At 36.0% G+C, this 106077-nt stretch overlaps 21 protein-coding genes, 2 long non-coding RNA genes and 2 other non-coding genes across 37 annotated transcripts; 13 read left to right on the top strand and 12 right to left on the bottom strand.

Annotated features, from left to right (window-relative positions):
- The first annotated feature begins 330 nt into the window (after positions 1-330).
- On the top strand, positions 331-6673 carry LOC103313665 (tyrosine-protein phosphatase 99A). 2 transcript variants are annotated; one of them, XM_064355907.1, is made up of 21 exons: positions 331-485; positions 579-870; positions 917-1021; positions 1075-1343; positions 1525-1621; positions 1670-2230; positions 2279-2401; positions 2451-2584; positions 2639-2820; positions 2872-2956; positions 3010-3499; positions 3557-3780; positions 3828-4250; positions 4298-4382; positions 4441-4511; positions 4560-4960; positions 5015-5391; positions 5439-5644; positions 5694-5965; positions 6011-6146; positions 6199-6673. In XM_064355907.1, the coding sequence occupies exons 2-21, from the start codon at positions 705-707 to the stop codon at positions 6274-6276; spliced, it is 4485 nt and encodes a 1494-aa protein (XP_064211977.1). In that variant the 5' UTR covers positions 331-485; positions 579-704; the 3' UTR covers positions 6277-6673. The 2 variants fall into 2 exon arrangements, with proteins under 2 accessions (XP_064211977.1, XP_008195744.2); XM_008197522.3 differs by having other exon boundaries at positions 332-485; positions 2639-2816; positions 2868-2956.
- Positions 6674-6933: 260 nt separating this feature from the next.
- On the top strand, positions 6934-14002 carry LOC659592 (receptor-type tyrosine-protein phosphatase C). 4 transcript variants are annotated; one of them, XM_064355910.1, is made up of 24 exons: positions 6935-7149; positions 7543-7650; positions 7701-7861; positions 7917-8085; positions 8140-8466; positions 8517-8876; positions 8936-9217; positions 9264-9487; positions 9543-9615; positions 9661-9842; positions 10200-10396; positions 10616-10662; positions 10864-11014; positions 11065-11230; positions 11276-11363; positions 11415-11491; positions 11543-11677; positions 11871-12145; positions 12196-12319; positions 12368-12569; positions 12614-12732; positions 12778-13031; positions 13086-13221; positions 13268-14002. In XM_064355910.1, the coding sequence occupies exons 1-24, from the start codon at positions 6969-6971 to the stop codon at positions 13340-13342; spliced, it is 4113 nt and encodes a 1370-aa protein (XP_064211980.1). In that variant the 5' UTR covers positions 6935-6968; the 3' UTR covers positions 13343-14002. The 4 variants fall into 4 exon arrangements, with proteins under 4 accessions (XP_064211979.1, XP_064211980.1, XP_064211978.1 ...); XM_064355909.1 differs by having other exon boundaries at positions 6934-7149; positions 10616-11014; positions 12030-12145; XM_064355908.1 differs by having other exon boundaries at positions 10616-11014.
- Positions 13546-20487, top strand: LOC135265243 (receptor-type tyrosine-protein phosphatase F-like). The gene is made up of 23 exons (XM_064355912.1): positions 13546-13570; positions 14483-14578; positions 14630-14731; positions 14777-15064; positions 15117-15422; positions 15468-15725; positions 15775-15887; positions 15933-16419; positions 16466-16665; positions 16714-16783; positions 16834-17000; positions 17046-17233; positions 17284-17562; positions 17611-17755; positions 17804-17929; positions 17976-18060; positions 18111-18178; positions 18223-18626; positions 18675-19051; positions 19096-19301; positions 19348-19613; positions 19672-19807; positions 19888-20487. Exons 5-23 carry the CDS (start codon positions 15188-15190, stop codon positions 19960-19962), a joined length of 3885 nt encoding a protein of 1294 aa, XP_064211982.1. The 5' UTR covers positions 13546-13570; positions 14483-14578; positions 14630-14731; positions 14777-15064; positions 15117-15187; the 3' UTR covers positions 19963-20487.
- On the bottom strand, positions 20124-21525 carry Orc4 (Origin recognition complex subunit 4). The gene is made up of 4 exons (XM_965828.4): positions 21262-21525; positions 20869-21208; positions 20517-20815; positions 20124-20465 (listed from the first exon to the last, which is right to left on the bottom strand). The coding sequence occupies exons 1-4, from the start codon at positions 21451-21453 to the stop codon at positions 20124-20126; spliced, it is 1173 nt and encodes a 390-aa protein (XP_970921.2). The 5' UTR covers positions 21454-21525.
- A 745-nt stretch (positions 21526-22270) lies between these two features.
- On the bottom strand, positions 22271-23102 carry LOC659395 (uncharacterized protein). Its single transcript, XM_965705.4, has 2 exons — positions 22805-23102; positions 22271-22750 (listed from the first exon to the last, which is right to left on the bottom strand). Exons 1-2 carry the CDS (start codon positions 22948-22950, stop codon positions 22405-22407), a joined length of 492 nt encoding a protein of 163 aa, XP_970798.2. The 5' UTR covers positions 22951-23102; the 3' UTR covers positions 22271-22404.
- A 915-nt stretch (positions 23103-24017) lies between these two features.
- Positions 24018-37343, bottom strand: LOC659328 (cytochrome P450 49A1). Its single transcript, XM_965645.4, has 10 exons — positions 36544-37343; positions 31160-31185; positions 27693-28023; positions 27526-27642; positions 25430-25506; positions 25176-25377; positions 24837-25005; positions 24533-24781; positions 24267-24482; positions 24018-24218 (listed from the first exon to the last, which is right to left on the bottom strand). Exons 1-10 carry the CDS (start codon positions 37341-37343, stop codon positions 24108-24110), a joined length of 2298 nt encoding a protein of 765 aa, XP_970738.2. The 3' UTR covers positions 24018-24107.
- Positions 28605-29119, top strand: LOC103313661 (uncharacterized). The gene is made up of 2 exons (XM_015981728.2): positions 28605-28785; positions 28835-29119. The coding sequence occupies exons 1-2, from the start codon at positions 28643-28645 to the stop codon at positions 29061-29063; spliced, it is 372 nt and encodes a 123-aa protein (XP_015837214.1). The 5' UTR covers positions 28605-28642; the 3' UTR covers positions 29064-29119.
- LOC659102 (uncharacterized protein) lies at positions 32128-33541 on the top strand. Of its 2 annotated transcripts, none has more exons than XM_008197514.3 (3): positions 32128-32522; positions 32605-33011; positions 33054-33541. In XM_008197514.3, the coding sequence occupies exons 1-3, from the start codon at positions 32349-32351 to the stop codon at positions 33208-33210; spliced, it is 738 nt and encodes a 245-aa protein (XP_008195736.1). In that variant the 5' UTR covers positions 32128-32348; the 3' UTR covers positions 33211-33541. The 2 variants fall into 2 exon arrangements, with proteins under 2 accessions (XP_008195736.1, XP_970527.1); XM_965434.4 differs by having other exon boundaries at positions 32130-32522; positions 33069-33541.
- On the bottom strand, positions 33795-34427 carry LOC659022 (putative gamma-glutamylcyclotransferase CG2811). Of its 3 annotated transcripts, none has more exons than XM_008197506.3 (3): positions 34250-34427; positions 33955-34201; positions 33795-33897 (listed from the first exon to the last, which is right to left on the bottom strand). In XM_008197506.3, exons 1-3 carry the CDS (start codon positions 34425-34427, stop codon positions 33894-33896), a joined length of 429 nt encoding a protein of 142 aa, XP_008195728.1. In that variant the 3' UTR covers positions 33795-33893. The 3 variants fall into 3 exon arrangements, with proteins under 3 accessions (XP_008195728.1, XP_008195727.1, XP_970454.1); XM_008197505.3 differs by having other exon boundaries at positions 33795-33887; XM_965361.4 differs by having other exon boundaries at positions 33795-34201.
- Positions 34414-35796, top strand: LOC658949 (uncharacterized protein). The gene is made up of 3 exons (XM_965296.5): positions 34414-34553; positions 34702-35129; positions 35178-35796. The coding sequence occupies exons 2-3, from the start codon at positions 34721-34723 to the stop codon at positions 35432-35434; spliced, it is 666 nt and encodes a 221-aa protein (XP_970389.1). The 5' UTR covers positions 34414-34553; positions 34702-34720; the 3' UTR covers positions 35435-35796.
- Positions 37344-37415: 72 nt separating the features above from the next.
- Positions 37416-51029, top strand: Rbcn-3B (Rabconnectin-3B). 5 transcript variants are annotated; one of them, XM_008197509.3, is made up of 24 exons: positions 37416-37555; positions 37882-38025; positions 38072-38282; positions 39253-39396; positions 39447-39675; positions 39726-39858; positions 40103-40132; positions 40583-40673; positions 40722-40995; positions 41051-41191; positions 41241-41461; positions 42827-43046; positions 43096-43195; positions 43241-43584; positions 43729-43797; positions 43910-44005; positions 47265-48009; positions 48121-48274; positions 48324-48699; positions 48757-48883; positions 49011-49197; positions 49245-49371; positions 49422-49592; positions 49636-51029. In XM_008197509.3, exons 2-24 carry the CDS (start codon positions 37889-37891, stop codon positions 49806-49808), a joined length of 4500 nt encoding a protein of 1499 aa, XP_008195731.2. In that variant the 5' UTR covers positions 37416-37555; positions 37882-37888; the 3' UTR covers positions 49809-51029. The 5 variants fall into 5 exon arrangements, with proteins under 5 accessions (XP_008195731.2, XP_008195733.2, XP_008195734.2 ...); XM_008197510.3 differs by lacking the exon at positions 37416-37555 and adding an exon at positions 37596-37618; XM_008197511.3 differs by lacking the exon at positions 40103-40132.
- Positions 44683-45682, bottom strand: LOC655652 (cuticle protein 7). The gene is made up of 2 exons (XM_961240.5): positions 45525-45682; positions 44683-45473 (listed from the first exon to the last, which is right to left on the bottom strand). The coding sequence occupies exons 1-2, from the start codon at positions 45534-45536 to the stop codon at positions 44847-44849; spliced, it is 639 nt and encodes a 212-aa protein (XP_966333.1). The 5' UTR covers positions 45537-45682; the 3' UTR covers positions 44683-44846.
- Positions 51030-51114: 85 nt separating the features above from the next.
- On the bottom strand, positions 51115-53542 carry LOC658736 (probable chitinase 2). The gene is made up of 5 exons (XM_965098.5): positions 53306-53542; positions 52461-52625; positions 52216-52411; positions 52066-52162; positions 51115-52014 (listed from the first exon to the last, which is right to left on the bottom strand). The coding sequence occupies exons 1-5, from the start codon at positions 53382-53384 to the stop codon at positions 51205-51207; spliced, it is 1347 nt and encodes a 448-aa protein (XP_970191.3). The 5' UTR covers positions 53385-53542; the 3' UTR covers positions 51115-51204.
- A 116-nt stretch (positions 53543-53658) lies between these two features.
- mdlc (midlife crisis) lies at positions 53659-54898 on the bottom strand. The gene is made up of 4 exons (XM_965039.4): positions 54759-54898; positions 54452-54666; positions 53924-54396; positions 53659-53880 (listed from the first exon to the last, which is right to left on the bottom strand). The coding sequence occupies exons 1-4, from the start codon at positions 54874-54876 to the stop codon at positions 53703-53705; spliced, it is 984 nt and encodes a 327-aa protein (XP_970132.1). The 5' UTR covers positions 54877-54898; the 3' UTR covers positions 53659-53702.
- A 270-nt stretch (positions 54899-55168) lies between these two features.
- Positions 55169-55919, top strand: vih (vihar). The gene is made up of 2 exons (XM_964966.5): positions 55169-55310; positions 55363-55919. Exons 1-2 carry the CDS (start codon positions 55207-55209, stop codon positions 55781-55783), a joined length of 525 nt encoding a protein of 174 aa, XP_970059.1. The 5' UTR covers positions 55169-55206; the 3' UTR covers positions 55784-55919.
- On the bottom strand, positions 55906-57054 carry Syx16 (Syntaxin 16). Its single transcript, XM_008197503.3, has 3 exons — positions 56920-57054; positions 56570-56873; positions 55906-56523 (listed from the first exon to the last, which is right to left on the bottom strand). Exons 1-3 carry the CDS (start codon positions 56998-57000, stop codon positions 55973-55975), a joined length of 936 nt encoding a protein of 311 aa, XP_008195725.2. The 5' UTR covers positions 57001-57054; the 3' UTR covers positions 55906-55972.
- A 211-nt stretch (positions 57055-57265) lies between these two features.
- Positions 57266-59571, top strand: LOC658439 (XK-related protein 6). Its single transcript, XM_964827.4, has 4 exons — positions 57266-57406; positions 57461-58136; positions 58184-58339; positions 58744-59571. Exons 2-4 carry the CDS (start codon positions 57536-57538, stop codon positions 59190-59192), a joined length of 1206 nt encoding a protein of 401 aa, XP_969920.2. The 5' UTR covers positions 57266-57406; positions 57461-57535; the 3' UTR covers positions 59193-59571.
- Polr3G (RNA polymerase III subunit G) lies at positions 59544-60669 on the bottom strand. The gene is made up of 4 exons (XM_008197504.3): positions 60529-60669; positions 60408-60478; positions 60111-60360; positions 59544-60063 (listed from the first exon to the last, which is right to left on the bottom strand). Exons 3-4 carry the CDS (start codon positions 60282-60284, stop codon positions 59605-59607), a joined length of 633 nt encoding a protein of 210 aa, XP_008195726.1. The 5' UTR covers positions 60285-60360; positions 60408-60478; positions 60529-60669; the 3' UTR covers positions 59544-59604.
- A 5438-nt stretch (positions 60670-66107) lies between these two features.
- Positions 66108-67082, bottom strand: Dph3 (Diphthamide biosynthesis 3). 2 transcript variants are annotated; one of them, XM_008197502.3, is made up of 3 exons: positions 66720-67082; positions 66599-66673; positions 66108-66539 (listed from the first exon to the last, which is right to left on the bottom strand). In XM_008197502.3, the coding sequence occupies exons 1-3, from the start codon at positions 66825-66827 to the stop codon at positions 66480-66482; spliced, it is 243 nt and encodes an 80-aa protein (XP_008195724.1). In that variant the 5' UTR covers positions 66828-67082; the 3' UTR covers positions 66108-66479. The 2 variants fall into 2 exon arrangements, with proteins under 2 accessions (XP_008195724.1, XP_969637.1); XM_964544.4 differs by having other exon boundaries at positions 66108-66551; positions 66720-67072.
- TRNAD-GUC (transfer RNA aspartic acid (anticodon GUC)) lies at positions 67033-67104 on the bottom strand. Its single transcript has one exon. It is a non-coding gene; the product is annotated as a tRNA-Asp (tRNA).
- A 282-nt stretch (positions 67105-67386) lies between these two features.
- Positions 67387-67596, top strand: LOC107398253 (small nucleolar RNA U3). The gene has a single exon (XR_001575153.2). It is a non-coding gene; the product is annotated as a small nucleolar RNA U3 (small nucleolar RNA).
- A 5435-nt stretch (positions 67597-73031) lies between these two features.
- LOC103313660 (PI-stichotoxin-Hcr2m) lies at positions 73032-74332 on the top strand. The gene is made up of 3 exons (XM_008197501.3): positions 73032-73893; positions 73947-74126; positions 74183-74332. Exons 1-3 carry the CDS (start codon positions 73821-73823, stop codon positions 74188-74190), a joined length of 261 nt encoding a protein of 86 aa, XP_008195723.2. The 5' UTR covers positions 73032-73820; the 3' UTR covers positions 74191-74332.
- Positions 74333-80957: 6625 nt separating this feature from the next.
- Positions 80958-81689, top strand: LOC107398235 (uncharacterized). Its single transcript, XR_010333448.1, has 2 exons — positions 80958-81382; positions 81435-81689. It is a non-coding gene; the product is annotated as an uncharacterized LOC107398235 (long non-coding RNA).
- A 1361-nt stretch (positions 81690-83050) lies between these two features.
- On the top strand, positions 83051-83592 carry LOC103313657 (uncharacterized). Its single transcript, XR_010333455.1, has 3 exons — positions 83051-83186; positions 83236-83421; positions 83475-83592. It is a non-coding gene; the product is annotated as an uncharacterized LOC103313657 (long non-coding RNA).
- A 6751-nt stretch (positions 83593-90343) lies between these two features.
- Positions 90344-101640, bottom strand: LOC657893 (uncharacterized). Its single transcript, XM_008197496.3, has 6 exons — positions 101544-101640; positions 96633-96720; positions 93384-93563; positions 91455-93338; positions 91227-91409; positions 90344-91180 (listed from the first exon to the last, which is right to left on the bottom strand). The coding sequence occupies exons 2-6, from the start codon at positions 96714-96716 to the stop codon at positions 90389-90391; spliced, it is 3123 nt and encodes a 1040-aa protein (XP_008195718.2). The 5' UTR covers positions 96717-96720; positions 101544-101640; the 3' UTR covers positions 90344-90388.
- Between the last annotated feature and the right edge of the window lie 4437 nt (positions 101641-106077).

The raw sequence follows: 106077 nt of genomic DNA, 5'->3' as shown, positions 1-106077 counted from the left end.
AGGAAAGTTTTGCAAATTTTTTTTTTGTTAAGGTACACAAAAGTTTTATTGTTATGTTCAAAAATAAATAAATAAAAATTAAATTAATGTAGCGAAAAAATTGCTAAAATTGTAATTAATTATAATTTATTAGGTATTATTAATGTAATGACCAAAGAGCAATGACAGATATTAATGATAAGAATAATACGCAATTTATTCGAGCGAATATTTAGAAGTATAAAAATTACTAAGCGCTATTAAAAATATTTAAACGCCTTTATCACGGTTTTTATTTACAGTAGTAGATAATAATTTAATATAATAACACAAATATTGCAAATAAAACATCACAAATATTCTACTAAATGATAAAATGATTCAGAATGATTGCTTCCGTTGGTAATTCTGAACTTTATTTTTCAATGGTACTTGTACAGCGTTGCAAATTACTAACAACCTACCTTCATCTTACCCACACCAAAACAGTTATTTTTGATCAATAGGTATGTATTTTTGGAGTCCGTGATATATTTTGGAAATACAGTACAGGAGTCATCATAATCATAAGAATTACTGATAAAAAAGATAATTTGTAGATGTCGAGCATGCTTGCGTATCGGGACATGTGATAAAATCATCGAACATAAAAGAATATATCTTTATATTTCTACATCTGATAATGAGTTTCTACCTAACAAAGTAGTATTAATCAAATAAGTAACATGTGGGTACATAAGTGGTTATGCTTTAATTTGTATATTTTTGCTAAAACGCTGGTTATTTTGGCTGAAGTAATTACATTAATCGACGAAGAAAAAGTAACATGCGTTTTTACTGAGGAAGATGTTTATTCTGCTTTCTATATTTGGAAAATGGAAGCAAATCTACGTAAGAAAACATTTGTAATACCTTGAATCTGTAATGGTCGTTTTAGCAATATTGCCAATGAGAAATCAAACTCCTGAGTTAAGCGACTGGGGTCAAGACGACTGGACTGTTTCTACTTCGTACTTACCCATTTCCGATATTCGATGGGAAAGTACGTAACTAGCAAAAATATCGTCAGAGTAATAAACATGATCAAACGTTTAGGTTTCGAAACTGTTAATACGTCAATACTCCTTCCTTTAAGTAAAAAAAGCATTGACGCTTACTCCCTCTGCTTTAAGGATCCATTGAATATTACTGTGCACAGCAAGAATTTTAGTAATACCAGCGTTTTCAACATTTCGCACCAAGTAGATGCTAAAATGTCACTTAACAATAACAAATTATTTTCAAATACAAATTTTTGTGAGTGGTACCACTTGACAATCAATGTTACAGAACGTAATTCTGTTGCTGAATTCACCTCACTTCAGGTAATAAGAACAATCAAGTACATCCGTACGTATACCATTACTAAGATAAGATCAAGATCAAGAAAATATTAATATTTTTTCACTTGTTTATGTTACTCGTTCTGTAATTTTGCAACTTTGCCCAAATATTTACGTTTTCTTGGTGTTATTTTAATGTCACGAATAAATTAAATTCCTCTAGGAATGGAAAAATCCAAAATATAGTGAACACAACGAAATCGGCTTTGCAGCGAAATGGCTTACATTCCCAAACAATATCTACGTGAAAGTCAATAATTGTACGATTTCGATTTTCAGTAAATAAATTCTTCTTTATACGTTCGTAGATACCATCAAGTATTCCAATGCTACTACAAGAGAAATCGCATCTTACATTAAACTACCACAGTCTTCAAATTTGTGTATTTCCCTGTTTGTATCAATCGACGAAGGTTGCTACCTAAATATAACCACCAATACCAATACAACTAAAGTTGAAGGATTTAACAAAAAAGATGTCCTGAAATCCTGGAAGAGAATCGAAATACCAACAGATAATTTAAAGGCACCTGGAATTTTGTCATTCCATAGAGGACGAAACGACAATAACACAACTGGTTACTGGGCTATTAGAGATATCAGGTATTGCAGACCAAAAAAACTTGTAGAAATCTTCACGCATAAAAGAAATGGAAATGCCAAACATATTTGCAAAACTTTAAATTCCACATATCTAGCGACTCAAAAATTTTGTGATGACAAAGAGGGTGGGTTGGGACATAACTGTGTCTTAAGTTGTTCGGAAGTAATAGGAAATTCGTACAAATATTGTCAAAATCATACAATATGCTTAGAAAACGGGACTTGTTCATGTGCTTCAGGATACAAAGGACCATCCTGCAGTGAAAGTATGTCATTTGGATCGGATTGTCTGGATTAAATAGTGCCAATTTTAGCGTGCGAACAAAATAGATGGGGACGGAATTGTGCCAACTATTGTAAGAATTGTGAAACATGTAACCCAAAAAAAGGTTGTATCAAATGCAAACCAGGGTATCATTATAATAACCATTGTACCGGTATGTCAATTTAACTAAAGTTGTGTAAAAATGCGATAACTATTTTAAGAAAAACTTCCTGTTATTTCTGAGGCGCCTAGCCTGTTGTCCATTAGAGAAAATTCATTGAAAATTTCGCTAAATCTAACGTATAATAAAGAAGACGAAGCAAAACCAGAATTTTATCTAGTACAATATAAACGGGTTGTATTTACGAAAACGTAAGACATTTAAATAATCGCAGTGCCACGGTTTTAGGGCGACGAAAGTTTCTTCCAAAATTATTCAAAACCAGAATTGTTTTCCAATATTGACAAAAATTGTGTAATAGATGGAGTGGACACGGTAAAATGGGAATATCAAATAAGAGTAGTACTGCTGACAATAGATAGTCAGTCTTTTATGGACAACATTCCAGAACTGAGAACATTCAAAAGTAAGTTTTAAAAATGTTTCGGTTTTTAAAGAGATCCTGGTTGCATTTTAGGAAGTTTAAGTGCGAGCAAAGACAAAAACTTATTAACATTAGCATGGGTTCCCTATGCGAATATAACTAGTTATGTGTTAGACTATGAGGTGAGTTACTTGTATTATTGTTAGATCATGCAGTGCCAAAAAAATGAACCTAGTTGTCTGAAGGATTTTGTCCAACTTCTTACAAGAAAAATGAGCGTGTAACAACTAATAACTCCTCAGCTACAATCAGTAATAGTAGGAATTACCTATCCGTCAATGTAAAGCTATCTGGAATCGTCAAGGGAAGCAATAAAATCCAATTATTGGATGAAATCACTTATAGCAACGCAGGTGTAAAAGAAGAAGAATTACCAGAAATAAAAAAGATCAGCTTGATGAGAGATAATATCATCATGAGATTAAACGATTGTCGATATTTTAGTGGTCCGTTAAAATATCACATAACATACAAATGCCTCTCCAAGTGGTGTTCTAGTAGCTCAAATCGTAACGAAATCGTGGTAGTTAATAACTACAACGAAACAATATCACAGAATCTAGGAGGATTAATGCCTTATACAAGCTATAGCCTCACTGTAACTGCAATTAGAGGCGATAAAAAAAAGAGTTTACCACCGTTTACAAAATCAACATCTCCTGACAGTAAAAGATTGCCAAATATTTAAGAAAATGATCGATTTTTTTACAAAATGTTCGTAGAACCTCGTCCAGTAAGAAATTTAAGCATTTACTGCACTAACGAAACTACAATTTGGCTAAAATGGAAAGAAAGTTACCCCCCAAGAGGGTATATCGAAAGCTATAACATCACTTATGGCGAAAAAAATGGTGAGAAGGGATACTCTACTTTAACGTCTAGATGTGCCCTGTTCGTCTGTGCTAACTTAACAGGGTTAAAAAATGGAACAGAATATGAAATTGAAGTAAATTTGACATTTGAGAAGCACTTATGTTAATTAAAATGTTGTAGGTCCGTGTGAAAAATATAAATGTAGCAGAATGGAGTGAACCAAGTAAAGTGAAAAACGTAACGAGATATAGCTGTGTACAGAGGGCAATTGTAATGGATGAAACATCGGTAGGAACAGTGGTCACTGTAACTGTTGTCCTCCTTTCTGGCGTTGCTTTAGTTTTAATTGCACTTTATTGCAACTATTATGCACCGATAAAATTCTTCAAGCGAGAAAACTGGTACAGACGTGGAGACAGAACAGTATTTTTTGTTACTCAAGCTCACAAAATCTCCGAAACGCTTGAATTACACGAAGAAGTTCCCATGATTGCCCAAAATGACGAGAAAGGCCGTTCGATAAAAATTAACGACTTTGAAGATTACCTCTTCAAAAATCTTGAAGATAATCCTGATGATAATGAAATAACACGACAGTATCAGGCAAGTCATTGGTCATTAGAGGGAACCAAAATTTAGCGGTATTTTAGGCAATATCAGATCCTCCCAAAGAACAAGAATGTGCACGTAAAGTTGAAAATGCCAGGAAAAATCGTTACAAAACTATCCTGCCTTGTAATTACAGCCATTCCGACTCGGTGGCGATTTTTTCACTAAAATTTCATTTTTCTAGATGATGAAACAAGAGTCATTCTACGAGAGAGTGAAGATGGAAACGATTACATAAACGCAAATTTTATCGATGTTCGTAAAAATGCACTTAAGTACCTGCCAATTTTACGATTTTTTTAGGGATACGAAACGCCGCAAGCTTTCATCGCAACTCAGGCGCCGTCCTCCGGCACAGTTGAAGACTTTTGGCTGATGATTTGTGAACAAAACGTCTCAATTATAATCATGCTGACGGAGTTGAGGGAAAACGGCCGCATTAAATGCGTGCAATATTGGCCCGACTTTCAGTCAAGATGCCGCTTTGGAAAAATTTCACTGGAAAATATATCGACAAAAAATTTTCCGCATTACAGTCGGCGAGAAATTAAAATTCACTACCGCAACAGGACTTATTTTGTCCAACATTTCCAGTACGTGACCTGGCCTGACCATGGCGTCCCCCTGTGTCGTCAAGGTTTCACAAACTTCCTTAAAGAAATAATGGAAATACCACAAACCTCCCCCATAGTGGTCCATTGCAAGTAAGAAGTACCTAAACATTAGACAAAATATGTTGTTTAAAAGAAACGTTCCAGTGCGGGTTGTGGCAGAACAGGAACTTTTATTCTGTGTGCCATAGCCATAAGTGTGGCCAAAAAAGAAAACGAAGTTAATTTTTACAAGTTATTGAAACACATGAGGGAGCAAAGACCTCGAGTCGTGACAACAGCAGATCAGTACATTTTTGCACACTTTGTAGTTTTAGAATATTTCTACGGAAAAGATTTCTCTATTCCCATCACAGCCAACTTCAAGGATAAAGTACAAAGTGCCATAGAAGAGCGTGCTTTAAATAATCTTGCAGATCAGATCGGTAAAGCTTTGACACAATACTTAAGAACAAAATTTCAGCTCAACCACCAGTTGACTGACGAAGAGAAGGCAAAAAATCGTTTTTCTACCATACTACCAGGTATTTGTTACAGTACTTTAATTGAGTCTAAAATTTGAATGTTTGAGGTCACTCCCAAATTTTCCTATCGCTGTCTTCGCAAAATCATTCGAGTTACATCAATGCAGTCTCTGTAGATTGCTACCGCTATCCAAAAAAATTCATAGTAACGCAGCAACCACTACCCAACACAATTAAAGATTTTTGGAAACTAATTGTTGAGTTTGAAATAAACACCATTGTTTCGCTTAATGAAATAGAAGAGGACGATAAGGTAGTTTTTTATCGACTAAACAAAGAAAATAATATGTTGTTATTGTTAGTCCTGCCCGAGATTTTGGCCAAATAAAAGACAAGACGTCTTGGTTTACGATAATCTAAAGATTACTCGTTTGGAGAGAACTAACCGAAATAACGTATTCCAGCTAATAAGGGTTAAAATCACCGACAACAATGACTCTGAGAAAAGAATTGTTACAATTATTAACATGAAAGGTTGGAAACGCTTGACCGTACAACCTGATAGTTTAAATAAGTTGATTATTGTATGGAAGGAGATAATTTCAGACCGTGCGAAAATTGTTGTTACATGCTAGTAAGAAAAAAAAAATCAATTTTCAAATATTTACGAAATTTTCAGTGATGGTGCAACAGCAAGTGGACTGTTTACGGCATTAGCGTATTTGCTTGAAAAAATAAATATGGACCACAGCTGTGACGTTTTTAGTGCCGTTAAAACTGTTAGACAAAGTCGCGTCCAGTTTCTTCAAAATATTGTAACAATAATTTTAGGTGTCACAAAGGTTTATAAAAATGTATATTTTTCAGGGACAAATTAAATGTTTGTATGAAGCCGCAGTGGAATATGTCGAAGAATTCAACACATACGGAAATTTTGTAGATTAATTGTAAAGATCAGCGATTTTGAATAAATGATCGCTTATTATGTTAAAAAATATAAACAATATATGTTTATTTTTCCATTCACTAAATCTCCAGGATAGGATGTAGTTCAAAGACTTGGTTAATTCTAGGTTAAAAGAATGGAATCCCGCAAAACGAAGAATTACTGATTTAAAATAACTGTAAAAAAGTATTAGTAAAATCATCAGCGATGATCAGATGCATAGTACTCGTAATAACAGAACTGCGAATTAAATGCAGACGACAAAGGGAACTTTCAATGTGGAAAAACAAATGTAATGTTTGAAAAGAACTTTACTTATCTTTACTTAGGCAATCTTATTATAATGAGAAATACAACAAACATTTATTAAATTAATAAATATTATTGTGCACTTAAGTACCTACTTATCTTTTATGTTATAAAATAAATTTGAAAATTGTTTGTTTTCTATAATTTATAACTGCTCGTATCAAAGTTTTTTGTTTTTTGGATAACTCATTTCTGAATGTTTTTAAATCAATCCTGGACTAGTTCAGGATTAGTTTTCAAAATTGTCCGCAAACAAAGCTATTAATCTACATTATCTTAAGCATAAGTACTTAAGCAATAATATAATACTGAAAATATGAGAAAGTATATGAGATCATATTTTATGCACATCTTCACACATTTATTATTGTTATTGTGCACAATGTGTACTTACCTACTGCATGCAGAAACATGCAAATTTATAATGTTTATCTTTTATTTCTTTTGGGGTCCAGTAGTGTCTGCCGAAATAATAACCCTTTCTAACAAGCGAAATATTACATGTGTATTAACTGGTTCTGAAGTAAGTCAAAGTGTGTATATAAACCCACCACTTAAAACAGGTGAGTTGAAATCGAGCTTTGTTGCCATAGAACTTTAAAATCCACTAGTGTGTAAAAGTGAGCACTGGTGCTTAAAAATGTCACTTTCCAATAAAAAAAAATCGAAATATTCTCACTTCTCATTTTCCATATACACGAATTCTACGTGATCGATTCATTTTGCCACTTACTGTAGTACCTACTTATTACTATGTTCCGACATTACGTCGGAACTTTCCCATCGCCCCACTGGCCACGTCACAACTGCTTTTTTTGAGATCAAATAGGTCACAAGCAATTATTATTTCTGTGCAAAAAGACTATACTATTTTGTACAGAGAAATAAATTTTGAAATGACAAACTAGTGACAGAAAAGTCCCGAAGTAACCATTCGTATGACGAGGCTTTTTTAGATTTTGATCATTCTTCACACCAAACTGGTACCTGGATTTACGATGACTGGAGTATAATAAACTCATCAAATACAAATCAAAGCTTAACACTTGATAAACGTTGGGAAAGTAAAAAATTCTCGTCACAATTTCAATTTATTTAGGAAATGTGATTTCAGCATTTAAACTCTTGGATGAAAACAGAGGATGCGCATTGAAGAACAATAATCTGGTATCAATGTCAGTTTGCACCTCTGATAATATAACAATTACAATTTATTCCAACGACCATTCTTCAGAGAAATCAATAACAGTAACAATAAAACCAATTCATCAAAAAGTATAATATTCAAAGAAAGATAACTACTATTTGTCAACTTCTCTTATTTCAACAGATACCCAAAAACAAGTGCAGTTGGTACCATTTCAGTATTTTAAACAAGGATCAAATCGTAAAAATTATGTCACAAAATGGAGAAGTTGCCCAAGAAGTTAAATTAGATTTTGATGCCAGCTGGCTGTACTTTTCCCCCAAAAACAAAATAGCTTGGAAATTACATGAATGTAACGGACTAAGTAATGTGTTGGAAGTAAAACTGCTATTCTAAAATCTTGTAGATTTGTACAGAGCTGCCAACCACAGCACAAAAGCATTGGAAAGCAACGTTGCAATTACATTTGGCAAAAATTTATGCCTCTCCCTTTATGTATCTGTGGACAAAAACTGCTTCCTAGATATCAGTCTAGAATCCAATAATAAAATTAAAAGAACAACAGTACTGGGATTCAATGAAGAAAATTCGTACAAAAAATGGGAAAGAATCGAGATACATGCTGAAGCCCCAGGACCAGGACAACTATTTTTGGTTAGAGGATTTACGCAAATAGGAGTAAAAAGAGGCTTTTGGGCAATTGATGATATACGCTTTTGCCACCGAGATATGGGTACCTATCGGTGCATAATGATTCTTAGATAAACACGCTAGTTATTTTAGAAATATATAAAATTGAATCGAATGAAAATGTTGACGACCACGTATGTGAAGTCTTATACAATTCAGATCAAGTTTTACAAAATAATGATCAAAAAAATCTTTCCTGCAACGATGCTAGATTTTTTGCGAAACACTGTAACATAAGTTGCACCACCGCGTTGGGAAAATCGTTTCCTTACTGTGAAAAACACAGAATTTGTTACAATGAATCGAGCTGTTCCTGCAGTTGGGGTTATCAAGGGACAACTTGCGAGACACCGTGTGATAGAGGTAGCTGGGGCTTGTTCTGTCAAAAGAAATGCGACAAGGAGTGTTTCGAGTGCCACCCATCGACAGGAAAATGCCTAATCAATAAGACCGGTAAAGTATGCCATATTTCAGAAAAATAACAGATTTTGTTAAAATATTTTGTAATTAAGAAAATGTAAACATTGAATACGAAATACCATTAAGTGTAGAACTAATTTTACCTACAAATTATAACAAAAATAAGAAAGAGACTACGTATCATTTGAAACTATTATGCGAAAGCCAATGGTGCTTAAATCAGGTTGTTGAAGAGAACGTGTTAACCAACTATTCCACAAGGCTCGTATTTAAGAAATTTGTGCCTTTTACTAATTACAGGCTCATAGTAACAGCGCAAAAACAAAACCATGCTTTTCAGGAAAGATACTATGCCATCGAAGCAAAACCATTTTGTAAGTCATAGACAGGACAACTCACGAAATTAACTAAAGGTTTTAGTTCCTCCAGTAATTAACAACCTGTCAGTTTATAGCAAAAATTTAACTACTTTGTGGATAAGATTTCAAGTTTCGGAGAAGAATGGCACTTATTACATTTGGTACACTGATCAAAATGTCACAGTGCCACCGAATAAAGTTACAGCAAGACAGTGCGAACTTTGGAGCAACTTTCTTTGTGGCAGAATTGAAAATTTACAACCTGCAACTAACTACATTATAGTTGTACGAGTATAATATGCATAGCAAGTCTTGTGATCATGACCCTTTGTGATTTAAGGTGGAATCAAAGAAAACTAAAACTACTAAATGGAATGTATCCCCACAAGTATCGGCTCTGACTCTGGAAGAGGGTAGGAGTATACATAATAAAGAAAGTAAAAATATGAATTTTGCAGAGTCTGAAGCACCACAAAATTTGCACCTAACAACGTCAGATGACAATGCTTATATAAATTGGGAACATCCATTTGTTATTAATGGTCCAATAAGAAAGTTCTATGTCGTAATAAAAACGAATGGCAAAATTGAAAACAAAACTGTTAATGTTAAAAAAACACAAAAAAGTTACAAGTATAAGGTAGGTACTTAAATCTTGCGAATATTTTTCATCACAAATATAAAATATCGACAGATATTTATTTGCCTTACGCTTTAAACCGTTTACAAAACTTGACAAGTAATTATTTATAGATATAACGTTTATCCTGACTCAAGTTGTTTTCTTGAAAAATATTTTATTGCAAGGAAAAACCTAAACCACTTTTATTTTCATTACGTCCAGTCCCTAGTGTAATTTGGGTGGTGTAATTCACTCTTTAAACTATAATTAAACACTGGCCCAAATTTTAACTTAGGAAATTAGGAACTAGAGAGTCAGTGAACTGAGTGAACGTAATAAAAATGGAGCTAGTTTAGGTTTAGGTATTTATTGTAGATTCCGATGAATTATTGTTCTCAAAATGAAATAACCATTTACGCACAAAATCTGCTCAGAGGTAAGGAAAGTACGATAAATGTAACATTTGGTTGTTCATCTCTGCCAAAACTATCTTCGAAACCCTTAATAGAGACATGCAATAAAATAAAGTGTGAATTAATAATTCCGAAACCGATTACACAACAGGAAAACAGGTAATCAACAAACTTTATTTATTTTATAATAAATAATAAAATACATTATAACAAATATTTGCACATTGGAAAACCTATAATATTTAAAAACAAAAGAACAATTAGAATCTTTAACTACTTAATACTAGGCAGATTAAATATGTAAAATGCAAAATAAACAGAAAATATATAATTAGATATTATACATCCGGGAAGCAATTTTGTTTTTTACTATTTCAGCAAATACAGTATTCTGATAACAAAAACCAACGGGAATTACGAGCAAGGTAAAATAAAAGAACTTTTCAAAAACTTTAGAAATAAGATACCCTCGAACATACCGGAAAAAAAAAGATGGCTGGTGTCACAAGTTAATAATTATGATCAGAATTATCTTCAGACCAAAGTTGGTTCTCGCCCAGGGGAAATGATTTCTTTGAACAAAATTCATTCATATTCAATATACCTAATACAACATAATATTCCAGCAGATAATATTGTGGTTTATCCTATTAACATTTCCAAAGAAAAATTTGAACAAACATGGTTAGAATACAACACTATGACGGTGTTTGCGTTTATATCAACAATTTTATTTTCATTATTTTTATTACAGTATTTTGTACTGCATTTAAAGAGGTAAATATTAAAAAAATATAAAATTGGAATTAGATACATTTAAACCTTAGAAAGTTAAAAAATAAAAAGACACATTACGACAACATCGTCACTGGAGATGAGGCACTGTTAGGTATGAAAAATAATCCAGAAATGTCGAGTTTAATTCACTTGGAAGATTTCGAGCAATATGTAAAGAATGCAGCAATGACTGGAAAACTTACGAGAGAATTCAGAGTAAGTACAATTTCAAATTAAATAACAAACTGATTGCTCCCTCAGGCACTCCCGACAACATCAGCAGAAAGCACAACCACTGGGTTACTGAATAAGAATCAAAATAAAAACAAGAACAGTTTTAACACGCCATGTAACTTTTTCCTAAGAAAGAAATATTTTTGAGCTCTTTCCTCTATTTTAGATGATTTCTCCAGGGTTATTCTGAGCAAGTTGGAAGGGGTGGGATCGGATGACTACATAAATGCGAGTTACATTAGTGTAAACACATTGTTCAAGTTTTAAACTTGGTATTTATCCACTCATCTGTAGGGCTTTGATCGTCCCAAGGTCTATATAGCTACACAAGGCCCCAAGTTCGCAACAATTCGAGACTTTTGGAGGATGATTTGGCAGGAACAAGCCGATACCATAGTCATGGCCACTAATTTCATGGAGGATAAAAAAGTTTGTATTTTGTGGATAACTGGTCTCCAAAGAAAAAAAAACACTTGCTCTATTTCGAGCACTCCGGCTACGCCGTCGTGCTCGAAAAATCGCGCGTGTTTTAAAGACCTCAACGTCCACTTATACTTTAATATTACTATGACTTCGCTAATGCTAACATCCAAATTGTGGTTAAGACTTACTTTCTATTTAGCGAAAATGTGGCGAATATTTTCCCCAAAGACTGGGAACGCTTTGCGAATATGGCGAAATGAGAATCAAATTAGTTTCCGAGAGACTGTTTGAACATTACGACAGCAGAATTTTTGTGGTGTCTTATAGAGAGAGTGAACGGCGAATACAACATTTACAGATGAAATGGAGTCCCGACGATCTAAAACCACTTTATGCCAACTGTCTTGTACCTCTAGTAAAACGTATCAGAGAAATCCGGATGAATAGCAAAAAACCTATGGTAATACATTGCAGGCAAGTAAAAATAACTTCGCGTGGTCAAATTCCATAACTAACTATTCCAGTTCTGGAATGAACCGAACAGGAACTTTGATTTTGTGCGACTTGGCCGAAACTGTAAAAGCTGTTGATTTTTATGCACTGCTTAAAAAGATGCGAAACGAAAGACCCAATATGATCACTAGTGAGGTATTTAGAACATTTTTAAATCTGCTATCAGCTAACGCTCAATTATAGAAGCAATACGTGCTTGCACATTTGGTTGTACTAGAGTGCCTCACTGAGGAAAAACACACTTTGAAAAAAGCTGTTGAGGAAAATTTCAGTGAAACGTTTCTCAAAACCCAACTAAATCACATAGAGAGATTGCAATGGCTCGATGATGTGGTCAAGTCATCGAATCAACCCAATAATAAGGCTCCTTCCTACCGTTATTTGGGTTAGTTATCAATAAAGTATGTCCAAATTTAATTTTTCTAATAGACGGAACGCGAAAATTTTTAATCACCCAACAACCAACACGCCTCCTTTGCAATTTTTGGTGTGTTGTTGCCAACAAAAACGTGGAAGCAGTTATATTTTTAAACAAAACAACGATTCCGGTAAGAATCTTTACACCAGTGATTTTGCAAACAGACAATCTGTAGATGTGGCCTTATCGATTTAAAAATTCCGACTCGACTTTCAATATTGAAGAACTAAAGTCAGTTGGCACAAAATACTGCACCTCGACAACATTGATAATTTCTGAATGTAATAAAGGCCGTACAGTTAGGAAGAATGTTATTTTCTTTCAAATGAATATTTCGAAGCTGAATGAACAAACAGACGACTTTCTCAACATTGTGGATGTTCTAGAAAGCACTTTCAAATCTACTGGACCAATTCTGGTCGCTTGTCAGTAAGTACTTTAATAAATGTGGACGAATATATTGCAGCATATCTTACTTCATAGTGATGGAATAACACTCTGTGGTTTGTTCGTTACGTTATCTCGTATTATTAACAAGCTGCTGAAAGACAGTGAAATCGACGTTTGTGGTGCAATTAGATACGTGCGAAGATGTAATCCTCAGTTTGTAAAAACTTCAGTAAGTATGGGAAAATCATCGTACTTATCACATAAAAAATTTTTAGGAGCAATTAGAGTTTCTCTACAGAGTTATCATGCATTATTTACAAAAATTCGATCGTTACGTTTACGTCGTTTAAAAAAACGCATGAAGTAGGTACATTTGCGCCCGATATGAGATCTCGGAAATATTATGAGACCACCTTTGTCATAGAAAATTATTAGCAACTGGAGAATTAATTTTTACAAAGCTTAACATTTTTGGATGAGAAAAAGATTTCAAAATTTTGTCAGTGTCTATCTTTGTTGTTCAGTTTTTACCTAACTACTGAGTTTATAAGCAGGCGCAAATGACCCTGAAATCACAGGTAGGTAACAAGCTTAATCCCGGATCTGGTGCATCTGACCCACTTTATATGAGAAAATAGGCTTGCTTCCCTAGGGAAAAATGGGAACAAAAGAAAAAAAAATAATTTTGTGTTCAGTTGAGTAAAACTGCGGCAAAAATATTGTTTCTTTACTTGCATAATAAGCTAGAAGAATATTTTGAAGTATTGTTAAGGTTTTTTTCAAGAAATGTACTTTCTTTTTCTATTCGTATAATACACCTCCGTATTATATTATATATCCCAAAATTGACTAAAATATTTTTTTATGTTATTTTCAGTTATCATATTCTTGTATGGGAAACTAAAATTAATAGCTTATTAAATAGAATAGTATAGTATGTTTATAAATAAGTACTTATAATACTACATCTCGTATTTGCCCAAAATAAATATAAATATGATTACGTAATACTTATGTAGTTCTGGAAGGCAAACACCATCCCTATTTGTCCCTAATTTTAGGTCACAGAATACGCGAGATAAGTTTTAAAAAAGAGTCAAAAAGTACGATTTAGAAACGTATATTAATTTTGATGTCAACGTAATGAAGCATTTGACACAACAACGTCTACAACGCACTTTTCGTTGTAAAAAACATAATTCCGGAAAATGTTTATCAAACTCTGAAAACGCAAAACTTCCGAAAGTTTGCGATTTCCGTAATATTTACCTTTAAGGTGTAACGTTATCTTGACTACTTTCCTCAAAAGTAAAATGTCTAATGTTGTTACAAATAACTATTTATCAACAAAGTTAAGCAAATAGGGAAAATGATAACCCGCTTGAGATTATTTTATAAAATTATTAAGCACGAATCTACTTACTTTAAAATGTTTTTGATGCATTTACACGTGTGTGTGTGGTGTTTATTAATCAAAATATTTGTTAAAGGCGAAATATTAACCTTAATTAATAGACAAAATGTAACATGTGTCACCAGCGGCGATGATGTTAATTCAACAATATATTTACATCCTGCAACAAACGGTAACAACAGTAACGTAAAATTGTAGCTTTTGTGTAATGAACTAGTTACAGTTCCTTTGGAAGATGTTACCCCTTTCAAATCTTTAGAACACCAAAAGTCAGATTTGAAAAAATGGATACCAAAAAAGATAATAACGGACCAGCGTTGGCAAGGTTGTGGTTTCTCTAATTTTTTCAACACCAAATAGCGTATTTTAGACTTCAAGATAGAAGAAAATAAATTAGAAATTGTCCCACTAGAAAACGTCTCATTTTCTTTTAGTGGAAGGGAAAATTTCACTGTTCACATAAACAATAAGTACGTAGGAAAGACGTCAAATAAAATATGTGAAAATTGGTGCCATTTTTTGTTGCATATTTACAGCAACAATACTGTGCAAATAAAAGATGATCAAAACAACATTATTTTCCTTACGAATTATGTTAAAGGTAGTAAGAATATTACACTTACTGCACATTCGCCATCGTTCTGGAAATTGCATAAATGTAATAAGACATTTCAGATTTGTAATAAAACTACCATTCGAAAAATTTTTAGTTGATTACTTGAAACTCAGTAACGAACAAAAACCAATTACGGTTCAACATACAGGTACTTTACGTTTATCTATGTTCGTGTACTTGGATAAAAATAGCAACTTAAAGTTATACCTGATTTCAAACAACAAAACTATTGAACGAAATATTGACGGAAGAATGAAACCAAAAGAATGGCAAAAAATAGAAATGACAATTGAATCTGTTAACGCCACTACTCTGCATATGAAGCCAACAAAATTTGAAAATATTGGAAATAAGAGTCTTTGGGCAGTTGATAGAATTAATTTTTACACATCTAGTAGAGGTAAATAGGTATTTCAACAACGATTTAATTGTAAAAAAAATTAAGGAATTTTCAGAGCGACAAACATTTCAAGTACCTCCAACCAAGTTTACGTCTGCAAAAGACTGAATGATTCCCATACGACGAACATAAAGCATGTCTTAAAGTTAAACGGTTGCCATAATGCGAAATTTGGGAGTTCTTGTGAAATTTCATGTTCAGACGTTCTGGGAAAAGAGTTTAAAAATTGCGAAGAGCACAAAATGTGCACATCCAAAGACAATTGTCGTTGTTTTGATGGATATACTGGAGAGTACTGTGACGGTAACGTTTTTATTAAAGTCGAGTTTGGAAAAACAAGTCCTTCTTTCAGAACTACTTAAAAATACTTTAAGCATTACCGAAACCAAAAGCAACAGTATCTCCTTATCCTGGACCCCACCAAAGATTCGAAAGAAATACAAATATACTTTAAAATACTACAAAGTACGTATTTTCCCACACTAAACAGTGTTAACTAAAAATTTACAGTGGAGAAGAAAATTTTGTGAAGAAAGAGCGTTAGGAAAAGAAACAGTTGTTGATATACGTAATATTGCTGAATATAAAGTACAAAATTTAGAACCATTCACAGAATATTTGATAGAGTTGTATAATTCCAATCAAAGACCTGTTATTGCTAACATTAAAGGGACGACGAAACCTGACAAACAAATAACTGAGAAAGAACTTCCAACAAAATTCCAGTTTTCGAAAGACCTTCTTACGTTACAATTTGAAGATTGTCAATATTTTAATGGGCCATTGAGCTACGATTTTAGTTTTCAATGCGTTAGCACTTGGTGTAAAAAAGACCAAAAGATTCACAAGCAACTTAATATGACAAGCCACGTTAAAACGCTAACATATAACACAACCCGTTTTTTACCATTTACTGATTATAAATTGGCGGTGAAGGCGTCAAGATTTGATTCACACATAGAAAAAGAATATAATACTGAAAGAACTGGACCTAAAGGTGAGTACTTAAGAGTTACAACAAAGACAAAACAACATTTCTTCAGCACCCCACCAAGTCAAAGATTTAAAAATTGTTTGTCGGAATAGCGCAACTGCATGGATCAGTTGGAAGCCCCCATATCCACCCACAGGAAACATTTCACACTATGTTATTACGACTGACAATAAGAGAAATGATTTTAACTCTAGTGATACTCAAGCAACAATAAAAAATCTACGAACTGACACACAATACACCATCACCGTAAATATTAACAACTTATCAGTATCACCATTTCTCACAGCTTTACAGATTACAGCCAAAAATCTAAACGTTGAGGACACTGGAGAACCAAAATCAATGACAATTCCAAAATTTACAGGTTTGCTCTTTCTAATAACAGAAACAATAATTAACATAAATGAAGCGTAGATTTGGAAAAACCCCAAAACTTGAGTTTTGACTTGCTTTCAAGAAACAAACTACGACTGACGTGGAGTCACCCCATTATCAAAGATTTTCATATCAGTGTGTTGGGAAAACACTCTCAAAATTTCTCATTGATTTCGAAAAAGTGTAAAAAAATGTACCACCATGAAGTAAGGCAATGAAAAAAGTGACACAAAAATTGATTTTAATTGTAGTTCCAGCTTGATGATGAAGACAATCGCGTAATAAATATTTGGGGACTGGAAGCTTCATCCGTAAATAAAAGTCACATTAATGTTACAACTAAAAACGCACATTTCTCTTCCCAACCTTTTCTGACAATTTGTTTGGAGACAAAATGTTCACTATGGGTGCCCAAGCCAACGGACGCGGGTGAAGAAAGGTTCTTGAAGAAAGTTTCCAAAACTCGATTTAAACTTTTTTAACTTTTAGTAATTATACAATTTTGGTAGAAAACAAACACAATGAGTCAGACAAACGTACATTATCAAGCTTAGAGTTAATCGACGATTATTTTCACGTCGAACTGGGAGACGAACCTGATCAAGTCGTTTCGCTAGAAAACGAAACTTACAGAATGTCTCTAGTAATTAACAAATCCGTTTATCCTTTTATTGAGAAAAAATATCAAACAGCCAGCCTTGCAGGTCTAGTCGCCTTGTGTACAGTATCTTTCGTAACAGTGATATTTTTGTGTTACCTCTTTTATGCGTAAGTCTGTTGAGTTTGCAGTAACTCAGTAACAGTAACCTTGTATAGGTACAAAAATGCAGTTTACCCTTTCGAACTCAGAAAGAATAGCGAAGGAAACAAGGATGATGAATGGATAATTATGGAATTTTCAGAACGCTACCAACGAAACAGCATTAAACGAGTTCGCCCTAAATGTGACTCTCCTCCAAAAGTACGATTTGGAAACTACATCTGAGCGATTTTTTAAATTTGCTTCCAGGCTGAAGAACTCGAAGTTTTAGCACAAACCTCCACTACTACCCTGAAAATTGACCATTTTGAGGATTATCTAATGCATTCGCTTGGCGAAGACCCGAAGGACAATGACTTGACGAAACAGTATCAGGTATGCTGAAATGTAGCCCCAAACTTAAAAAAAACCTTATACACAGGCCATACCAAACCCGACAAAACCACGAACTGTTGGCCTCTTGAAAAGGAACGTAGCGAAAAACCGGTACAAAAATATAATTGCGTGTAAGTATATGACCATATTCGTAAATCAATGAAATTATTTTGTTATTCAGTTGATGAAACTAGAGTAAAACTGAAAGACTACGACGGCTACGATTACATCAACGCGAGTTATGTGGACGTGAGTCTTGGGACTAAACAACCCCGAAATAATTTTTTTTTCAGGGATATAAAGTACCGAAGGCTTTTATAGCAACTCAGGCGCCAATGGAATCCACTATTGGCGACTTCTGGTGGATGGTGTGGCAAGAAAACGTAAAAAACATCATAATGCTCACCGAATTAGTCGAAAATAATGTGGAAAAATGTGCGCAGTATTGGCCAGAATTGAAGTCACACGTGCGTTACGGAAAAGTATTAATTCGAAACACGTATCAAAAAATCCACGCGGATTTTATTCAGCGGAAATTAAGTGTTAGGTGCAATAATGAAAACAGGACCATTCAGCATCTACAATTCGTCACTTGGCCGGACCATCAAGTGCCACTTTACCCCCAAAATTTTACGAAATTTGTCAGGACTATGGTGGCCATGCCTCTGAACAAGTCTCGAATTGTGGTGCACTGCAAGTAAGTGTTACAAAAAATTAATAAACGATTTTTTACACAAACTATTAGTGCGGGCTGTGGCAGAACGGGAACTTTGATTTTGTGCGACACAGTTTTACGAATGGCAGCGAAAGAAAGAAAGCTCGATTTTGTAAAAACACTGACCAACATGAGGCAACAACGAACAAATTTGGTTTCTAATGTGGACCAGTACATTTTTGCACATTTCATTGTCTTGGAGTGTTTGTTCGAAAAGGATTTCTCGATACGTATCGATGATTCGTTTCAAGATGAAGTAATGAAGGTTTTGAGGAAAACTACAGTAAAGCCCTTGATGGAACACTTGGATAAAGTAATGATGCAATTCAAGAAGCGGGAAGTTAAATTATCGGGTTCCATCACTGATGAAGATAAGACCAAAAACAGATTTTCTGATATTCTGCCAGGTGATAATACATTATTTCAAATCAATTGTTAAAACTTGTTTTAGGGAACGCGAAAGTGTTTTTGCAAACCAGCTCAAGACACACCTCCAGTTATATCAACGCGGTGTTTGTGGACTGCTACCGGTGCCCCAAAAAATTCATCGTCACACAACAGCCCCTACCAAACACCCTTGACGATTTTTGGAGAATGATCAAATATCGCGAAATTAACACAATTGTCTCACTTAACGAAATCGACGGAAGCGACCCAGTAATTGAAACAAAAAACCACAACATGCTTTAATTGTAATTTTCAGCGCTGTCCCAAATTTTGGGCACTTGATACCGACTCCACAAGTCTAGAAATCTTAGAGGAAAACAACAATAAAACCTATTCCACCACAAAATTAAAAATTATGGACAAGCGCGACACATCTGTCGACAAAATCATCAATGTCTTGGAACTTAAGAACTGGAAACGCGAAACTCCACAGCCAAAAAACGTCAAAGACTTAATTATGGTCTGGAGGGAAATGTTCAGTAACTCGTGGAAGGGCACTAGTCAGATTGTTGTCACTTGCTAGTAAGCATACATAATCGTCCGATTAAAAAAAAATATTTTCGAAAAATTTAATTTTTAGCGACGGTGCCACCGCTAGTGGCCTGTTTGTCGCCCTTGCTTTTCTCCTCGAAAAAATTAATTACGAGCAGGAATGTGATGTTTTCTCCGCTATTAGGGCCGTGAGGCAAAGTCGGGAGCAATTTGTCCAGGAATGGGTAGGTCAGCAACACGTAATACACTCTCGTATTATGTGCCGCATGAAAACAATTTTTAATTAAAATAAAATTTATTTTAGGGCCAGGTTGAGTTTTTGTACAAAGCTGCAAAATTATACGTTGAGGAGTTCGATAATTATCACAATTTTAACTAAACTAAGGAACTGTTGGCATACTGAGTTACTTCCGTTGGTAACCCAGTTATTTTTTTAACAGCTTCTGTTATTTGGTGAGGAAGGACTAGCAACTTAAACAGTTGATACTCCTTTTGTACCGTAGAATTGCCGGTGGTTAACGGAGAGATGAGCTCAAGATTCTAAAAAATGATTTTGGATGTAGATAGAAGAAATAATAACGATATTTTACTCACTTCTATTTGCTCAAAAGCTTTCATTATTACAGGCCTTTCAACGGTTTGAATATTGGAATTAGCGTTTGCAAACTTTAGATATCTGTTAAAGACCATTTCAAAATTCATCGGCTGATTGTCGTAGATTTCACAATGATGTTTCATTGTTATTATTAAACACAGTTCAAGCACGCTTAAGTCTTGCAACACTTGAACTGTCTCATCTCTCTCGAACAATTCTATTTGTTTTAAAAACGTATCGTACGCTAATTTATTGTTAACATCGTTAAGTTCAGACACCACAAGCAGCTAAAATAAATCGTTTTTAAAGTGATTGTCTTTACTTTGTCCAATCCTTACCAAAATATTTTTCAAACTTCGCTCACTCAAGTCTAAATCTATAAGTCGTTGCATGAGAGATTTAAAATTCCTGTCCTTAAGTAAAGTGTGAACACTCGAATTCCACTGTTTTTTAAACGATGGAACAATGTTTAATGACTGTTGAATTGGAACCAAAAAATATTTTTGTAACCGTGCCAGTCTTTGATCTAAATGATTCTCATTATCATTTCCTAAAAACAGGAAAATCTGTCTGTGGGAAAACCTAGACTTGACACGTTTTTCCAACAATTCTATCACGTCTAATCTACAAGTAATGCCTACAAAATTTTGGAAATTACTTCAAACTGGAATAAAAATAGTTATAACGCACCTAAAACGCAAATTGGTGTTTGTGCTGACTGGGACACATCAAACAGATTATACAGCAAGGTCTGGTTGTGATGTGAACAAAACAAATCGAATTCTTCAATGATAAAAATAATGCTCTTTGAAACGCCCCTCTCGCCTGACTTTAAGCACGCCAACAGAAACGTTAAGTTATCAGCAAAACTCCCAAAAACCTTGCCATCAACGGCGTTTTCTAGATTCATTTGCGCTGTTATGCTTTTCAAAGCTATACGATCGTCTGTGTGGATTAGACCATGCAATTTTACCAGTATTGCGTCTGATGAAAAATACGGTTGCAAGTCCCGCAAGACATTGTCAACTAACTAGTTAACAACAATGCTATAAAGTGGTTTCAAAGGGTTATTCAGAGACTCACTGTTGTTTTTCCGGAAGCACGGGGGCCTATGAGTAACGCCGAATTTGACTCTCCTGAAGTGATGGTCCTGTGTAACAAATCAAACACTTGTTGGCGCTCATCTTCATGACCCACGAAATCACTGTTGTTTAAAATGTTGTTCTTGAGGAATTTACGTAGATTAAGTACGTTTTTATCACTTAAATTCTTCATTTTAAAAACAACTTTGACACTTGTTGTCAACACGCAGAGCGACCAACATAAATCTTTTCCCGCGCATTGACTTCTGCTAATTTTGATCGATTTTGCTTAGAACCGAATTTGCTTTTATTACATTTACTGACCATATACTTTATTTTCATACGTGTCTTGTTACTGCCACTTATATATTTTACTAAATCTTTAATACAAAACGCTGACCGGTTAATAAAATTAGAATTCGGTTTTGTAAGTATTCGGAGTGATAAATTTTCAATTGCATTGTGATTGAGCGCCAAAAATGTGTGAACAATTTTTTTGAAATTAAAAATGTGATAACACTTAAGAACTCGTGTCGGAATGCATAAGGAAAGCTTTACTTTATAATATTCCAACTACCAGTTTTGTTTTTTGGGTTTACAAGTGGTGTGTTGAAATGAGGTTATAAATTGTTCTTGGTCTTTTTGTGTTAATTAAAAATGCAACACCAACGTTTATCTCGTGAATTGGCGAAAATATCAAACTCTCCCCCTGTGGGTATTAGTGTATCGCCCAAAGACGATAAGCTAAATGTACTGGAAGCTCAAATTGTTGGCCCCGATAACACCCCGTACAAAAACGGAATTTTTAAAGTGGAAATTTTAATCCCTGAGAAGTACCCCTTTATTCCACCTTCAATCAAATTTATTACGAAAATGTATCATCCCAATATTGATGACAACGGGAGAATTTGTTTAGATTTAATAAAAATGCCGCCTAAGGGCAGTTGGAGGCCCACAATAGGATTGGAAGGTTTGCTGATAGCGATAAGAATGCTTTTGGAGACTCCAAATCCAGAAGATCCTTTAATGGCCGAAATCGCAGAAGAGTACAGAAACATGAATTCAGAATTTGTGAAAAAAGCACAATTATTTACACAAAAATATGCTTCTTAATTAAATAAATTAGTTTGTAATAAGCTAAATTTTATTGAGAAGCCCTCCTTTCGACTTCAACATTTTCAGTCCTTTTCAAATGAAGACTCCGTCTATTGTCCTTCTTGTTCTGAGCACTGCTCTCGTTCAAATCCTCGTCTTCTTCACACTCCTCAGCAAGACTGCTCCTCACAGCCTCGGCAAACGCCTCGGGATACTGCGTTGAGAGTTTAGTTTTAATAGCACGAATTTTCTTAAAAATATAGTCCAAGTCTTTTTTCATCTCTAACAACAGCTGTGTGTGTTTTTTGAACTCGGGTGCAATCGTTTTTAACCGGTTCGCACTTAACGCATTGCAATTAGTGAGCATCTCATTAGTTTTTTCGAATCTTTGTAACCTTGAATGGAACGATCATGAATGACTTGCAAAATTATAATTACAAACTTTGTACATCTGTTTTTGCGCTCTTATCATCGATTCGACATCCTGTTGATCAACTATCCCAGCTAGGCCTTGGATAAAGACCTCGGGGGCTGTGTAGTTTTGAAAACATTCAATACTGAAATCACTCTCGGGGGTGCCCTTGCTGTCATCCATTTTGCGTTAGCTTCGAAAATCTTCAAACCATGTTTCATTAATTTATAATAATTATAGAACTTTGTAATAGTTTTCTAGTAGTTTTTTAATAAACTGTCATTTTGACATTTGATTTGAGGTTAGTAAGTTTTGACGTTCACTTCAAAAGAAGAGAGAGAGAGTATTCAGTCTGACGTCATTAAAAAACAGGACCTGACTGTAGAAATTTTTGATTCTCCAAAAACAAATTTTAATTATTCAGAATTACCTCTTAAAAACAATGGGAACGAGACCTATTCTGTAATTTGTTAAAAAGGCTTTTAAAATTTTTAAACTTTAACAGCTTTAAATTTTAATAATTTTATTACAATTAAAAATTAGTAAGTAATAGTTAACTTGCGAACTTAAAACTGAAAGCTAGAAGTAGAAGAAAAAACAGAGAATGAGCTAAACTATTATGTAAACATTTATTAATTTTTTTCCTAATTATTCTTTTTGGCCCGAAATGTTTACAAAAGAAAAAGTGGTTCTCAGACAGATTGAACAGCGTTGATGTTTAATTGGGTTAAGAAGGTGTAACAACCTTGAAAGGTGTTGATCAATACACGTAATTGTTTATTTAATAACACTGCACTTTATTAAAGTTTATTGAGTATAAGGTAATTATTTTCATTTAAGGTCAAGAGTCAAGAAAATGAAACAAAGTCTACAGTACAACAAGTACAAAGTATGATTTATTTAATAACTTTAACACTAATTAAATAATTAAACTTAACTGATTGTATGAAGTAATTATGAGGTCACTACAGGCCAACGATTACAATGGTATCTTGATTAACTTTTAGGGCGGATATTCCTGTATTAAAGGATATACATAATATTATAAGAACAATAATGCACGAACAGATAAAAAATAAATGATAAAAGCGGTTCATATTGATATGAAATATGTCAATGTTCGCTTAGTTGCTTAGAGAAATATTTTCAAAAAAATATAATTTAGTAATAGCAGCTTCTTTTTTACTACCGTAACAAATTATTTATTATGCAAATACCCGTTAATTAAGAGGAGGAAAAAATACACAAGGTTGATGGTTATATTGAGATTTATTATTTCTATAAAAACATCACAACACTATAATACTTAAGTCGTTTAACAATAAACAATAATTAAGCTCTTATTCACGCTTCACTAGCTTAAACTTCAGCGGTTGTTCAGGTACATACGTAGGCGTTATTTTGTAAGAAAGAGGGCCGTAATTGTATTCCACTTTGTATTTTCTGAAAATCTGATTTTGCTTTGTTAGTAGGCAAACTCTGATTAGAGATATACAAACCTTTGCCAGCAAAATTTGTAACTCTGCTTCCGCAAATCGTCTTCCTAGGCAAGATCTGCGTCCATAACCGAAGGGCAGAGTCACAAAAGGGTGAATTTTTTTATGCATAGGACAGGCATTTTCAGTCTTTAGCCACCTCTCTGGCAGAAAACGATGGGGTTCGTGGAAATAGTCCTCGCTGTTGCTTACAACCAAATGCGGGAAAATGACATGAGTCTGAAATTTTTTCATAAGAAAGTTATTTTTTTCACAGTTGGGGTACGAACCCCTTTTGGAACTTTGTATCCAGCGATGACTGTGTCAGTCTGCAGGCTTCGCCCATTCCCTATTATGACGGGGTACATTCTTAGTGTTTCTTTAATGCAGGCTTTAAGATAGGGCATTTTGTCCTGAATCGAGACGTCAATTTTTGAGTCATTTTCGGGCAAAACTTGTTGCAGTTCGTCGAATAGTTTTTGTTGTTTTTCGGGATTTTGGGATAATTGGTAAATTGTGGACGCCGCAGCGATTGATGTCTAAATTTGATTTTTGTTATATTTTTGTGTATGGAACTAAAAAGAAAATTCTTACTGTGTCAACCCCCACTAGTAACAAATCCAAGGCTAAAACGGCAGCCAACTTGGGGTTGTCTGTCTTCAACAATATCCTTTCGACAATCGAGATATTTTCCTCTTTAATTTCGTCAAAATTTTTCTCTTGCATTTTTTCCATCGACTTATGAATGTGTTTCAAACACAATCTACAAATAATTGCGCTTATATAACACGGAAGAATTAATCCATTCACCTTGTGTTAGTCATTACGCTAAACCTTACTCAAGTTCAAAGTTAACTTTCTCCACAGAAATCGAAAGTAAGCTACTCTCATTATCTAGGTCACCAGTTCGGCTAAGTCATTTGTGATACTTACGTCCGGAAGTCTTCCAAAGCACCGATGTATTTTTTGAAACTTCTGTTTTTGTAAACCCTCCAAACGGGCATTTTCAGTTCTACTTCTGCCACGTTCCAGAAGAAGGTGTTTATGGAATTGATAATTCGCTGTGATTCGGAATTTTGGGACAGGTTCGGTTCTAGACAGCCAAGTCTAGTGTCCAAAGAGACTCTAGCCACAGCTAGGGGACATTTCATTTTTAATTTAAAAAAAACAAAATTTTGAGACCTTACATTCCAAGGCCCATTTGTAAATTTCGGACAAGAAGTGGTTGGGCAGTTCCTGGTTTTCATCCAACATATCTTCCATTCTGAAATTATTTTTTAAGGATAATTTCATAATTATCGTAAGTAAATTGTTTATCCGTTTTTATCCGAACTTTTTATAATCTGAACAGCAAGGGCATATTGAGTTTTCACCCGATATTTTGTTTTTTTTTTACAAAGTGATTCTCTAAAAATGACGAAACTAATTTAAATCTTCTTCCTTATAATGCCACTGCCAAAAGTACCCACCTAATTGTTTTCATGATCTTTTTTTAATTTTATTGTTTCTGTAAATATCTACTACAGTTTTCAACATTAAAAAAAAATTGATTGTTTAAAAGTAAACTGTGGGGTATTCTTTTTTTAAAACATTTTTAGTTTTGTTTTTTGTTGGACTTTATTTTGTCTTTGTATAAATTAACAGCAAAATTTTTCAGCTCCTTCAAAGTTTTTGTGTTTTTTTATCTTTGCAGAATTACTTAACTAGACGTATTGCTCTTGCTATTTGCAGTATTTTTGTAATAGTACTGATGTTAGATTATCGGTATTTAAATTATTGGAATCGCATACAAGGTAGTTTAATTAAGTAAGCGACGATGTCAATTTTTACAAGAAATATGTTGGAATTATTTTTCTAGTAATTATTTTTTGATATTGTTTTTGATTTTAAAAGAACTTAATAATAATAATAATAATTATTATTATTTGTCCGGTATAGTATCAAAATTTTTGTCTAAAAATTTGTTACAAACTCGTATTTTGCTTTCGAGGCAGGGGAAGAACAAGGAAGATAAAATAAAGGTAATAATACTAATAATGGTATCGAAATATCGCGACAATTTTAAAAATTTTATTCATCACTTGTACTACAATATTATCTTCAACAAATCTTCTGTCATTCTTAGTTTATTTTGAAATACAAGGTGGTTCGTTTAAAAAAAATACCTTGTACAGTTTATTAGTAAAACGATAGGTAATAGGATAAAGGAGGGAGAGCCCGACCATTGGTATATTAAAAGCTCAAAAAATTTTTGGAATCATCTATACACACTAGCGTTAGATCCTTAGGTGATTAGATTAATCTTAATCAGAGATAATAATTTGGTATTTAATTTTATGTCAAAGATAGGACAACTATCGTCACGATGAATTAAAAATTTTTTTTTATTTCTCACAAAAAATGCAGTAAAACAAGAAATAAATGAAGATGCCACAACATTTACAGTTACCTCTTAATTAAAAAATCATAAATATTTGTAGTTTGGTTGTTCAATTTCTTATTTATTTATTTTTTATTGATTTTGTCTAAACTCCCTATTTTACTCTAAATGGACATCGCAACAAGTTGAACAGCTTTTCAAGAAGAATAAATAATTGAATATTTTGTAATAAAAAAATTGAGCAATAATTGGAAAGAAAGAAACCAGGAAGGAAACCAGGATGCGTTACCTAAATGTCAATATTATGAATTTTTTCCTCCCAAATGTCGGATACGTAAATATAAATAAATTAATAATAATACATAATGGTGTTACATAAAGCGCGGCCTGGTATGTAACTCCACAAACCCAATTCGCGCCTTCCTTGTGTATTTGTTTTAATTTCCATAAATTATATAACATGCAAATGTGTTCCCCATGGGAATTTTCCAGCAAATCGCACATTTTCCATGCCGTGTCAACCACAGGATGTAATGACACTTTTGTAACACAATCATTACGCAAATTGGCCAATTTCGTTTAAAAACACGGAACAGAAACAATATTCGAAATTAGTTCCAAAATAATTTAGCATCATTACCAAAAAAGAAAACAATGCATCTGCTTGACACGCATTTCACCTCGGTTAGCATTACGCAGACGGTTTTAAACAACCGTTTCCTCGATCATAAATTAAGCTGATCTACGGTTTGTTGTGATAGGTACTTTTAAGGAACCGAGCAGGTCTATAAAATTCCACTTTTACCACAATGTGGGTCAGCCGTCTCTGAGTATTATCTCACATTATTATATAAGATGCGCCGTTGTTACATATCGGAAAATTTTTAAATAACCCGGAAATACCTGTGAAGAAAATCGCCGGCAATTACGTCCAGCGGCTCGATGTACTTTTTGGCAATTTGGGGCGGAAGCAGCGCGTGCTGGACCTTCTTCCGGAACTCCTCCCACTTGGGGCCATGTCTGCAAGCACATCAATCCCAAACAGCCCCTACAATCCCCAAAAAACTTACACCCCGATCACTCCAGCGTTGCCGTCGAAAAAATCCTTTTTCAAAATTTGCTTGTAGTAGTGCAGCGAGGGCATGGAGGGCCTGTGGGGCATGGCCTCCTCCATGCGGAACACCTTCTCGATGTCATCTCCATTGAACACAAACAGAAGGTCAGGGTGCCCTATCAGCCCCCCGACTTTGACAATCCGGCCGTAGTCCCGGTTCAGGGACCACATAACTTTATCCAGTTCCTGGATTTTGTACTGGCCTATGATGGGCGCAAAACGCCAGGCGTTGCCGATTAAGGGCAGCTCTTTAGGGCCCGGGATCGCGCTGTAGGGCCTTGGGGTGGCTTCCACCCGTTCCACGTGCTCGGGAATCGCGAGCTCGTCCAGCAGTTCGGGCATGATCGCGGTCGAGTAGGGACGATCGGTTGAATAGGCCCTTTGGGCCACAGCCAGGGCCCTTTTGGGCACCAACAACTTGCGCGAGAGGGACATGACTGTATGTACTTACGGCTGCAACAGCACTAAAACTGCATTTCTGAGCACTAGGCCGGTGGTTGCTATTGAGTTAACTTTATAAACTCTGGGACTAAGGGGGGGCTTTTCGACTTTTGCAATATTTCAGATAGAGTGGGCGATACATATACAGGGGGTTATGTAATTGAACAGATCTTAGGCGAGCCTAGCAAGCCGTGAACCGCCGTTACATCACCAGATAAGTCTCGCAGGAAAGGTCTCTTCCTCATATCCACGCTCGATTTATGCATTTTAATATTTCCACTTCGATTTTTGCCAATTAAACGACACATTTATTTCCTATTTTATGTTTTGTTTAAACACGTGGCAAAACGCGTTGCAAAATGAACTTTTGAGCAATTTATTAACGGCGGGTCGTTAATTCGCGCTTTCTATTTATCCCTTGTTGTAATGGTTACTCAGCATTTTTTCGACTTTTGACACGACACAATGGCATTTGGCAAATCAACCGACACCAAAAGGATTAAAAACGCAGTGCTTGAAGACAAGTTGTGGAAAACCTACATCGACTCGGAGGAGAAGACCAACCAGAACTGGAAAAATCGCTGGAAGTGGATTTTGGAAGAATACGAGTATTTTTATGGAACATTAATCGGAGAATTTATAACGTCAGTGTTTCAGCAATTTGCACAAAAAGCTCGACGAGATTTCGAAAGATTCGGCCTTTTTGAGCGGCGTTAATAAAAATTTGAGGGAGAAGGACCAGAGGACTATTCGCCCCATTCCCGAAACGACGAACCATGAATACGGGTGGATCCCCGAAAAGCCCGAATTTCAGTTAGAGAGGTACGGCCCTGACGTGGACCAGGCGGCCCCTTTGCCGCCAAATTACGGGATTTTTAAAGGATAACTTGAGTGAATAAATCAATGATTTCCTATCGGTAATAATTACTTGTTATGTGAGAACTACCTGGTTTTTAATTGGGTTAAATGTCCACTTATCCTTTCACTAGGAGCATAACGAGATGAGATGCGAATAAGTGGATAAGTTAATGTGTTTGCGATTCTCAAGTGTTGACCTAAACATTGGTACATTCGGCAAAAATTGCCGACATTTGCTGGAAATGGGTTAATTATTGTGACCATTATGAGTTCATTGCAATAACATTGTTGTGTCTTATTTTCTTTTGAGTGATTTTATATTTCGCCATAATTTATGAAAGACGTGCATAATTACTGCATAGTGACACTAATAACCAAATCAATGTTGCAACAATATGAATAGCAAGTTCAACAACTTTGCTCAAGGTTGATTTTACTATTAGGGAAATACCGTAGAATAATTGCAATGATCAGGCAAGGACGCTGACTAATAGTTGACTTATTTAACATAGTTTTGTATTTGAATAATCATCTGCAAAAGTAAATTAACAACGGAAAATTTTGCCCGTTTGTGCTGTAATAACGTGTTATACATAATAATAAATAATGTATCATTTTAATTTAGATTTTTTTCGAAGCTCATTGTCAGAGTTGGTTAATAATTTTGTTTCGTAATTTCCTAATCATTTTAAAAGACCTTTAATTTTTATTTAGCTTTGGCTCAGTGATTTCGAATGAAAAGGCAATTTTCCATTGAGATGTGTGTTAGAAAAACAGACTATTGAACCACTGTTAAGTAAAATAAATATTGCAAAATATTTAGTTAGCACTCCACAACTCACAATTTTTTCGAATATTTTTTGTTGCAAGTTTTGTAATTAGCCAGGATTTTACAATGTGCAAACACGATTGCTTTAGTCACATTAGTGAAACAAATCATTTATTATTAGAAAACATTGACTCTAATTAGCAATGCCTGGATTATGAAATACTCCAAATGTGCAGTGCGTGTTATTTAATAACTTTGTCAAAAATTTCTCTAAAAACACATTTGCTCAGACGAATTATCATTCTATATACTTGTAGATTTTTATTAAGATTGGCATATTATTGATTTTTTTACACAGGTACGTATGGTTTAAAAAATATTGAAGAAGATAAAATCTGGTCTATGTATTGCTTTTTATTTTTTTATTTTTTCAGTCAGAATTAGGTACATTTTATTGGTTTTTGTAGACACACATATCCATTTCATAACAAAACAGCTGCTCGATGCTATCAGCATCGACTTCTATTTCTTTGGTCGCGTCTGTATTTTTCACATCCTGGTAACCGTCAAAATCCACACAATAACACTTCCCTCTTCTACATTGTATTCGGTTGAAATTACCATTGCTGCAACACTCCGGTTTTTCATTTGCCTCTTCCGGGATTAGAAGCAAAGTTTTCGCACAATCTGGAAATGAAGACTGATTTTTTCAAATAAATAAAAAATTGCACCACTAACTGCAGTTCATTTCGGTTGCGTCTCCTTTGTAATCACCCATCGGTGTTCCGTCGGGGTTTGCACAATAACCTCCATCCCTAATAGTTAAAATTATTACAACATACGACCAAAAGTAACGAACTTACTCATTCTTTTGAACCGGTGCGTATTTGCCATCGAGACTACAGCTGGGGAATTCGACTTCAAAAACTTCACTGAAGCCTTCTTTCTTGTAGCTGTTTATTTCAGCCAAAACTTGCAAATACTTTTCTGCACAAGGGTAGTAATACTTGCCTTCTTCGTGTACCCCTTCTTGGACTAATAATTTACCATACAAAATTACAAAAATAGACAAATAATTAACAATACGTACAACAATCTTTTAATGTTGTACTAGAAATATCTGAAATGTTAACAGAAGATCTGGATGGGAACGTGGGGGCTCCGTCAGAGGCATCGGTACACATACACCAATCACCAATACACTGTATAGTATCATAATCTCCACTCTCCGTGCACCTAAAATGCTCATTTGGGTGCAAATGACGCTCAAAGAAATTAAAAGCGTCCTGGTATTTTCTCGAACAAGCTGAAGAAATTATTTTATCGTTAATTTGTTACAATTTATTACAAAATACCGCATTTGAGTATTGAATCAGCATTGCTAGTGTACGGAATTTCGCCAAAAATTCGTTTACCGTCCTTGTCCACACAGGAACACCTGAGAAATTATTGTTTGGCAAAGCCGAAATAATTTTCGCAATCTTACGTTTGTCCAAGATTGCATTTGTACGGTTTGTAAAAACCGCTATCGTCACAATTTGGAGGCATTTCCATGGTGCCTATGTTTCCCTCTGCTTTTCTTTTTTCGTAATCAGCTGCTGCTTTTGCACATTCCGGTGTATTATCCTTGACTTGTGCCAAACTCACTACAATTGATCAAAAATTAGTGGTAGTAGCTTATCAATTTTTTTAAGCACTTTTTTTGCAAACTCCACCGTCACATGTGAGTCCTGGGCCGCAAATTGAGTCAGGTACCAGACCACCATCTTCACCCTCTGCACAAAAATCGTTCTCCTCTGAAATTTTTTTGATAAAAAAGTGATATTTTTTGGGTAAAAAAACATACTGAGGTTTACTAAGCAGTATTGGCAGCAATTGCAAGGATCAGGGGATGGTAGCATTAGTCCATTATAGGTTGAATTCTGTATTTTACAGCTGTCTGGAAGTTCGCGACAGTTATTTTTTTCCGTATAGTCCTAATTAGGAAATCATACAAATAGTACCTACACCAAATTATTAAAATGCTTACGCTACAAAATGTTGACGAACACAATATGTTAACGTCGTCGGCACTGGTGTAACTTTTTGTACAAATAACTAGTAATAATACAAAAAGGCGCATTTTTAACAATGTTTTGTGGTTTTATTGCGATAAATCTAAGTAAAAATGTGAGTCAAATTATCAGATAAGATAAGTTTTTGTAACATTGATTGGTAAGATAATTTATTGATTTATCTCTAGTTAGTAATTTATGAGCAGTACATATATTTAAATGAGTTTTTGTTTATTTTTTTGTAAAATGTTGAAGGGCGTATTTATTTAGAGTCGGTCCTGTGATTTGATGACGTAGCGTTGGTTCAGCAGAGAAAACTTCGGGTTTATGGGGTTTTGGTTGAATGCGAGGTGTCACCTGTGCCGGTAAAGCAGGTCGCCTTTCTTTTCGGGTTTCTGTCGGAGTGCTCCTCAAGTGTGTTAAAATAAAATTAAGTAAAAAAGTGGCAAAAACGCGGACTTTGTAAGTGAAATTGTGCAAACCAGCAACGATGGCCGATTTGGACGACTTTTTCGCAAAAAAAGACCGCAAGAAGCAAAAGAGCACGAAAAAATTCGCGACTACCGATGAAGTCGCAAAAAAACTCGAAGACAACGCTAAAAAAACCGAGAAACAGAAGAAAGAACGTGTTCCCGAAGGCGACGAAAGCTCCACTCCGGCTCATGTAAGACTTGCGTTAAATGTGCAAGCGTTTGATAAAATGTTTGGTTAGGTTTGATTGTGGCCATATTGTACCCTAATTTCAGGACCAGGACGAATGGAAGGACTTCGAGGAGGAGAAGAAGGACTACAGCGGTCTCAAAATCGGGAACTTGACCATCACGTCGCCCCCGGACGGGAGCACAGGCGCCACAGAAACCAGCACTGAGCAGCAGCAAGGCTTTGACGAAGCGGGACAGGAAACCGAGAAGAAAGTGGGGCCTTGGAAGCGGGTGGATGTTGAGGTTCAGGAGGAGCCGGTTAAGATCCCGGAGAAGAAGGTGGAGCCGCCCCCGACCAAGGGGGTTGGCGGGGCCTACGTGCCCCCCAGCTTGCGGAACCAGCCCCAGCAGTCCCACCAGGTGCAGCCCACGAGGTTACGGTCTAAAGCTGCCCCTGACATACACAATGAGGAGTTCTTCCCCACTTTGTCCAAAACAAGTGATCATAAGAAGTAAGCCGCTGCTACGAGTGAGTTTTTTTAATTGGTTTGAAGTACTGTTTCTTCCAGAAATCGAAGCGAAGGAGCGTTTGAAGTAGTGCAACACACCAGGGCGGGATCTCATCGACAAGTGGAGCAAGCGAAAGCGAGTTCGGGGCAAGGCCCCAAACTGTCTCTCGAAAATCGCTATAATACTCTGAGCGATAGCTAGTGACTTGTACTGTTTAGAGACATGTTTCAAATAAGTGATGGCTGATTCGACTGTGGAACACAAGAGTAGTACTGTCTCATTTCAGGCAATTCTCAGAAGTCTGTCAAACTACCTTAAATTTTAAGTTAGGTTCCTTCCTGTTTTTAAATTAAAATGTATTTAAAATGCAAATTTAGGGAATTTTACTGAAACATTAGGGCTGTTTTTGGTTTCAAACGTTATCATTTTTTACAAAATAAATCTATAAACATTTGAAGAACTGTTTCTAATCTTGTATGGCAATATTTTTATTTCAAGGCATTTTCATAGTAATTACATTTTTTTAACTTTATCCAGAGTTTTATTTCACCGCTTTCACTTGGCTTGCGACTGAAATTAATTTGGCAATGCTGGATTATTAGGGACTCCCCAACCTAAGACTCTTTCGCCCTCTGGTGAATGTTTTTGTCAGCTGTAATTAATTATTCCTTTTTAATTAAATACGGTGGACTATAACTTAAGAGATGAAACAAGATAAAAAATCTCAGGACAACTGACTTTTTTAAAATTTAATTGGTGATAAAAATTTTGGACAAAAAAATCAATTAATTTTTAAATTTTATTAAAACCATATTTTCAAAGAAACAATAAACCCCAGCATTGATCTTCTCTAAAGATCTTCCAAAGTAGCATTTTCACTAAAATTAGCTTTTTACAGTTTTCAGTATATCTAACTTATGGTCGTAAGTGTCTCCTCGTAAGTACCTTTCAACGTATTTCAACCCATGAGATCCTGCATTGCTATAAGACTCATAAGTGGTCTTGTTTAAAAGCTCCTCTTTAAAATCTTTGATAAAATAAATCCAAGTTTTAACTTTTTCATTTGAGTTCAACAACTGCACATCTCTCTCCTCTCTTATGTAAAAATTGGGATGATCCTCTAACGTATCCAAATTTGCAAAAACCTTATCGTCAACTTCATAGACCTCTCCTCTCACATTAGTCCCATTACCTGTTAAAATTTGAAATAAAAAAAATAATACATAACAGTTTGATTTACCCGGGCTGTGGAGCAAGAACGGAATGTTGTATTTGGTCCCAATAATTAGTGGATATTTCTCTACAGTTTTTGCCTCTGAAATTAATTTATAATATCCGCTGTCTTTCTCAAACCAATTATGATTCGGTTCCCCTTTTTTGAGCGTTCCATAAACGAAAACTTTATGTAATCGGCTCATCCTCAAACTTGCCTATGCCGGTCCTGGACAACTCTTCAAATAGCGCCCCTACAATTTTTTTAAATACGTAATCAGCTGATTGACAGAGGGTGTGGTGATGTCAAAACCCAACACACCCAAGAACAGGTAAATAATTACTTTGATAACAATTTAATAAAAATGTTAACTCTAAGTGCACAATCATTAGAGATAAATTAAAGGTCAACAACAAAGTACAAAAAAATTGCGGTAAATTTAAATTATCGAAATTTTAATAAGGACCCCCTTTTTTCAGATAGTTAAATGCAGGGACAATGTGGTACTTGATTGTCACTGCTCGTAGTATAATATGGATGTTGATAAGTCTCCTGGCCACTCTGCTAATGCTGGGGGCTTTCATGAGCCCCCTGTGGCTAGTGCGCGGCCAACAAGAAATACATTTCGGCAACGAGACAATCACTTACACGTCCAGTGTTGGGGTTTACACCAAATGCGGAAAACCGATTAAAATAGAGGGGCCTGCATGCACCGCTATTGCAGTCAGGGGGCTTTCCACCGACTCAAACGTGTTTCCGGGGGCTTGGAAAGCAGCGACAATTTTTCTAATCACAGGTCTCATAATAATGTCAGCGACTGTTTTCATGGGTTTAGTCAGTTGCCGAATTCAGAGCTTCTTTAAGAAGAGTATTTTTACGATGTCTGGGGCGGCGCAAGCCATAGCAGGTGAAAATATTCGCATAAAGTGAAACAATCTTTATAATTATCGTTTAGGGATTTGTTTCATCCTGGGTGTGATGTTGCACCCAATGGGATGGGGCGCAGTGAGGGTCCAGAAATTGTGCGGAAGGGACGCTTCGCCCTTTTATCCCGGGGACTGTAGTCTAGGAATGGGGTTGGGATTGGCTGTCGCTGGTACTTTGCTGGCGTTTGTCTCAGCGTGTCTTTCGGTACCTGCCGAAAATTCCACAAGCAGTGATAAAGTACAAGACCAAATATATGAAGGCCAGACCCTCATTTGTCTTTTGTAAAAAAGGGGATTTATGATCAAAGTGGCCTAATTACGTCACAGGCTACTTTGATTGGAAATTTAAATGAAAACACGGTATTGTTTATGTGTTTTAGATGTCTGACATGATCTTGAATACCAAATTGTACTGAAATGTGCCTTCAAGTCTCTTGGGAACAATTTCGGCAATTTTATAAGTGATATTTATTTTTTTATGTAATGGTGCTCCGTATGTACTGCCATGTAACTGTACTTATTTTTAATTAGTCTAGCTTTTATATCGTTTTTATACCAAAAATCTTTATCGTACTTTAAGTGTTTATACCATTTAGCCGCACTTTTATAATCTTATATAAAATATGTAATAAAAACATTTCACGTAAATATTGTTTTATTTCACAGTTTAATACTATAGAACAATAATTTAAATTAGACTAATCTTCTCGCGCGTTTTTCTTTTTCTTTACGTTTTTGGGCAGAAAAACTCCATGTCCGGTGCTTTTTAGATGTTCAAATAATTTATTTTTTGATGGGAAGGCGGATTTACAGCTGACACAACAGTGGTTGGTGTCTATTTCTTCAATACTGCAAGCTTGTTTTTCCTTCTTACTTTGCTTCTTTTTGATGCTCTTAGTAATAGGTTCTGTGTTTTGATTTTCTTCATTTTTCGGTTCATTCGCACGCTTATTTTGCTTCTTTTTCTTCTTCTGTTTTTTAGTAGAGTCAAAGTCGAAATTATCGTCTGATTCCTCAATTTTCGTTACGTCAACTTCTTCGTCATTATTAACAGTGAGAATGTTCTTAGCCTTTTTGTTTTTCTTTTTTGCTTTCTTCTCTCTTTCTGCGGAATCTTCCGAGTCCTCATTTTCAGTGAGATCTTCAATTTGTGAATTATCTAATTCTTCATCTAGACACTCTCCATCCTCTTCTTCTAACATAATTTCTTTAAGTAATTCTACGTTTTCTCGGTGCTTTTTGCTTGATTCGTGATTTTCTAAAGCTTTAGGGGTTTTGAACACCTTATTGCACGCTACACAATAGAGATCATTAACTTCTTCATCTTCCTCGTCTTCAGAATTTGAAAATTCTTCACCGAACTGTTCAGCTAGATTCTTCTCGATTTCTTCCAACTCAGATTTTACGTTATCAAATTTGGACCATTCGGCTTGAGTCGATTCATTCAACTGTTTTTTCCTCTCAAGTCTTTTTTGCTTACTCAACTCTTCCTGTTTCTGACGATTCTCCAATATTTTGGCCTCCAAAAGCTTAGTGTGTTCTTGAACCCGTTTGTCCCTTTTCCTCACAAAAGCAACAAGATTTCTGATTTCATCATTCCTTTCTTTCTTGGCTTTCTGTCTAACTTTTTTATTTTCTTTCTCTATTACTTTCAATACCCTTCTATCACGCGTTTCGTTAATATTGTACGGATCCAGCCAAACGTAGCTTTTCTTAGTGCAATAACTCGACCAGTAGGAGTAAAACGGACCGACAACTTCATCGTAGTCACTCTTTGAATCACCAAACCTTGGTATGTCACAGAACTCTTCCTTGTCGTCAATAAACTCAAGATCCTCCTTGATGATTTGGTCAAACACATTGCGATAAACCGTGTAAAAGCCTTTTTCATCATCCCCATACCCTCTGAAACACGTAGTGGTGAAATACTGGAACAGGTCAAGACAGTTGTCTTGAAACTCGGAATTGGAGCCGCGCAAAATTTGCTCGCGGTGCTTGTCGTACCAAGCCCGCTCTTGGGGATCGCTGAGCACGTCGTAAGCCTGCTGTACCATCTGGAACTGCTCTTTAGCAAACTCAGTGTCGTTGAGGTTTTTGTCGGGGTGCCACTTCAGAGCGGCCTTTCTGTACGCAGTTTTAATTTCTGGCAGCTCGGCGTCTCGAGGAACATTGAGAATTTCGTAATGACACTTCATTTTTAATTGAAGTTTTTTATTTTCGCAAAAAATGTGGTCGCCGTAACCTAACTTTTGACAATTGTCAAATGTGGCAGGCGTAGGGGGAGCTTTTTGCCTTCCTGTCAAACAGCTGATTGCTGGTGTGAAAATGGCGAATCATAGGTCAATTTGTTCGAAAAAACTGACACTGTGTTGAAAATCCGTCCCCTTTTAGGCCACTTATTGATAAGGTACAGTTTTTTCCGTAATTGTGTTAGTAGGGAATGTGGCGGAACGGTTGACAAGAAAGTTTGGTTAGTAATTATTGGAAATGTCACTTTGGAGGGTACATATTGCCGTATTATTACACTACTAGTTTAAACTAATTCTGCTGGATTTAAAATTATTGCAGTGTGGAATTGGTTAATTGCCCGTGGACACTTTCACAGCACCTAATATTTATTAGGTCACATGACACTGACCACAAACATTTAATTGACTTTAATTTACTCTAATTGAGCCACTTTTGTCTACACTAAAACATAAATAAATCCATTTTGTTTATTGTTTGTTCCAGCATCAACATGCCAGGCAATAGCTTGGTGGTGCCGGTGGTGCTGTGGGGCAAATATGCCCCCACACACTGCATCTCCTGCATATATTTATCAAAAGACCAAAAGACTTTGGCCACTGGTTGTTACGATGGACAGATTTGTCTCTGGTAAGGGTATTTCCAAGGTAAGTAATCATTCAAATCGTTTTTTTAGGCAAGTCAACCCAGACACTTTACAAATGACTCCCAGGTGTTTACTAGTGGGACACACAGCCCCTATTTTATGTATATCAAAGGCTTCGATATTGCAAGATAATAATTACATTGTCTCCAGTTCAGAAGCTGGAGAAATGTGTACCTGGGATTTAGTCGATGGGAGGTGTAGGGAACATGTTAAATTACCCCAAGTGCACACTAATATGCAGGTAAAAAATTCAACAAGCGCGTGATATAACAAATACTGATATGATAACAGTGTTTACTTTTTTTGTTATGTGAGGACATGAATCAAATACAATTTACGAAACGTCTGGCCAGACCTTGGCGCTTTTAATTACACTCACTGGCCAATACTAAAATTATCTTTTGGTTTGTTGGGTGTTTTTTAGTTTTTGGGTTAATTTTTTATGAAAGGATTTCAGGAAAGAACAAACTGCACTTGAAGGTTTAATGACGGTTTTCCTTTGCTGCTTTTATTTACTTATTTGCACTATACTTTCACACAAGATTGTTTTATTTTTTTTTTGCATATTTATACGTTTTTAAAGTACCACATAACATAAATTACTTCAATGACTTATGCTTCAAGTAAATTAAAAGTTACATAAACGAATTTAAAAAATATATCGTAGGTTATTTAATATTTTTAAAATAGAAATAGCTTATTTTTTAAATTGTTTGCTTTTTTGCCTGATTAATAAAAATAATTAATAAATAACACTTATTTTTATTGAATCGTTAATTTCTTCTATAAAACAGGTTCATTACTCATTAGGTTTCTTAAAATTTATTTTTATTTTGCGACCATTGGTGCTGTTAAGTCATAAGAATTTTCTGGGGAAGGGTTTACCATTTGTTCGGTCTTAAATTTTTTATATTGAAAATTGAGACAAATTTTTATTTTCAAGTAATCCGTCTTATCTTTTCTAACAAATTATCAATAAGTTAGTTACTATTTATATAGTCATGCATAGTATCTTGCGCAAAAGTGCAAGTACTTTAACCATAGGTTTTTATTTATTTCTAAAAATTTCTAGATCTATTTACATTTCGATACTAAGATTTAAACAAAAATAATTTCAATAAAGACGACAAATAAAAATGTTTGCACTGTTTATTTTTGTACATAAACTTTTGCAAAAATTGCGCTAATTATAGATTACTTGTTGTTTTTAGGCTTACCATATGAGTAACTGTGAGGATGTTAGATTATTTTGTAATGGCTATTATCCTGAAATAGTGGTTATGGATCCGTTCAGTTTGGAAATTTTATTTATGTTATCGTCTAAACAAAATCCGGATTGGATAAGTGCCCTTCATGTAATTATCTCAATAACTATAAGTCAATTTGTATTGTATTTTATTATAAGGTGTTGCGTCCCTGCAACCGCAAAGACGACGTGGTGTTGGCTCTGACTACCACAGGGATGGTGAAAGTGTGGACCCTTTTAGGCCACGAAACGAAGCATTCAGAGCCAATTTACGAGAACGAGAGCAAGCAAATCAAGCCGTTGAACGCTGTTTGCATCCAGTGTTGTCCACACAATCAGCGCACCGTTCTGGTGGTTGTTAGCAAGTATTGGCAAGTGTATGACGCAGGTGAATCGCTCAAAATTAGTCACTGATTGAATTAACTGGAAAAATTCCAGGCGATTTTAGCATTTTGTGTTCATATTTATCACCGCGGAATGAGCGATGGATGTCTGGGGATTTTTTAGCAGCCGATCGAATAATCATGTGGTCAGATGCCGGCAAAGGTTATCTTTATAAACTACCCGCGAAGTAAGATTTTTTGCATAATTACGTTTTCTGACCATTAACACCAACACATTGTACGAGTTGTAGGAATTTTTAATTTTATATTAACTGTATTTTACTGGTGCGTTGGTAAACTCAAAGTTAAAATGTTAATTGTATTTTCAATTTTCTGCATTTTTCTTTTGGTTTTTGTTCTGATTATTGATGCACCCACCATTAGCCAGTTACCAGTTTATTAATGATCAATTTTTTTCATCATGGAACACAGCAAACTACGTGGCAAGAATGTTACAAATAGGTAGACAATCATTCCATATTCGTGTTTTTAGTTTTGCTTTGCCCACTAACAGCCCAAAGACAACATTGTCTTAAAGGCTTGCTTGTTGCATTTACTATAACATGAATTCTAGTAAATGCACTACCAGCTTAACAAATCCGGCTCATCTTTGCATAACTGTACAGTACACACAAAGTATTTATTGCAACGTGTCATGTCGGGTGACAAGGGTTGTACTGTAACATTTATGTGTGATAAGCGGTTGCACACTTCCGTTGCGCTTTTTAGTCTTGTGTTAAAAATTTTGCATGTTTTATTGATTTCTCTGTATCATCTGAACTAAAAATCTTTTTGTCCTCCATGTACATACAAATACTCCGCCAGAACTCGGACTGCTTTCAGTTTTATTGTGTGTTTTTCCTTCGTTTAAACGTGACAAAGTCTTTTTTCTGACACGAAACAACTTTGCAGCAGTATTCCCGATAACAAAAACTTCCACACACCAAGTGTAGAAAACGATAGTCCTTTCCTCTACTGTCTTCTAAGCCAACCCGATAACAAGGTAATCACACCTGTAAATTGGATTTTTCCCCCTTATTGCGACTTTTAGTCATTGTCATGCCCACCTGCGATGCGTTTCGTAACAACCAGGCGACAAAACAGGGAATATCGTTATTTACTTCGGGGCGATTCTGAAGGTTACGTTTTAGTTTGGAACATTCCTGAAATATCGCCAGCACAATTGCATGAAATCCAGAATCAAAAGCCGCCACAGCCGGTCCAAATGACCGCTACTTTAACGACGAGTTTGACCGAAGCGTGGGCTAGTATGGTCCCGAGTCCTGTGGGGATTTTGGACCAGATAGAGAAACAAGAAGGAAGACGTTAGTCGTTTAAAGAATTTTAAAATAACAATTTGTTATGTTTAATTAATTGCAGCGGTGAAACTAACGGCTAGTATTTACTTGCCTTTGCAAAGCCGTTTGGTGGTGGGGAGGGAGGATGGTACTATAATTATAGTCTCAGCGACTCAGACTGTTATGTTACAGTTGTTACATGGGAGTCACCAATATTTGAATAGTTAGTGATTTGGTTGTTTTTTTCGGGAAAAATCAATGAGTGATTGCAGATTGGCCCCCACATCAAATCTTGTCGGGACATGGAGGGCGTGTCAATTGTTTACTGTACCCCTATAGGGAGCACTCACGGTACGACAAAAACCACCTAGTGTCTGGAGGAGTCGATTTTGCAGTTTGCTTGTGGGATTTGTACGCAGGGACTTTGTTACACAGGTTTTGTGTTCACGCAGGGGAAATTACTCAGTTGCTTGTTCCTCCAAACAACTGTAGTGTAAGTTAATTTTTTTACCATGCTTTCAAAAAATTTTTGATCAAAGTGACCGTGATTTTGAATTAAGTTGGCAATAACGAGGAGCAGTTCGGTTGAAAAAACTTTTAATAACTCCAGTTCCAGTGAATATCTTACTCTGGAAAATAAAATAAAAAATTGGGTTGCAAAGTAGGCTTTTAGAACTTAAAAAAATTATATAAATAAAAGAGAATTACATTTGAATAAATAATGAAAATTTATTAATACAACTCTAGCATCAAAACTATTATTTGAGTCTTTTAATGAAAGTGATAAAGTTATCTATCTGTATTTATCCAAGTTATTTTTTTTTTACTATAGCTTTTATAAAACAACTAAAAATATTGTCGTTTTTAGTCAAATAAGGCGACCTTAATTATTTCCAAACGTTTTGGCTTGTTTTTAAACAAGAAACACGGTTAAAAATTAATTTATTTTAGCGAAACAATTGCGAAAATAGTCGTTTTTAGTTAAAACATGCTTTTGAGTTATTCCCAAGTGATTTTAAGAAAGGAGCTGCATTATCACGCGTACGGTCATTGCCAAGTAATTTCCAATAATTATAAAAATTATAAAAAATGAAATAAGAATTTGGTGCAGGAATTTCATCTAGAAAAAATTCAGTAATTCACAAATAGTTTTAAATGATTAGATACAGTTCAAACACCATCAAGATTTCAAGCAATTTTGATTAAATTTTAAATATTTGGACAACTAATTTCAAAGTTGGTGGCTTCTCGAATTATTGGTTAGAAGCAATAAACAGTAATATTAAATTGTTTCACAGCATGTAATTACTTAATTAGGCTCTATTACAATTATTCCGAGTAAATTGTAAATTAAAAATTAACTATTATTCAAGATACAAAACATGCAATTTTAATTATTTGCCTTACTATGATATAATTTCAAATAATGTCTAGACAGCTCTTAAATTTATTTTTTGGCTTGAATTAGGTAGGAAGTTGATATAAGTATAAAAAATTTATAATTATCTTTATTATTTTTATGTGCAGCTAAGACTTAATCGTCTAGTCTTAATGGTTTAGTGTCTTTGTAGGTGGCATAATACATAAAAATAAAAATGAGGAACAATCTTTTCTCTAATGTAATAGTAAATATATGTGATTGAAGTTAAAACAGAACGGGTAATTAGATCTGAAGTGCAAGTAATTATTTATTATGAATGTAATTTAATACTTTTTCAAGTAATTGGCACATAACAATAGTAGAAATTATTGGCAAACTTATTAATTAACTTAACTTTAAAGTCATACGGCTACTTTGTCCAGGAATTTATTTGAAAGCATGGTAACCTCCTACAGTGAAGTAACAAAATATTTACAGACAAGAATTCAGAAATGTATTTGTTCGGTTGCCTCGGACCATTCAGTGACTTTGTTGAGTTTAACGGAACGGAAGTGTGTTTGTCTAGCTTCGCGTCATTTATTTCCGGTGACGACGATCAAATGGCGGCCTTTGGACGATTTTATGATTATTGGTTGTTCTGATGGTACTGTTTACGTGTGGCAGATGGAGACGGGACATTTAGATCGAGTTTTGCAAGGTTTTTACACAGTTTCATGACTTAGACAATTCTAAATAAATTATTTTAGGAATCGCCGCTGAAGAAGTTTTGTACGCGTGCGAGGAACACGAAGCGACCATCACTTCGTCTGAAGTTGGTCTTGCAAACCCCGCTGTGCACTTCTTCAGGTATTTCAAGTGTTGAATTGTCACGTTTTGAGACAGTTCTTTAAGGGGCTTGAGGCATCGAAATCTGTCGGCGATCCGGCACGCTACCCAGAGGGGTCTTCACCAGTTGCAACAGTTGGGTGCTCACACGAATAACGACGATCCTCACATGCAGAGGACGCACAACTCGCCTCTAGTCATTCAAGGAGTTAAAACCAATCCTAAAGATGCGGAAAGTCATATTTTATTCTTTGATATTGAAGCGCTAATTATCGAACTGTTGAATGAGGAATACTCGATGATGTCGCCTGGGAGTTTGGAGGCCGCTGGTTTAATAGCACAGTCGGAGTACATGAAAGTGGCTGCGCTCACCCAAAGTGCGAGCCCCGATGCGCATAAAAAAATAGTAGGTGAGGGGAGAGAATTGGTAAAATCATTGCCCCGTCGAGAATTTGTAATTATTTTCGCGGGCAATGATTTTATTTTGATTGGTAGATTATTAGTGCAAGTTACTTCGAGAAAGTAATTGATATTTTTTGTCTGTTTGCATTAAGACTTCTTTGGAAAAGTGAAAGATAAGGCGGAAAATATGGAGAGAATAATTAAGGAAAAAGACAAGCATGGTAACGAGTTTTTCATTGCTTGGTTTGTGTGTTACTTGTCTTGGTTTTGTTTTTGAGAGTTTTCATTTTTGTTTGAGTAGGAATTATTCTCTACTAAAAATTTTTCAATTAGGAATTCTGGCGAAAGTTAAAGAAGGTGCAGAGTCTGTACATACGAAAATCCAAGCCAAAGCTGAGAGCGTTCTCAAGGGCGGCGATAGTCACAAAGGTAGGAACCACTTAAATTAATTGGATGTAGAGGAAATGCACAGAAAACGTAGCGTTGAAAATAGATGAGAAATGTTCTATTTTTGTTAGAATTTTTTAGTATCGCCTTTGTGTCTTGTAGTTTTTCAATATCTGTTGTTTCTGCTTTATTTTATCAGTCGTTCGAAATTAATTAGCTAAATTCTTTATTTTATACATTAAGACATTGTGGCTTTGTACCGATTCTCTTTCTTTATTTCGAATTTTAAAAAATTAAAAAATTTAGTTCAAAATTTAGTTTTTAGTTCAACAACTTGCTTAAGTGCTTGAAATATAACATTATTTTAACTTAATGTTTAACGATTGAAAAAGGCAAAAATTGCGTCATTTTTACAAAACTCAGTAATTTCTCGGTTTATTTTGTTATTAAATTTATTTTTTATTTGAATTATATTACGTGATCTTCACTAAAACTTCAAGGTAAGTCACCCGTTTTCGTGGCGTTTGTCTAATTTTTTTTTTCGATTGTTAACAACTTTTTTTGATAGTTGTTATCGCCCCAAAACATTAATTTTAATGAATTTCCTTGGTAGTTAAATTTTCCTAAAAATATTTCATACTAAATGTTCCTGAATCTTATGATTTTCTTATGATCTGGAATGAGTTGACGGACGAATTTTGGTTTGTTATAAAAAGTCGTTTTATCATGTGTGTTGCGTTTATTGTCCTAAAAAGTACAAATATTGGTACAGTGTTAACTCTCAGAGTTAAAGTTGACTAACGTTGGTCATTTCGACTATTGAAAATGCGGAACTATCCTCGACCGTGGAAAAAACCGCTTTTCGCTAGCCAAACCTCTCTTCTTAGAAGACATGGTGGTAGGCGAGGGCGTGTGGTACGACGGCGGCGTGGTGGTAGACGGGGGCGGCGTAGTAGGCGTTGTGCACGTAGGGGGTGTGGTAGGCGGCGACGACGGCTCTGCGGGCACGAGATCGGACGAGGGCGTGGTGGTTGAAGTGAGCGACTTTGGCGGCTACGACTTCGGGGGTCTCAGCGGGGACGGCAGGGCCGACGGGGAGGGCGTTGGAGGCCACACGGTAACCCAAAGCATCAGCGACGTAGTTGGCGGAGATGACTTGGCCATCGGGGGCGACATAGCTGTAAGAACCGGCTTTGTTTCCAGCGGCGTCTTGGACGGCATGATGGGCCTGGAAGGGCTCAGAGTGGCCGTAGGCGGCTTGGCCGAGGGCGTCTTGGGAGTGGTATTGGGTCTTGTCCACGATGGGGGCGGCTACGACTGGGGCGGCGACGGCGTGGGCGACGGGGTGAGCGACGGTGTGGGCGATGGGGGCGGCGGCGTAGGTGTGGGCGATGGGGGCGCCAGCGACGGTGGAGTAGGCCAAGGGGTGGTGGGCGAAGTTGGTGTAGGCCACGGGGGCGACGATGTCGGGTTTGGCGCAAGCCACGGCCAAAAGGCAAGAGAGGGCAACCTGGAATTAATTAGTTAGGGGTTGTTGAGGGTTGGTTTTCGGGAGACGTACCAAGAATTTCATGGTGATTGTGGTGGTTCGGTCGATCTGTCTAAGTCAACTGGTTTCTTCATGGTTCATTCTTCGTTTTATACTACTCGGATGGTACCCTTGCCTAAGTGGGTATCGCCCAGTACTTGTTAGCCTTAAACTTAACGGCTGGTTCTTATTTTGATTTGGCATAAGTGTTGGTTTCCCAAACATCGCACAGAGAACCTGTAGCTAATGATTATGAAACAGAAATTTTATCTAATTCTTATCTCTCAAAATTTCGGAAAAAAATTGTTTTTTATTCATTGTATTTAAATGGATTCTCGAGGTTTTGTCATAAATTGTAACACTTCTCGTTTTGTCTTTCCAGTTTTAGCGATTCGTTTTTTTATTTTTTGAATAATATGGATTAATCGCTTACTTTTATTTATTTTGAAAAAATTATAATTTCAACCAATTAATTGTGCAATTGAATATTGTCTGTAATTTTGTTATACAAAAAATTCTATTAGGTTTGATAGAATAACTGTAGGCAAAAGCATTCGGAAATTTTCATTATGGCGTCACAGAAAAACATAACACACTTCTTATTACCTCTAGGTACACTCAAAATTTATAACAATTTAAAATTAATATAGGAAGTTTAAAAGACTCAACTGTTCCTGTTTTATCAAAATACGAGTAGTACATTAATATCATTTGATTGATTGCATTTTTATTACATTGTTAGATCTTATTATCATCTATTTATTATCTCTTCTCTGACGTAACTCATTCGTATAGTTAATACAGTTTTTTGAAAAACTATATTTTGTTGGCAATTTTCTTCTGAATGCTGTGATATTTTTTCATACTTTCTACAGTTTTTTTTTGATACCTTTTCCAAAAAGAAAGTGTTTAGGTGTTCTAGTTATTGGATCATTTATTAAAATTGTGAAGTTTACAAATTAATGTTTATACAATTTTAATTTTAAAACGTTATGCGACTACTTTTTTGTAGTTATTAGTACAATATACTTACGCACATAATTTTCAAGTGGGATATTTTTACTGTATATTGCATTATAAGTTTTTTTTTGTTTATCTTTTCATAGAACATTATGTCAAAATTCAATACTTTCTTATAATAATAAAAGACAAAATGAAAGAAAAACACCTTTATTTTAAGAATTTTAAGAATTTAATTTAAAAATAGTGCAAATAAAAGTTGCTCGTTATTTGTCTTTACTAATTGCATATTTAAAAGTAGTTTGTTGAAACATGAATTTTAATAATTCACATATTAATCGAGTCATTGTCCTTTGGAATATATTAATTTTAAATACAAGTGTTGATTATCGATAATTGTAGATTGAAAATTTGGAAAATTTAGACCAATCTCGCTATCTATTATCATTTGATATACCGGCATTGACCTTTAGAAACCCGTATAATTGTTTTGAGAAAAGTACAGATCTGTCTTAATCCACCTTACGGCCTTGCCTTTGGCGAAGGTGGTGTTTACGTGTGTTTGTCCGAATACACCCGTCCATACATCCTATCAGCGAAGAAAACAAGCCGAGCCTCCAAAGACCTTAATGTCACACGCTGCATTAATAAATATCTTTACACCTAATTACTTGTCCATTATGTCGGGTTATTGCCTGATTCAGGAACACCCGGACCACTCCCATATTGAACTTGTTATTTGGGCAAGGTCACCACCGTACTTAAATGTTAATATACGTGTTATGCAAAGGATTTTTTTAATTGAAATTTCAGACGGCACGGACGGAAACCCGCGCTCTAACAGTAAACCGGTGTTGGGCCCCCTTGAGACAAGCCATACGATGGAGATCGCCCAGCTTCTCCTGTCTCTCCTCCACTCGTGGGGGCTGGACAACGACCTAGACAGGGTCTGCCAAGTGAAATTAGGTTTATTAAGACCCATGGTGCCTATTTCATTCGGTCTTTTGTCCAAAGCGAATCAAATGTCCTTGTTTCTTCCGACTTGGAACAGCGCTATTCTAGTCGACGATGAAAGCATCCCCGAAGACCTGTCGTTCGGGGATGAGAAAATGAGCAATATGTACCCGGAGTTAGTCAAGAGGGAACATTTGACGAGAATTTTCACTTCTCACACACATTGGGAGTTGAGCACAACCCTTACTAGCAACCATCTTTTGGCGATTATTGCCCTAAGTCATACTTTAATGTCGATGAGCAACGCAACGTTCGTTCCGGAACAAGAAAGGAACCGGAAGTTGCATCGACAGTCAACTCGAGTTAACTGGAGCAAAACAGACGAGGAACATGAGGAAATGTACACCCAACAACAAGCACAAATCAAACAAGGCTGGTCCTTGTTGGCCACTCTTCATTGTGTTCTTCTACCAGATAAGGTGGTAGAGGCAGGGGCGAAGAACTTCAAGCGGCCACAGGTCGAAATGATGGCCAAGAGGTGGCAGCACCACTGCGTCGAAGTGAGGGAGGCCGCCCAGACGCTGCTTCTTGCGGAACTCTCGAGGTGTTTACCAATTTTTTTTTTGAGAAAAATAAGTAAATCTACAGTTACAATCATAAAAAATGACCCCGATTTTTAATGATAGTGAATGTACAGCTTTTGATTTGTTGTTAGGATGGGCCCGAAGGGCCGTAAGGCCCTAGTGGACGCCTGGTCGCAATATTTGCCCCTGTACACCCAAACGGAAACAATAAATCAACAAGCGGTCACTTCGCCCAACATGAACCACGTCAATTCGGGCCAAATGCCACATTCGCCGGACACAGCGGTATTTTTCAAACCTCTTATCAATAAAATAGCTTATTGGCTTGTTAAAGGAGGAAGAGTTCGAGGAGGAGGAAGAGGAACAGATCCGCAAGCCGTCGAGTTTGTCCGAATTGAAGCGAAAACAGTCGACTGCAGTTATTTTACTGGGGGTCATAGGGGCCGAGTTCGGTCAGGACATAACCGGTGTCGATAATAACAAAAGACGAGCGAGTGAGGATCGGAGAAAAAGTTCAGTTGTTGAGGGTTTCGGTCAAGGCAATAATAATTTAGCAAGACTGACTGCGATGGCGCTGTCACATTTGTTACTAGCGCCGCCTTCGCCTAAACTGCCTGCACACATTCCGCTAAGGAGGGCAGCTATTGATTTAATTGGGAGAGGGTTTACAGTGTGGGCTCCATTTTTAGATATTAGTAAAGTTTTATTAGGTAATAAGATCGGGCGAACATTATTTTAAAATTGTACAATTTGTGTTTTTTGTTTAGGTTTATTAGAATTGTGTTCGGATGCTGATCGGTTAGTGCCGAGTATGACGTACGGTTTGCCTTTGACGCCTCAAGCCGATTCGTGTCGAACGGCAAGGCATGCTCTCACTCTCATTGCAACAGCAAGGTATGAATGAATTCACTTCAATTTTCGCAATCAATTTGATAACAAAACTGTTGTATTTTTTTGCACACAATCAAACAAACAAAAGTGGCATTATTATCAGTACAGATTTTACCAATTTTTTCCTTAGACCTGCTGCTTTTATTACGACAATGGCCAAAGAAGTCGCTCGATACAATGCAATGCAACAAAATGCCCAAACTCTAAACATAAACATGAATAACAACGTGTTACACAAAGCCAAGCCGGAAATTTTACGAGGTGTTGAACTATTAATTGATAAGATGCAAAATGAAATGAGTGATCTCTTAGTTGAAGTAAGTCTCACTTTTTCGTAGGAAAAAACCTAATAGTGTACTTGTAGTTGATGGATATAATCTTGCACTGTCTCGATCCTAGTCAATTGAAAAATAAGGGCCTACAGGACGTCTTTCCTGCCGTTTGTCGGTTCAACCAGGTTTCGCATTGTCCTGCAACCAGAAGAATCGCCGGTATGTATTTCCCTTGACTGTGGGTTAAATTAGTTGGTGTTTGTTGGCAGTCGGTTCGAACGCGGGCACTTTGACCCTGTACGAGCTGAGACAGGGCAAATGCACGACAATCAACGCCCACTCGTCGCCGGTGACGGCGGCGGCCTTCAGCCCCGACGGCAAATTCCTAGTTAGCTACGCTTGCGGCGAGAACAAGCTTTGCTTCTGGCAAACGAGCACAGGTTGGTTAAAACTTGGAAAAGCAGTGTTTGAGTGCGCTTGCAGGCATGTTCGGCTTGGGCCAGTCGCAGACGCGCTGCGTCAAGTCGTACAGCACGGCCCCCATCGCCGACGTCGCGCGCCTGAATCCCATGAGGCTGGCAAGACTGATCTGGATAAACAACAGGACGGTGACGCTGATGCTGGCCGACGGTTCCGAGACACGATTCAATGTATAACAGGCATGTAAGAAAACCGTGGCCTTTCGACTCGTTGTTGTTGTTCTTTCACGTCTCTTCTTATCCTCTCGTATGTTAGGATGTAAGCCATCATTATTCAATTGCACGGTAAATCCGATTCCTTACATATATGTATAAAAAATTGATGAGTTGGTTTTGTGTCACAAGACAATAATTTCGATTTTGGTTTTGTTGTCGTCGGTTCTCACAGCCATGAACCGACGGCTCGTGTATTATATGATAGCCTTAAGATATTCAAATGAGTGTGCCTCAGCATACAGTCTAGTTAAAATCACAAAGTAAGTATTAATCGATGTGTTTATTTACACCGTTTAGTATTGGAGGATTTTGATGGGGGTAGTGGACAAAAGAATCATCGACGTTATCCAATAATTGTTACATTTCTGATGACATTAGTACAATTGAGTCGCTTCAATATGATATAGCTTGTTGTATTTATTATAAATATGAAGAGGAAGCTCTATGGAGATATAAAGCAGTCATACTTTTTGTAACGTTTTATTTATTAGTATATTTCGCACTTTATATAATTAAAAAAGAATAGTGATATATATTATATAGAGGTAATTTTATTGTCTATGATGTACGATGTTCATAAACTGTACATAAATGTTATTTATTGTTACTTTCAGTCATTTGAGTTACAAGTCAACGGTTAAACCATCTTTAATGTTTACTGGATTTTCGAAAAATTTATTTATGCCGACGTTAGATATTGTTAATAATTATGTTGTTGAGTTTGTTGAAATAAATTTTCTATCAAAGTTGGTGCTCAGTAATTTGGGAATTCGTCAACGACTTGTAGATGTCTTGAGGCCTATTTACGGTTTTCCTTTCGTTAAATAACAATTCCAAAAATGTGATCTCAACAATAACTTTCGTTTACATCACTGTCTTTAAATGTAATGTCGTTGAACAATTTATTTTTAAGTATTTGAACTATTTGATGTGCGTGTATTGTGAAAAAATACGTTCCCTATCCAGTTGGCACCGAAACTTACTGCATTTACGCACCCGCACACTACGAGAGATTACGATACGAATGCTAGTCAGTTAGAGAAAGTGAATTGTAAATGTAGAACTTTTCGGTGTTTGTGTTATGTATATATTATAACATACATTATTAGCAATATTCTAAGTGTTCTGTGTACATGTGTGTACATGGTAATTAGTCAAAATATATTATCTAATGATAATCAAGCCGCATTACTCATTTTACTTGTGATTCATTTCTTCCCTTTTAAATCGGCGAATTCTTGGACTTGAAAACAAGAACTGACCTGAATATTAACAAGGTGACGTATCTGTCTTTATTTGTCGCTGAAAGTTGTACATTTTCTGCATAATAAACTTAAAACTAGGAAAAATCACAAATTTAGAATTTTATAAATAACGCAATGGCCATAGCAACCAAAAACAACAAACTACTGCTACTTCCAGCCCCGCTGGTGTTCACCCCTGTCCATTGAACAGAATTCCTCCTGTCCTCAATCGACTTGGGTATAGCTTTGTTAATAGCCCTCATCAGGGGGAAGTTCTCGAAATGTCCATCCTCCCCAACATCGGCACAATCCCCGTGAAAATCATCGGTGTCAATCGACCAGACCATAATCCCACCCAAGTCCTTCTCAATCGCAAATTTAACTTTCTCTTCGATCGACTGCACGTCGTCGTAAGTCAAGACTTTATTGCCCGACACTGCGTACGGCGTTTTCGACTCGCTGTCCCAGAACTTGGCCCAGTTTTGCGACTTGTTCTTCACCTCCAAGCAAATCTCATTGTAACCCATAAACCCGTTCTCTCGCGTGAACGGCCCTTGGAACCCTATGTTGCGGGCGACAGCCCCCAGTTTAGGTTTGCGCCCGGACTCCGGGTCGTAGGGCTCCGGCAGGAGGAACGTGCGGCCGTAGAGGGGAACCCCCAGGACGAGTTTTTTGGCGGGAGCTCCGAGCTTCAGCATGTAATTGATCGAGAATTCGACGTTTAGGACGTCGGAGCTTTGCAGGGGCGCATTGGCCCCGGTTTTCTGGTCCCAAGCCCCGTGGTAGTCGTAGCACATCATGTGGATGAAGTCTAAGTAAAGCGAGAGGCCTTTGACGTCGTACGCTGCGTCTATGGTGTCTTTCCCGGCCCCGAAGGCCGCAGTCAGGAGGAGATTGTATTTGCTGAACGCGGCTTTGAGTTCCTAAAATTTTTCAAATGAGTAATTTTGTAATTTTTTTTGGGTGATTCATACTTTGACTAAGATAAGGAAGTTGAGTTTATCTTCAGGGGCGCCGCCGCGTTTTCCAGGAAACTCCCAGTCCAAGTCAAGGCCATCAAAGTCGTATTTCCTGAAATTGTAATGTTGTGTTCACCTGTTCACTGTCGTTATTTTTCTTAATACCTGAGGAAATCAACGACGCTTGAGACAAATCTGCTTCGCCTGTTCGCGTGTTTTGCCAGTTCTGAGTATTTGAGGGAGCCCTCGTTCCAGCCCCCGATGGCCAGCGTGACTTTCAAATGGGGGTACCGGTGCTTAAGCCGCGTCAGTTTCTGGTACCCCTCTTTGCCATAATCATCGGCCAAATCTTGGAAGGGGTCTAGAAATCACAGTTACTGGAACCCGAGTTGTATACTTTATTTTCCCACCTAGTGACTTAATACTGTCGGTTTTTTCGTCCAAGCCGGCGAAGGAGTAGACAATGTGGGTGCATAACGCGGGGTCCAGGTGCTCAATGGTGAAAGAGCCTCTGCCTGGTCTATAGACCGACCACGTTCCTAAATAACAAACGACGACTTTCCCATGGCTTGGACCTGAAGCATTTAAATTACTTTTGTTTACTTCCTAGTAACGCTTGAGTAGCATTTTTTTGTGTAGCCTTTCGCTTAGTTTCATCATTGTGTTGCTCATCAAAGCTTAAAATGAAGAGAGGGTGAGCTTCCCTCTTCACTGAACCACTCAACTGTTGAGGAGATAAGTAGAAAACTAATTAGATTTTGCTCAACAATGCAGATTTTATTGTAGGATGAGTCACGGTGTCATTTGTTTAATAGGATCGGAGCTTTTTTTGTAAACCACAACAAATTGCATGTAATTTTATTTAAATTAGAAAAGCGTAAAAATTTTACTGAGGGATCGATGAAAGTTCTAATCTTAATTTGATAATTTACATCACGCATCATTGAACCAGTTATTAAAATAAAAAGATCAACTGGCATTTTTGCGATAAATTGAAAGTGCTGGTAAGAAAAATAAACAGGACGCCGCAATTAATAAATTAATGCAAAACGAGCCGGTGAGTGTAGATATTGAGGTCCTCATTATACAGTTTTGAAGGTTTTAGCGAAATATCATCGTTTCACCGTACGGTTTTTATTTAACTGTTGTGTCACATAAAAATCTTATTAACATAATGCATTACCACACAATACTGTGATAACTCGGTGATTAGAAAAACAATTAACGGTGATTAGGAACCAATTGGATTCCTTACCAGTAAGGGCCTTAACTTCATCCATGAAAGTCACTACGAAAATCACAAAAACAGCACAAACATTTTTTAGTGATACCATCTTGGTATTCTCGCAACTTTTGCACAAATGAGAGATGAACTTTATATTTCTTGTACAATATATATTACAGTTATAATGGCAAGGTAGCAGCTTTCTCTTTCGCGCGCGCGTTTTTGGTACTTTTGAGACAGAGAAAGATACAATGAATGTGTCCAGTTGGGGGTTACCCGCTTGACTGTTACTATACCTTTCACTCAGAAGCCGCACCTCACTAAGAAGTAGCGTCTTCTCTGTCTCACTCGCCTCTTCACGTGTGGGATTGGAATAAAACCAGTTCAATTTTTTATTTGTTTATTTATTACACAATTTACAAAAACATTAATCGGAATCCGAATCTGAGTCATTCTTTTTCTTAGGATTATCCTCTCGATTCAGCCGCGCTATGAGTTTCCGCGCGGGGTTGAAAACGCCACTCGTTTGCGTGTTGCAGACGAAGCACCTCGTCGTCTTCTTGTACCTCTCGAGGGCGCACTTCTCGCAAAAGTAGTGTTTGCACCTAAAATTAACTGTAATAAAGACTCGTAAAAGGTGCCTCCTACTTTGTGACAATCGGGTCCACGAAGCTGTCCCTGCAAACGACGCATTTGAACGGCAAATCCTCTTCGTCCGAGTCAATCTCGTATTGTTTATCCTCGTCGCTTTCTTGCCCATATTTGCCTTCCGCCCATTCCCGCTCAAGCTGCCAGCCGTGTTTGTAGTCACTCCTGTCGTGCAAAAATTTACAACTGTCCCCGAAACCGCAAAAGCCTGTTTCTTTGTAGTCCTTGCAAATGTCGGGTTGGTAGTCCCACCGGACGGTGGCACGCAGGTTTGCGGGGGCTCTGATGGGGCCCTTCCTGACCATTCCCGAACTGGCGTTGCCCGCAGCCGTGTCTTTGGGCTTGTAGTACTGTGCGTAGTTGTTGATGCCTCTGTAGACTTTATCGTCTTCCTTGCCCTCAAGATTTTTATTAATTTCTAGCCGCTTCTCGAAAATGGCTTGGGCGTCACGATCGCGCTCAGTTTCAAACTCCTTTAATTAAATAATTATTGATTGGATAATACTAGTGAGTGGTTAAGTGGCTTACAAGAGTCGCCGTCGCTCCCTGATCTTGAGGTCCCTCAGGCATAGCGGACCGTTTGGACTTGTAACTAACCATAATTTCCTCCTCACTGCTTGAGTAGTTCTGCTGCTCATGTTCTTTTTGTTTGGCTTTGCTTGTGGTTTGGAAGTTGGGGTTTGCTTTTCCCCGACGCCGGTTCGCCCGCTTCACCGCAGATTCGTCCTCACTGTTGGACTTTTCTGAAGAAATCGCAAACAAACATAACCTTTAAAACACGAAAACTAAGTCTACAACAACAGTGAAGGTTAATTCACGGATTTGGGGTACCCACCTCCTTCCGAACTGGATTTCTGGCGCTTCCGCGCCCCTTTATTTTTTATATTCCGTTTTTTAAATATAAAAGTGCAACTTTCATCAAGTCCTGTTTTAACGTCACGCGGATCATCCATCTTTGACAAGTGTCAAGTGTCAGTGCTGACGCCAAACAAAATATCAAAAATTTCAAAACTCAATAACGCCTTTGTGGTGTTAGACTTGAGCCAAAGCAATTTAATCTAATTTGAATTTGTAATTACACGTTTTCCTAGTGCGTCATAATGGTAATAGCAAGTGCTTGAATGTTAATTGCTTTCGCGGTTCTGTTGGTAGTTATGGGTGACGGTTCCTGATTGGCTAAATTTGAAAGTGCGTTGACGTTTGGCATCCATCTGCATCGTAACGAATTTTCTACAAATCAATTAAAGTAGAATTAGGATAATTTATTAGTGAACGTGGTAAAAATGGCCCAAAATTTCAATCCGTTCGTGGAGCAAGTGCCCGAGAACGTAAAGCAGGCCGAAAGTTCCAAGAAGGTATCGAACGATAATCACGCAGTGACAAAAAGGTGGGCAAAAAGTGAGTCTAAATTGGGGTGCTAATCTTTGTTCGATTTGCAGATTGCACAAAGAGCTTATGACTTTGATGATGTCCGAAGACAAGAGCATCTCGGCGTTTCCCGAGGGCGACAACCTGTTCAAGTGGGTAGGTACCATAATGGGGCCCAAAGACACGGTTTATGAGAGTTTAAAATATAAACTAAGTTTACAATTCCCGAACTCGTACCCCTACGCGGCCCCCGTAGTAAAATTCATCACGCCTTGCTTTCACCCCAACGTCGACACCAGTGGGAACATCTGCTTAGATATTTTAAAAGAGAAGTGGTCGGCGCTTTATGACGTTAGAACAATTTTGTTATCAATTCAGGCCTTGTTAGGGGAACCAAACACGAGGAGTCCGCTGAACACGACGGCCGCCGACAAGTGGAAGAAAAAAGAAGAGTACAAAAAGCTGGTGTTAGAGTCGTACAAGGAAGTCTAAATTTGATCTCGCATTAGAAAAATTTCAGTTATTTAAGATGTCATTGTGTAATAATAGACTGCGTACATATTTGTGTTATATAATTTTTACTATTTCTCGTGTGTTATGATTGAATAAAACGATCAAGTTTCAATAATTTATTTACATAAATAAATATTTGGCTTAGCGAATAAAAATACGTTATCACGACTAGGATTTCACGATAATCAAGGTAAAAAATAAAATAATTGTGGTTACAGCCAATACAAGGATCGCGCACATCTTGCGGTTTTTCCGCTGATAAGCGTCTGCCTTTTGCAGCTGTTTGAAGCCTTCGTAGACCTGGATCTGCGTCTGTTCCACGTTGTAGTCAATTCTGTCCAGAACTGTCCCCTGGTCGGCGACCATCTGACTGAGATCTTTGAAAATTTCGTTCAAGTCAACAATGGACTTAACAATTGCGTTCACTTCTTGCTCCCGCTCTTGCGCGAACCGCGTGTTTTCCTCCTCCAGCAACAGCAGTTGTTGCTGGCTCATCTGCTTGGAATTAACGAAGTAGGTATCAATGTCATCCGCCTCCCTGTTGTACAAATCCTCGTCTTCGAGTTGGTTATCAAAGTAGATTTTTGCGCGGTCTTCCCGCGACTGAATTTGCCTCAAATAATTATTCTGTGTTGACCTAAACATTGTGGACAATTCCTGGAGCGCACTTGCCAGCGAGTGATAAACATTGATCGTCAATCTTTGTTCTTTCATTGGCCCTGAAATAACAAACTCAAACACACGACGCACTAATCAAATTATCACCTTCGGAAGAGTGGCTTTTAATAATCTGCACTAATCTGTGCGTTTCGTTGAACATCCGCGTTATTTCTTGCGTGCAATTCTCTATGGCGATTTCGTCGGTGGGGCTTTCGTCGAAAGTAGGCCTGTTCAGGAGGCGCGAATGCAGCATTTTCAGTTCGTTAATCTTAGCTTTGAGTTTGGGCAAAATCATTTGTGCCTTCTCCAAATAGTCGATCCACATGGGGGGCATCCTGTTGTCGTTGCGGTCCCCCAGGCCCTCCTCCATGTCGTTGAGGGACACCAGGTGCATCCGCTCCGAATTGTCCTGCACATTTTGCTCAAAAGTCGGTGTGTTTAACCGTGCTAATTACCTGGTCGGGGTATATGTGGCGGCTGCGGACCGCATTATTCCGCATCAGTAAAAAAACATCAGTCAGACTTCGGGACGCCATCGAATCGTTTGCAAAACCACCGATTAGGATAAAAACATATTTTGCGGTGTGATAAGTTATCACCACCTGTCAAATCACATCTGTTACGTTTGTGAGGTTATATCACGCTGTTTATAACAATGGGTAAATAAATAAATTAAGAGGGAATTTCGAAGCAATGTTGCGATACGACTCAGGTGGAGGGTCAGTGTGTGGTTGTGTAACACGTGCGTAATTAGATAAATTTAATTGCGATTGTGTACTGACGTTAGAAAAATTACGTCAGGGGATAAATTCCCTAATGGCTAGAAAAATGGTTTGACGTTTGGTTTTCAATTTTTCGCATGTTATTCAAGAATGAGGGGTTAAAGGACAACGTGATGATTCATCTGCGTCCAAACAATGGATTATAAAATTTGGCTAATTGGTACGTATGCCAAAAATCTAATATTTTCACAGTGATAACCTCAGTCAATATTAGCTTTCCAATGAACAAGTAGCTCAACCACCAGTGTGATGTTCAATGCCTCGAAGAAGAGTTATTCAATCGTGAATAATGACAATAATTTATCAAACGAAGATGTACTCCCCCACGACCGACGTAGTGGACCAACTGCCCTCAGTGGACCGAGTGACCAACTGGGACATTGCTGGCTTTGTCATATCTATAATAAGCCACATTCTGGACGTGATTTTCGACTGTAACATTGCCTACCGATATTACGTCCACCAACAATTCGCCTATTTCTTCACCACTCTGGGGTTCATACTCGTCCCAGCCTTTGTAAATACTGTCTTCAGTATCAGGATGTACATGCTAGATAAAGATAGTGATAGGAGCGCAACTCTGACTGATAAATTTACCAAAAGGAGATTATGCTGTTTCGCTGTGTTGATATTTCAATTAGCGCCAGTCTTGCGATACTTTGATGCCTTGCAATACGCCATCAAATCAAAGAAAGCCGAAAAGAACAAGGACCAGGAGAATCAGCGGAAGTACTACGAACTTATGGTCAAAGAAGACTCGGATGTCGCCCTGTTGAGGGTCCTTGAGTGCTTCCTTGAAGCGGCCCCCCAACAAATCTTACAACTCGCAATTATTTTCAGTACAAATAGCAACGATCAGGACAGCTTAGACAACAGTGATACTTTTACCTGTAAGTTGATAATTTGCACAAATGATAAAACAATCACTCGTTTCTAGTGGTCCATCAATTGTTATCAATTGGTAGTTCGTTTGTTAGTATGGCGTGGTCAATGGCCTCTTATCAGAGACTGTTACGTGTCTCTCTCAAAAACAAAAACAACATCTCATGGCCAGGGACACTAGTCCATTTCATGTGGCACTTCCTAGTCACAGGTAAATTTATACATTACTTTCACTGGGAGACGATTCGAGAATTATTCGAGTTTTAATTGTTTGGAATTACCAAAAATCGGCGAATTTGTCCTTTAATTTTTTTTGTCGAAATTTGCCCAATTTTTCCGATTTTGGATGAAAAAATTAATAAAATGCAAAGCGGCAGAATTTTCGACACAGTTTATTGTTTTATTTATTCTATTTTGAATTTAGCTCGCGAAAAAAAACACGTTTATGCGCTTGATAAAAAGGGTAAATAATAATTTATTAATAAAAGTTCGTATTTTTTAAAACAGTTTTCGGTGAAATTATTGTGTTGTCTTGTAGTTGCACAGCTATTTGTACGCCGTGTCACCTGATGTTTTAGTCGTCCGTAATTATTGTTTTAATTGTTTTTTTTTTAGTTTCAAGGATCCTGTGTATCAGTGTGATAGCATCCAAGTACTTGGTGCCTACGATTCTGGTGATTGTTCTCCACTGGTTCGTGATGACAATGTGGCTGTCTTGTACGAACCAAAAAAATAATTTTTGTAAACATAACAAGGTCTATGACATGTTTTTCTACTCAATTTTTGGTACTGTGTATATTTTCACGCCAGTTACGTTAGTCGAAGGCCCGACTTTTCTGAAATATGTTTTCTTTTACGTCGTGCTGTTTGTAGAAAATACGATAGCTAATGTTGTGTGGTACTGTAATGCTGATACTACTCTGCAGAAACAGATTTATTATACACCTATTGTGTATTTGAACGTTATTCCGTTTTTTGCGGGACTGACGTTCATGTTGCTGTACTATAAAGTCTTCCATCCTAGCACAGGGTATCACAGGACACAAGCTGTCCTTCCTAGTTAATAATCAAGGATCAAAGAGGAGTAGGTGAATATTTTTCTGCAGTGACTCTGATCTCCAAGTACGTACTCAAATGAATCCTCTTTGGTTTTTAGTTATAATTTTATTAACAATGTGATGTCTAATTTATTGTGTTAGTAGAATTGATGTGTATTTTACTAAGTAGGAATGGCCAAAGTATGTCAATTAGTTGTATTTTTCCTATTGATTTGTGTTTGTTGGTGCAATATTTAGTTGAATTGGTCCAGTTTTGAGATTATTTTAGTTGTATGCACAATTGTGGCGATGGAATCGAGCTCCATGACTTAGCAAGTTGTAACCTTCATAAAACCAGTGCCTTAATTTATACTTAACTTATTCGAAAATAAAAACTTTCAATTTATTACGCTATATACATTTTGTAAAAATAAATAAATTAATAAATGGGCCCATCATCTAAGTTATCATCTTCATCCTCGTAATCTTCGCCGTTATCGAAGTAATTATTTGCATAATCCGTGCCGTCATCCATTTCTTCGTCTTGTTCCTCTTCAACAATTTCATCATCTTCTACATTCTCCTCTTCATCGTCGTCCTTAGCCACTTTATCATCGCTCTCCAGTTGTTCCAACTGAGTGAGCTTCTGTTGTACGTCCACATTTTTCTCAACTTTCTTGGCTACTCTTTTGGCTAAAACTTTTGGTCTCAGCTCTGAAGGGAACAATGTCCAGTCGTATTTCTCTTTCACACTTGGCAACTGCGCCACCAATTTGTCAATTTCCTGTTCGGGTTGTTTATTTTTATCATGCGGCAATTTTAAATATGACGGTGACAGCTGCATGTGATCTATTAAATCCTGTTTTAAAATTAACAGATAATCTGTTTCTACCGATGGCTACAACAATGACATCACAACCTATTTATAAAGAAAGAAAGTCTCACATTCAGAGGCACAGGCTTCCGGTCTAAAATCGGGTAAAGAGGGGGCGGTTGCGTGACAGGTCCCGGCAAAACCTCGTTACCGACAACCCCCATAGCACTCAATTGCTCCCTATTGAATGATTTACTGATCCCCCCGCGACCGCCGCGGCCCCCTCGCCCGCCTCGACCGCTCATTTTATTTAGTCACTTCTAATTTTTTCAAATCTTCGGTTAGTTTTTTGACTTCATTTTGCTCCTCCTGAAACGTCTCCTGCAATAAAGGTTTTTGGGGTTAATGCCTCACAAGCTATTTTTTACCTGGTCGTAAATTACTTTAACCACCAAGGAACAGCTCGGACAAGTCGCTACTTCTTCGCCCGCGAGCAATTCTTCCTTAAAATTGATAGTAAATATAATGAGGTTAGGCCAAGGCACTCACTTTGGATATTTGGAACCTATCGCCGCATGGGCAAGGGTAATAGTAAACTTCTTCCTCTTCGTCGTATTCGAAATCCTCGATTTCTATTTCGTCGTGAAAAACAGTCATTACTTTATTTGTGGCTGAATTTTAAAATTTTCTAAGGTTCCAAACCATGTGACAGATTGTGGTTATGTGTGGAGTGATGTGACGTGACGTTTAATTTTTTGAGGGGCAACAATAATACGCATTAAATTCGAGATTGTGGAGAATCACTGTTGGGTTGTTTTATTATTATCTTAAGTAAAATAGTTAAAATTTAATTAAAAAAAAAGTCTCCCCGGCGGGGAATCGAACCCCGGTCTCCCGCGTGACAGGCAATTTTAAATTCAACATAGTTTATTTAAATTACAACAATTACAAAGGATCAGAAATCCTACAAACACAGAAATCTTAACCTAATTTACAAATTATAATTTACAGGTTCATGCACAGTCGTGCTTAACCTGTAGTGCAAACAATTATTGGTGCGCTGAAGGCGCCTTACACTAATTAATACAATATGGAATTTTCTTATAACTAACATGCATAACAAAATTATCATTAATCTAAGGGAAAGAAGTACAAAAACCCTTTTTCTGTTGACCCCGCCGAGCCATAAATTACGCGTCCTACCTAAGTTAACTTAAGCTATGCACCGAAGCGCGCGACTGTGGACCAGAGGTCTCCCCAGTCCTGTAGTTTTGTACTTTTTGAAAATATTTATTTTGTGACATTTTAACTAATTTAACTTAACCTACTTATTTACAAAAATATTTACAAATATACAAAAAAGTGCGTTTGGAAATTCGTGGACCACATAGCGAACTAGAGGTCGATCCTTGATTTCCGACGTTAATTCAGCTGTATTGGTGGCTGTTTCATTTCGGTTAGACTTTGACAGATCACACGAGAATAAAATTCCATGGATCTGTCTAAGGGGTCTGAGGCCCAGCTGGAAGTTTATTTATCGTAGATGCTCAAATGTTGATACGATAGTTTATGTTTTAGCCTGAAGGGCGTGTTGTAACTTTTAAATTTAGTGATTCTACGAGTTAATTTATTGAACTTTAATTGATGACTATAAAAATTGTTACTAAGTTTATTAACAAATGCGCGTAGGCTAGTGGTCGCCGATCTTTCCTGCAGATCGACAATTCTAGCATAGCGACTTTCATTCAAAGCTAATCTTAAACATTTATTTTGAAAAACTTCCAGCGGTTTGAAGGCAGTGTCCGAGAGGTGACACCATACGGGGGCGGCGTATGTCAAAATTGGTCGAAATATGGTTTTGTACATTAACACTTTATTTTGTGGCGTGAGTTTACTGTTTCTATTCATAAGCGAGTACATGTTTTTAAGGGCGGCGGAGGCTTTACTAATTAAGTATTTAGTGTTTTTGAAAAAATTTAAACGTGTGTCAATGTACGTCCCGAGATATTTAACGTGCGGTTCGTCTGTAATTTTGTTATCGTATACCCGTAATTTATCCCAAATTTTATGGTCGGTAAATTTTCGTGTAAATATTATTTGTTGTGTTTTTTCCGCGTTGATTTTGATTTTCCACTTGTCATAAAATTTCTCCAATAAATTAATATGAATTTGAATTTGCTTGCTCGCTATCTGGGCAGAAAAGGAGCTCGCGTATATTGCCGTGTCATCTGCGTAAAGCGCCGTATTTGTTTTCGCGAATATTGGTATGTCATTTATAAAAATATTAAAAAGAGTTGGACCTAGTACTGAACCTTGCGGGACCCCCCTCCAATTAATTTCCTCGTCGATTGGGTATTTTTTAATTGTACTAGGAGTTCCCGATTTGTTAAATATGAATGGATTAATAAGATTAAACTTTTCGGAATTTTGTAATGGATCATTTTGTATATTAAACCGTCGATCCAAACGCGGTCAAATGCTTTTTCGATATCAAGTAAAGCCATTGTGGTAACTTTATCTTTATTGTAATTAATCTGAATATCATTAACTATTCTGGCAAGTTGTTGTGTGGTATTGTGTTTCGGTCTAAATCCAAACTGGCAATTATTAATTGTTTTATTTTTCTGAAGAATTTTGCTGAGTCTAAAATGAATTACCTTTTCGAAAATTTTGGAGATACAAGAAAGTAAACTAATCGGTCTGTAACTGCTCGGTAATTGCGCGTTTTTACCTGGTTTGAAAATGGGTACTACTTTTGCTATTTTAAATGATTGGGGATAATGATTTAATTTGAACATTGCATTAACTAAATTTGTCAATTGTACTAAAGCTTTACGTGAGAAATTTTTAATTACTTTATTTTCTATTTCGTCTAGCCCCGGGGCTTTGTTATTGGGGAATTTTTTAATTATTTCTGCAATTTCGGTTGGGTTTGTTACAATTCGTGATAGATAGTGTTGTGAATTTATCTGCTCGCGATTTTGATTTATGAATTCTTCAACTTGCCTTTTAATATCATTTTGTTCGTTATTGAAATTTTGATCTGCTCTATGTACTGATTCGTATTGTGCCGCCAGTGCCTCCGCCTTTTGTTCCGTCGTTTCTGCTGGGGTGCCGTTCGCGATAAGTGTCGGTATATCATAAGATTTACGTTTCAATAATTTTGTCATTTTCCAAAGTGAATTATCGTTAGGGTTAAGTGAAGCTAATTTTGTTTGCCAAACGTTATTTTTATGTTCGCGTATTAGATTCTTTATTTGACTATTTAATGCCGAAATTTGGGGTTTGAGTGTAATGTCACCGGTGACTTGCAATCGTTTCTTGACGCGATTACGAGTTTTAATTATATTAACAATGTTATCCGGTATTTTGTCTTTTCTTAAGGAAGTGACTATTCGCGTGGTTGAATGTTTTTTCCTAATTTTTTGAATTGATTTTGTAAACTTATTTATTTCGTGTTCTAATTGTTCGGTGGTTAAAATATTATGATTAATTTGGATTTCATTATCTAAATCTTTACGAAAGTTATGCCAGTTGGTATTTTTAAAGGAAGTTATTTGTCGGTTATCATTATCTTTAGGGAAATTAGAAATTTCGAAAATTACCGGATTATGGTCGGAATTTAGTTGTGAAAGAGACTGAGGGTCGTTTTCCAACAAGAAATTCTTCGTAAGGATTAAGTCTATTACTGTCGGGGTGGAATTATTGGAGGGAAAGTGAGTAGGTGACCGCGGGTGGTTTATGATGATATTGCTACTAATGCTAAGATTATATATGGTATTTCCGCTTGTATTATTTCGATGGTATCCCCAGGTGTTGTGAGTCGCATTGAAATCCCCAGCTATAATTACTTTATTACCGATATTATTTAGGTTTTCTAAATCGCGTTGTGAAATGTTATAACACGGGCGGTTATAAATTGCAATAAAATGAATTTGATTAGTTAATTTAATTCCGACGGCTTCTATTGTGGTTCGCGGTAACGTTAATTTTGAAAACGAAATACCTTTTTTGACTAAAATCGCGACGCCACCCGCCGCATTAGTACCGTCTACTCGGTCCTTCCTTATTATGTTGTAATTTTGAATATAAAATCTATCGTTAGGTGTTAATTTTGTTTCGCTGATGGCCAAAATGTCTACGTTGTTAGAATGTAAAAAAGCAATTAATTCGTCAATTTTTTGTTTGACACTATTAGCATTCCAAATTACACAAATGGCTTTAAAATCCATAAGTGTGGAGGTTTTGGGTGAATTCGAAAACTGTCATAAATTTGGAGGTAGGATCTGTGCACCCTTCCAGCAGGGTGGTGAGATCAACTACCGCCTTGAGCATTTTAGATAAGTCAACTAACTGATCTAACCTTTTGCACGCCTGTGAGAGCTGCGCGAGGGTCTCGGCCGTTGTCATCGTTCCCTGGGGTTTGGGGGGCACCTGGGGCTGTGGTGCTCTCGGGGGCTGTGGTGCTCTCGGGGGCTCCTGTGGTTGATGGGGGTAGCGCTGGCTCAGCGCTGGCCAGTGTGATGCAGCCGTGGGGGGCACAGGCTGCGGTTGCATCGTGGGGGCCCTCGTCCAGGCGTTGGTTTTGGGGGCCGGGGCTGGAATGTAGCGGGTGGGTTTGCGGCCCGCTTTGTCGTCTTCATGTGCGACTCTCTCGTTGATGTATTGCACCCGCTTTTGATAGACGGGGCAATTGAGATTGTTTGCGGTGTGGGGGCCTCCGCAGTTCGCACATTTTGGTGTGGCGTCTTCGCCGATTTCGCAATCTCTTGTCCAATGTCCCTCGGCACATTTCAGGCATTTTGGTTTCACGCGACAGTTGCTTGTCGCATGGCCCCATTCTTGGCATCTGTGGCACTGCGTGATGCGCGTTTTCTTGACATACCGGTGGAAGCTCACACGGATGTGGCTTAGTGCCGGGCATTTCTTGGAGATGCTGTTCAGCGTCTCGTATTTCCCCGTGATGACGAGGAACAGGGGCCTTTGGGTGTTTTTCATCTCATACATGTTGATGAGATCAACACCCTTCTCCTTCATCTCAGCCACGAGTTCAGGAATTTCAGGCCCTTTGTCCAGGCCGTGGAGCACGAACGCGTGGGTTTTCTCCTCCCTGGTGGTGTACGTGTGGTACTCCAGTTCGTCTTGTTCCATCTTCTCCTTGATGGAATTGTATTCTTTCTTCGTTTTTGTGGAGATGATTGTCCTCTCCCGGGTGTACTTGATGGTGAAATTTTCACCAGCTTGTTTCTTGCAGAACTGAAGAAGTGCTGCATGGTCTTTCGCTTTGCCGTGAATGACAATCGGCGGTGGGGGTCTTTCTGGGGGGCTTTTTCTCTCCGTGGTGTTCTGGGAGTGACCAGTGGACTGTTCTTCTGCTCTTATTGTTTTATTTATTCTATTTTGAATTTAGCTCACGAAAAAAACACGTTTATGCGCTTGATAAAAAGGGTAAATAATAATTTATTAATAAAAGTTCGTATTTTTTAAAACAGTTTTCGGTGAAATTATTGTGTTGTCTTGTAGTTGCACAGCTATTTGTACGCCGTGTCACCTGATGTTTTAGTCGTCCGTAATTATTGTTTTAATTGTTTTTTTTTAGTTTCAAGGATCCTGTGTATCAGTGTGATAGCATCCAAGTACTTGGTGCCTACGATTCTGGTGATTGTTCTCCACTGGTTCGTGATGACAATGTGGCTGTCTTGTACGAACCAAAAAAATAATTTTTGTAAACATAACAAGGTCTATGACATGTTTTTCTACTCAATTTTTGGTACTGTGTATATTTTCACGCCAGTTACGTTAGTCGAAGGCCCGACTTTTCTGAAATATGTTTTCTTTTACGTCGTGCTGTTTGTAGAAAATACGATAGCTAATGTTGTGTGGTACTGTAATGCTGATACTACTCTGCAGAAACAGATTTATTATACACCTATTGTGTATTTGAACGTTATTCCGTTTTTTGCGGGACTGACGTTCATGTTGCTGTACTATAAAGTCTTCCATCCTAGCACAGGGTATCACAGGACACAAGCTGTCCTTCCTAGTTAATAATCAAGGATCAAAGAGGAGTAGGTGAATATTTTTCTGCAGTGACTCTGATCTCCAAGTACGTACTCAAATGAATCCTCTTTGGTTTTTAGTTATAATTTTATTAACAATGTGATGTCTAATTTATTGTGTTAGTAGAATTGATGTGTATTTTACTAAGTAGGAATGGCCAAAGTATGTCAATTAGTTGTATTTTTCCTATTGATTTGTGTTTGTTGGTGCAATATTTAGTTGAATTGGTCCAGTTTTGAGATTATTTTAGTTGTATGCACAATTGTGGCGATGGAATCGAGCTCCGGTCTAAAATCGGGTAAAGAGGGGGCGGTTGCGTGACAGGTCCCGGCAAAACCTCGTTACCGACAACCCCCATAGCACTCAATTGCTCCCTATTGAATGATTTACTGATCCCCCCGCGACCGCCGCGGCCCCCTCGCCCGCCTCGACCGCTCATTTTATTTAGTCACTTCTAATTTTTTCAAATCTTCGGTTAGTTTTTTGACTTCATTTTGCTCCTGAAACGTCTCCTGCAATAAGGGTTTTTGGGGTTAATGCCTCACAAGCTATTTTTTACCTTGTCGTAAATTACTTTAACCACCAAGGAACAGCTCAGACAATTCGCTACTTCTTCGCCCGCGAGCAATTCTTCCTTAAAATTGATAGTAAATATAATGAGGTTAGGCCAAGGCACTCACTTTGGATATTTGGAACCTATCGTCGCATAGGCAAGGGTAATAGTAAACTTCTTCCTCTTCGTCGTATTCGAAATCCTCGATTTCTATTTCGTCGTGAAAAACAGTCATTACTTTATTTGTGGCTGAATTTTAAAATTTTCTAAGGTTCCAAACCATGTGACAGATTGTGGTTATGTGTGGAGTGATGTGACGTGACGTTTAATTTTTTGAGGGGCAACAATAATACGCATTAAATTCGAGATTGTGGAGAATCACTGTTGGGTTGTTTTATTATTATCTTAAGTAAAATAGTTAAAATTTAATTAAAAAAAGTCTCCCCGGCGGGGAATCGAACCCCGGTCTCCCGCGTGACAGGCGGGGATACTGACCACTATACTACCGAGGACTGATGGGTAAATTTTCTCAAGTCCTGCACTTCAGCCGAGTCTGTATTAGCTACTTTTGATAATAATTGATAACAGTAATTGTAATTATTTTAAAGACAAGACATGGTGTTTCTTAATTCCACTGATTACAAGGTATTCAAAACAACATACAATTCAAAATATAATTTAATTTATACTGTCGGACAATTTACAGAGCGTCCGTAAGATGGCAGTAACAGTAGTCCTCACGCTTACTTGTCGTACGTGTTGGTACAAATACAAGTCCTAAAGATTGTTTCATCAAGATCATACTTCACAGGATCATTTCTGTAGTATATCTTCACATACTCTACACTCAAACGTAGAGTTGACGCAACCACGATGATGAGTCGTAGTTCTGATTCCTGAGCGTGAGGCAGATGCAGAGATATTTTTCAATATCTGAGTCGTCATCGATGATCGTTCACTCGCGCTTTTATGTGTGAGCATGGGATCAGAGCAATCCGAGCGGTTGCACCCTTTTTTGTTTAATGTAAAAGTATAGATACCTTATTTACCAGTACGTGTACGGTGTACGTAACGTACCTATTCCTATTTTACTTACCTTCAAAAGGCTTCTTTCCTACGCGAGCGGAAAGCATTAAAAAGTCATCTTTTTTTCCGGGACTACGCTAATATCATAAAGTATATCCATCCACGAGGGAGGAAAATAGTGATTTTTGAAAAAAATATTTATAATGCATAGAGACGATTTTATTTGTTCAGTTCGTGAAATTTGAATCGTGTTCAGGTGAACAGAGCGTTCTTATAATCGTTCGGGGATAAAATCAACGCACTACTGAATCAAAATAAGAATTAATTTGTTTACGAATCAAGGTTAAATCAAAACATTTTATTTTTGAGTATTTTCCCAATGACTACGCCTTTGGTTTTTATTATTGGGGCATTGAGCGTAGAATGGTAGCGCATCTGATTTTGACAAGTCTGCTGCTCGTTAATCATGTTTAATTTCAGCCGTTGATTTTATGTTTAGAACAGGCCAAAAGTCAAACGTTCTGTTAAAATATAACCGACTAGTTTCAGAATGCATCGTCATTAAGCGTTTTAAAATTAATTGAAATCCGATAACGCTGAAACTTTTTGTTACAACATAAAGTGATTTATAAAGGAAAAACCGCGTTCATTCGAATCTTTTTTATAGAGAAGTACTTAATAAACTGCAAAACAATATGAGCAAGTTAGTGTACTCGTAATATTTAAAAGGCTTATTATTATGCTGAATTAAAATAGAGTTTTAAACCTACTACAATTTATAGAATGTGTGTAATCATAATCAATCATCATAATCGTACTCGTAAATAAAATGCATAAAATATCTGATTACTCCTGGACCACCCTGCATAGTTTGTAATGTTGATTTATTTAAAAAGTTTGTGTTAAAATGTCTGCAAAAGACGGTCAGTACCCGGATCAGGTGTAACAATTTTTCTATGAAAAAAAGTGAAGAAAAGGTAAGTGAAACAACACGTAAGCAAAAATAAGAGATTGAGAGAACACATAAACGTATAAAAGTAAAGCGGAGCATAAAAGTGACAAAAATAACAAAATAATGCGGCAAAAGGTAAAGGTAAAGGTAAAGTACGTAAGAGCACATCCTAATAAAGGGAAAATACCTTTTGTTTTGAGAGAAAAAGAGATGAACGTAAAGGTAAAACATAACTTCAAACTTTAATTGAATCCTTAGATAACTTTTTCTCAAAATTTTTAGGAATGGCCCTTTTGTCGCTGTTTAAAACATACAAAATAAGTGCAAACGCTGTGAAAGAATATCGATTGCAATGATTGTGTAGTTTTTGTCCTCTTTTTCGATTTGGAGCTAAATTCTTCGTGCTAACAAGCTGTCCATTTCGGCGTCCGATGCAGAGCGAAGTGATAAACGCCCCAGAAACAGTTTTGTTTAAAATCGATTGCCTAAACAAGATTAATTACGACAGTCTTCGAAGGGGGCAGGAGTGCGAAACGTAACCCCATCTGTCAATCACCATCTTCGAGCAAAGTAACAATTCTCCGCACCGCAAAGTAATGGTCAGAACTACCATATAACCCCTACAATTCACTCCACTAACTAATTATCTTTTAATTTGACGCCGATCATTTGTATTCGGCGCCCGCTGTATTACTGGTTGCAGCGTTATAAATTTGCAAACTAATTTTGCAACATGAAAACGCCTTGGATTCGGCCTCTTGAACGAGGGAAGAAACTGATTTAATTCGTACAAAAGAAAAAAGGTCATGTAATCGGATTGCGACTAAACGACTTAACTGGGTTTGTGTGCTAATTGAAAAATAATTGTATTCCGGGACTTCGTCCGCCTTACTTATCGTCACAGTCCCGCCGAAAATATTTTCGGGCTCAATTAGCGTTGTTGCTAAGCCGATCGACCTACCGTTTATAATTCGTTTGTAGTATTTTACACCACTTTCACTCATTATCAGTTTCAATAGAGAAGCACTGACCTACGCTCACATACAGTCCGGGACATTTCTATTTGGACATAAAAAATTTGAATTTTCTGACATTTATACGTGTATTCAGCGTCTATGTGAACAAAAAATGTTCTCTCTCTCATTCTATGGTCCTTGAGTTTTAATAACAGGAACATTTTTAAAATTGGTAGCTTTAGGAAATGACAGTAAACAGCTGACTGATGTAAATAATAACACAATAACAAAGGAAATGTTATAATTTTAATCTATATAACCAGTGGCTGCTTTAAAAGTGTGTACTAACGGGATAATAACATATTTACGCAAGTATTTTTGAAGGTAGAAACACTACTTGTCATATAACAACTACTTAGATTATATGATGAGACGGGAATGGCACAACACAGAATTGCAGTCAGTGATTGTGCTGGAGAAAGCTGCTGTGACGTACTGACAGTACTGACTATCGCTGGTTGTACGATTTGTGCAATTTGTGATATATTTTGTGTGAAAAACTGGAAAACAAAGTGCATAACTGCATAACCTCACTTATCGCAGTTTTGCACATTTTGATGATGGTAATTGCGGTTCAAGTAATTATGAGTTATAGATGGGGCCCACTGTTTACTTCAAAGTAAGTTCACGACATTTACAGATACTTTCTTTATGTTTTTGTCTTTTCTGGTGTAGAGGGTTAACCTTTCTATTTTCATATAAAATTCAAACCAAACGAAATCGAAAAGCTTAATATTGTCATGTTTTTTATTAATTATTAAAAAAATTTCTTAAAAAATCACAGATAGTGTTTATAATTTGCAGCTGAAGCCTTTTGGGTCCACTTTTTTCGTTGTTATTTCCTGGTAGCCACTCTTGTTTCAAGCAGAATGGGTGTAAGGTTAAAAATAATCCCATAAAATTGTTAATATAACTCCTTTGCACTGGCATGGGGTATTTGAAAACTTACGTTTAACAAATACGTCACAAAGTCTCAGTCATCGTCGAAAAACATAATTAGGGCTTTATAACAAGAAGCGTTTTCTGATTTTACTGTGGACGTGTGGAAGAATAGTGTGAAATATTGCTAAAAACCAACTTTTACTCTTGTTTACATTTTTGTACGTCTCTATCTGAGAGTAGTCGTCTTTTATAAAAAATATAGCCTACTAATAAAGGAAATTAAAGTGTTTTTATTTCTGGGTTGCCCCAATTCCACTTTGCCCTTGCCTGATAATCAAGACACTGATAATGAAATTGGTGTAAGTGCATCGAATACAAACGTTTTGAATAGATGAATAAAAGAGAGTCAACTGCTTTTTTCAAAAAGGCCATTTCAAATTTATTCAAAAAGCACACCCCCATTGAAAAGGGTCCATTCACGATGAAGTTCGGCTTCCTGCATGACATAGGTCTCGGACACCAATCTCACTGTAAATGGTCTAATTTGGTCTTGCATCTCTAAGACATGGACTCACTGAGAGCGACTTCTGCAGTAGGCTTGAGACCTGCTGCCTGTCTCGCAACAATCTCTGCATTATGATTCCAAATCATTCTATAAAACGCTGTCAATTATAAGCCATGATATGAGGCATGAGGCCGTCTCAGTGTATGTCTTGTGTATATTGAAACTGTTTCTTAAAGAACCCATTAACAATGAGATCTGCTTCGCTACATGCGGCGCGACAGGACTCAAAGACTAATCCCAAAAGACACAAAAAAACTGACACAGTTTATCATTTTAAGCCATTGACAGCGTTTTCGAATGTTGGTGCAAAGACTTGTCGCGAGGCAGGTTTCAGCCTTCCGCCAACGTCAGTCTCAGTGAAACCCTCTCAAAGTGATCTCAGCGAAAACCATTCACAATGAGATTGGTCTATGAGGCCTATGTCGTGCCGCATGCAGCGAGATATGTCTCATTGTTAATGAAAATAGGGCCTTTTTTGTTGTTTAAAATTGTTTTTTAAAACTTTTGTGGCAAATTTTACTGATGTGGCAGAGAGGGGGTATGCAATTGGAACATGACGATGACTACCCTAAAAGGCACTTCGAGGCTGTTATGGCCTTTTTAATGCAAATTTCAACTTTAAACCTGACAGTCATACCAAGGTCAAACATAACCTGACCTGACCTGACAGCCATACCAAGGTCCAACATAACCTCAACAGTAGTCCAGTAACGGTACTTCAAAGCATTTGAAAGTTTCTCCATTTGTTTGTAAATGTTCTAGTTGGTACATTTTGCTACAATAAAGAAATATTTAAATTTTTATTATTGTTTACATTTGTCATCTGTCAAACACATCAAACAACAAGTTCCCTAAATTTGAGGTCTTATCTAGTTTTTGTGCTCTATATAGTCTCGCGTCAAGGTATGCGCTGTGACGTATCTCATATAGAAATGTCCCGGACTATACGCAAATTCGTGTTCCTGTAGTCTAGAAAGTGTGAAAATGTCCGCAATTGTCCGCTCCACGCGATGTATTGATCGCTTTTTCATCACAAGAAAAAAACATCAACAAATTGCAAATGCTCGTGTTCACGTGAAATATTTTTTATTTCTCTGCACTCCAATGAATATTCCATTAAATTCAATAAAACAAAACTACCAGGCTCAAATGGAAAATTAAAAATTATTTCAGCCCGAGCCATTCGAATCATTATTACATGCTGTGCTGGGGAGGATACAGACAAATATCAATAAGTGAACGGTGGAGGAAATTTATGTGTTATGGTTTCTTCGTCAATATTTACGGAGAAAAGTGGGAACGCCGCTAAATTTTTAACAAGTTCGTAATCGTTTATAAATAACTAAGTCTCGCGCAAAAGGAAAACCAAGAAACTATTGTCTACGACGTCGACGGAGCTTCCGTAACAGATAACAACTTTGCTTGATTATTAATACCTCCACAGTTTTATTTATTCTGTATGGGTTAAGCGATCGATTTTCGGGGAAATACGGCGTGAAATGCAACATTGGGATTTACCGGAAATTTCATACATTCGTCATGTGGGTACCTAGAGGTGTAATACCATCACAGTTATTTTGTTAATTAGATTGCTTCAAAGCATTGCTAAACTCCGGCAAATCAATTACCTACGCATGAATCACAAACGTTATTTCTTTAGAAACTCAAGTAAACATTTTTCTTATTAGAACATGTTTTATGTAAATGCATTCTTAAATGCTATTGTTTTCCAAGTTACGAGTTACTTACTGCTTATATTAACTACCTATAAAATGGAATGAAATTGAATTTTCTCTTAGTACTCCTATTAATGCCCAATAAAAGATAAAAACGGCAATATTTTGGTAATTGGTATATTATTTGAGTTGAATTGTTTATGTTTATATGTTTTATTAAATATAATTTAATTTAAAAATTCCTTAGACCAACAGAGAAAGTTTTATTTATCCATCAAGGTAAGTAATCAATATCACTTTTGGGTTCATTAATACTTGTTAAATAAAAATATGGTGTATCGAAACTGTGCATTAATTTAACGTGAAATAATGTTTTGGAACGAGGTACAAGAGGAGACTCGATGGCAGGATATTGTGTAAAATGTTATCCAAACATTTTGATTGGATGCATTTACGGTCAAGGTTTATTAGACTTGTGTCTCCCAAATTTAATGAAAACAATTAAATAAATTCTGTGTCAGGTTTTATCTGAGAGCAGGTTCTAAGATTGGAACGAATTAGGCGTAAATTAGAGAAACGTCTTTTCCCTCTGAGCTGGGCTTTTCCATTACTTTGCCTCTTCGTAGATTTGTTTATACCTAAGTAATTTAACACATTCGTAATCAGTTCCAAGTGATAAGTTTCGTATGAATGCGTTCATTAACCTTTTTTTTAATTAAATTCATTGAACTTCGTAGTTGTTACGTAATATCGTACTTGTAATGACAACAAAAATAATTCTGACCCAGTTTTTGTTGTCTGTCCTTCTGCCCAAAGTCCAGTGAACCCTCCATCCGATCGTTAGAGAATTAGGCGACTTCTTGTGGCCCTGTTTTGCCTTTTAAACCCAGATCGGTTGCGATAACCGGAGGGACATGTGAAAAACTATCTTCACTTGGAAATTATTACTTATTTTTCATTTGAAACGTTAATTGTTGTTTCCCTTTCTCAAAACGGTGGCCACCTCTGCATGATTTCACCTGTTCACCACGTGTGACTCCCTTTAAATACCGGCAATGCCGCTCTTCGCACGCTCAGTTTTATTAGAGAAATCGTCGAACACGTCCCATAAATGTATCACAAAATGTTGGTCTGTGTCATCGCCGCTCTCACAGTTTTTAACATTGTCTGCGCTATGCCGTCAGGTAAGCTAATATTTTAGGCGATGTGTGTATCAAAGTTTGGTTCGTTTTTTCAGAAACTCAAAACGCTTCAGTAATGTGCAAACTTCCTGAGGCTCGAGGACATTGCAGGGCGCTTTTGCCGCGTTGGAGATACGATCCTGCGACGGGGAAATGTCACGAATTCAAATTTGGGGGATGTGACGGCAACGGAAATAATTTCATGACGTACAAAGCTTGCATGAGTGTGTGTGCAGGTAAATGATTGGGGCAAAAACGAGAGGTTTGTTCACGAGATTTGGTCGTTTTTCAGGAGTTTGAAGAGAGAGGAGAGAATTTTGTGATACTGTATTAGTGTTCTTGATGTATTTATCTTAGTTTATTTATTGCGATAAGAGTATTACATGTTTATTTCGTGTACTGGAATTTTCTACAATTAATAAAAATTGTTATAAAAGCGAAAGGGCGTTTTTCTTTAAACACACCTATTTGATGATACAACTTGTGGGTAGTTTTCACACTTGAAATAAATTTCTGAAACAATTTAGAAAATGGCATCAATTTTATTTGTCTGTTATTTTGTGAAAATGATAATTAAAAAGAGTTTTAATTAAAAATACCGCCGCTTTGTGGTCCTGATGAGTATTTTAATGTACATACATACCTACAAAGATAATAACAATTATTTTCAAAGTGTTAAATTCACATAATGTTGAGATATTTACAAAAAATATTGCAACAACAATTGTTATATAATTTTTACGGTAAGTGCGAAGACTAGCAATTTAGGCGCTAAAATCTATATGTTTACAGGTCACGTACTATTTGCTTCATATAAGTTTAAACATAGAATGTAAGCGATCATTATGTTATTCCAAGTTTGCATGGGTTAACCACCACACATTTTGTAATAAAAACTATGGAAATGAAAATACTCGTTGTTCTTATTATGAAAGCACTTTGAAAATTTTTAAATTTGATTCCAGATTTTAGTTTGAATGTTTGGATGAAACAGATTTTTTAAGAGAAACAATTAATAAATAAATTACTTTACATGTCCTCACCTAAACTAACCCGAATTAGTTGATTTTTAAATGATAGCCATTTTTTTACAAAGTTACATAAGGTGAAACTTCTGAAGAGTTGTTGTTTATGAAAACAAATTTTTTTGTTGGTGACATTGTAAGCCTTCTTTTTAATTTCTGAATCCTAGATTATAAACACTATTTTTTGCTTCCTATAGCAACGTGTTTTAAATTAAAATGTTCCAACAAAAAAAATGAATAACGCTCAAAACGCGAAAGTTCTCAGGTGTTTTAGTAGGCAACTCGCATACGCTCGTTCCATAACGACTCCTGAACTTTAAACTTGTGTTTTTGAACTCGTATTATTAATAACTATTTTTTAATTTGTGATCACTTTCGTCGTTCATTACAAATGGCTCAAAAATTTGTGGTCATTTGGCATTAAAAATTTAACGGAAAAAGTAACTTATTTCAGGCAAAGTCGGGTAGATATGTCATGGTTGTGCTCGTCTCTAAGTAAAACACAGTTGAAAATCACTATTTGTTAAACCATTAAGTAAAAAACTGTGAGAGTTGATATACTTTTAAACAATCATAAAAAGTGCAAAAGTTCGTATTTTAAGTCAAATAGGTGAGACAACTTGAGGTTTTTCCAAGCAATTAAAGCCGTTTTTAAAAAAATACACGGTTAAAAAGTATCTTATTTTAGCGAGGTAAGTGCACAAATCGTCGTTTCTGGCTAAAATAAGGCAGCGTTTTCAAAGAATTTTGCTCGTTTTTAAGCAAAAACCTGCGCCATCTATATTACATCAATTTTAAAGTACTTTTCGATACCTAATTACAAAATTTCTGGTATTTCCAAAAAAATCTAGTAATTCCAGAAAAATTCTGTTATTTACAAGTACCAAGCTCCACTCAACTTAATAATTCTAAGTAGGTTACCTACATACTTATATAGCTATTTCCAAATAATTCTATTTTCGATTAATAAATAAAAATAATTAGTTTGTGCCTCAAATGCAGTTTCTTACGATTTTTTAAAATTTCGTGAGATAATTAATTTCGTATCAAATAGGGCAGTCCATAATTTTCATTTTATTTGCACCATGATTTCAAAATTGACTGTTTTTTTGTAGGTATAGGTATGAAGATTATCGGGAAGTTTATTTACGCATTTAGTATACTCATACGAGTAAACAACAAACATATTAATTTTTTTTATTTAAAACAATAAAACATTACAAAAGATTTTTTTTTATTTTTCAAAAATGATTGTTCGCCACGTGTGACTTCTTCTTTAAATACTGGCAATGCGACATTTCATTCGTTCAGTTTTACCAGAGAAATCGTCGAACACGTCTTTTAAAATGTATCGCAAAATATTAGTCTCTGTCATCGTCGCTCTCACAAATTTTTAACATTATAGTGCCTTCAAGTAAGATAATATTTTAGATGATGTGTGTATCAAAGTTTGTTTCGTTTTTTCAGAAACTCAAAACGCTTTAATATGTAAACTTCCTACGGATAAAGGACTTTGCCTGGCCCGTGCCCTGCGATGGAGGTACGATTTTAAGACAAAAAAATGTAACGCATTTACGTATGGGGGATGTCAAAGCAACAAAATTAGATTCATGTCATACAAAAATTGTATACTTGTTTGTGGAGATAAACTTCCAGAGATTTAATAACGAGATTTGATTCTTTTACAGAAGTTTAGGGAGAAAGGTAATACTGTATTACAAGTTTTACACAAATTAAAATTGTTGTAAATGTGAAATGACGCTTTTATTTAAATACACCTTTTTGAAAATACAAAATGTAGTTTTATTCCTTTTTATTTTATTTGTCCTGACATATTCTCCATACAATTTAATAATTCTCAGCAGGTACATGTTCCCAAAGTATTTCAAGCATTTTTGATTAGTTGGTGCCTCAAATTAATTTTGTAAGATTATTAAATCCGTATCAAATGGTGGAAAAACGAAAAATATGGACAGTCCAGATTTTAAGATTACTTTTAAAAATAAAGTTCTTGGTAGTATTGAGATTATCGGGAAGTTTATTTACGCATTTATACTTATACGAGAATACATATAACTTTTATTTAACACAATAAAAATACCTACACAATTGTTATTTCCCTTTCTTACAATTGGTGCATGATTGTAGTTGTTCGCAACATTTCACACGCTCAGTTTTTTTATCAGAGAAATCGTCTAACTCGTCTCAAAAAATGTATCGCAAAATGTTAGTCTCCGTCATCGTCATTCTTACAATTTTTGAGATTGTCTGCGGCATGCCGGCAAGTAAGTTAGTATTTTACATGATACGTGTATCAAAGTTTGGTTCGTTTTTTCAGAAACTGTAAACGCTTCAATAATTTGCCAACTTCCTGAGGTTAAAGGACCTTGCAGGGCGCTTTTCTGGCGATGGAGTTACGATCCTGTGACAAAAACATGTCATGAATTTGTATTTGGGGGATGTAAAGGCAACGGAAATAATTTCGAGTCATACAATGATTGTATGAGTGTTTGTGCAGGTAAATGATTGGGGCAAAAACAAGAGATTCGTTCACGAGATTTGGTCGTTTTACAGGAGAGTGAGGAGAGAGGAGAAAATTTTGTGATACTGTATTAGAAAAGTTCTTGGTGTATTTATCTTAGTTTATTTGTTGCGATAAGAGTATTACATGTTTATTTCATATACTGGAATTTTCTATAATGAATAAAAATTGTTCTAAAAAGTAAAAGGGCGTCTTTTTTTAAACACACCTTTTTGATAATACAACTTGTGGGTAGTTTTCACACTTGAAATAAATTTCTGAAACAATTTAGAAAATGGCATCAATTTTATTTATCTGTTATTTTGTGAAAATGATAATTAAAAAGAGTTTTAATTAAAAATATCGCCGCTTTGTGATCCTGATGAGTATTTTAATGTACATACATACCTACAAAAATAATAACAATTATTTTCAAAGTGTTAAATTCACATAATGTTGAGATATTTGCAAAGGATATTGCAACAACTGTTATATAATTTTTACGGTAAGTGCGAAGACTTGCAATTTAGACGCTGAAATCTATATGTTTACAGGTCACGTACTATTTGTTTAATATAAGTTTAAACATAGAATGTAAGTGATCATTATGTTATTCCAAGTTTGCATGGGTTGACCACCACACATTTTGTAATAAAAACTATGGAAATGAGAATACTCGTTGTTCTAATTATGAAAGCACATTGAAAATTTTTAAATTTGATTCCAGATTTTAATTTGAATGTTTGGATGAAACAGATTTTTGAAGAGAAACAATTAATAAATAAATTACTTTACATGTCACCACCGAAACTTACTAGAATTAGTTGATATTTAAATAATAGAATTTGTTTTACAAAGTTACATAAGGTGAAATTTCTGGAGAGTTGTTGTTTATGAAAAAAACAAATTTTTTGTTGGTGACATTGTAAGCCTTCTTTTTAATTACTGAATCCTAGATTTTTGCTTCCTATAGCAACGTGTTTTAAATTAAAATGTTCTAACAAAAAAAAATTGAATAACACTGAAAACGCGAAAATTCTTAGGTGTCTAAGTAAGCAACACGCATACGCTCGTTGCATAACGACTCCTGAACTTTAAGCTTGTGTTTTCGCACCCGTATTATTAATAACTACTTTTTAATTTGTGATCAGTTTCGTCGTTCATTACAAATGGCACAAAAATTTGTGGTCATTTGGCACTAAAAATTTAATGGAAAAAGTAACTCATTTCAGGCAATGTCGGGTAGATATGTCATGGTTGTGTTCGTCTTTAAGTAAAACACAGTTGAAAATCACTATTTGTTAAACCATTAAGTAAAAAACTGTGAGATTTGATCTACTTTTAAGCAATCATAAAAAGTGCAAAAGTTCGTATTTTAAGTCAAATAGGTAAGACAACCTGAGGCTTTTCCAAGGAATTATAGTCGTTTTTAAAAACATACACGGTTAAAAAGTATCTTATTTTAGCGAAGTAAGTGCAAAAATCGTCGTTTCTGGCTAAAATAAGGCAGCGTTTTCAAAGAATTTTGCTCGTTTTTAAGCAAAAACCTGTGCCATCAATATTGCATCAATTTTAAAGTACTTTTCGATAACTAATTACAAAATTTCTGGTATTTCCAAAAAAGTCTAGTAATTCCAGAAAAATTCTGTTATTTACAAGTACCAAGCTCCACTCAACTTAATAATTCTAAGTAGGTTACCTACATACTTATATAGCTATTTCCAAATAATTCTATTTTCGATTAATAAATAAAAATAATTAGTTTGTGCCTCAAATGCAGTTTCTTACGATTTTTTTAAATTTCGTGAGATAATTAATTTCGTATCAAATAGGGCAGTCCATAATTTTCATTTTATTTGCACCATAATTTCAAAATTGATTGTTTTCTAGTAAGTATATGTATAAAGATTATCGGAAAGTTTATTTACGCATTTAGAATACTCATACGAGTAAACAATAAGCGTATTACGTTTTTTATTTAAAACATTAAAACATTACAATAAAATTGTTTTCATTTTTCAAAAACAATTGATCACCACGTGTGACTTCCCTTTTAAATACTGGCAATGCTCGATCAGTTTTCCCAGAGAAATCGCCGAACACGTCTTTTAAAATGTATCGCAAAATATTAGTCTCTGTCATCGTCGCTCTCACAGTTTTTAACATTGTCTGTGGTATAGTGCTTTACAGTAAGTTAATATTTTAGATGATGTGTGTATCAAAGTTTGTTTCGTTTTTTCAGAAACTGAAACCGATGCAATGATATGTATGCTTCCTGAGGTTAAAGGACTTTGCAAGGCGCGTATCCTGCGATGGAGATACGATCCTGTGGCAAAAACATGTCATAAATTTGTATATGGAGGATGTAAAGGCAACAAAAATAATTTCAAGTCATACGATAATTGTATGGGTCTTTGTGCAGGTAAATGATTTGCGTAAAAACAGAGGAGAGAATTTTGAGAATATTGTCACAAGTTCTACACAAATTAATAAAATTGCTATAAATGTAAAATGACGCTTTTATTTAAACATACCTGTTTGAAAATACAAAATGGAGCTTTCACACTTTGAAAACAAATTTAAAAAATAATAAAAGAAAATAACGTAACAGTCATTATATTATATATTTGCAGAGGATATATTCAAACTAATAATGCAATTTAATTTTTTTTGAATTGCTTACTATGCAAAAGTAAGTACAAAAATTTGCAATAAGTAACCGTAACCTTTAATCAATATTATAGGAGCAGGGTAGTATTAAAATCTCTTACTAATAAATTTAAAAAAGGTTTGATGAATTAAAAGTGATTTAATCGGCATGTAACTCAGTAAAAACTGTTTAAAAAATATCCGAGATGTGCTTATATAATTGATAAAAAACATACTGTTTATTTACGTGTGTGTTATTAATAAAATTATGTTTTTGCAATATTTTAATAAATCAATTAGTCCACAAATATTGAAACCAAATTGTAATTATAATAATGCGTCTATTAGTGATAATCACACCGGAAGGTCCTAGACAAAACAGCCGCGATCCTTGCTAAATAGCTTATTGGCAATATATCTTGACGTCAAATAAGTGTAAGGCAATTCCGCTATCTCGCCCATAAATTTTCACCTAGATATTTTGATACATCAATAATAATAGATAACCCAGTCCCTCGGGACCGCACCATAAGGTCCTTCCTGATCCTTTATACACACCGCGCCGGCAAGGTAATGCTTTTACTGGCAAATCTCCTGGCCGTTCTGTGATTATTCCGATCCTGACTAATCACCAAAGTGTTGGTGTCCAGCTTTCATTACTGGATGATCCATCACGAGATGGTGTTGAAGTCCGGAGGATGTATTCTATCTGTCAGATGCAGGACAAAATAGATGTGCATTTGCACCACCACCGATACATGTAAATACATATTAATAACATCAGATTAATGAGCGCCGCCAATGCTAATAGCCTGTTAATTAAGACCCATCAAATTATGAATGGCGGGATGTGCAATCATCCCTCCGTTATATGCTAATTCATTTTTGATGGGCACGTCAATTAACGTTTGACAGTCGTAAACGCGCTAAATTGGAGGTAAAAACGCCAAGGAGCACTCCATGTAACAGAAAATCAAGCTTTAAAAAATCCATAATTCTAATTACAATTTCAAATCCGCTATACAGCAGTACAGTTTGAATCGTAAATGTAATGGCTTATTTTATTGGTAGTTAAAGTTTGTTGACTGAAGTATTGATGAAGGTAAAAACTGCTGGTTACTATTTCTGAATTGTTCTTTTTGGTAATCATATTTTATGACCACCACGTGTAACCGGCGTATAACTATATATAATCAGTTCGGTTTTATCAGAGAAATCGTCGAACCTTTAACAAAAATGTACCACAAGTTGTTGGTCTCTGTTGTGGTTGTGGTCGCAATTTTTACCAGTGTTTGCGGTAATCATAAGTTTTTTTTTAGTAATTCATAATGATTGGATGGTGCTTTTAGAAACCAAACCCGGTAGAGAAATATGCTATCTTCCTCTAATCACAACTGCCTGTACCACGATATTTCGCGAACTCAGCTTTTGGTACGATGCTGAGCTAGTTAATTGTTTGCCAATTCCATTTGGACAATGTAGTGCCAATGAGAATAAGAATGCTTTTCGGTCGTACGAAGATTGCGTGAATTTTTGTATTCGTAAAGATTGGCTTTTTTAATGCTTTATTTACAAAATAAATAAAAAATACTTGTCTAATCATGGTACAATATTTTGTTTGAACTCCTTATCTAGGATTTGTGAAAAATAAGAAGAGAGATTTATATCTGTAGTCAAGCAACCGACGCATGTCAGTCAAAGACGCAGAAAACTTTACAAATAGTTATTTACTTAATGAGTTTGAGTGTAAATCGGACGCTTTATTTCACGAGTGGATTTTTAAACCACGAGTGAAAACGAGTGGTTTATCATTCACGAGGCGAAATCGATTTACACAAAAACGAGTTGAATACAACATTTTATTCTTCGAAATAGACTCAGCAAGGCTTAAAATTGCTTTAAATTTGTTAAAAATAATTTGACGTTTTGTACTGAAAAATGCCAAACAGTTGTCAAAACTTTCTTACACAGGAGAAAAACCGTAAATTTTGACAGTGTCGAAGAATAAAAAAAATTAATTGAAATTTACATTATATTTAATTGTTAATAGAAGTAGAGTAATATAGTTCCTACACAATTGTCGTGGTTTGTTATCTGATATTTATTGTACAAATTTTGGCATTCAGGAGCTGCAAGAATTATAAAATCACTCTTTTTGACCCTTCTTTTACACTGACTATTAAAAAGGCAATTCAGGTTTTATAGTAATTAGTTTTATGTGTGGGTAATCTTATTTATTTAAATATATAAAAACATAGCAAATTTTAGTTGTGTTTATTAAAAAGAACAATTAAAAGTAAAAAATAAATAAACAAATATTTAAATTTCGCGACAAATGAGTAGGACATACTCCACTCTAGCAGATGGAGCTACCGTTTTCACAGCATACTAAGATCCCCTCTATACGTAAGTACACAGGGTGTATCAGAAATCAAAAATACGGTCTTATTTTAACAGGTAACAGAACTCAATAAGTAAAACATTTTTTCTGCTTGTAGTTTTTCAATAAAAAATTCGCAAATTTACTTAAAATTTGAGAAAAAATAACATGCTGAAACGGACAATTTAAACAATTTAAAACAACAATGAAAATTGTTGCTATGAATACATAGCACAAAAGAAAAGAGGAAAACAGTGAAAATATTAAATAAAAATTTTGCAAAACGTTATACAGAAAAGTTGTTGTATTTCATGAGTTTTATTACGTGATAAAATTAACACACATATTTCTGATACAACCTGTATATTATCCATGTTGCGCTAAATTGGAGGTAAAAACGCCAAGGAACATAAAATCAAAGCTTTTTGAAATCCCATACTCTAATTAAAATTTCAAATTTGAATCGTAAATATAATGGCTTGTTTTACTGGTAGTTAAAGTTATCGGGTATTGATGATGTAGGTAAAAACTATAGGGTGCTATTTCTTTTTTTTTGGTAATTACCTTTTTATAATTTTATGACACCACGTATAACCGGCGTATAACTCTTTCTATATTCAGTTCGGTTTTATCAGAGAACTCGTCGAAACCCTTAAGAAAATGTACCACAAGTTGTTGGTCTCTGTTGTGGTAGTCGTTGCAATTTTTGCCACTGTTTGCGGTGATAATGTGTTTTTTAGTTTTAATTTCTATTCGGTTTGTTCTTTCAGAACCTCAACACGCTGAAGAAGTATGTAGTCTTCCTGAAGAGACAATAATCTGTAATTTGTGGAATCACAACTTCCACTGGAGGTACGAGGCTCCGTTACGCAATTGTGTGCGAGTTGGAGCTGGCCTATGCCTTGTCAATAGAAATGGTTTCGGGACGTACGAGGAGTGCATGACGTTTTGTAGAGGTAAATGATTGGTTTGTTTAATGCTTTATTTGCAAGATTTGTTTGATCTAAAGGGGTGGAACCGAGGATGCAACCTGACTGCTCTGACAGTGACGAGGATGAGGCAGACTGTACACCTACTGACAACAAATAAGAATAATAACGTTTTCGAAAATAAAGCTTAAGAACCTTGCTCTTTTTTTAATTAAAATTTTAAATCTGATACAATTTGAATTGAAAATTTTATGATCGGTAATTGATTGGTATGTTATCGAGGACTGGTAAGTGTTTGTTGTAACAGTGGAGGTGTAGATGGTGCCGATAGATCACGACGTAAGGCCTCAGGTGCGGCATTTGCATAATAACGTAGGCAGCAACGCCGCCGCTTCCGAACACCGCCATGCTAATTGCAATCACTATTTGCAATTAAAAAGAACCACTTAGTAATTAGTACATTGATTTACAGCGACGTTACTAAGATTTGTGGGCCTTTTTAGCACGCTGGTGCACAGAAGGCCGATATTTACCCAAAATTCATTCACCCACTTACGCATTTATTTATTCCAAAGCCAAATGGAGGGTAGCGGGAGCGCAAAGCTAAGGGGCGATTTTCTGATCTAGAGACCGGATTTAAGACTTTAAAATATACAAAAAGACAATAAAACATAAAATAATTGTAATAGAAAAATACGTCAAAAAATAAAGAAATATTTAGATAGCATTTAACCTACAGGTCAAAATATACAAGGTGTCTCAGCTAAGACTTTCGAGCTTAATATCTCAGTTATTTGTCAACGGATTGTTATGAAATTTAGAATGCACATATTTTAGGAGGTGGTCTTTCAATTAGGGACAAAAAAGTGACCTCAAGTTAAAAAATGAAATTTTAAAACACATTTATTTTATTTAAAATTAAGCCAAATTACCGATGGATCGGTAAACCCCGAAAAATAAATGGCCACACAAAAAATTAACCAAATCGCTCGGCTGATCCAACAAAAAAATTAAATATTGTTGTTAAAAATGATTCCAAGTTTTTATAGTAATTTGGTCACCTTTTGAAACAATTGATGAAGGATTTCTATGCGGCATTTTGTGTTCCACTGAAAAAAACTGTCAAAAGAGTGTGCGCTGTCAGAAAAGTAAAATTGTTTTAATTTGGTGAAATTACTTTAAAAACCAACAACAGTGGCTGAAATTTCTGTGTTGTTGAAAAAGGAATTAATATTCGCCTATGGAAAGTCTCGTTGGACTTTTTGTGAAATGTTATTTATGAAAGTTGAAGTTAAAAAAAATCGCCAATAATTATTATTTGGAAACGATGAAATAGTTGGGGCCGTAATTCAAGCTTTTGACGAGAATCCAATCAGCAGTGTACGAAACATTTCCAACGTCCTGAATGTTCAAGTATCTAGAATGTTTCAGTTGTTGTTCAGTCTTTTAGTCCTTTTTGAAAGAATTAAAGCATCCAGTACCAAAAAAAGTTAAAAATATTTTTAACGTTGTATGGGTGAGAGATAATTGTGAAATGTCCCTTGCGTGACAGTTACATTTCTGCGAGTAGGATTGACCAAAATTCAATGGTAGTGCTCATTTGTCTCATAGAGATCTACGCATTTGCATCTGTACCCACGTTTAACAGTGTGTTTCTCATTTTTCTCGCGAAACAGACATCTTCTACAAACGAGTTTTTTCTGACAGCATTTTTCACTGACGATAATTTTTTTAATATGTCTTAAAAGGCTTAACATTTTAAAAAACCATGTAAAAATTACGTTTTTAAGACTTGAGTTGTTGCATTAATTGGATTTTAATCTTTATCTTCTAAAATATCTACATTTTAAATTTCATAAAAATCTGTTGACAAATATCTGAGATATCAGGCTCGAAAGTCTTAGCCGAGACACCCTGTATGTGTTTAAAGAATAGAAAAAAAATTAGAAATAGTGGTTTCAAGACAAAATACATTTTATTTGTAAAAAATCTTGTGTACTAACTCTGTCCTGTCTGAAAGCTCTAATTAATAACTCAAAGCAAGAATTCGTCTGGCTTATTTTGTTAATTTAATTGTGTGAATAGAGTGTTTTTTTAATAAAAAAGTTTTTTTTATTCTCCAAAGTTTATTTTTCATTTCTTTCCTCTTCTCCCATCCCGGTAACATTTTGGCGCATATCAGTTAACTGTGGGTAGTGTTAATGAAGCGAATTAATTAGTTTTTGCGATTATTTATTGTTGGCATTCGCTCGGAATAGTCCGATATTTTTGGCTGAATAGTTCTGGCAAGCGCGCGTCCCGATTTTGTATATCGCATCGCATGCACGTAATAAGTTTACATAATTCACGTGTAAATTAATATTTAGCCCAACAACGTTATTCCAATTAAGCGGCGCGCTATTAAATAACACAAATTCTCGTAATTAGGCGAATAATAGGGCTGAGGCATGTGTCTGTTGCGACTATGTGCCGGCTCTCGCATTATTCCTGTATGAAGTTTTTGATGATTTAATGAAGCACCAACTACAATAAATAAATCTCCGCTGGTATGTGTGCATATAATGGCGGTCGAGATTTTACAGCCGCACAACGTCTCCTTTCCGGATTCCTGGAGTGTGTCGCAAACAGCGGAGCGTTCCGGGGATGGCGGACCTCAGGTGCTACACGAATACACTCTGATTACAAAACTAATTATAAACGCTACTTAAAAGCCAGTCTATATATTAATAATATTATTTATTTGGGCGCCGGGCCGTAAACCTGCCGCTGCTGCACTCAATTTCTCTTATTTATTGCAAAAATTCGTACAAATTGGGGCGTTCGCGCGGATCAACAAACAATTACCGACAATTTTGTTATGTTTATTGCCCACATTTTAATGCAACTACTGACAACTGATGCGCTAAATCGATTACGGATACGTATGCTGTGCACGTCTCTTCATTAATATCGATTACGTATTTGCTAAATGCATTGTTCATATCAGGTGCCAAACACCAAACTCAGACCGATATTCAACACCCAGTCGCCATAATTCCCAGCGTGAGCTAACACAAATTGTCCATCCCACATTTGACAAAATCTGTTCTAAGCTTAGATGTTTTAGCAAATTTTTTGATCGCACTTAGGTTTAATAATAATAATAATAATAATAATAATAATAATAATAATAATAATAATAATAATAATAATAATAATAATAATAATAATAATAATAATAATAATAATAATAATAATAATAATAATAATAATAATAATAATAATAATAATAATAATAATAATAATAATAATAATAATAATAATAATAATAATAATAATAATAATAATAATAATAATAATAATAATAATAATAATAATAATAATAATAATAATAATAATAATAATAATAATAATAATAATAATAATAATAATAATAATAATAATAATAATAATAATAATAATAATAATAATAATAATAATAATAATAATAATAATAATAATAATAATAATAATAATAATAATAATAATAATAATAATAATAATAATAATAATAATAATAATAATAATAATAATAATAATAATAATAATAATAATAATAATAATAATAATAATAATAATAATAATAATAATAATAATAATAATAATAATAATAATAATAATAATAATAATAATAATAATAATAATAATAATAATAATAATAATAATAATAATAATAATAATAATAATAATAATAATAATAATAATAATAGTACTAAATTTTCTTATAAGCTAGCGCTTAATTTTTCTAATCTATAACAGCGTTTAATGTGTTTTATAAGTGTTTTTTTATTTATAAGCAAAGGATCATCTGTGAAGGTATACTTTTGGTAGTCATTTTTTAGTTTTAGCGAGAAATTGTCTAAGAAATAAATTTTCTCTCAAAAATTATTTGGAATAGAATATATAAAAATCAGAATAATTTAATTAATTTTTCTGAGATTAATCTAATTAATAATGTTTGAATAACATAAGTAGTAAATTAAAAAATCTAACCGGCTTGTTTGCAATAAATGTTACTAGGCCATTTGCTCTAAAAGCGGGACAAGGTGTCGGTTTGGACTGAATAATTGCCGTCTAGACAGAATGACTCGAAGGGTTTGTGAAAGAGTAGAAAATTTTGCGGTTGTCTGGGCGTTATCTTGCGTTTCCTGTTGTGGTGCCGTTTTCAGAAATTCGTTAATTTCAGCGGCTGCAGAACTGTTATCGACGATACACAAATTTCATCATCATAAACTGGCGTCCACATTTCCTAGCCGTATTTTTAGCGAAAAGCACATACTATGGTGATGTTTTGCAAAGATAAGCTGCGTTTTGTCACGTAGTCGTTTCAATATAAAACGAACTTTATGATTAGTAAATGTAACATCGTCTCTAAAAACTACATTCGCGATACGTTTGCGAGATGTATAAATACCAGCATCTAGGTGTATGGAGACAACGTTATATCGGAATGAACATCCCCTTTTCCATTTTTAAAAATAGAGTTTTATAGTGCGTCAGGTTTGACAATTGGTTATGTGGCGCTTTGTTTAAGTTTTCCAACGGAACACAGATGGCAGGCAGCGTCGGTGTCGTCGCTTTGTTGCTGGCTTACAATATGCTTCCTGAGAGATACGCCGCCGTTCATTTCCCTGCCATTGTCTTAGAGGGACGCCTTCGACGCTCCGCTCACGCCTTTTTAACGACGAATCGGCTTTTGCACCGCAACGTTTTACAAACTGTTAATTAACTCTTGGGCTTCTCGCACACGTTACTGCGAAAAATAACACAACAAAATAACGCGTCACCTCACACCTTTACCATTGTAATTAATTATGAAACCTTTTCCAGTTAGATTCTATTATATTCATTTTTAAAGTGCTATTAATTTTTGATTTCAAAACAGAAATAACAATTTTTGTAGTCCAATGGAGATCAAATTTATATTACTTAAGTAATCTTAATCTTAAGTATCTAGTTTTAAAATTGATTTTACAAAGTAAATAAAATATAAAATTTTAAGTACATATTAGTATTTGCTTCCTTTGTGAATACCACCTATTGCTATGCTTAAAAGACTCGATAAAAATAGTATTAAATTGACTTTGAATCTTAATGATTCAAATAATCATTTGGTGCTTTTTACAGAAAATTGTTATTACATACAGAGTGTCCCAGAGATGTGAAAAAGTCTACTATTGACCTTTAAGATCCGTTTTATAGAAAGCTTTGTTAAAATTTAATTCGTTAAATTTCGTTAAAAGTTAACAACCCGAATAAACCAATCACATTTGTTCAATATTGTCACGTGATCAGTTAATCACGCAGTTAATTGCGAATTAAATTAATGACGCTTCTATAAACCGGTCCTTAATCTTAGAAAATTAATATATTTTTATGAGATTTTTACATACTAACCCTCTGCTGACTCAACTAAAATTATTTTCAGGTATACAGGATGTTTCCAAAATTAGCTATAACTCAAACTTATGTTTTTTAAAAGAAACAACGTATTTTTTGCATTTTTGGATGTAGCTTTTAGCACTGACGTTTCTAAGTTAAATTGTTATTGGTCAATTTTGCTTTATTTTTGAAATATTTTTTTTGCCGATAACACTTAAAAAAATCTTTAGATAAAAACTAAGGATCTCACAAAAGTAAAACTTTCACCACCTTAAAAAATAAAGTTCAAACGTAAAGAATATATTATTTTTTTAGCTTCCTGCAATTAAAAAGATAAATAATGAAGAGATTTGTTGTAAGTTGAATAATTTTCGCATTTAAAAAAACATCAATAAATGGATTCTCTAAAAACAATAGCAGTTATGTAGGTTTTGCAGATTATTTAAGAGATATTTAACTTTAAACATTAAAAAAATATATTAACTATTGTTTCAATAATCGACAGTTGAAATTTTCGGCTAATAATAACTTAAATGTTCTCCTTAGGCACTTATTCGTTATTTTCAATTTCAACATTTAATCTATAATTTTTAATTTTCGTATAAATTCCAACAAATGGTCTGTGGTGGTTATGATATGATTTACTACGGTAATAACAAAGCTCATAATGTTTTTTAGTTATTATCTTTAAGCATTTGAAACATAATATTTTTAGATAGACAATTTTATTATCTTTGTTCCATTTTGCTTTTTTCAAGTTCAATAAAATAATTAATAAACAAAACCAGGCATTTAAAGCAAAAAAAAACTGGGCAACTAAATGTTCTGCCTAAAACTGTTTCGCAGGCTTAATATTCAGCCCGAATATTTTTTTAGTTGTTTAATTAAATGCTCATTATTATTTAGAAGCACCGTGAATAAATATGTAGATTAAAATGCAGAAATACGCTTCTGCTCTTTAAGGAATATAAACCGATGTGTCGCTCCGTAGCCAATTATCAATTTGGAGGATAATAAAAAAGAACAAAGTTAAAACGGTTCCGGGATCGTCCTGCAAGCGAGACGTAGTTAAGCAGGACCCAGGTGCGATCCCGCTCCGTGTTATTCAGTGGGTATTATTTTTAGAAAATGAACCAAAGTAGATAAATCCAAGTTTCCGGCTTGGTACGCTCGTTACTGGAAAACTTCCAGCCGAACTAAACATTCTCAGAGATTATTTGTATGGATTGCTTTTGCGCCTTCTTCTACACCACCACCAATAAAAGCAAGACAAGCCCGAATTTGAGTCGCAACTTGGCTCATCTTTTTTCAAACGCCGCTTAATTAAATCAACTTTATTCCTTCATCAATCAGCAATCATTCGATAAATTGATGGGCGAGGGATTTGTGGGTTTCTCCTGTTTGTTCGTGGCATAATCTCGAACTAATGGAATGTCAAGGATTTGATGAGATTTTTTCGTTTCCGGTAACCCCCTCCCAAAGGTATACGTTCGTGATACAATTATCAGGACTTAAGGTGCGGATTCGACGTGATTTGAAACCAAACAAACGATCGGCAATAAAGTATATTTGGTGTAAAAGTGTAAAACAAAATTTATCCTAAACTATACACGACTGGATCTTCAAAATCCACGTCGAGCTTTTTCACCGATCTCTTCTTATTCTTCTGACCAGCGAACAATTCCGCAATCTTCTTGTCATTCTCTCTCTTCTCTCTAACTTTTTGGGCAGCAAGTTGCAATTTTTGAAATTGTCGACTCGTGAAGTCGCTTTTCCCGGCGAGATCCCGTTTTTTATCGGTCTTCCAACCTGAACTCTCCAGTCGGTTCTTCACCATCCTGTTCACGTCAAAATTCGGAACGAAGTCGTGACTTCTCCCCAAACCCAAACTCTCAAGCTGCTTTTCAACCAAATCGTGCGAAGCTGGAGTGTCTCGCTTAGTTTCACCCAATTTATCACACATGTGATCCGGACAATTTTTCACTTTTTCCAACAGCTGCACATGTTGTTCTATGTACTCCTTAACAGGCTCAGCGCGACCTTGACACTCCTCATTCAAGTGTTTGTAATTTGAGAGAAGCGTCTGCAGTTCCGTTAAAGTTTGCTGGATTCGATTCATATCGAAAGGAATATTTTTCCGGTCCTGGTACGTAAACAAGAAATCGCCTTGATTTGCATTCGGTACGAAATTATTTGACTCGAGCGTGTTTTTAACATTAAGCACAACATCGAGGTATTCCTTCAGCTCCTCGGGCAACCGCTGGCATAACTTACGCCTGACTTGGTTCAAAACCAACCGATTGAGCACTTTGGTGATTTGGTCAAGGAGCAGTCGTGCTTCGCTCACATCCTCAGTCTCGTTTGCTTTAAAAATATCAAAGTCGATCTAAAACCAAATTAACAGTTTTAACCCAGTGAAGCGATTGAAGTACCGTTCCGGCAAAATTGACGTGTTTTCGGGACAACCCCGAATAGAATTTTGCCTTCAGACACGACTTTTTCTTCAGTTCGTCGAAAACCGTAGACACAATTTTGGACGCCAGACGTCCGTTCACCACTTGGGCCAATTTCTCGTTCTCTATGTCCATCTGGTGCGCCACTTTTTCGTAATCGGACTTAAAAACGACTAAGGAATGCTTTTAATTCTGGAAAATACTTACACCACTTGAATTTGAACTTGTGCAGTTGCCGCCTTCGGTGGTCACTTCCGGGACATCGGTAACACGAGTTGCTAGACAGTCACTGTCCTCTTTTTTGTGAATTCGGTGATCGGTTGCGATCGACTTTTTGACTTCTTTTTTCTTATATTTCACTCGGTTTGGAAACATATGGCGCCTTTGAACAAAACTGACTTTTCGGTGACTACGGGCGGACTCGTGCGGGTTATAGATTCTGTCCTTGTTTTCGAAAACTTTAGTTTCGACGTCTGTGTCTCTAACCCGTCTCTCTAACAGATCGTCGAAATCCTTCAATTGTGCCAAGTGTTTTTGACTTTGCATTCGTTTATCCTTTTTCTTCTTTTTTTGCGCACTTATGGCTTTTGGTTCCTCCAGAATTGTTTTTATGTTTTTGACATCGTCTTTCTCATGAGGGCATGATGTCGTAGTTTTAGTAAACCCACAATGACTGCCAGTGGTATGTTCGTGAATATGTGTGTCATTGTTGACGTCAGTATTATTAGTAATCATCTCATCTCTATAAGGATTATCCTCCGAATAATCCTCTTCATTCTTCATTCCTAAAGCATCAAGGAAATCACGTTTAGGCCGACTAGGCACATCCTCGTAATTTTCCTCCTGGTCGTAGAGATTTGCCATTTGTGCGTCAATAAATTTGAGTTTACGACTTTTAAACTTTTCGTCTTCAGAAACTGGCGGGTTTTCCACTTGGCTGACATCTCTTACTCTCAGAGGATGAAGTGAGTGCTTGAACATAATTGATGACTGGTCTTTGGCTTTATCTTTACTTTTTTCTTCCACGTTTTCGCCGCTGAGAGACATGGCATTTTTTTCGTTACTATCCGCCAACCCTTCCTGCCCTATCTCTCGCTTAGTTTTCGTGATTTCAATAAACCCGTTTCCGATATGTTTCACTTGGTTTCTGCCACTGTCTTCGAAAGTTTCGGTGGTCTTAGTCGTACCCTCAGTGGTACTTTCAGCTCCATGCATGGCGTTTTTGCTGTTAATAAAAAACCTCTCATTGGATGCTTGTTCCCGATCTGGGTAATCGAATCTTCCTGGAGGCTGATTAACTGCTTCTATAACATCAGGACGTCCTTCATCAACGGAATATAAGTTATTTCCCTGTGGGTTGTTGTATCTGCTTTGAGTCTCTTCATATCTCGGGTTAAGTTCGTAGCTTAGAGCTTTCTCAAACGCGATTTCATCGTCCAATGAACGATGCGGTGAATTATCGTAGTTATAATCAAGATGTTCATCGTGTGGTTTTGCCTTAAATGGCCGGTCATGACCGGAGCGGTAGTAAACTTTTTCGGGAGACCACTCGTACCTCCTCCTTTCGTCCCGATCCATTGCCTTCTCAGCAGCATTTCCTAAATCGACGTAGTAAAAATCGTTCTGTCTGTTTCTATTATCAGTCTGCACCCGATTTTTTTGATTACTTTTGTAAGTTCTATGCACTGCTTCATTCAAGTCTATTGCTTCTTTTTTCTCTTTTGTGGTTATTTTGGTACCGCCGGCTTGAATTTCGCCTTTTTCGCCCTCCGATTCGACGCTGATTTCCGGTGTGCGTTTCCCAAGCCTTTCGGCTTCCGGTTCTACGAAAATGTTTGACGGGATGTGCTTTTCTCGTTTTCCCACTGGCATGCGTTTATGGACGGTGTCTTGTTGTGGTTTTTCCAACATTACAATTCCCACAGGTGAGCGTTTTTCTTTGTTTGCGTTTTGTTCTTCCGGGTTTGCTCTTCTGATTCTGTGCACTTTGTTTCGGGGGAAGCTGGGTTGGATAAAACCCACGTTTTTGAGTCTTTTGTGATGGTGGTGAACGTGTCGTTTATCGTCAAATTTGTATCTGCGGGAAAAGCCCTGAAAGGCACTGTTAGAAGGAGCGGGTTAAAGTGGTAGAAATACATTGTCGTAGTCAAACGGGTGGGGGATTTCGTCAAGACTGTCCATGAGGTGCGTGTCCTTTTTCATTTTTTGGTATTTTCTCGCGACTTCTTTAACGAAGTAGAAGTCGCTTTTGTGATCGAGGACGTTATTTAAGAAGTCATTCAACTCCGGCGGATTGTCTGCTTTCGGCCGGATGTTCTGGAAGAGGGAACGAGCGGTTTTAATTCGGGAATCATTTCGAGCTTAGGCAGGTAGACAACAAAAGGTGGTTTCTGGTACGTATAAGATGCGGATAACTGTTGAATATGCGGTTGGCGAAAACGCCGTCACTTAATACCCCTTCCGGTATCTCCTAATCCAATTAATGAAAAGGATTACGAACAAAGATGTCGCCTGCTACAACTATGGATATTGTAAGGGCTAAGGGGCGCCGCCTCCGCATCTCCCTAAATTCGTCTCTTCGAATACGGAAAACTGCCCGAATATTACAATCGTTTACGATAAATAATCGCTCTAATGGCGCTGACTTGACGCTCGATACCGCCACGTGACCTAAATTTAAGTTTCGGGTTAATAAAACGCCGGGTTTGCTGGGGCGCATTTGCGCAACTTGTTTAGAAAACTTAGCATTTGCCACGGGCGGGCTGTAAACTATTCGCCGTGAACCTGGCACCAAAAACAAGTAAAATTCTTGCTTGGAATTCCATTTGGAAAAAAGTGCGTCTCCGCTGTGATTTTCCTTCGTCCCCTCATTTTTGGGGCGAAGGCCCGAGTCAGTGGCAAATATCAATCAAATCGGCATCAGTCGCCCGCGCTGTTAATAATTAGGATAGATCGCTTCCATTTGGGGCCGTCGATGTTGAAAAATCCGCCTCGCTGCGAATTTCGCCGGCACGGCCTGATTAGACAAACGTCAGAGTTTCGCGGTGCATTTGTCAGAATTAGAGCCGCTGTTCAATTCTAATTGCGCTGGTGGCGGCCCTACGCCGTCGCCAATGTGTATAATTAACTTGTAGGTGCGCCTTGTCGTCGTCGTATTTTAGGTCGGCCGCGTATATTAGCGGCCGGGAGTCGGGGATGAGGCCCTTCCATTAGCCCCTTTCCCAAGTCGAACACTTAGCGCCTCGCCACCACTGATGGCCGTCTACAAGTTGATAATAAATATCTACGTTTCGAACAAGATCGGCAAAGAATACAGAATTATGCTTATGGCAAGAGAGGACAATTTGTGGTCGTCCCGCGGCCGTGGCGGATTTGTTGTCCGCTCTCCACCTGTGATGCGTATTATTGAAGAGGGTTGCGTTTTCGCTTCCTTCTCGCTGTTTATTTTTCAAACGGGAAGCACACGCCACCACCCAGCGGCACCCCAGTTCGTGTAATCTTATCAATTATTAAACAGGTGAGTCTTAAGTAAAACAATAATTTAGCCGTCGGTAATAGGAAAATAAAAAGCTCCAGAGGCCGCCATCTCTCCCGACAGTTTATGGGCAATATTTAAACGCGCGGATATTAGAATTAATATTCCGCATTTTTAGCAACAGATGTTTCTCGGCTCTTATTTTTGCATAAAACTTACACCGAGTTTAAACTACGGGACCGACTCGGCCCATCGATAAATCGGAAACGCTTGCTTAACAGGAGCTGCAAACATTTTTCTCCTAAATATTTAACAGGAGAACGCTAAGCTAACAAAGGGCAACAAGCAAAAAATAGTAGGATGTTACTCTTTATTTTAGTTTAAATTATCGTATTTGAGTTACGATTATCAAGCGAAGCATAACTCTACTTGACAATGAGGGAAATTCGGTAAACACGGCACAAAATTTATTCATCTAGTCAAAAATACCAAGTTCTAGTGCCAACAATCATTAGAAAAATTGTACAAATTTTGTTTTTTTATTATCTTAGGCAAATCGTAATTTTAATTTCTTAAACACATAGATGCACCACATTCGTGCAAAATGCTTCCCATTTTCCTCCCTTGTTTGAGTCGGATATTCATCAAAACTTTCTTGATCGCTATTGTTTCGAGAATCTACTCTGCCTTCCATTTTCCCATATTGTAGGTGTTTCAATAGATAACGTGCGTATTTGGGTAAAATATTAATCTTCTTGTTTCAAATTAAAGCGCAAAAAATGACCGGAGTAATAACACCGTGTTTCGGCGTCTTTGTGATAAATTTTGCAATTCAGTCTCTTAAACATTAAAGAGTAGCGATTACTGGTCGATTTATTATTAACTCCGCGACTCGTATTGTTCCGTGTAAGATACTTTTACGATTTCGTGATCTCGTAAAATACTTGCATCTGAAGAATGTTAAAGTAAAATTTTTGAGACCCCCGCTATAAACCACACTGAAGTTCATTCCGGATAATTTTGCTTCTCATCCTCTAATGTATTTCCCCGGTCCCCATATATGAAAATATTGAACTCTCCGATGGCCCCAGCGGCGCAATATACATTTTGGCCTTATTGGTGTGACTTATCGCTTGAAGTGGTCGTAAATCCTGTAAGGTCCTTCCGTCTCGCGCCCTCGACTTTCCACATGTACATTTCCCTAATGCAAACGGTTATTTACTTGCACCCTTTCCCGATATATGATGTGCTCCTATACCAAATTCGAACTACTTTTACATCGCAATAAAAACGAAAAACCCATCATAAAATGTGATGGTACACATAAAATAAAAAAGACTAAACGACCACACACGCGCGTAATGAATTACATAAAAGGACGAATTAAATGGATCATCCCTAATGCATCGGACTGTTTTATTCCAAAACAACTCGCACCAAAAATGTTCATTAATGATTAGATAAGAAGAGAATTTCTCAACAACCTGCCATTAGGCTTGTCTCGTACATTTTCCGCAAATTGTGCCCGAGCGCAGGTTAAAATAAATTGTAGTGGAATGTAAATTGTAAAGACGTCCGATAACGTTAAAAATTTAGCATTCACAACGTCTGCTCATTATCGAGCAAGTCAGAGGGGCCGCGCGTCGAACGAAGTGATGAAACACTTTAATTTCCGACCTGTGAAAACTGGGCCGCATTAACTCATTGTTCGAGTTGATTTAATAAACGCAAGATTTACCTTGAAAGTGGCATAATATTTGTGGAACGACGACGCCGGCGACGGCGACGCCTTCGTAACGGAACGTTTGCACTCGTAAAATTGATGAATTGATAGGGAATTTAATTATGTCGGGCGAGCGACCGAACAACGCTCTTTTTCCTCGAGACGGTTCTGGGAAAGGTGGACTTACCTCAAGGAAGTCACCGTCTGCGGCTGATATTTTGCACACTACGATCAAGAGAGCCACTTCCTGCAGCCATGACCAGATATCCATAAAACTGCAAAATGTACAATTATAACTCTAATTTAAACAATTTATTGCATCAATAAAAAAAATTCAAAATAAAAAAAAATGTGTGTTAGAATGCCCAAAACAAAGAATTTTTATAGACCATATTAAAATAAAAAAGTTTCGGCAACAAAACCGCTAAATCCTGAGTATGTAAAAATTATCAGCAGACGCACGCTCTTTTCCCAAAAGACTTTGGCATTGTCATTCACCACAAAAATGAAAAAAACATCGATATTGTCCAGTGTTGCGCATTGATGGCTAAAACAACAAAGTTATCGCTTACGGCGTTATTTACAAACAATTTTGCGTCAAGTAAACATGAACTTTAGTTCAGCAAATAAAAAGTAACGACGAAAACTTTTCAAAAATACTGGATTTTTCTTTGGTGGTTAATATCGGTAAATGTTTCTATTAGGATCAAAGCTTTAAACGGCTCAGTAAAAAACTATGCCAAACTTAGAACATACAGTTTTGTTTTAGAGTTTTAGATAAATTTGTAACACAAGCAGTTTAATTTGTCAATTTTCATTACCACAGTTAATGAACGCTTGTCACACAACTTTGAACTTTGTGGTTTATTGGTTTTTGGTAAGTTTTTCCTTTATCTATTTTACATTTTATAAAATCAAAGCGAAATCATTTGGAGGATTTAATGACATTACCAGGTAGTAAATAATTGAGTTAAAAAAATGTGTTTATTAATATGGTAATTTTTTAACTACCAAAGCATACACCGGTAGTGTTTGGGTAAATACAAAATATTTGTAATTTTTTGTGGCTGCACCTGCGAGGTATCCGCAGCTCGTCTTTCTTTCGTCTCGCGGCTCTCTCTGGCGTAAAAGATGCGGTTATCCTGTAACTCGGTTAAATCTTCTCGAATAGCTTGTAAGTATCCGAGAACGACTGGGAAGCAAAGACCAAGCTTCAGTAAGCTGACGACTAACGCCTGGTGCCTCTTCTTAAGGTGCTTTGCTCGGGATTATGCGTCGTTGTACATAATCAAAGATTACAAACTGGCACGCTGATAATTTACACGAGGCTGGCTAAAAAGCTCACCGATTAACTTAACACTCTTAGGAAAAAGTCCCCTGCATCGTCGTCCTTAAAAAAAATAATCATCGATTTTGTAATGTTTTCCTTGCGACTTTTAATCATCGCGATCTGTCTGCTTTGCAGATGGAACGTCTTTAATCTCCAACGGATGGCCAAGGGCGGAATTAATATGAGATGTCGCCTCTCATCTTGCACTCAAAGGCGCGTTCTTTTGCTTTTATAATGTTTTTCAAAATAGACGGGGACATCGTCACTGAAAATTAAAACAGTTCGACACAAGAAAAATGCCACGATAAAGGAACTCTAATCTGACACTTTATAACGGTTTGGGAAAACAGTGGGGCACCAGATTCGGTATTTTATAAAAGTTAGGGGACCGTGTCGTCAATCGATCAACCTCCAATCTTGCACCGTCCATCATGCTAAGCCAGCAACAGATGGCACAAAACCACTTCTTTCACCTAACTGATCTGTTTTTTCAAATTCTCCGTCTCGTGCAGTCAAAAAATTACCCTCAAACTTTAAAAAGTAATAATTTAACAATTATTGTTATTGTTTAACAACCACAATAGAATTAATTCGATAGTATGCGTAATATCCCGGCGCATCCACCAAATTTCATACAGTTATATCCGCATTATTGAAATTCATCTGTACACTCAACTATAAATTAGGCACACTATTCTACGCTTAAATAAACTGTACTAACACATAATATTGGTAAATTTGTTCAAATTTGCGTTTAAACTTTAAAAAATGAACAGTAAACTTCCACTTTAACTTTTTACATTTATTGAGTATTAAATTTAATACTTTGAAAATATAAGACGTTTCAGTTTAAGCGGAAACGGAATACTTTCAAATAAGACCTTTACAACAAAATAAGTGTCCATTTGGCAAATGGAATCACCTTTCGCTTCAATAAACACCAATAAAATTCAAAGCAAATAAGAGGTGGTAAAGTCTCCTATTTCGCATTTAGCATCATTGAAGGTATAATAATAATTAATCCTGATGTGTTTTCTATGCCGTCGTCCCTTTACTTCTCTACCCGTAATTATTTTCATCATTTCTGTTGCCGGAAAACCCGCTAGCCGACCATCTTTTTAATTTGGGTGCTTTCTCATGCAGACTTCTTCAATTCACTCCGCCTTTGTCATGCATATCGCATTCGCGGTTATTGTTCTTCATTAATTGTTTTTTTTTACTCAAAAGCAGCCATTGCAAGCCCGTGAATTACGATATTGCTCTCTTGGTGCAAGCGCACGATTTCGAATTGATTTCGAATAATGGAGATCATTTTTATCTCTATTATACGTTTTCTATGAACATAGGCTTTCAGCGATGTGCGGTAGTAGTTATACAACAGGTCAATTAGCAAAGTGGATCACACTCCGCGAACAAGTCGCAGAATGCATGACCGGACAAAGATTTTTAACAAGGCTGTATACAGGAAATTACTAAACAAATCAAGATATAAAAAAACAATTTTCTGTGAAAAATATATGAGCACCTCGAGCATTAACGGTCTCGGTTCCAGATAATTTTAAATTAATTTAAATTTAACTACTAGTTTAATAATTAGTTGAAAATAAATGCACAAATGTTAAGCCTTAGTACATGCTTAAAAGACTGATGACTAAAATTTTTATCCAAAAATATAAAAAAAAATTGTAAATTTTTACTTTTTACAACTGTGTTCTTTGTATTTCTGACCGTGTACCAGGTGTTTCAGTGTGGTATTTGCCCCTTTGTAAGTGACTATGTAAAAATGAAGTTAACAATGTAAAATTTCGTTAATTCTCCATTTTAATTCTGCAGGAGAAACAAAAGTATTGTCCACTTTAGGAATTCCTATTAAATTCTTTTCTCTTCTTAATTTTCTATTTAATACTACCTGCGAAAATTTTTCTATATTTTCAAATATAATTCTAAATAAATTAAAGTTAGTTTAAAAAAATACTTATCGTAGTTTTTTAATATTAGATACTGACTTGAATAGACATGTCTGACAGTATTTTGCAAAATAATTTATTAATTTACTTGATACGTAACATTCTATTCTACTAACTAAATAATTCGAAAGAAGCCTTTGTTTTTTTGTGGCCAAATAAAATTCATTAAAATCGTTTTTTATGTTGCCAAATAAAACATTCCATTTAGCTGCTTATTGAAATTTAAAATTTGAATTCAACACGTGACAAATTTCTGGAATCCTCAGAAATCTTCAGTTTTAGTTTTCTATTAGATAAGTAAAGTGGCAGGTCCTCTTTTAAGTTTAGGTCTTCCATATTAAAATATTTTATCTTACGGGTGCAGTTTTTTAGGTATATTATAGATACCATTGCTATTGGTGAGAGAAATATAAATTTTTATCACAAGAGAGATAAAACTAAATCTGACAGCTTTATGTCTCTTGTGAGAAAAATTTGATTTCTCTCATCGAACACAATGGTATAATGTACAACCTTATAAGATAGAATAAGATATGATAAGATAAAATATCGTATATTACACGTGATCGAAATGACATTATAAATCTCGTGAAGTGCCCAAAATAAAAATATGATTAAGATTTATTTGGAAAGTGAAAATATTTGAAAGTTCTAATTTTAAACAGAAAACTTTGAAAATAGGAAAACTTAACAGGAATTATTAAAGTAGACGATGGTTTCATTTCTTTGTCGAAACTGAAATCGTAATCAGTGCGAAAACAATATAAAATAAATTACCTTTATGAAATTATTATCAATTTACGTTCTGCTCCATATTTTTAAAACGCTGCAAATGAGGTTGAAGATAAAAAAAGTGTAAGGGACAAAGATGTAAAGAATGAAATATTTTACAACAAAGTTAAAAAAAAGTATTTTTCGCTTGAGCGTCTTTCTTTGAAAGTCTTTGGAGTCTAATCCATTGAAAGTAAAGATATGGCCCTTCAAACTGTTTTAAAGATAATGTAATTCTCTATAAGTACTAATTTATATTTTTTTTAAGTATGTATAATGTGTAGTTTTCGATAAAATTTTTGCATGACGTCTATGTCTTCCTTTTGAAAATTTAATCTTCTCTTTGCTTGTAATTTTTTCCCCAATGTTTAGGTGTCCGTAGTTTGGAGTTGGTCATAGTCAGCGTGAGCAGAATTGTTGCTTTAAGCAATAATAAGAAATTTCCGAATCAACTAAATGAAAAACCACTGAATGGTGAAGTTGATATTAGCATTGCCTGGCCATAAATAACGCAATTGTCGTGTCTTTGGCTCGTGTGGCTTTTGGGATGGTTTTGTAATGGCGGTTCCGATTTTGTCCGCAAGTATGATTTAGTATCGGGAATTATGCAACGTTTTATTCTGTAATCACCATTAAGGGAAAGGGTGGCGTTTCAGGGGCGGGCAGGCCGTTTTAAATGCAACGCGCGATGCCGCCGTATACATGCCTGCATTCTTACATTATTAAATCTGAATAACTACACGACTTTAGCGGAGCTCGGCGGTGGAAATATTTAACGGGGGCGGTGGTGTGGGGAGCGCCCGCCATCAAATACCGGAGAGCTTGCCCGAACACTGCTCTGAACAGTGAATAATAGTTGTCTTTGCAAATAATTACAGAGCGCCCGGGGCCAGACTGAGCCTCTCCGGCCTTCCATGCAACTGTCACGAATGACGGCAGGCATTCGCACTCGCAAAACTCAACTAGCAATTCGACAACGAGTAGGAAAACACACGCTGAATAAAGGCTACAAGGACGAGGGTGGACTTACCCGGAAAAAACGGACGAGATGACTTTTCAAACGTCAACCATGAAATGTCCACAATGACAATGACACTGTCTGATTGAGCAAATTGCAACGTTCTAATTAAAATTTCAAAAATCAGTCTATGTCTTTAATTTAATTTGGCAAATTTTGCGCTGAATTGGGTGGACCCGGCCTGTTTTACGGCCCGAAAAAAGGAAAAATCGTCAAGTGGGGTTATTGCAGTAATTGAATTTGCTCCTGGTTGTCCTTTACGTGTTTTCTTTGCTGCGGTGCGCTATATGGTTTTACAGTTCGGTTATAAGACTTATACGAGCCACAATAAAAAAGCAGCTACTCCGTGGACGTCGACCATAAAATATTCGATACCGCGACAGGTAGTGGGCGGATGTTAGGTGAGTGTGGCCGCCCTCGAGCCTCATCCGTCATAATCCAAGTTCTGGAGTGTCAGCCCCTTTAAATTCCACAAGGCAAATTTCCGAATGAACCGGAATAAGAAAGCGGTTATTGTTATTTATACGGATAATAAATATCAATGACGGCAGCCACGATCCGATGGCGGAAAGTAAGGACGCACCACCATACCATCGCAAGGATGACACCGAGGGTCCCATTTATCATGCGGTTGTTCGGTTCTGAAGAGACACCTGCGGCTCCGCCACCGCCTGTCTGTCTGACGCGTCAGCCCATCCTAGCCCCAATTAAACTTTAGATTGACAAATTTATTTTTGTTCGACGGCCTGATTGTTATTCATTGCTTATATCGATTAGCGGCCATCTGGCCAAAGCCGAACGGGACTCTCAGACTTTGGCAATAAAAAAGAAAGTCGACCAGGCAAAAGCGGGAAAAATCGCGCGCCGATTGGGGACGAATTTATGAACGAGTAATCGGTTTCCAACAAAAGCAATTAAAGTAACTCTAGTACTACCTACTACCCATTATTTGTTTGTACACTTTTTTTATAAAATACTATCTTAAGGTGACAGTAATTGTTTCCAACTCTCTGTTAAACTCAATGGTTTATACTGTATATTTCTTTAAAAAAATATTTAAATTGTTGAAAGTAAGAAATAAAGGTTTACCTACCTAAGGCCGGTTTTGTTTATTTAACAGAAAAACAGTAACTGTTTACAGTAAAAAAAGTTTTCCTTAGTTTTTTGAGCAATGCACTAGTAAGGTGCTAATATCCTTGCAGCATAATTCTATTATTTTGATTTTTTGATAATGAAGAAAATATTCTATTTGGTTTCAAAGAATAATTTTTAAATAAAAAAATATAGTAATATAAAAATATAGAAAAAAAAACGTCGTCTGGACTGATTAGTGGGAAAAGAAAAGACGAAACAAGAAAAAAAATAGAAATAAACAATGTTTAAAACAAAAGATCCAAATTTAATTACAAAAGGGTTCAAAATCTAAAAATAAAGAAAGAGTAATTGTTATAATAGAAGGTAAAGCAAACCTTTTTCATAAAAAAAATAAAATTTTTCAACAATTGATGCGGTTACTAATGCAACAAAGTCAAGAAAAAAAACTAGAATAAGAAGAAGAGAGAAAAAACAAGTTAAAAGAAAAAAATATGTACGAAGGAAATTATTCGATTATGTAGAAAAGAGAGTAGCCAACCAGAAAAAAAATCACTGAAGCTCTAAGGTTAAAAGTTAAAGCCGGTCCTGGAGCTAATAAATATTCCTGCAGTTGAACTTCAAAAAATACGTTTATCTCTTATGAAATAAATGTGTTTGAAACTGCAGTTGAAGTAGCAAGAACTGATAGTTTTGGAATTGAACTCGAAAAAGAAGAAGCTTTTAAAACTAGTGTTGTAGAAAGTTTATGTCTTACAAATGACCATAACTTTTCTAAACGAAAATCTAAAAAATTTGATTTTGGAGAAAGTGTTTATTGTATATAAAATTTCTACGAGACTAAAATAAGTTTGCATAAAAAACTAAGTTTTACCTACTATTATGTGACGAAAAAGGTTTTAGTCTAGCTAAAATTAATTTGTGTTTTTTGAAACAAAAATACAGCTGTGATTCCAATTCTAATGTAGTTACAAATTTAAATTCTACCCATAACAAGTGACAACTTTATAGACTACTTTTCTGCGTAGTGACCAAAACCTAGCATTTAGGATGATTTAATAGTGAATTATTTCTAACCTGTCCTAAGATGCAAATTGCACTTCCCACTTAAATACTTTGTTTGATTTTAAAAAGATTAATTAAATCAACGTTAGATTTAAAGATTACCGATCTGGTCAGCTGGAATCAGTACTATTGGATGCACATTTAAAAAAAATCAGAAATAACCCACTATTGACTCATCCTGTAGAACCTGGCGGCTATCATTAATCAGTAATTACATTTTACTATTAATACTAAAGTATTTTCTTTATTTGGGACGATTTTCGTCTTCCTAAAGCTTTATTTCACTAAAATATCTATTTAAAATGACGAGATGCTTTTATGTTACATCTTCAACGAGAAAAAAAATTTAACGTTTTTGTAAACTTACATCTTTTACTTTGTGCCACGATTTTTTTAATCTAAAACAATAAAAAGTTAAAATATACAAGAAATTTTTGGCAAAGATTAGCTGCAGCAGACTGTCGCTAAATTCTAGAACATAAAAAATTAGTTTGTATATCATTTTGGTGATACTGTGTATAATTAGTCTAAAGATGTCACTTCTTTTCGACTTGTGGGGTAAACAATGAAATAATGTAAAAAAAGCAAACTATGTACGTGAGATCATTTTTTATTAGTTGCTGCATTAAATCCTAGTCTGTAATACTAATTTTTTAATTTATTTTTGTGGGTTAAATTTTCTCCCGGCGCATCCACCAATTTTAACAATTTAAATATCGCACACAATTAGGACATGGTAGGTAGTATAAAATATTTTATTAAATAGAAAAAACAATATTACTTCCAAACGTCTGCTACAGTGCCAAAAATTTTCAAAGAGAACAATTTTTTTTCGTAATTAGTCTAAAGATGTCACTCCTTTTCTGTATAAAAGATGTTTGCCAATGTTGGATGTTTGATGTCTTTGAACTGTTGTATTTCACAGGTTTTTATGACGTCTTGAAGCAGATACAATTTTTTATGTATCATTCGGTGAAGTTACGGCCCATTTTTATTTAATTGTTTAATTTGTTTTGTCGATCGCATGGGAAATCAAACGCGTCCAAATATTCGTTCGTAGCGAGCAATTTGTCCCTAATTATTTTTATTGGACGTTGGGTTTATAGTTGTCGAATAAGTACAGGGGCGATTTATGTTGACTTGAAGCGCGCCGTAACGTGCTGTTATCTCATCAGCCGTCGAAATTTCTTTACGATATGTTCAATTATTTACGAGATAAGGAGAAATATGCGCTGCGAAATTAACCTCTTGATGGGCGATTTCTTGATGACCGTGCTGATTTCCCCGAGGAAAATATTTCGAAATCGAAGCCGTTGCGTCTTGTTTGTTAAAAGCGGTGACAATCGCAGGCTCGATATTGCACATCGGGTAAACAACGAATATGAAATTTCGGCCCTGAACATGATAAGCCGAGAGGTGGAAGCGAGAGGGTTTGGAAGTTTGGTGATCGGTCGTGCGAGACGTCCGCGTCAAACACACCACTTACTGGTGCATACGCAAACGGTACATTAGTAAAATGTACCGAGGACGTGCCTTGAATTTGCAACCGCCAAACTTCCACATGGAATAATCTTCCCTATAATCCCGAATGTGAAATGCAACGCCATAATAAAAGCGCGGGCTGGGCTTAAGCGGTGTTTCAGCAAAAATTGACTCTTCAGCCGATGCATGCACGATTGTGCCCAAACCGCGTTCAGACAACAAACCCATGCTATCTAGTTACCGAATAGTATATTATTATATGAGTTTTATAAGACGTTTTATCGTGGCACGAATGGTTTTGGAGCACGACGAAGGAGTGTAATAAACTATATACTATATACTATATTTTCTTTCTATTTTTGTTGTTTTTTTTTGTTTGTTTAACTTATCAAAATCTGTTCAAACTATTTCCTCTTAATTTTGTTAATTATCCGGGCTTTGTCAATAAAGACCTGACGCTATTGAGAGATCACACACTAGATTACAGTGATGGCTGATGACACCCAGCCCAGCACTGCCAATTCAACTCTTAAAAATAGATATGAATTATGTTTTGTGTCAATGCTGTCTTAAGATTTAAAAATCTTTCATACAGCAGTCCAAATACGGCCTCCTCTGAATAGTACTAACTCGGCATCGTATTATTTTAATATAATAGTAATATAATAATAGTAATATAATAATTTTAATATAATATTATAATAGTATATTATTATACGAGTTTCATAAGACGTTCTATCGTGGCACGAATCGTTTTAGAGCACGACGAAGGAGTGTTATATATTATATACATTTTTTTTTATTTTTGTTGTTTGTTTTTGTTTGTTTAACTCAAAATCTGTTCAAACTATTTCCTCTTAATTTTGTTAATTATCCGGGCTTGACGCTGTTGAGAGATCACACACTA

This window comes from Tribolium castaneum, chromosome 3 (assembly GCF_031307605.1).
Source record: "Tribolium castaneum strain GA2 chromosome 3, icTriCast1.1, whole genome shotgun sequence".
NCBI lineage: Eukaryota > Metazoa > Arthropoda > Insecta > Coleoptera > Tenebrionidae > Tribolium > Tribolium castaneum.
This window is presented reverse-complemented; position numbering and strand designations above follow the sequence as displayed.

Coding starts and splice junctions, on each gene's coding strand:
- LOC657893 (XM_008197496.3), bottom strand. CDS start 96,716: ATGGATATCTGGTCATGGCTGCAGGAAGTGGCTCTCTTGATCGTAGTG. Junction 93,564..96,632: donor CAGACGGTGACTTCCTTGAG/GTAAGTCCACCT, acceptor TCCCTCTTCCAG/AACATCCGGCCGAAAGCAGA. Junction 93,339..93,383: donor ACCCGTTTGACTACGACAAT/GTATTTCTACCA, acceptor AGTGCCTTTCAG/GGCTTTTCCCGCAGATACAA.
- LOC658736 (XM_965098.5), bottom strand. CDS start 53,384: ATGGTATCACTAAAAAATGTTTGTGCTGTTTTTGTGATTTTCGTAGTG. Junction 52,626..53,305: donor TGAAGTTAAGGCCCTTACTG/GTAAGGAATCCA, acceptor TAAATGCTTCAG/GTCCAAGCCATGGGAAAGTC. Junction 52,163..52,215: donor AGCGTCGTTGATTTCCTCAG/GTATTAAGAAAA, acceptor TTACAATTTCAG/GAAATACGACTTTGATGGCC.
- Syx16 (XM_008197503.3), bottom strand. CDS start 57,000: ATGGCGTCCCGAAGTCTGACTGATGTTTTTTTACTGATGCGGAATAAT. Junction 56,874..56,919: donor GCCACATATACCCCGACCAG/GTAATTAGCACG, acceptor CAAAATGTGCAG/GACAATTCGGAGCGGATGCA. Junction 56,524..56,569: donor TAAAAGCCACTCTTCCGAAG/GTGATAATTTGA, acceptor TTGTTATTTCAG/GGCCAATGAAAGAACAAAGA.
- mdlc (XM_965039.4), bottom strand. CDS start 54,876: ATGGATGATCCGCGTGACGTTAAAACAGGACTTGATGAAAGTTGCACT. Junction 54,397..54,451: donor AGGGAGCGACGGCGACTCTT/GTAAGCCACTTA, acceptor ATTTAATTAAAG/GAGTTTGAAACTGAGCGCGA. Junction 53,881..53,923: donor GTGGACCCGATTGTCACAAA/GTAGGAGGCACC, acceptor AGTTAATTTTAG/GTGCAAACACTACTTTTGCG.
- Polr3G (XM_008197504.3), bottom strand. CDS start 60,284: ATGAGCGGTCGAGGCGGGCGAGGGGGCCGCGGCGGTCGCGGGGGGATC. Junction 60,064..60,110: donor GGAAGCCTGTGCCTCTGAAT/GTGAGACTTTCT, acceptor TCATTGTTGTAG/CCATCGGTAGAAACAGATTA.
- LOC103313665 (XM_064355907.1), top strand. CDS start 705: ATGTGGGTACATAAGTGGTTATGCTTTAATTTGTATATTTTTGCTAAA. Junction 1,022..1,074: donor TTCCGATATTCGATGGGAAA/GTACGTAACTAG, acceptor TCAAACGTTTAG/GTTTCGAAACTGTTAATACG. Junction 4,512..4,559: donor TAAACGCAAATTTTATCGAT/GTTCGTAAAAAT, acceptor CGATTTTTTTAG/GGATACGAAACGCCGCAAGC.
- Rbcn-3B (XM_008197509.3), top strand. CDS start 37,889: ATGCCAGGCAATAGCTTGGTGGTGCCGGTGGTGCTGTGGGGCAAATAT. Junction 40,674..40,721: donor TAAGCCAACCCGATAACAAG/GTAATCACACCT, acceptor TGCGACTTTTAG/TCATTGTCATGCCCACCTGC. Junction 44,006..47,264: donor GGGCGGCGATAGTCACAAAG/GTAGGAACCACT, acceptor TTGAAATTTCAG/ACGGCACGGACGGAAACCCG.
- LOC659022 (XM_965361.4), bottom strand. CDS start 34,427: ATGAGCCGATTACATAAAGTTTTCGTTTATGGAACGCTCAAAAAAGGG. Junction 34,202..34,249: donor GTTCTTGCTCCACAGCCCGG/GTAAATCAAACT, acceptor AAATTTTAACAG/GTAATGGGACTAATGTGAGA.
- LOC135265243 (XM_064355912.1), top strand. CDS start 15,188: ATGTTCGTGTACTTGGATAAAAATAGCAACTTAAAGTTATACCTGATT. Junction 18,061..18,110: donor GTACAAAAATATAATTGCGT/GTAAGTATATGA, acceptor TTTGTTATTCAG/TTGATGAAACTAGAGTAAAA. Junction 19,052..19,095: donor ATTTTCTGATATTCTGCCAG/GTGATAATACAT, acceptor AACTTGTTTTAG/GGAACGCGAAAGTGTTTTTG.
- LOC659592 (XM_064355908.1), top strand. CDS start 6,969: ATGTGTACTTACCTACTGCATGCAGAAACATGCAAATTTATAATGTTT. Junction 12,146..12,195: donor CCTATGGTAATACATTGCAG/GCAAGTAAAAAT, acceptor TAACTATTCCAG/TTCTGGAATGAACCGAACAG. Junction 12,570..12,613: donor TCCTTCCTACCGTTATTTGG/GTTAGTTATCAA, acceptor TTTTTCTAATAG/ACGGAACGCGAAAATTTTTA.
- vih (XM_964966.5), top strand. CDS start 55,207: ATGGCCCAAAATTTCAATCCGTTCGTGGAGCAAGTGCCCGAGAACGTA. Junction 55,311..55,362: donor AATCACGCAGTGACAAAAAG/GTGGGCAAAAAG, acceptor TTCGATTTGCAG/ATTGCACAAAGAGCTTATGA.
- Dph3 (XM_964544.4), bottom strand. CDS start 66,827: ATGACTGTTTTTCACGACGAAATAGAAATCGAGGATTTCGAATACGAC. Junction 66,674..66,719: donor ATAGGTTCCAAATATCCAAA/GTGAGTGCCTTG, acceptor ATCAATTTTAAG/GAAGAATTGCTCGCGGGCGA. Junction 66,552..66,598: donor TTAAAGTAATTTACGACAAG/GTAAAAAATAGC, acceptor CCCTTATTGCAG/GAGACGTTTCAGGAGCAAAA.
- LOC659395 (XM_965705.4), bottom strand. CDS start 22,950: ATGGATGACAGCAAGGGCACCCCCGAGAGTGATTTCAGTATTGAATGT. Junction 22,751..22,804: donor ATAAGAGCGCAAAAACAGAT/GTACAAAGTTTG, acceptor GTTCCATTCAAG/GTTACAAAGATTCGAAAAAA.
- LOC658949 (XM_965296.5), top strand. CDS start 34,721: ATGTGGTACTTGATTGTCACTGCTCGTAGTATAATATGGATGTTGATA. Junction 35,130..35,177: donor GGCGGCGCAAGCCATAGCAG/GTGAAAATATTC, acceptor ATTATCGTTTAG/GGATTTGTTTCATCCTGGGT.
- LOC659328 (XM_965645.4), bottom strand. CDS start 37,343: ATGAAGTGTCATTACGAAATTCTCAATGTTCCTCGAGACGCCGAGCTG. Junction 27,643..27,692: donor AACGCTGGAGTGATCGGGGT/GTAAGTTTTTTG, acceptor ATGTGCTTGCAG/ACATGGCCCCAAGTGGGAGG. Junction 25,507..27,525: donor GCCGGCGATTTTCTTCACAG/GTATTTCCGGGT, acceptor AAATAATTTCAG/AATGGAAGATATGTTGGATG.
- Orc4 (XM_965828.4), bottom strand. CDS start 21,453: ATGAAGAATTTAAGTGATAAAAACGTACTTAATCTACGTAAATTCCTC. Junction 20,816..20,868: donor AACACCAATTTGCGTTTTAG/GTGCGTTATAAC, acceptor AAAATTTTGTAG/GCATTACTTGTAGATTAGAC. Junction 20,466..20,516: donor GAAGTTTGAAAAATATTTTG/GTAAGGATTGGA, acceptor GATTTATTTTAG/CTGCTTGTGGTGTCTGAACT.
- LOC658439 (XM_964827.4), top strand. CDS start 57,536: ATGACAATAATTTATCAAACGAAGATGTACTCCCCCACGACCGACGTA. Junction 58,137..58,183: donor CAACAGTGATACTTTTACCT/GTAAGTTGATAA, acceptor ACTCGTTTCTAG/TGGTCCATCAATTGTTATCA. Junction 58,340..58,743: donor GTGGCACTTCCTAGTCACAG/GTAAATTTATAC, acceptor TTTTTTTTTTAG/TTTCAAGGATCCTGTGTATC.
- LOC659102 (XM_008197514.3), top strand. CDS start 32,349: ATGGCCGATTTGGACGACTTTTTCGCAAAAAAAGACCGCAAGAAGCAA. Junction 32,523..32,604: donor AAAGCTCCACTCCGGCTCAT/GTAAGACTTGCG, acceptor CCCTAATTTCAG/GACCAGGACGAATGGAAGGA. Junction 33,012..33,053: donor AAAACAAGTGATCATAAGAA/GTAAGCCGCTGC, acceptor ATTGGTTTGAAG/TACTGTTTCTTCCAGAAATC.
- LOC103313661 (XM_015981728.2), top strand. CDS start 28,643: ATGGCATTTGGCAAATCAACCGACACCAAAAGGATTAAAAACGCAGTG. Junction 28,786..28,834: donor TGGATTTTGGAAGAATACGA/GTATTTTTATGG, acceptor TCAGTGTTTCAG/CAATTTGCACAAAAAGCTCG.
- LOC103313660 (XM_008197501.3), top strand. CDS start 73,821: ATGTATCACAAAATGTTGGTCTGTGTCATCGCCGCTCTCACAGTTTTT. Junction 73,894..73,946: donor TGTCTGCGCTATGCCGTCAG/GTAAGCTAATAT, acceptor TCGTTTTTTCAG/AAACTCAAAACGCTTCAGTA.